Raw genomic sequence first — 144,179 nt, forward strand, 5'->3', positions numbered from 1 at the left:
TCTCTTCCCTCCACCACCTGGACCACAGCATCCCAGGCCCGCGGTAGCCAAGGCAACCCCGACACACGACCCTCTAGCCCCCCCCCCCCCCCTATTTTCCACGCTCCTGTGACGTGTCCGAGCTGTCGAGAACAACAAATACGAAGTTGAACATGTCCGCGAATAAACGAACAATTTTACAAAAAAAATTCAGTGAAGTTACGGAATTGGAGCAGTAAAGTGAGTAACAAAAAATCTCATACACACTTACATACGTAATATTTACAATGGGGTTATTCGGATAAGTTCGTAAGTCTGTTTATTTGAAAGCTGGTGTTTTGTAATATCCACGGAAAAGAAAGCGGTTTCTCTCCCTGGAAAAAGTCAGGAAGACCGAATATCATTTTTTTATGGTTGTTTTAAACATTATTTCAATGAAAACTTGGAGTTTCGTCTCGTTGGTCACAGGAAAAAAAAATTTGTAGCTATTTGTGTTCGTTACCAACTTTTTCTTATAACGTAAGAGTATAAATCTTAGGATTTCAATAGTATTGTAAAATATTTTAATTTGTTATTCTGACTCATGCGTGACAATATAAAACGTTGAATGAAATTCAATTTATAGACCTATACATACTAAAAATTATGTATTTTTACCAAATCATAAATACATCTGATATTAAACGTTATCAATTATCAATATTCAGGTAGTCTTATATCTTGAAACTCAATAGTATTTTAAGCTTATCAAGTGTTAGTCAATATTAAAACTACATGACAACACGATCGAATTAAAATCACAGGAGAAGAAACCACAACGACACTGTATTTATATAGGCTATATTTATATATATACAGAATACATAGATTCACTGGTTATATATATATATATTTATTTATGGCAAACGGGAATAAAAAAGAGCACGAGGACGTGTTTGCCAGCTTTGAGCTTCCCAAGCAAGTGGATGATGAGAAGGGGGTGTTTGGGACGCCTCTAAGCGGTGGGCACTTAGCGGCTTCGTCGCTGCCGCTTCTAAATGTGTCGCCGGTAGCTAATGAGGAAAGCGCGGTATATCACCTCCTTCTCTCTCTTTTAAACCTAACCCCCCCCCCCCCCCCCACTACTTCCTTCTTCTTCAGCCCGGGTTAAGTGGGCGTCTCACACGCCTACGACACGACGACACGTGCTCAGAAATACCGTGTCTCTCCCATTAACGTTAGTAGGCGTGGAAGCGTCACACACACGTGTGTCACACACTTTTAAGGGTGTGGTGTCCTAAATAATGTTGCCTCTAATATTTCGTGGTTTTGCACGAAAATATTACATTTAATATTTTGCATTTAAAATATTAAATTAATGATATAACCAAATTATTTACTAAAAAAAATTCTTGTTGGATGGTTTTTATGAACTAAAAAAAAGGAAGTGTTTATGTCAGTCCTAGAATGTACTACTGCAATCATGAAATCGTGCAGTATACGGATTAACCATTCGACTGTTTATAGTTAGCATATCATTCATTAAATCATTTTTTTTCCTTAAGAAAACAATAGATACCTGAGTGCATCAGTTTTGTTGGAAAACTTAATTTTTAATTGATTTAATGAATGATAAAATAAATCTAAAGAATTTGAACATGAGGTATTCATATGAACAGTTAAACCAAAACTAAAGACCAAATGTTATAATTTTATAAAAACAATTAAAATAATGACTTGTTTAGTAGAAAAAAACAGTTAATAAACAATTAAATATGGTTAAATAATAATTTTATTTAAAATTATGTGCAAAAACACAACATTTAAGTGGCAAAATATTTTTCCGGATATCTACTATCCCCTTAAAGCTGGGTTTACACAAGAAACACAAGAGCGATTTGACGCAGGCACAACAAGCGTAAGTTAATAAAACACGCAAGCTGCAAGCGTTACCAAGCTCTGTAAAACTAAAAAAAAAAAAAAAAAAAAATTGTAAAAAATCACACAGATAGATAAAGGGCTTCTTTTCGTTATTAATGTTGTTTTTCCTGGATAAAACGTGAAATTATTAATAATTTTAATACGTCATTTATTTTCTCATTGTCCTTTTTTAATTAATGATGTGTTAGGTATGATAGCTTAAACAAATCACATCACTCCATACACATAACGCCTGGATGCTTAAAAGTTTTGGAACACTTCAATTGAAGAATGGAAGACGGGAATGCAAGCCGAAACAGTGAGAAGTTGATAGTTTACCAATTAATGCGTTGCGTGTGTGTCTTGCGTGATTTACAAACGACCGTTTGAAAATTTCGTTATTTAACTTTTTGCGTCTTGCGGTTCTTGTAGAGTTTTTAAACTCTGGCAAAAAAAAAACAGTAATTGAAAGGTCTTCTCTACGAAGAATAAGGTTCGCTTGTTCCAGATTACTGGATTTTCGTAGAACTCTGGTATTAGAGGGGTATTTCCCTTTCCATATCATTATTTTTAATTTACATTTGACATGGTTAAACTTGTAAACTCTATGAGTGGCCGAACATCAACAAAAAAACATATAGTGGATAATGTTTCGTAATTAGCCTGCAGTGTTGAATTTTTAACATATATTTGGACAATATGGATTAGGAGAACTAAATGGAATGAATAACTGAAAATTTTTGGTTTGAAATCAATGCTGGTGACAACTGCGTGGTGTGGTGGAAGTTTTTTAAAAATAATTATTTAATTTTAATCAGCCTTTTAAAAACATAAACGTTCTGTGGATTTTAAAAGCCTAAGTAAAATTTAATACATATTTTTGTAGAATCAAATTAAACCTTATCACATAGTAACCAGTTTAATTGACTTTAAATTTTAAAAAGTTCCAGTTTTATATTCTACTAGGTTCAAAACCCGGCGTGTCCCGGGCCATGTATTAAGTAAATTCAAAACTGAACTGTTATTAGCGCCGTTAGTTCGCTAGCCGCCGCGAGCTCCACTAAGCGGACGGGTCTCGCCGAGGAGGATAGGAAGTTGCCAAACCTTACTATATGACCGTGTAGCGTTCATAGAGAAATGTCACACATATGACTATGTCCTATGATTTTCTTTTATAGAAATGAATTTACCCATGCCGATCGGTTGAACGCGGTATAGAAGTTGATGCGCTGCAGCGCCATCTAGTAGAGAGTTACAAAAAAAAGACAGCATAAACCCCTTCACCATGAAAAAAATAAACATCTTTCTTGGTAATTGGTCAAACAGTGACGTAATTTAACAACGTCATATATACCAATATCAGATAAATGATTTTCGGCCTAGTGTCTTTTGGTCTAGTGCTTTCGGTTTAGTGCCTTTCAGTCTAATGTATTTCGGTCCAATGATTTTCGGCCTACTGCCACATCACTCTGGGTCCCTTCAGAGCCCAGAAACAGGCCACTGAAAATTGTTCTCTTATAGCTTCCACCAGCACATCTCAGCCACAAATCCCGGCTGTGCTTATGGTCCCATCGCTGTTGCTTTCTGTGCGTATCCGTGCGAGGTAAGAACGAGAAAACCTTCCTTTATTTGCTTCGTACGCCGCCACTGTTGATAAAAGGGGGGGGGGGGGGAGTGTGGATCAGGGAGTGACCAGTATTCGTGCAGTCGGATACCCAGCAGACCTGCGTGACCGCATGCACTCACGTGAGGTTGTGGTTAAAAGAGACTTCGCGAACAAAAGGTAGGAGGTGCATTGTAATGTCAAGGCGCAGCACCTAAGTATACAGTCGGCGCAGTAGTTCCCAAACAGTACAATAATGTACTGAAAGCAAGAGGAATCGAGTAGGTCAGTTCTGTGTCTTGAAAAAAAAATATATATATATTTTTTTATTCTGTATGTCACCACAACAGAGCGTATCCACTTTAAAACCGAAGAAGTTGCATTTTTCGGCATTTAACCTCGTTCATGGGAAAGGATGGTTCATGGTGGCATAAATAACTAAAAAAAAAAAAAATTGGTTGTCTATAAGTCGGTTTACGGACGATAGTTTAACGTGACGTCATAACAAAACATTGATGAAATGATTGCATACTTTATGAATAAAATTGAATCATTTTTTTTAATAATAAAAGAATAAATACTTGAAATTATACTAGTAATCAGATTTTAAAATGCAAGAATAATTAACATTTATTGCCGAAATTGTTGTTGTAATAAGCAATGAAAAACCACATTAACTTTTCACTTCACTTTATAAACAGTCGAGTGGAAGAGAGACAGATGCGGCACAAGCGTACAATGAGCGTAACGGGACACAGCGTAACGGAACAATGTGCGTAACGGGACACTTTTTCGTGCGTGCAGCCGGCGTTCATCGATTTATTAGACGTTGTCACGTCAAAAACAAATGAAATATTAACATTTATTAAAAAAAAATTAAGGCGCAGTCGGGATAAGCGTCATTCTCAACGCTGCCTTAGCTCTCTGTTTTTCTCGGCACTGGACGTTTGATGCTTTTTTGGATTCCTTGCGACGCGAGCTTGTCTCCAACTTCAGTTTCCTATAATTCTGAACAAATTTACGAGTCATGTAATGTGAGACGACATTTTAAATTATTTTCAAATTTTCAATTTAACACCGTGTTGTGGTGTGACCAGCAGCACCACACCCTTAGCCAGTCTAGAGACTCCTGGTGGCGAACGAGCTGTATCCCTGATGGGTAGGCAACCACCGTAGATAAACCGGTGGAACGCCCGCGAGTTATGCAACCAGCCACACCAATATCTGCAATGCAGATATTTTTTGAATAAAACTTTCTGATTGGTTGTGACGTATTGCGACACAACCGCCATGGGGCCAGCTGCATAAAAAAAGGGGCCGCGGTAGAAGCAGACGGCAACAGTTACCGACTCCGAGTCACTGCAAGAAGAAGTGAGACAAGACTTAGCAAAGCGCGGTTTTGTCACGGAAGCGGAAGACGCGTCGGGAGACTTACGCAGACGTTGGCACGGATCAGACGCAGAGGACCGAGAGACGTCAAGAAGATTACGTGGTGACGTAAGACGCAACGCCAGAGCATAGTGACCCGTCAGTGGGCTGGTTATTATCGCTTTCTGACGGGGAAGAAATCGGCACAAGACTGAGCGGTGCTAGACGTCAGAACGTGTGAAGAGGTGCCACGAGCATAACTTTGCCTCGGACGACGAGTTCTGCAGAGACGCCAGGAGACGAAGATTCAAGCCGTGCAACGAGCCAGAAGCAGTCGCAACAAGCGGGCTTCGCCGGCGAGCAGGCCAGAGACAGCACGAGTCGACCAGCGGCCGCACCAAGGGAGGGGCCGCACCAGCTCGCGCCGAAGAGTGACGCCGACGAGCCAGTGGACTGCAGCCGCCCAGCCCGAGAGGTGCAGCACGCTCTGGAGGACAACTCGGGGCCTCCGGACAAAGAGCTCCGTCTTAGCAAACATTATTGACAATCGGGTGAGCCACTAGAGTTCTGCAGGTTTTGGAACAGCTGATTTGGAAACTGGTGAAATCTTCGCTGTCCAATCGTCTTAATTAATTTTTATACGTGGTCACGTGACGTTCAACCAGTGGCGGATCCAGAGGTTCATCTCGGAGGGGGCACTCTAGGATTTCAGAGAAGCCAGAGAAAAAATGTCATTAAATACAAATTTAGTAATTTTATCTACTCACACTACACATAACATCCAACCACCAGATTTTATGATTCTACAAGATATTCATTATTTATATTTAAATATTTTTCTGGTTTCAGAAACAATCATTTTTGTCGACAATATTAATGTAGCATACAATTGCCCCTGGTGCCCCCCCCCCCCCCCTTGGATCCGCCACTGCGTTCAACTGTAGCATCTTCTACCAGCCCCCCTTTGTACATTTGCGGGAATCTGTTAACTGAAAGCAGTGTGAAAGGATTTTGTTCATTCTTAGAAGGACACTTGGAGAAAGGAGTTATTGCAGGTCCTAGCCCCAATGACGGCGCCTTCAGAAAACCAGGGGAAGGATTCGTAATGGCTCCAAGCGTCGCCAATGGAAGTTCCAGGCGGGAATAAGAACATTCGCCCTCCCCTTAATACTTCCTGGTGCCTAAATACCGCTTCTGGCACTCACGGTAATTGATACAGTATACACAGAAAAAAAATCTTCGGTATTTTTACAAACGATTCCTTTGGAAACCAGTCACCAATAAATAGTTTTCATACTACAAGAAATGTATTATAACTTGTTATATAGGTTTTTTGAGATCAAACTGATTTTTGTTTTACGAAAATTGGGGCATCATTTTATATTTTAATTGTGTGTTTGTCACGTTAGCTTGCTTAATGCAGCTAACCACCAATTACAAATTTTGTGCTTATGTTGGTTTGAGATAAAACGAAAGATTTAATACTGTAAACCTATTCAAGGAGAGGTTTACAAAAAAACTTTTACTGTTGGAGGCACTCGGACAACACAAAGCATACATGCCCGGGTGAGAATCCGAACCAAGTATTACTGCGAACACTATATTGTACTGATACAGTTGTTTTCATACAAATTAACAAATATCTGTAATGTTACATGAATATTTCTGTTACATTTATGAAAAGGATTTACAGTGTCCAGAGCAGATCCCGTTGTCCTCGTGGCCAATGACAGGACATCGAAGATGGTTCGGGTTTCAATCTGTTTGCATACGTATAGATATTTCCTATGAACCTAAGTTAGGTATAAATTATACATTTGTTTAGGGGAAACATATAGGCATAGAAAATCTAAAACATATTTATGCTAAAATTCCCATACATTGTTAATAACTCCCATTTCATGTTTAAAAATTGGTTGTCTGTAAAGTCGGTTTACGGACGATACTTTAACATGACGTCATAACAAAACATTGATGAAATGATTGCATACTTTTATGAATAAAATTGAATTATTTTTATTTTAATAATAAAATAATAAATACTTGAAATTATACTAGTAATCAGATTTTTAAAATGCAAGAATAATTAACCTTTATTGCCGAAATTATTGTTGTAATAAGCAATGAAAACCACATTAACTTTTCACTTCACTTTATAAACAGTCGACGAAACAGTTCACATGTCGTGGATAGATAGCGCGATTCGTTCGGTTCGCGTCCGTCACCGTAGATAGCAGCACTATAGGGGAATAATATTATTTCGTTTTTATAATACGATTTTATAACAAATACGCATCCCAAATACACCAAACTTATTTATAATGTGTTACAATATTTTTTAAAACATTGTGCAAAATATCCCGGGTGTAATTTGAATTATGTGTAACTGTAAAACACCATTGTTAGTTAAAAACGTATTTGAATATTCAAAATTACTTTTAAATAACCGTTCCGATTATGCTGAAAATAGGTGGACGATCGTTAAATTACATAATATTAATAATTCAAACGACTAAAATATGATTGAAAAGTCAAATCGATGGTTGTTCCAATCGAGTGGAAGAGAGATGTCACTCATTCGTACAATGAGCATAACAGGGCACATCCGTAGTGGGACATCCGTAGTGGGACAATGTGCGATACGGGACACTTTTTCCAGCGTGCAGTCGGCGTTCATCGATTTATTAGATGTTGTCACGTCAAAAACGTTACCAATTTTTTCAGTGTAGTTAATTTTGATTCATTATTTTGTTCTCTTATGAAATAATAATCTAATGAGGGTTTGATAAATCACGTAATTACTTACATTCATTTAAGAATATTTTCCATGAATAATCAGTAAAAAAATACTCTTAATACTATGTCTGAAAGTAATGTCTGTGCTCAACCTTTCCTCCAATACTCTATGTGGGTGCAACATTGATAGCACTGAAAGCTACGAGGGAAACAATTAAAATTTGAATTTGGTGATTGACATGAAAGCAGGGAATTAACCACCTACTTGCAGACTTTTTATACTGGATTCCTTTAGTGCCCAGCCTATGGAAGGTAACGTGAAATTATATGCTTGCATGGTGAGTTTATATTTGTATTTTGTATTAGGATTTTAAATGTGTAAAATTTATAAATGAAAAATATATAAAAATAACTTTTTCGTGCTTTTTTACTACATAATTGATCTTCTCACAAATCGAAACGCAGTTTATGCCTAATAACGACAAATATTACTGAATCATACCTAAAAATATTTGAACATGTTGGTGACATGAGTTAATTTCTGGGTTTAATGTCGAATATATAAAAAATATTTGTTAATATAACTTTTTTAAAAGAGAATATTCAATGGTTTGGTCTACAATTAATCTTATTTTCATGTATTTATGGGTGCTACCATTTTTTTATTTTTGTTTTATACTAATAAATATTTTGTTTCCTTTTATATTTATTTGTTTACTTAACCTCGATTTATGTTAAGATAGTTATCAGTGTACGTTGGATTTTAACTTGGGTGGATCTCTGGAATAATTTGGCATTTTTTAAACGATTACTGGCTCCAGACATTTAAGAAAATATACATTACTTCAACTTTGAACAAATGGAGGAATAGGAAAAACTCCTTTCTTTAGCGTAATGAAATAGGCTACATTCTTTGACTCAATATGTGTTTGTCAGATCAAATATAATTTTTTGTCGATGTACAAAATAAAACGTCGTTTAGGCAACAATATATTTTTTACCAGAACATTCATAGATGTATGTATTTGCATCGTTATACATAAAAAGTTAGTTACAAAAATTTTGAGTGTGCTATGCCCAAACCTAACTCTATTTTCATATGAAGTGTATCCTGTAATACTAAAGTAATCAGCTCAAAAGGATTGGCACTTACATGCTATAGTTTACTTTTCACTTGTTGAGTGTGCAAGTATTTTGGGCGTTTATAATAAAGTACCCATATCAGAATGTATTTTTTTTTTTTAGTGTTTACCACCCAAATTATTGATCATTACGTTTCTGCCAAACTTTGTTAATTTTGTGCATGGGGTTGTTGAAGTGAGATTTTGCATTAACTACTTCCATCGATTGTTTGAATTACAACAGTACTTAACACAAATAATGTCTCTTTATCTTTTAATTAGTTTTAAGATAAAGCTTGTGTTATGTGACTTTCTAATATTCGACTGTTTTCAAAAATAGTATCAGTTGTGCCCATTTACCAAACGTCACTTGCAAAGCAATACATGTTGTATGTTTACGAACATTATCAATCACATTTAATTGTTTACATGTTGACAGGAAAAAAATAGTGACTGAAAAATACATAATAATTACCACTTATTTAAGAAAAGTCTAACTTCAGAAAGGTTACGTGAGACATTTTACCCTCACGGCTATGACTATTTTTTTCGGGGCAGTGTATGAGGATATTCGTGTAGTATTTTCTTGGTTTCCTTTATTATAACCTATAAAATTGAAGTTTTGTTAAGAAAACAGATTTTTAGGTTCTGACAAAGCTATTAAATTTAGGGTCCTATGATTTTACTCTGTTGGTTAGTGATACTTTAGTTTCGAGTGGACAGTCCAAGACAAGATTAATTTAAATTAGAGTAATTTACACTCAAACTTAAAGATTAATTCGTATTGAAATCTTGTACCTCTTCAAGCTGGGAGAATTCAACCAATGAAATTTTTATTTCTGGAAGATTTCCTGCTATATGTTAAGTTAATAATAAAATCTGATTCCACCAAATTATATAAATTTTAATATAAATTTAATGATAAATTTTTATTACAATGTTTAACTTTCAAGACAAATTGAAATTAAGATCTAGTAGTTACATTAAATTCTGTTTAGGTATTTTGCCGTCAATATCAAAACACAGCTTTTAATGTTGTTCTTATGTAATACAGGCTTGAAAATGATTATTTCTTTGAGTGGAAGATTGCCTGTGTCACTTTTTGAAAAACATTTACATTATACACAAGAAAATTTTAAATTTCAGTTGTAACATTAGGTGGAAATAAGTATCTTAAGTGTATATTGTAATAACTTAGACTTAGTTCAAACCTATTTATTGCAGAAGAATTTCTTTGGATTCATACATTTTCACACTATATAAATAACAATTTGAAAATTCTAAATCAAACTTTTTAATATTGCACTTTTCCACTACTTAAAATAAGTAGATGCTCAAAATTTTAGGTTTTAAATGTGTAGAATTTTATATCTATACTTATAAAGCCACAAGACAACAGCAATTTACATTTTAATAAACAAATGTAGGTTCTACGTAGTTTTTACATTAATGAAAACATTTGAACATAAAATACTTCCCTTTATAGCTGTATAACTATATAATGAATAAAAATATAGCAAATAACTCTCAAACATTAATCAGTTTTCTCATTTTACTATACAAAAAAAAGTTTTAAAAATATTATGGATCAATTACATAATTAAACAATGCAAGAACTGGAACTGGACTTCTGTTATTCCTCAATGTGCTGGACTCTTGTGTGCTGGGAGTGATTGTTCAACACAATACTTAATACAGTTTTTCGGTTTTAAACCGTCCTTACATTAAAGCAAGTAATACATTTAGGCAACTGTCAACTTTAAACGATGCTCGTGACACTCCACTTATTTATATATATATATATATATAATTTTCACGTTTAATTTCGCAAGCATACAATGGTTTTTATTAAACACTTCCCATAAAGGTGAACCCCCTCACAAACGTTTTCACGTTGTCAACACTTTTCCTGGCATCCACCGAAGAAAAGGTCAAGCATTTGCCTTTACCGAACACCGATCAACTTCGGAGCACTTCGTAGTCACGTCTCGCTGTGCCCGTGACAGATGACCACCTGGACGACCTCGAGACATTTGTGTGTTTTCAAAGTCGGCAACAGTGACAGCGCACACTGACGGGTTTCAGCCGCAGAGTGACTTACATATGCAGAGCGAGCCTAGGATTCTGTTATATTTTCGCCAGTAAAGCCTATGAGGAATTAAGGTATGTTTCATCTACTATATGGCACGTTTATTTTACATTTGGCTGTTTGAATATATCTTTTCTTGAAATTCAAAGAGAATGTATAACAAAACACGGCTTTAAAATCATTTTTTTTTCACAGTTTAGATTGTGTCTGTCTGGAAAAAAAGGTCCATGTTTTATTTTATTGGTAAGTGTCACTGACGCTGATATTTAAAGCGAGCGTTGTCACGCAATTGAGGACACCATGTATGTGGGTGACGAGACCTCGCTACCGCGCTTCCCGGCAGGTGCTCTGCTCCGGCGGTTCAGTTCTTCGCCGTCGCAGCAGCAGCCGCCGCCGCCGCGGTGGCGCTCAAAATGGCCTCTTCCTCCTCCTCGTCGATCGGCACCGTGCTGTGGTTGTACAGCCCCTGCGCCATGAGCTGCAGCGCCAGGGGGTTCTTGTGGCCGCTCGCCTTCTTGATCTTGGCGCGCTTGTTCTGGAACCAGATCTTGATCTGCGCCTCGTTCAGCCCCAGCTCGCGCGCCAGCTCCTGCCGCCGCCGCTCCGTCAGGTAGCGGTTCTCCGAGAACTCGTGCTTGAGCCGCGCCAGCTGCTCGCCGCTGAACGCCGTGCGCGGCCGCTTCTCCTCGGGCTTCTTGTCCTTGCGCTTGATGCGGCGCGACCGGGGACCTGCAACAACCACCGTGAGGATTAGAGGCCGTGCACACTGCGGCGAGGACAAGACAACAACCTCAGCCCTTGATGCGGCGTGACCGGGGACCTGCAACAACCACCGTGAGGATTAGAGGCCGTGCACACTGCGGCGAGGACAAGACAACAACCTCAGCCCTTGATGCGGTGCGACCGGGGACCTGCAACAACCACCGTGAGGATTACAGGCCGTGCACACTGCGGCGAGGACAAGACAACAACCTTAGCCCTTGATGCGGCGCGACCGGGGACCTGCAACAACCACCGTCAGGATTACAGGCCGTGCACACTGCGGCGAGGACAAGACATCAACCTCAGTCCTTGATGCGGCGTGACCGCGGACCTGCAACAACCACCGTGAGGATTACAGGCCGTGCACACTGCGGCGAGGACAAGACAACAACCTCAGCCCTTGATGCGGCGCGACCGGGTACCTGCAACAACCACCGTCAGGATTACAGGCCGTGCACACTGCGGCGAGGACAAGACAACAACCTCAGCCCTTGATGCGGCGCGACCGGGTACCTGCAACAACCACCGAGAAGATTAGAGGCCGTGCACACTGCGGCGAGGACAAGACAACAACCTTAGCCCTTGATGCGGCGCGACCGGGGACCGGCAACAACCACCGAGAAGATTAGAGGCCATGCACACTGCGGCGAGGACAAGACAACAACCTTAGCCCTTGATGCGGCGCGACCGGAGACCTGCAAAAACCACCGTGAGGATTAGAGGCCATGCACACTGCGGCGAGGACAAGACAACAACCTTAGCCCTTGATGCGGCGCGACCGGAGACCTGCAAAAACCACCGTGAGGATTAGAGGCCGTGCACACTGCGGCGAGGACAAGACAACAACCTCAGCCCTTTATGCGGCGTGACCGCGGACCTGCAACAACCACCGAGAGGATTAGAGGCCATGCACACTGCGGCGAGGACAAGACAACATCCTCAGCCCTTGACGCGGCGTGACCGGGGACCTGCAACAACCACCGAGAGGATTAGAGGCCATGCACACTGTGGCGAGGACAAGACAACAACCTTAGCCCTTGATGCGGCGCGACCGGGGACCGGCAACAACCACCGAGAGGATTAGAGGCCGTGCACACTGCGGCGAGGACAAGACAACAACCTCAGCCCTTGATGCGGCGCGACCGGGGACCTGCAACAACCACCGTGAGGATTAAAGGCCATGCACACTGCGGCGAGGACAAGACAACAACCTTAGCCCTTGATGCGGCGCGACCGGGGACCTGCAACAACCACCGAGAGGATTAGAGGTCGTGCACACTGCGGCGAGGACAAGACAACAACCTCAGCCCTTGATGCGGCGCGACCGAGGACCTGCAACAACCACCGAGAGGATTAGAGGTCGTGCACACTGCGGCGAGGACAAGACAACAACCTCAGCCCTTGATGCGGCGCGACCGAGGACCTGCAACAACCACCGAGAGGATTAGAGGCCGTGCACACTGCGGCGAGGACAAGACAACAACCTCAGCCCTTGATGAGGCGCTCCCGCGGACCTGCAACAACCACCGAGAGGATTAGAGGCCGTGCACACTGCGGCGAGGACAAGACAACAACCTCAGCCCTTGATGCGGTGCGACCGGGGACCTGCAACAACCACCGTGAGGATTAGAGGCCGTGCACACTGCGGCGAGGACAAGACAACAACCTCAGCCCTTGATGCGGCGTGACCGGGGACCTGCAACAACCACCGTGAGGATTAGAGGCCGTGCACACTGCGGCGAGGACAAGACAACAACCTCAGCCCTTGATGAGGCGCTCCCGCGGACCTGCAACAACCACCGAGAGGATTAGAGGCCGTGCACACTGCGGCGAGGACAAGACAACAACCTCAGCCCTTGATGAGGCGCTCCCGCGGACCTGCAACAACCACCGAGAGGATTAGAGGCCGTGCACACTGCGGCGAGGACAAGACAACAACCTCAGCCCTTGATGCGGTGCGACCGGGGACCTGCAACAACCACCGTGAGGATTAGAGGTCGTGCACACTGCGGCGAGGACAAGACAACAACCTCAGCCCTTGATGCGGCGCGACCGAGGACCTGCAACAACCACCGAGAGGATTAGAGGTCGTGCACACTGCGGCGAGGACAAGACAACAACCTCAGCCCTTGATGCGGCGCGACCGAGGACCTGCAACAACCACCGAGAGGATTAGAGGCCGTGCACACTGCGGCGAGGACAAGACAACAACCTCAGCCCTTGATGAGGCGCTCCCGCGGACCTGCAACAACCACCGAGAGGATTAGAGGCCGTGCACACTGCGGCGAGGACAAGACAACAACCTCAGCCCTTGATGTGGCGCGACCGGGGACCTGCAACAACCACCGTGAGGATTAGAGTCCGTGCACACTGCGGCGAGGACAAGACAACAACCTCAGCCTTTGATGCGGAGAGACCGGGGACCTGCAACAACCACCGTGAGGATTAGAGTCCGTGCACACTGCGGCGAGGACAAGACAACAACCTCAGCCCTTGATGTGGCGCGACCGGGGACCTGCAACAACCACCGTGAGGATTAGAGTCCGTGCACACTGCGGCGAGGACAAGACAACAACCTCAGCCCTTGATGCGGCGCGACCGGGGACCTGCAACAACCACCGTGAGGATTAGAGGCCGTGCACACTGAGGCGAGGACAAGACAACAACCTCAGCCTTTGATGCGGAGAGACCGGGGACCTGCAACAACCACCGTGAGGATTAGAGTCCGTGCACACTGCGGCGAGGACAAGACAACAACCTCAGCCTTTGATGCGGAGAGACCGGGGACCTGCAACAACCACCGTGAGGATTAGAGTCCGTGCACACTGCGGCGAGGACAAGACAACAACCTCAGCCCTTGATGTGGCGCGACCGGGGACCTGCAACAACCACCGTGAGGATTATAGACCGTGGACACTGCGGCGAGGACAAGACAACAACCTCAGCCTTTGATGCGGCGCGACCGGGGACCTGCAACAACTACCGTGAGGATTAGAGGCCGTGCACACTGCGGCGAGGACAAGACAACAACCTCAGCCTTTGATGCGGCGCGACCGGGGACCTGCAACAACCACCGTGAGGATTAGAGGCCGTGCACACTGAGGCGAGGACAAGACAACAACCTCAGCCCTTGATACGGCGCGACCGGATACCTGCAACAACCACCGTGAGGATTAGAGACCGTGCACACTGCGGCGAGGACAAGACAACAACCTCAGCCTTTGATGCGGCGCGACCGGGGACCTGCAACAACCACCGTGAGTATTAGAGGCCTTGCACACTGCGGCGAGGACAAGACAACAAACAACCTCAGCCCTTGATGCGGCGCGACCGGGGACCCTCAACAACCACCGTGAGGATATGAGGCGATGATACTGTGGTGTGGAGGACAAGATAACTACCTGTAGGACCTTTAGCACTCGACGACACCGGGTCAACACACTGCAGGGCAATAACTTAACAATGAAAACCAAGATAATAGTATTGTCCACATCTTTCAAAACTTGGTGACATTGGATCTACAATCTTCAAGTCCATCTCTCGATGATAATAACCAAGGGAAAAAATTTACCACATCCTAAGGAACTTGGTAACACTAGGATCCACCATCTGCCAGACCATGCTTATACAATGATAACCAACACAATAAGAGTACCACATTATGCATAACTTGGTAACACTAATATCTACAAACTACAGGGTCATAAGCAATAACAGTATCACATCCTTAAGCACTTGGTGATACTTGGATCAACTGACTTCAAGACCATCCCTAACTAAACCAGTAATTTAATTACAGCCAAGAGTTTTTCATAACATCAGCAGCAGAAGCATCATCAATTGGTGACGACAAAGACATGCCAAAACCTTTGCAGATGTGACACTACTGCATCTTCAGTACCACAGTGTTATCAAATGACTGGTGGCGGCAATATATCGTGCGGCGTTGTGCCGTGATTTATTTTATAAATATGCCCACACAGTAAAAGAAAATACGTATGCAATTTGTTATGCCTTATCAACGAGCGCTGCAATTAGGGAATGCCGTCACTAAAGTGATTATAGTTTATTTCAGTAATTCCCTAATGAGGAGGTGGACGTGTACTTAAAAGTTTTTCAACCACATTCTTTAAGCACGTTGACTCTAAACACTTTAAAAATGGCTAGTATTATTGAATACATCGATTCAAATTTGTGGTACGTGCATAAGAGTGTACGGTGACTCGTCTAGTTGCGTTCTTTCACAATGTATTCTCGGGCCTCAGCCAATGAATCGCTAGAGGCTGCTTTTACGCACATTATATAAATGGGCAGTTCTCAGAAACCGTCGTCAAATGTACTGTGGATCTCCAAAGAGACCGGTGAGTAAAGAAGGCCGAAAGGCCGTCATGCACTCTTATATACGGGCTTGCATACGGCAATGCAGGGAAGGACAAAAGTTGTACCGAGAAAGTATTCCAATGAGACGCTTTTGAAGCCTTAAGTCACTGTTGGTGGCATCAGTTTAGGGCAGTGGTGGTGATGTGGAATTTGGGTAATGTTGGTTGCTGAACTAAATATTTTTGCTTAAATTCTCGTGTCTTGTCTTGCCTCTCATAATTTCATAACAGCATATGCCGATTCACCGATTGAGTTCGGTGCATACGTTGTATGATGGTCTGTGCTTATCTAGTTGTATTCTATTAAGCCCTAATGTACATATAAATATGGATATCTTGGTTACGGTTTATAATATGCCCCGAGACGGCCCATCGGTAGGACACAGATCTGTTATTATGTGCCAATTTAAGTAATTTTATAGCAATTTTAATTCTTTGGAGTTTAATTTTTTTTAATTTTGTATTTTCATGTGTGAATTTTAATTTTCGGCGAATGTCTCCTATCGTAGTGCAATCGTTTCTGCATGAAAGTTTATTTTATTTGTCAACACCCTCGCTAGTTGTCGGTAACTTTACTTAGTAGTTTTGTCAGTGCGCTTAATTCGCACTTCATGCCATAGTGCTGGTATCGGCGATCCTTCCCCGAGCCCCCCTGCGTCTAGATACGTTCCTGCAAGCCTGCAGCATTCTGCCAGTTCACATTGGTGCCATCCGCGCGTTTTGTTTATGGAAGTTGCGGATGGAGCGAACCAAAGTTCACAAAGCCAAAGAGAAACTTCATATGAATTTTAACGAGATTGCCAGCATTTTAGTAAAAATTCCTTGTCGAAAATCAGGTCCAAAGCCGGGATGGAATTTTTTTTTCCAATTTTTTTTTTTTTCACTTTTATCTGAGTTATTTCATTATATAGTTTAAAATTATGCTCTAAAAATTTTAATGATTCGATAGTCGATTACAATAACGATTTTTTAAAAACAATTTTTTAAAAGTTTTTTTTAATTGTATACATATGTATAAATATGAAAAAAAAATGAATAGGCCCTACAAAATCCAATAATTAAAGAATTTTTATAATAATTCTCCTCCTACTGAAGTAAACATTTTTTGAACGATAAACATAGTTTTGCAGTAATAAAGTAGGCTATGAATTAAATATAAATAATATTAGTAAGTGATTAGGAATTATTAATATGACAAATAATTTTCACCATTAATTTCTATCTTGAATCTGCTAACGGACTCAAACCTTTGGTGGTACATGTGGAAGTATTTAGTTGCAGTAACCTGCAGTTGAAGGAGTTGTAGAAGGGGGTGCAGGCGACGTGAAATAAGCCAGATCAGCCCCGCAAGCTAGAGACACTCGGTGTTCTCCACGCTCCAACGAAACACGCACCGCACACCATGAATACGAACCAACGTGCGGCGATGTGTTTCGTTATGGTCCGCAAGACTTGTTAACCACGTTCAGTGACGTCAAAGGTAAGCAAGCGCAGAATATTATTTTATGTGTGCGTTAAATAAACTACTTTGACAGTGAAATATGAAAATTTTGTTCACTGAAAAAAAAAAATTTTAATTCAAGCAATTTACATATTAGTGATTTGTTTTATAGTTATTTAATTTGAAAAATGGAGTAAAATAAATTTGTGTCGCCACTGTATTGCCATATCAAAAAGTGAAAACATAGATGAGAATGCTACGATAACAGTGCTAGCATTAAATTTCATTGCAAATAGGTTTGGCTCATTAACAACTATGGTAAAAAGAAAATGGAACCACTGACAAAATTTCATTTCATTTAATACTTATTACAGATAACTTACATCGCTAACCTCTTATTCGTTTCACACCACCAACATGTACCCGAATGGTGTACAACGTGGCACCAGTGAGATAAATGCCGCCCGAAATGTGTGTCAGAACGTCTTCAATTGGTTGTCTGTAAAGTCGGTTTACGGACGATAGTTTAACGTGACAACGTCATAACAAAACATTGATGAAATGATTGCATACTTTTATAAATAAAATTGAATCTTTTTATTGAAATATCACTATTTTGTATGGATACAAAGAGGTAGTGAAATGAAATCTACTATTTAATTAATAAATTTACTTTTATTTGCACTCATTAATTCAAATATGTTTATTACTTTAACGAAGAGATTATTTAAACTATAACTTTTATACATGTTTGCTATTTAACTTCTTCCAATCTGTGTTATTTTGTTAAGGATAGGACGATGATAGGAAAAGTAGGAAACGAATGGAAGTGTTTCAAGTTTAATGTGCCTCGAATCAGTCAATCAGTTCAATCGAGTGGAAGAGAGATAGATTCGGCGCAAGCGTACGATGAGCGTAACGGGCCACAGCGTAATGGGACAATGTACGTAACGGGACACTTTTTCGTGCGTGCAGCCGGCGTTCATCGATTTATTAGAAGTTGTCACGTCAAAATGTGTTCGTGATCACACAGCATTTTTTTTTTTTCCTGGAGGAATCTCTCTCAACGGCCTTCGATGTTTACCGCGTCTCCGGCTGGTATCGCGATACGTCTGCTCACAGCTACTAGTCCGCCGGGGATCTCTGGCAGAGCGCGGCGGAGCTACGAAAACACCGGGAAGGTTCGCAATTCGCCATTGACCGTGGCGACGACGAAGCGACGAAACGCCCGTTGCCCGGACAAAGCCGCCCTCTGACGTCACGCGTCTCCGTGACAAAGACCGCCCGCGTTGGGAAGGGGGGGGGGGGGGGGGTAGGGATACATTTCGAAAACGAACGCGGGGAAGTGAGTACATGCTACACACACACAACTCCCTGCTATCCCTTGGGGATGAAATGCGAAGAGTCGAAGAGGGAAGCAGATGTTGCGAATGTTTACCGTGCGGTAAGGGATGCGCTGTTTTGCGGCTTTCTAGCCCCCCCCCCCTCCCCCCGCCCTTCCTCATCCCATTGTCCCGTGGACACGTCCGGGAGCCCATCTCATTCTCTGCCCCCCTAAACCCCCAAAAACCTTCCCCCCCCCCACCCTCTTCCTTAAACCGATCCTCACACACATGCACGCACGCACAAACACGCCATTGTACCCATATTTCTGACAATGCGCGTTCATAAATTATTACGTCAGCGGGGACAGCAATGATGCAGGGGGAGAAGGGGGGGGGGGGTCTGAACTACGCTCCCGTGCGCCGTGCGTTTTGACATGTCCACATCGGCAAACCATCTCCATTATATTTTAAGCGAAATATACTGAACAAGTGCAAAATAATAACTATAATAATAATTTAACCGCAATTTCGGACAGTGCCACAAATTGTATCGACTGTGATGTTTGTTTCCCGATTTCATTCGGATACATGTACAGTTAACTTCAATGAAACCCTTAAAACACTTAATTTTACCCTATTAACGTTCTTTCAAGTTAAGTAAATTTCGAACAAAAACTTTCCTTTGCTTCAATCACGACTGTGCCAGCCGGCCTAAGACCTTAACAGCTGATTTGGTTGGTAGCCTACATGCAGGGGCGAAAATCTGTAGGATTCCCCGTTGTGTTGAAGGGGGGAAAGAGCAGGTAAGGGGTGAAAGTTCATTTTTCATACCCGTTTTGTAGTTATGATTTTGCAAGCGCAAGCAAGCCCCCAGAGGAGGGGCTTTTTTATTCCAAGGGGTCTCCGTGCCAAACCCTTGGGATTTACGCCCATGTGTACATGGTTAACCAGTCTGGAGCTTCATGAATTAGTGTTTTTTTTATTACGTCACAACATCCATCTGTCAAACGCTGTGTTAAGAACAGCGGCTCTGGGCTTCAGAGCGAACTAGTGACAAATGCTGGTTACTAAATATTGCCAGGGTTCGGGTTACAAGTTAGTGGAGCACGCTAGTTGCCCCAGGACGTCTGCTCATGTTCACTTTAATTTTCGAACCTACACTGTGAACATATTTTGTACTTTTTACAAGGAAAAATCATTGGAAACTCAGCTGCCAGCGATATCACTTGTAAAACTTCAAGGCAGAGCTTTGTACAATTGCAAATGGTGCGAAGCTCCGCCTTACTAATTTTACAAGTGATATCGTCGGCAACGAATTTTTCAAAGACTATCCTTGCGGAAGTACAAAAATTATTTTTACAGTGTACACAACTATTTGTACAAAATGTTCCCTTAAACATGCATCATCATTTACATACATCACACATTTCAGTCATTCATTCTACACAATTTTAGGTGTAGTTAGTTAAAATAAATTTCTATTTAGTTATATTATTTGGAGGAACGAAATTAAATATCTAATAATTGGGTTGGGGGAGGCCGTGTTACCCAATCTCCCTTGATTGCTGCTCCCGTGGTAAATGTCTGTCCGTTCGCTGAAGCACCTGTCGAAAAAAGGGACACCTTAACTGAGAAAGCTTCACTAGGTAAAATTAAGTAGTTTCATGGATTTCACTGCCGTCAAGTCCACTTGAATCCGAATAAAAGTAGTAACAATTATTGCATTTTAACGTTGGTAACAATACAATTTTGGCACCACGAAATATTTCAACTAAAACTTTTCGCGTGTTAAGTATATTTTCTCTAAAAAATAATTAAGAAAATGAGATTCTCTTAATGTACATTATTCATTATCTAATTTTTCATTCGATGAGAGATAATTTTCCACTAATTTTACATGCAAAAACTTTGTACATTTGTAAGATGATTTACTCCTAAAATGTTTTATTTGTTTTCCTTACATGTGAGGGGAATGTTACCTCAGTTTATTTTTGCAGTGAACGCTGACGGAAATCGAGTTTGATTTAGAACTGACACGTGATAACCGTTCTAAATTGACAATAAACACATTTTAAGGGTGTATGTCCTGTTATAGTCATTATATTAAGTATATTTACGTTCCACACGGTTAAACCCGTCGACTATTTGAGCGGTTGAACTTTCACAAAATGAAAATTTATATATATAGGCCTATCGCATACTTTTAGCATAACTAACTGGCAGAGATGAATATTCAACTGTTTTGTGCATTATGGATAAAGAGGATTTGAAGTCAATTTTGCTGGCTACTATGTAATATGGTTAATTTGTTTCAGAAAAATTTTTTTTAGCCAGCCTTTTAAATCTTCAGAATTATTATGATTTTAAAAGGTTAAATAAAATTAGATAAATTTTCCGAACTAAATTTGAAATGTACCACGCAGTAGCATCATCAATGCCTTTAAACCCAAAAATGTTCAGTTTTTTATTCAAAGTGGTTCTCCATATAAATACTGCACAAAAAAGTTAAAAATTCAATTTTGCCAGCAAATCATGCAAGAAGTGGGTGCTATATTGTTACGAAGGGACGATAGAATTGTATCCCCTCGGAAAGAGTACCTTTCATACTTTTGGTGGCGGTAATGGTGCTGGGTAGAAACTTGAAAGGTACCCTTTCCGATTTCTTAATGTTTCGGTTTTAATGCAAATATGCACTGTAGTGGTATCACATGATTTCATAGTATTTTTAATGTACCTATACTAAACCAACCAACCGCCCACAATATGTTAAGTATTTTTTTATATTGCTTATGATCTTAACCTATGAATCGTTACTTACGACATGATTCAAAACTACTTCAAATGAAATGTAAAAAAAAAACACTTTCTTAGTTCTTAAGTTATGTCTTTTATTGGACTATGAAAGAGAAAAATCCTTAAAGGTACTATTTCCGAGGGGATACCTTTCCAGTGCATATTTGCATTAAAACCGAAACATTTTAAGAAATCGGAAAGGGTACCTTTCCAGTTTCTACCCAGCTACACTACCGCCACCAAAAGTATGAAAGGTACTCTTTCCAAGGGGATAGGTACAATTCAGCCCCCCCCCCCCCCCCCCCCCCCCCGTTACGAACGCAGACGGGAGACGCGCGCCAGGTTCGGAACTGGCTGGCGGCCACGCACGGCCACTGACGTCACGCGCCGTGCACTGACGTTAGGCATGCCGCGCGTGCCTGGCCGGATTATAAGGGTCCTCGCTACTCTCTCCTTCCTTCCGATCCCCTCGCACAGTGCCACCTCAGACCACTGTCAATGACCCTTTTAGCGGCCTCGGAATTCTGCGGGTTTCCCGAGGCCGCCGCTCGGAGTGGCGCGAATATAAACCACCTGTCTTGACTTTTCGGGCGTCGGATCGGCCCAAGGTGACGCGACACTCCCAACCCACCCAGTCGGTTCCAGAAAGTCTGCCAAGAGAATAAAAGCAGCGACGCCGGCCTCCGCGAGAGTTCCGAGCGAAGAACGAGCAGCGGAGAGTCTCCCCCTCTGTGAGTGATACTGGCGATACCCGTGTGATCAGCGAGTGGTGAAGAGGGCAAGTGGCCCTTGCTGAGCGAGCCGGAGCTATCGGGAGGCGATACCTGCGAGTGAAGGTCTGGCGAGCCAGTCGGTTGCGACGAGCGATAGTTGAGAACTGTGCTGCGGCGCGGTGTGGGTGAGTGTGGGAAGGAAGCGGACAGAAGAGCGAGCCACTGTCGAGCCAAGCTCCATTGGAATGTGTTAATGTTTCAATGACCTGCGTAAGAATAATTGTTTTAGACAGAGATCTCGAGTGCATTTATTAAAATTATGGTGTAGACATTAGTAATAAATAGAACTGAACCATAAAGATCGCAGGCTTTCACGGCCATTGACTGCATTTTCTTTGCTTCTGGGTGTAGTTACCTGACACGGCCTACACCTAGAAGCCAAGAAAATGAAAACTGAACCAATAAATTGGGCTGTACCTTACGAACTCATTTTTTCTCCCCAGATTATACCTGTAACAATATATTTATTTTTCATTTTGTTGAAGTTCGGCCACTAAAAAAACTCTACAATTGTAACCATGTTGGACGTAAAATTAAAATAATGACCTGGAACGGGATATTTTTTCCTTAAGCATGTTTAAAAGTGTACGTATGATTGTTTTATTTGGTACATAATAGTATGTAGTACATGCAAAAATGTTACATGGAAACGGTGTTAGTTGGAGGAGGTTACAGTTTACGAGAACGATATGATTTTAGCATATTTTTAAAATGTCAGTTATTGGTAGAGACCGGAAAAACTCGCGGATTTAGTTCAAGATACGTAGGCTCACAGTTTCTACAGAGAACTCTGGGCCAATGAGAAACTCCTAACCAAAAAAGCGTCGAATCAAAGACAATATATATATTAATATATATTCAATTGAGACGTCTCGCAAGTTAGCAGCCTACAACAACAACAATAACTGTATAGAATACGTTCTTGTGATCACAAGTTGTTACGAACAGACGTCTCGCGTATATTTCAAAAGTGGTCACTAACATGTTAAAGTTTAACTTGTGTGTAACAAGTGGAGTTTTTCACTTGTAACTTAAAATATTTGACAACACACCCACCCGTTTGAATAACAATATCTGATGACATAACCACACTTGTAATTAATAAAATTTTGCAACATAACCCCATTTAATTAATTTACCGGTTACAGTTATTATTTAATTGAAGCATACATTTTTTTACAATCCTAGTTCACTTCCCTTTTATTTTTTAATTCAGAGGATTATTATAACGTTTGTAAATGTAACCTACCTTAGATGTAGGCTTGGTGTAAGTAGAAAACAAAAAGTGTCAGCTACAAGTTTGTTAGCTACAGTTGTTAAAAACTCAAGTAAATAGCTTGTAAAATTGTGAAATCTTCATATGCAAAACAAGGGAGTGTTTCCCGATTGGCTAGAGGTGGTTCTTAGGGAAGATTGTTAAAAGCCAGGATAACTTCCAAGACCTTTTAAGTAGGTATCTGCTACCCAGATTATGGCGACTGCAAGGTCGACCGAAACTTCCGCGATATCTTCGCCTTTTACACGGATACAACCTAGGAGCCAAGCAACTTCCAACACACAATCTGGTTTGAAATTCTCGAAAAAAAAAAAATATTTGTTTACTTTGCCCTTGTTTTTATTCTAATGGGTTTTAAAAGTCTTCTTTCGTTATAAAACGAGACTACGCGTATAAAACAGTTACATTTATTTGTCATTAATTCCTTCAGGTATGCAATTGTTTGAAGGGTGAATCCTACAGCGGCAAGTCGTAATCATTACATTTCGAAGCTGATGTTAAGGGCAGCCGTGACGGTAAATTACTCCAAGTTAACTCGTCCGAGCGTTCACCTTGCGCCTTGCGCTTAAATGTTGGATCGTAAATCGTCGCCAATTCACCCCCTCCCCCTTTCCCTTGCCTCCCCCCCTTGCCATGGCTCCACCTTAAGAGCGCATGCCTGGTCGTAAAACAAGAGGATGCGCACCGACCACAGGCGCAGTCTGCATAGCCGGGCAGGATGTACGATCGCTCAGGGAGATTGTACGTCAGTCCTCGAGTTCGCTTTTTCGATTTCCTGCACGTCCTACACAGCCAATAAAAACAGTAAACTGGAACACGTCACAGTTACAAAAGTAAGTCTTTTCGATTGCCGGTTCTTGAAATCTAGCCCAGTTTTGTCATACGCAAAAAAAAAAACACTTGTCATAAAAATTTTTAAACGAGGTTTATTGTATGTCAAGCAAATGTATTTGTAGTGAGATCGAAAACAAAAGAAGTAGTTAAATTCCACTTTCACTAAAAAAAAAAAACTTTTATTTGCAATACGAAAACTACTGTAAAATGAAACTAATGCAAAATATTTTGCACGTTGAAGCATTTCAGCATGTTGAAAGTAAAAAAAATTATAAAATAAGGCCTTCTTCAGGAATGCAATTAACATGTGATGACATTGCTTCAATTGAAACAGAGTTGGGCACATTGTAATTTTTCCATCCTTATCCACAAAAAAAATTAAAATTTAATATTATTTAATTCAGAAATTTTTGGTGGCTTTTTATTCTTAATATAAACTTTTATCATAGGAAAGAAATTAATAACACTCAGTTACGGAGCTATATAATAAAGTCCTTTAGTTGGGATGTCAAGACAAATATTTAAAGTTACGTGCCACGAAGATCACAGTAACATTTATTTAACTTCTAGTTTCTTGGATGCTGTCTTTCTTGATAAATGCCATTTGAGATACTCTTTGTTTTAACAGTGTAGCGTTGTTTGATGCTACGATCGCCCGCGCACAGAGAAGTACGGACGGGCACCTGAGAACTCGCAGCAAAATTACGACCCTAATTACGCGAAAAGTAATTAGCAGGCGGAATCATGTTTCACCTCCGAGCGAGGGTTATCCACCTTCCCTTCTCTGTCCACTCAGTTAGTGGCTGGCCGCCTTATCGGCGAAGCCAGCTCTCCCAAGAGCGGCGAGCAGATATCAAACTCGGTCCACCCTGCACGTCGTAAAGAGAAAATGCGCGGGGACCGTCACTCGCGTCGAAAGTGAAACTTCATAAACAGAGAGAGAGAGGGAACACGATTGTGCGAGTGTTGTTCAGAGGGTAAAAGTCGAGTGTATCAGAATTTGTGCAAGTCATCCGAGTGCGGGAGTACTTGTACAAGTGAGAAAGTACGCGAGAAAAATCCCGTATCACGCGATGGAAGGTTTCGTACTGTCTCCGTTGGTAGCTTCCAGCAAAACCGCCAACCAAGCCTCCTTAACAGTAGGTATGGATGTTATGATATGTATAATAGGTATGAGGTATTAAGGTATGATATTAAAAAAAAACTATCACACATAGAATTGTGACTGGTGTAGGCCTGGCTTGTGCGAATGGTTTTGTTTTGATAGTTAATACTTTTTGCGCTGTATAAACATGGACATTTTCACTATTATCCCATAATGCTGTAACTGCTTCAACAGACCGAGCTTCAAATCAATAATCAAAAATTTTTTAATCCTTCCAAAATAAATTACCGTTTTTAACACTAGGAGCACACTGCCAATTCATTCTGATGGGATAAAATTTCCACCTTCCACTAAACCTTCACACAGAAATTCGAACACGACGGATTAAAAAAAAATTCCATTAAAACGTCCAGCGCTCTGTTAATTCTTCCACGGAACCATTCTTACCTGCTGGCATGGAAGACCTTGCAAGGGAACTTCCATCGTGTGACAGGGGCTTAAGTTAATACGCTAGTGCGCAGGAATGCATGAGCGCTATGGTGCGAAAGAGCCGAGTGCTGCTAGTGCTGTCATCCATCTGTGTTTTCTCGGCCAGCAATCTCAAGCTAATAAAGTACATTACAGAGGTTCATACTGGACGTAATTAAAAAGACGAAAAACCTGCAAAGGGTCTTACAGTGAGTGCTCTGGGCGTTACTCTTTATTTGAACAAGATGGGCAGTATTTGAATGACATTCCTTGTCGAAAATCAGGTCCGAAGCCGGGGTTTTGTATTTTTCAAGTCTTTTTCGCTTTTATCGTAGTCGTTTCATTTTAAAATTAAAATTTTCGGTCTGCGAATCGACTAATCCGGTAGTCGACGTAGCCGCTCCGGCCGGGTGTGGAAACTACGTGTGATTCGCGTCCAAAAAAAAATTTAGTTGTGCGTATTTGTCACGCACGGCATTATTTTAAAGAATTTTGACGTTAAATTAGGTACGTGTACGGATTTCGAATCACGTGCATTTGCAAACATGAGAATACACGAGTTCGCTCGTTACCGAATTTAGATGTTGCACATCTCTGGCAGTACTGAACGACTTAGGTTTTTACTGCACACGGTGCGTGTGCCCAGGCAGGCCGCACAAGCGCCTATGCTATGTCCTGTTCGGCAGATGCGCTGACCAGCTGTTGGGGGGGAGGGGGAAAGAGACTACTCACGGAAACAAGCCGCGGGCTAATGATGACAAACGGCCGACCGCGCTCCTCCTGGGAGGCTGTCTCCAGCGTTCGCCGTCGTAGCAGGGGGTGGATGGTCGGCAGAGTCATTAGCGCGGCATTAACAACGCGTCATCCCGCGATCTCCGGAAGGGTTGAGAGGGGTAGAGAGGGGGTGTTTGGACGACGATAGCACCCTTGGGACACACGTCTCTCTCCCCTCACGTGCATCCTCCTTGCCTCCCCTCCTTCGACGACCGGCGCTCCGAATGACTCTTGTTCCGCTTGCATAGGAGAATTCGCGTATTTGTGACATTTCGGAATGATGGAACGGAAGTCCCGTGGCGCTAAATGTGTAACATAATGGTGCTGCCATCTGTGGCGGATGGTGCAAACTAAAGTTCACAAAGCCAAAGTAAATATATTTTATTGTATTAACTGTTTAAAAAAATTCCTTGTCGAAAATCTTGTCCAAATCTTGTTAAGTAAATTTTTTTTCAAGCCTCTTTTCGCTTTTATCAGTTAGGTTTATAGTTAGGTTTTTAAAAGGGGAAACATTTTACCGTTTTTCCCTACAATTAAAACTCTTCGTATATTTATCACGCTCGACGTTATATTAAATTTTGGTGTCCGAATTTCGTATCATAATAATTTTTGCAACATGAGATCACATGATGACTCGCTCACATTTTTTATTAATAAAAGAGTGTACCTACTATATATATTTATATATTTATATTAAAAATTGGTAAGGCTTACGCATAAACACTTTAGGGAATAATCTTAAACGGTTTGGTTATAAATTTACGCGTATATTTTGTACACGTGATAACATAGTGTGTCAATTTCTTTAGTCAAATTGGTTGGAATCAACCACTTAATTTTCTTACAATGGTAACATATAAGCAATACCCTGAAACTGCGTGAGAAAAGTCGCAAAGTATTAACTTAACACACAAAATAATAACTTAACATTTCACGGTTTACTTTGATGTTCCTATGATAATTAGTATAGACTACGGTTACACACTTAAAAAAAACGTTTTTGCCATAGCAATCTATTTTGTGAGTATTTAGCATTTCAAAACTTTTCGCTATAGAAAAAAAATCATAGTTAGCTCAAAAGTATTTACTAATGACATGCAATTGTATGATCACCGTAAAAGTTTTGCAATCACAAGAAAATATTTCTCTCAGCGCATAATAGTCTGTAGAGTAAATTAATATTATTATTTTTAAACAACGCAGTGGAAAGTATACGTCACTTTTCATTGCGGCACATGGCTATACAACGCAATAACATTGAAAAAAAAAAAACTAAAACAAAGATTTCAATAGAAAGGTTTATTTAAGCCTGAATAAACTATTTATAGGCTAAACCTTCGGGTTACTCCCTCCTTTATAATCTTGACATTACAACAGTAATCTCACACAAAAATAAAAAATTTTCTAAGAAATATTTTTTACAGAGTTAAATGATGATAACAGATGGATATAATCCCAATTTTCTCTAATCCCAATCTCAAATTTGAATCCCAAATCGTATGGATTCCCTGGAATTCGAATCTAGGTCTCGCTGGTCAAAAATAAAATATTGGAGGCCTACAATAAATGGAAAAAAAAAACTCTAGAGTAAGATGGGGCAAAGCTCCGCACTTAAGGTTTAAATTGATATTCTGACTGTCCAAATAGCAGGAGGATGTTTTTCTCTTCATTTCCGGAATACACACACATTAATGTTATTCAGTTATATTCACAACTGTAGGAAAACAAGTGCATTATTTCATAAGTTACAAGTATCGATAGATGTGCAAATCCGGATCTTTGCCCCACTAGTGGGGCAAAGATCCGAATTGAGTGGGGCAAATACCCGCACCTTTCAACATCTTAACCCACAGCGATCAACACTTATTATCTACAGGAAAACATTACATTTATTATAATATGCTTATTGTAAAATATCACCACATTGGAAGTTGTAAACAGGAAATTACAAAATCACACAAAGAGTCCAAAAATCTAAATAGACAAAATAATTCATAAATTTGAAAATATTGCTTAAATATATATAAACCAATGTCAAATTTAAAAATTAAATTCTAACTTTCTTAAAATATATATTTAATAGAAAATTAAAAATATTCTAGCTCTACAAATTTGAAATTAAAAAAACCAATGAAAAGTTAAAGAAACCCAAAGGCAATAGACTAACGATAGTAGACATAGTAGAAATTAGATAACTTAAACTTACACAATGTATGCAAAATATCATTTTTTTCCCATTTATGTCTTGGCATAAAATAAAATAAAAAATTGAACAGATGCAGTTACAGCATTGGCATAGTGAAGGGACACATACAACATTTATCTAGTAGTTTACAGACAGATTCAATTCTGGAGCTTCATTGACACAAATCACACACCAAGTTTAGTGTGTCCTCATATGCACTACAGTTTTCGTGCCACCATGCCTCACATGAAGTACACTGGATCCAGTCCTCGTTAGGTGGGTCTTCATACAATGCCTCACAGCCTGGGCACTGTATTTTGTCTGACTGAATGGCTGATTTTACTTGTTTAACACCTCCTTTCTTCACTCCAAAACGTTTTTTTTCCTTCGCTCGTCTTTACCAGCCATTTTTTTCTCATTTTCTTTCAGATGTTCAAGCATATTATTCTTGTATGGTGAACTGGATATTATTTCAGAATGTTTGCTTCTTTTATTCCGTTTTGTTTGCTCAGACCTCTTTGGCATTGGAAGGATTTCTTTTGGTGAAACTGGAGTTCTAGCTTTAGTGCCTGAGCAACCTGGCTTGTTTATGTCTAAGACTATTGATGGTTCACACGTGTAGGGAGGAGTCACAGGACTAGGATCGTCCACATTAGGAACTGACCTACGAATATCTTGAGTTTGACACATTGACTGTTCTGAGTCAACTTCTTTGTCCACTTGAGAAGATTCTGCTCTGTTATCTCCACGTTCTTCACTACAACGTTCACTATTTTGTGCGAAATCAGTGACACTAGAAGGAAGAAAGTCTTTGTCCGTGAATACATCAGAATTGATAGGCCAGATCCCACATGCTCTAAAAGCATTTCCTGCTTTCTCTAATGTTGCACACATTTCATAAGCTTTACCGAACAATTCACAAAACTGGTAGGGAGTTATGTTTCTTCCAGGATGTGTCACTAACCATTTGTTGCATTCATCAGCATAGAAAGCTTTCAGTGGTCCGAAAAAGCTTCTGTAAATTGGTTGTATTTTTTGGCTACTGTGGGGTGAAAGTGTCAGCAAATGTATGCTATGGTCATGGCAGTAGTTAATTGCTTCTAGCGACGTCACGAATGATTATCCAGCAGAAGAAATACAGAATGATCAATGTCAGATCGCACCTTTTCCTGAAAGTGACGAAGCCATTGCATAAAAAGGCTACAATTTACATAACCCGAGTCAGAACGCATTGCAATAGTTAGTAAAGTTAAATATGTGGATATTGCAATGAAAAATAAAGGAATGCAATGCCAATTTACATTGCCAAAACATTTTCATCTAAGAGCCTAAACCCACAGCAAAATATTGAGCATTAGAGAGGCTGAGACTTCAAATTAAAACATTATTTTTAACAATTTAATTTATGTAGGCCTATGTTAAGCATACACGGGCGAGGGGCAAAGATCCGCATGAAACACGTAGTGCGGATCTTTACCCCGTCATTAGTTGCGGATGTTTGCCCCCGAGCGCAGTCTGGCCTGTGCGCGACTCCTGCTGCTACCTGTATTGGACAATCTCTACTAATGCCAATGCACAGTAACCACAAAGAAGCACACTTTCTTACTGTGGTTTCATAAATCCTTCCCGAGCGTTGTTCCCGGCGACATACATTGTTTTGTATTGCTGCAAAATTACATCAGATTATAGTAAATTAGTTATTACCTCATTATGTTCGCTAGGTGTTATACACTGGCACGACACACATGGCAATAAACGACCACAATGGCGACACTTTTCTTGACTGTGTCAATGTTGCCAACAGTTTTCATTTATACGAAATATTCCAAGATAGGACCTTTGCCCCACGCGGATCTTTGCCCCATCTTACTCTATATGGAGTTGAAGCAACCAACTCTTTAAATGTGTGTTAGTTAAACAAACTAAGCTTCCAGAATAATTACCTAATTTAATATTATTTACATAATTACATATCAAAAGTACACTTACTTAAGGAATGGTAAACATGGTAGGTATGAAGAAAAAATTGACCTGGTAAACTTCAGAGGTTATCAGTGTTGAATTTTTTTATTTACTTTGTTTCCTGTAATATTTTTTCCTCGAAAACAATATCCTTAGAATATTTGGGATTTAATGGTATTTGAAGATCTGAGGATTTGATTCGCCCATCCCTAATGATGATTATATCAAGCTTTATACGGTTATGCGGCGTAACAGATGCAGAATAAAATAAAGTTAGTCCGTTCGTCCATCCTTCTTGAATAAATTGAATTATTTTACAGTACGCTAAATACATATTTTAAGAACTTACAACTTTTTTAAAAGTAAACCTTATTCTAGTTTTGTATTCAATATAGATATGAGTAAATATGATACAGTTTATGTATTATTAATCAGTGAACCTAGTGATTGTGTCGTCACAGATTAAAAAAAATTGTAATTATACAGATTATTTTAAACTGTTTAATTGATACATTACCGACCAAAAATGTATTTTAGCACGCATGCATACTTTCGTAAACAAATATACGTATAAATATATATTATTTACATATAATATATAACTATAATTAAGCTTTTCTTACAATCTCTGCTTCCGAATGCATCCTTAAACTACCTTTTAACCTAAAGTATCCCTGAAAAGTGCACAGTGAGCGATGCCAGCCAACGATGTTGACCTCCCGAATAGTTTCAAGGGTCCTTACAGAGTCACCGATGCAGTTTTTCGTGAAAGGACAAGTTTCTGACGTCCTTTCATGCATCCTTATGGTATCTTATGGTACAAATGAAACGATAGTCTGTTGCTTAGCCAGCTAACAGCTGCCTACATCCTTTTATGTGTAGGTATCTATTACCGTCAAATAAAAACTTCAACATTGTTAATATTGAAAATTGCCCGAAATAAACAGTGTGAAGATTATGTAAACGCAAACAAATGACTGCCAAAAAATATATTTCTATGTTGATGCACCAGGTTGTGCACGTGGTATTTTTTTTTTAAGCAGTAATACTAGGTACGTATTCTTACCCAGGCATTTATGCTGTGTGTTGTCCCAGTACCTCCAATAGTTAGTTAATTGTAAACCGTTCCCTGAATAGCTTTCCAGTATTAACTGCGCACATAATAAGTACGATACAACAAAATAAACTCAAATTTTTGAATATTCGATTATCTTGCAAGTTTTAAAAAAATCACGCTTGAATGGAAAATCAATTAAAATTAAAATAAAAGAATTTTGCGCCAATTTTCGTAATAAATATCTTCGATATCTCGATAAACATATTTTATATAGGGCCTAGGAGAAAAATAACTATAGCCATCTGTTGTACAAATGTATGGTATCTTTCTTGTAGTATTACGAACTATTTCTTGGCTACTTGATTCCATTGGAATGTTTTGTAAAAGTACCGAAAATGCTCGCTGCATTGAAATTAAAGAGATCCTTTTAGTAAAGGCTGCATCGGTGTGGAAAACGTTCGGGAAACTGGAATCGTGTGCGGGATATTTTAAAAGCGAAGTCGTGACCTCAACTCCAGTGACGTGGCGAGAGTGGAAATACCGAACGCGTCGCAGCAGGGGCTGGAATTCAACTGTTTTGGCGACGCGACAAACTCTCGAGGAAGAGACGATGGAAGCTCTTTCAGCCGGGATTGGATTGGGGGGGAGTAGAGATAGATAGAGAGAGCGTTTGTGTGTGTGAGAGAAGGAAAGAGAGACTTGCGAACCAAGGCCTTTGGGTGCCGACGCGGGCAATCTCCGTCCGTCGTCGCGTCGTCGAGACAAATGAGAGCTTCGCTTCGGCGAATTGGATCGTGCGTGCATACTTCGTCCGCCGTCAACTTACTGAGTCGGCTCCAACTCGGTTCTCAACAAAAAAAAAAAATGGGAAAAATAAAATACTTTTTTTTTTTCATGCGAAGTGATTTTCGACGAGGAATTTGTAGTTAAACTCTAAACTATTTGTAAATGAATTTATGAAATAATTTTTTTAAGTTTTTTTTAATAACCAGAAATGATCCAAGGCTAGGTTTTTGGTATAATCTAAATAACAGCTGTCTATTTTTTGAGAAATATTTATGTATTGCCACGTGTTTAATGATCATTATAGAATTAGTTTTTGTATTCCTGATTATTTGCTTGCTTTTTGGTGAATAGCCACTTAAAAGTTATTTGTAGCTGCTTGTTTGCTTGCTTTTATGTGTATTTTTAGGTATTTTTTATTATAATTTTGGATTTGTTAGTGTGTGGATACAGAGCATGTTCTAGATGGTCATAGAAACTCTTTTTATTAATTATGAGTGTGAGAGAGACTCAGACGTTGATTTTGCGTGGGAAATACTCGTGTGTTGGTTGAGATGCTGTTGCCATGTGCCAGTATGACAGTGTACCTTTTTGTTATTGGTTGAAAATTACTATTATGAATGCCCTTGTTCTATTTGGAGAAGATCAGCCATGGTAGCTTAGTCGGCGAATGTCGTGTGGTCGTTGGGCTGAAAGGTCGAATCCAGGCCTGAAAGGTAATGGTTGGAATGTAGCAGGTAAGTAATTTTGGGAATATTTAATAGCTTTGTTTTTTTTTATATAATTTTTGTGGAATTTGAAAAGATGTTTCTGGAATCAGCGAAGTTTTGTGATTTTATTGTGAGTGGTTCTGGAATTTTCGTGGACAAATAAAAAAAAACACATTTTAAATCAGTTGGTGTCCGAGAGACTTTATTTCGGTAATCAATCATCGAGAGTAACTTTTTCTTTGTAAACTTAAATTTATGTAGGCCTGTATTTTTTTAACTCAGCAATTTTCTTCAAGTACCTAGTTATGTGTGTAACGGCCAGACCATTGAGCTAGCTGGAGATATGGACTTAAATAAATAAAATAAGTTCTTGAAAACTTGGTGAAACTCATTAAAAGAACTAACGATTACATTAAGGTCTGAACTGATACGTTTGGTTGTCAAAATTTTGCCTAGATTGCATTTTATTCGCCACCATGACATATATCTCAGCAAGCAACGCAGGAGCACGATCCTACCAATTAATTTAATACATAATATGTATAATGAGTAGACCGAAAAAGTTCTAGGGTTCACTTCGCGATAGGCTAGAATCCAAACTCGTTTACCTTCACGCTTCAGTGATTGGACCACCGGTTATCTCAAGGATCATCAGCCAATTGAAAACCCTCAATGAAATAAGTGTCGAATCACGAGCATCCCAGTTAACAGGTGTCATGAGTAGTAGCCAATAAGCAAGTGTAATTTTTCCGAGTACATAGAGTATCGTGGAGTCTATCCTGGAGATAATTGAAACCGCTTGTTGCTTATTATGAAAGACGAAAGTTTTTAATATTTTATTATTTAAGCTCCTCGATAAAAAGACATTGAATGAGTATTTGGACAGTGAAATTAGCCAGGATTCATGTAATTAATGTTTAAAGTTTAAAGTAATCCATTTTAGCTCGTTTCTGGCCAGCCATGATACGGGATGTAAAACGGGATTGGCCATTCCACATTCTTTCCACGAGGAATTCAATTAAAATTATCTCACTCTTATTAAAATTTCATAAACACCCATCATGAACACGTTTCTACCGCCATGGTAGACTGATAGCTGCGGCCGATCATAGATTACAGCAGTCACTAAGACGATAGACGAAAAGTTGTAAAAAAATTACCTTCAAAAGAATACTACGTTTTTGCCTGATATATATATTATAAGCATCGGTTCAGCACCAACATTTAACAGAAAAAGTAAAATATTGTTCCAAAGTTTTACATCAAACGCACCAATTTATTTTTTAAACCATTGTTATATAATACCAACGCAGTTGATAGCTATAAATTCATCCCTGTATTTAAAAAAAAAACTATAGATGTAATTATTTAATATAGCTAAAGCACTAAAAATTCAACGTTAACTGTAGCGTAAAAGCTTTGCAAAACATAAGTAATTCTTACAAAACAAATAAATTAGGTCTCTAAGGGTGGAAGGAATTTTTGAAGGTTATATTCAAACAAAATGAAAAAGCTGTGGACATACAGAAGCTTGCAAATACCATAAACGACTCGTAGAAGGGTAAAAATTAAGTAATTCATAATAGAAGCCATATAGTCTACGGTATATTAAAATTTTCAACAAAGTATACTTTAAATTTCAAGTTTTTGTTTTAAACTTAAGAGTGTTACCTATCCTCCTCTATTTACTAACGGAACTTTTGAGTAAACGAAAATGTTGCTTAATTACAACTAAGCAAAATGAGGTGGTGTTTATTTTCTTCTCATATTTTTTTTTTCGGCGATGTTCAAAATCTAGCACAATCTCGAACAAACTGTCTGATAAACAGAGGCGTTCGTTACCTTAATTCATGCGAACTGCTCTTCAAAAAATTAATTTCACGACTCGAATTTGCTGCTAAGTGAAAAACGAAACACGCATTTTTCGTTGTTCTTTATCGCAAAATTATTATTTATATGAAGGAAGACGAAGAAGCAAGAAATGAGTGTGAACAAACATGCAAAAAAAGAAGAAAGGGGCCGCAATGCTTCATACTTCATATTTCAATTATACACTTGAACGTTAAAATTAAACGATAAGGTAGCCAAAAAAATATTAATAAAATTACTTACACTATTGGCAGTGCCTATATAAATTTACATGTATCTATCTGATTGAATTTAATTGATCTTTTGAAGAGAAAAATGTTCATTGGTTTCAGATTGAAGGGAAAAATGCAACACTACGTAGCGGCGCTTCGCTAACATTTTCCCGAGTGTGAGAAGTGGGGACACTCGACATTTCCCCCTTCTACTCTGCGCCATCGAGCGCCCCACTCTTCAGCCTCGCACTTTTCGTTACGCTCTGATAAGTCAACGCCTTTACCTGTCCAACTGGCTGTTAAGAAGTCTCACATCAAGAGAGAAGGAGAAGCTAACAAGAATAAAATGATATTCTTTGAATGATTCTTACAATGGGGAAGGTAAATTGAACACATTTTTTTGGACCTACACTTGTCATAGTGTCATAGAGAAACCTCAAGTACGGACAAAGAGATGAATACACGCCGCAATTAACCGATGTCAAAAGTTGAAAACACAGACAGCACAGAGAATTCCGTTGGTAGGAATTCTGTCAGAAAAAATATCACTGCACGGACGAACACAGCGGGCTGACGACAAGAACCGTAAACACAGACAAATAAAACCATGGACAACGCAGACGAACCCAATGATGATACTGAACAGATAATCTGGGAAACGCAACGACGACAAGCACAGACGAAATACAGTAGACAGTCGCATGGAACTAAACTTGAAGAAGAAGGAACAGTGGAGGTGCTACGTGTGTGGATGGCGAGAGGAGAATTAAGGGTGTAGCTACGGGACGTTGACAGGCAGGCGAGCTCGCGAATAATTCGAGAGAGAGAGAGAGAGAGGCTTGTTCGTGCGAAAGTGGATGCGTGTGAATGTAGAAACCCCCACCCCTATCCTCCCTTACAGCCAAGCAGGGCTGCATGGCAAAGTTGAGGAGCAGCACTCAACGAGTTGTTTTCCTCTGGTCGGGTACACACGGCCTCTTTTGTTGGCGCGATGGCCTCCGCTGACAAAGATGCAGTGTCGCTCCGAGGTGACTTATTGTGAGGGGCATATCACCTCTCCTCCCTCCCTCCCTTCCTTCCCTCCCCTTTCCCTTCCCTAGTCAACCCTCTTCCCATTAACCTCTCTCTCTCTCTCTCTCTTTTCAGCGAGGTGATGCATTGCATCAAACACGGACGGAGAGCCAGAGCACGCCTGTTCCTTTCGGGTCGAGAACCGTCCATGTCGCACCGGCGCGGCGCTTGTAGAGTACACGCACTGTTCTGCAAAAAATTTTTTAGAATCAATTTCCGAAAACAGCAATCAAATCAAGTAAAATTCTCTGGTGTCATGAGTAAAACAATTTTTTTTTTTAACAGCAAGCGCTTTTTATTTAGAAATATGTGCACATGTTCCCGAGATATAGGGACTAAGCCAACAAATACTCTTTTGTTTTCTATGCGATGGAGTTTAGTTCCCGCAGTGAAATAAAAGCCAATAACTTTAACGTCCATACTATATATTTACACGTTATGAACTTCTGATAGATGTTACTTATTAATTTTAAAAGTTTTAAAATTCTGAATAATAAATTATTAAATAACTTATTTTATCAATAATTATTTGTCCAAAAATCAATACTTAGTAACATAGAAAATTGTTTACACAATTATAGTTTTTTTAAGGGTTTTGAAATAATGAACCTTCAATATATAATTTTTTTTTAAATTTTTAATCACCTGCATCTAGTAAAAATATTCCTCTAACAAGAATACGGTTATTTGTTTTAAAAATCTTAATTAGTAATGTAAGCGAACGTAGACGAATAGCAATTCAGAGAAAAAAATATATCGCCTTCATTATAATTTTTATAAAAATTGTAAACAAGGTCTTAAAAGCCATTAAGTATTAGTTTTTAAAATATTTATAGTGAGATGCAATTTGTACCAGAACTTTAGAATGAAATATTATTATATCTAATTTTTTAAACTTTTGGGTGAAACTTGTAGTTACTTTTATGTTTTAAGTCACTCGAAATTATCCGGTGAGAATAAATACTTTCGTTTTAATATATAGAAGAGAATATTATTTTTAATTATAAAATTGCTGGGGGAAAATAGATCGTATTAATGATTTATGTTTACAAATTACTGACAGTATGCGAACGACGAAATTTAATTCGGTTATAATCAATGGCCTTGCCTTTATGAAAAATCGTATCCGAGATACGCGTCGGAGAGATGGTAGCACTACAATTTCGGAAACTTCGGTACCGATGAGACTTGGGCAGTTTTATACCTGCGAAAGTGTTCCATATTGAGTTAATTTTTTTTTTTTTTTTTCGTTGGACCAATGGTATAAGCCCTGTCCATTATCTGTACACCCCTGAAATTCTGATGGTAGGTTTTTTTTTTTCCATCTGCGGGATGGCTGGTGGTGTGAGAGGGAGAGGGAGAGGAAAAACAAACAATATCAACAACGATGGAAATAAAAGAAAAAAAAGTGCAAACGCAGCTTTCACGCGCCGCTCCGCCATTTCCAGCCAGGCGATCACTTCACCGGTTGAATCGATACTTGAACAGATGAGTATCGGGTCGTTGGCTATCGCGATAATGCGTGCCCGCGTCGCGAGTGAGCGATTTATTCGCGGCGTCGAGTTGGCAGGTCTGATCCTGTCCCTGCGCGTGTCGTGTGAACATATAGTGTGAGAACAACGGCAGCAAAACAGCACGGTTAATTCACTCTTATCTGAACATTTGTGTCATCGACCTTTAAACAAATATCACCAGGTGTTTTTGCGAAAGAAAATAAACACATTGTCCAGTATCCATACATATATCATTGTTGACAAGCTCGTATATATGAGTAGTTCTGTGCGAAAAGTGTATTTTTTTTTTGTTTTTAGTTTTTTTTACTACAAATTATAACAATATTTCACGCAACATTAACGCACTCACACTTTAAATTCGGAAGTAGCAAAAATTACTTAAAATCATACAGATATGATCGCAGACCAGTCGAAATGTCTTTAATCCAGTAACATCCTACCTACTACCAACTTTGGTTACTTATTGCTCATATTTATCCGGAAATTTCTAAATATTTGGCAGCGATTTCCACAGATTTTGGCTTAATTTTGGCAAACCCAACGACTTATTGTAAGTGAATTTTTAGTGAAAATAACTCAACGTATTGAAAACAATCAGATTTCGATTGTTCATATTTGTTTGCAACCTTTTAGTTATATTCTACCAAAGTACGATTAAAACGTACTTCCAGACTTAATCGTAATTCCTATTGCATAAAACCTTTTGAGATCAATATGTCGGATTTCAATTTATATCCTTCCTCCTTTAAGCAACCCCTTGATGACAATTAAAGCTTTAACGAAGTTATTAAAAAATATGTCTTGTTATCAAGTATTTACCATAGATATTTAACAAATAATAATCATTTTACTCAAGATTATTTTCAACAATTTTTTCCAAGAAAATATAATGTAATTTCTGGAAACGTGAATCAGTGATATCGCTTTACTACACATGTTAGAAAAATGAACCTTTGTTTGGTTTGATGTTATTAACAAACTTTTTATTTTATAGTTTAGTAAAGTTATTTAATTAAATCCTTAATTTATCTCACAAGCTTTTAAGTTAATAGTTGAAAAACATGACTTTGATAATTCATGCGTTGGTCATTACTTATTTTTGTAAGCTGTAGATCCTTATGTATGTATACATAAGAATCTTTTAGCGTATTTTTTTTTATTTGACCACAACTCTTGGTGATGTTATGTTAATAAATCAGTGATTCAGAAAGATAATAGGTAGTTGCAGAGATAACATAGAGCATAAAAGATTTTCCTTTCGCTTATGATTCAGAAATGATTTTTTGTGCTCTATTCATTATAATAGACCGAAGAGTACGAAGCTAATAAAAACTATCATAAAACTGTGAAAAAGGAAAATGCGTATTAGTTCATATTTTAATCGTGATCCAGCCCAAAGCAGATTTGTAAATCATTTAATCAGTACTCTAGGCTCTATACGAATCTTCAAAAGCAAAGTGAATTAATCAAGAAGAGAACACGAAATTAATGGACAGATATACCGTTCGCAGTTACAAAGTCAAAAATTCTACAACTGTTTGCTATGCAAATGTAATTACTAGATCATTTCCGTAGACAAAGAAAGCCCTGTGTATTTAAAAAAGATTTGGCTTTTCGTGAACTAAGTTAGTCTCTGCACAAATGATAAAAATTCACTTAGAAATTTATATTTGTCCGTATATCTTTAACCCAAATTACTAAGTTCTTTGTGAGGAACATATTTGAAAATAGCAATGCCCATCTATCAGTAAATCTTTCTCAACCACTCTTGCGTTCAATATATTATGGTTTTAAAGCTACCGATTGTTACCTCAACTTGAATTTAGTTTTAAAATCCTGTGTAATTAGATTTGTTGTGTTATTGTTTTCATAGCTTAAATATATTAAGTTTTATTTTAATAGAAATTTGGCCTTTCTTGTTGTGAGCCAGCTAACATTATTAATAAATACATAAAATCCAATACCAATTTTTTTAATGTTTGCATTTTCTTATAAATTAGTCTTAAAACATTTACTTTTTAAATAATATATTTTTTAGACTCTGTCGAAGTACGTAGGGTAGAGATTAGCCATATGTGGTGAACCCTATATTTAACGTGCCAAAAAAATTGTATTTCACTAATGGTATGTGCGCATATCTATCTGTGTAGAGTGTATGCTGTGATGTAACTAGAAGGGGGCAGACGGGTCTTGTATCTGGGGCGCCGGAATTTGGTGTGGAGGGGAAGGGGGGTAAACTGGATAAGTAATTTTTATCGTAGATATTTACTTGAATATCGTAGTGTTAAAACTCAAAAATAAACTGTTGGAGGGCAGATGAACTGGATTATTTTTATTGAAAGATACTCACATGCATACCGTCAAATATTAAAAAAAAATGGTATTTTTTTGCGTACTATCCAACTTGCGATGTATCAGAAATGAAATGTCTGGAAATAAATGTATTTATTTACCATCTAAGGTGAATAAAAATATATATGGAGTAGTGGATTTAATATGTGTTGGCGATATGGTGTATTTGTTTGGAAAATGTTTTGATTTAGTTGGTTTGAAAACAAAAAAGGAGCGGGGTACGGGTGTGCCAAGATGAGTTCTTGTCCCGAGTGGTAACTAGTATAGTTAGGTCCCCGAGTGTAAGTCATGAGTCATGATACTCTGCGTTCATTCCTAGAAGAGATTCCCCACGAGAAAGCAAGCTGATGGATCTTTATTATTTATTTTGGTCATGGAGCGGTCACTACAGAGTTCACTGGTTTACAGAGATCGGCCTACAGAGTTCACGCCAGGACACTACTGGAATGATAACTTATCCACAGGTATCTACTGGAGAGTCATTCCCCGATACGCTTTATCCGGTTCATGACATGTTACCGTCTCTACACTGTTTTTTTTTTTGTGAATGAAACAGGAACATTCATGTAAAATTACAAATTTTTTTAGATTTTTACATTTACATGAAAACAACCGTATCATCACAAAATAGTTTTCGCGGTAATTATTGAGTTCGTATTCTTACCAAGGAATTTATGCTTTGTGTCATACCAGTACTTCAAATAGTTAGTTATTTGCAAACTGTTTCCTGAGTAGGTTTACAGTATTTACTGCGCACACTTATAAGCATGATAAAACCAAATAAAGTCCAACTATTTAATATTCAATTATCTTATCCATGGCTTAAAATAATTATGCTTTAATGAGACAACAGCTAAAATATAAAATTATGACCCAATTTACGCAAGAAATACTCAGTATTACCTCGAAAACGTAGTTCATATATGCAAAATTAAACCATAGCCATGTGTTTTACAAAGTTACAATATCTTTCTTGTAGTTTTAAAAACTATTTCTTGGCACCTGGTTTCTAAATTATTCTTCTGTAAAATTACAGAAAAATTTTTCTGTGTAACGACAATGTTCTCGATGAGACGTTAGAACAACATTTACTATAATATCGATTCTTAGGCCTCGATCTCAAGCGTAATTTTTTTATTTTTAGTAAATTTTTAGCTGTTTTGGAAGTTAGATATTACATTCTTCATATTTGCCACATTTGATAGATAGGCTTTATGTGTGTTTCTGCTTAAACACAGGTCTGACACCCGCATCAATATAAATTCGTCGCATGAAATTGTTTAGGGGGAGGAATAGGTCCGGTAGACACCATCTTTGTTCCAAAATGTTTTAAGCTATTTTCAATTTTTTGGCTTTTAATTTTACATTTGGCTTTGTTAAAACCTAGTTTTTAATTTCGTGGGATAAGGACTGGCTGTTTCATATAGTTTACTCTGTGGAGTTATTGGAGTGCAATATCATGGGTGTAAAAATATGCGCAAGTGTTCGTAATTACTATCAATTGTGCTACTTTTTTTTACACCCATAATGAATATTACTCTAAGTGAATGTCTGTTGAAAAGATTCACGGCAGAACAATAAATGCAAGGAATGTATGGAGTTAACATTTTAGAAAAATCTCTTAAATAAAACTAAATATAAAAAGGAAATAATGATCACGGCACGTGAGACCGAGCCTTGAATAAGATCAGAAACTACTTCAAATCAAGCGTTATAGAGCGTTGGAAAATTGTAAAATCATTAGATCTGAGGGTCTATGTTTCGTAAAATCATAAAAAGAGCCATTCTGTGTATTTAATTTTTCACTACAGAGTGTCAAAATCAAAAAGATAAAGCTTCTTTTCCTCTTTCAGGCGAACAATTTGCAAAACAACGGCACGATTAAGCTGGAATGTTCCTTTCCTAATTTTCTTAAATTATGTTGCATTTTTATTTTTTTGTCGTTTTTTTTAACTGAATTAATATGTTCACTATAATCAATCATTTATTGACTGGTTTAGCTTGTTTTTTCTGGCAATGAATGCAGATTCCTTTAGTTTCCTTTTAATTGGGCGTTCTTCCTGAATGAGTGGTTCAGCATTGTCCGTGAGTACTTTATGACTATTCGGCATATTCGGCAAGTCTAGAGTTTTGAGTTTCGCCCTTCTTCAAGTTGCCTTTGTGCTCTTTAATGCGTGTTGTAAGATCTCTACCAGTTTCTCCAATGTGCGTGCATTCACTCTCACAAACAATCTGATAAACATAGTTCTGGAAATGACAATTGTCTGTGGCTGGTTTTACTTTGGTGATCATGCTTTTGATAGTGGAATTCGATTTTATTCCGTCCTTTTTTTCCTAATCGTGTTCTTTTTTTTTTTAGAGGCCACGGACATACGGAATTGACCCCAAAATCACAAACACGAATTCCTTTCTTTTTAAATTTTTCATTGCAGTAATATTCTTATATTTAATATTTAAATTGCATTACTATTACATACCTATAATACCAACAATAATAATTAATTTTTTTTGCCATTTCTTGTGGAAGATGTGGGATATTTGGCTGCCATGTGCTACTTTATGATGCCAGATGGATAACCATTTGCTAGGAGTTCATCTTTTAAGTGATTTTGTTCATCACCAACTGATTTCCTATCAGAACAAATTATTTCTGGTGGTTAATCTAAGTGTGGATTATGTCTGTTTGTAGAATTCGTCCTTGAACTTTAAATATATTGTGTTAACACAATGAGAGATATAAGTTCCATAAATGATGGGATAGGTACAGTATTTCTGTTCTTTCCTTCAGGGTGCTCTCATTTTCCAATTTAGTTTTTATCACAGTAAGTGTTTATGGTACTTTGGTGAAAAGGCTTTGAACAAAAAAACTCAGTAAGTTTGTCGGCTGGCCTATTTATAATGTTTTGGCTACGGAGATGAAGTGGCCAGAATCTTTAACGAAAGTGAGGGTCTGGCCTGTGAGTTGTTCGACAATGTTTAGCAGAAATTTGGAAAGTTTCTAGTATGGAGAATTGCAAGAGCTGATGATAGGTCGTAAAGGCATGCCTGATTTGTGAATTTTAAGATGGCCACAAATGTGAAGTGGCTCGCCGCTGTGTGGTTTAGTGTACTCCTGGTTTTGTCTGGTATGTGACTCTTTTGTAGATTTTCAGGGTCTGGTAAACTTGTCGCTCAATGCTGGAAGAAGGATCTTTGTTCGGATGTATGTGTTTGTCAGAGGTTATTAGGTTGGTGATTTTATCATCATAGTCTGTTTGGTCTAGTATAACAGTGGCACGGCCATTGTCAGCAGGAAGAATGACTTGCCATTATCGGGTTTCACTGTTTTGATGGCTTTGAGCTCATTAGAAGAGATTAGTTTTGGTGACCTTTCTGATGTAACGGCAGGCCGACCAATCCACTGGAACTCATCCTGTTTCGACTGCTGGCAGTTTGATTATGGCGCTTTCTACAAAAGAAACTATGTCTAAGACCGTGATCCTATAAGAAGTAATGTTGAAACCAGACCCTTTTTTTCTAAGACTTATTTTTCTCTTGAAGTGTTTTACTGGATGCATTTATGGTAGTATATTCCAGAATCGGTGTTAGATGTGCTTTAAGATCTCTTGAACTTAAAAATTTGGCTTGTTTTTTTTCTTTTCTTTGTATTTCATTGATTTCCTCATGGCAGGATTTGAAATGGATTAGTGAATACTATTGAAGTCCTTGATGCTGAGTGCTGACTGGATATCCAGTTGAATTTATGAAATTTCATTGGTAAACACTGTTTTCCGGTAAAAAGCTTTTCTCTCATTTAAATGTTTTAGAATTGATTTTGCTGTAATTTTTTGAGCCTGCATGCTGTTAACTGGACACTTTTCAATGAAACCACTAAGTAAAATACTTTTGCTGCGAACTTGCTGAGAAAATTCAAGTTATTTGAACACTGTAAGTTTCCGAAATGACTGATACATACCGGGTCCATACCGGACACTGATAAGTTCTTTGAATGATTCTTGTATTTGGGGGGGGAAGAGGTGCCTTGAATTAAATGATTTTCAGGGACATACACTATGCTGGTTTTAACTGTATGTCCTAGATAAACCACAAGAATCAACCAGGAAAATGAATATACAAATACCACGGAAAACAAGCCAAAATCATACGATGTCAAATATTAAACAGACAGCAGAGAGAGAATTCCGCGGAAGAAATTAGTCGGAAAAACTATCACATCACAGACAAACGGTGGGTTGTTAACTGCGAGACAGTTATAACAAGAACAGATAATGCAGAGAAACATCAACTGAGGAAAAAACAGCGACCAACCGACGAACCCAACGATGATACAGAAAAAGGTAATTTCGAAAACGCAACGACAACACAAAGTCGCACTGGCGAGCCCAGCGATGAAACTAAACAGATATTCTGGACAACACAACGACGACAGCACAGATGAACACAGTAAGATTCCTAAGACAAACAGTAGCGACGTTTCGGGAACCGACGTCTGTTTCCGTCAACAGACACACACACATGTGTTTGACCACCTCTCCTAGCGTGGGCTATTTATTCCGCGCTGTCTATTTGTTTAACATTTTGCATCCTCTAAATTTGGCTTTTTTTCCTGTGTGTTTGTGAATTCATATTTCTTGTTCATTCTTGTGGTTTCTCTGTGACATACAGTCAACCAGAAATGGCGTATGTAAATGAAAATCTTTCAAATTCGTATTACCTATTACAGCTGTAGTTATTACAAAAAATAAATTAAGTACTAAACGCGAATGACTTCACAGCCGGGGAAACAATATGTAGCAAACAGTCACTTTTGACATCACCAATTCAATTTACCTATATTATTATTATGGCAAAAAAACAGTTGAAACAAAGATAAATAATTTCGGCTCCTATTGTTCCACCTAAATTTTAAGTGCCAATTAACTCTTAATGCAGTAATGAAACGCTTTTGTGAACAAAACGGCAGCATTGAAAGAGAGAGAAAAAAAAGTATTTTCTTAACGTAGCTCTTCTTTGAACGACTAACACAGATAGCAACACTGTTATTACAGTTAACAATAAAAAATGTATACACGTATGTACACATTATTAGCTTTATTTATCATTGACACAATGAACGTAGCAACAAATTATACATCCTATGTAGTATTGAAATAAAAAAATATATATTTTTATTCACCATAGCAGAGAAGACCAACTTGTTTTATACATCTGCCATTTCGCTTTATATTGTATGCACATGAGTCAGAATCAAATGAAGCATTACTTTTTAACAAAAAAAAATTCGTGGGAGGAGAGAGAAATAAAAGGAAACGGGTTGGGACGACACGGACTTTCGGCGGCAAGCCGTGTTATTAGTATCGAAGGGGAAAAAAAATTATAATAACTGAGCTGAGACATTTGTGACTAAGAAAACGGGGGCGGAATTTTTATACGTTTCCCAAAAAAACCGAGAGAGGAAGAAACGGTGCGCACGAAGTAACCACCTGCTCTCCTCCTCGGAGACAAAAGTCGCGGGCGGCGCTTCGGCGCGGTCAAATTGTAGGTTCCGTGGAGTGGACCAGGGCGCTCCCCCCCGGTGAATAAATGAAAGTATCAGGTGTTTTATTCGCGACGGGAGACGGTTGGCTATCCTGGCGAGAGGCGGGAACGTTCCGATGCGCACTGTTCAACGGAAAGCGGGTGGCAACGGAAAGACGCCATCTTGGTTTCAGCAGCTTTCAAGGCAGTAAACCTCACATAACCTCAAAACTCGTCTATATTAAATCTTAGTGCGTATTTAATGAAGTGCGATGCATGACGCTAATTTTATCGACTTGTGCAAATATTTTCCACCCTGTGAATTCAGTGCGTTTGATGTGTAAAAAAATCTTAGCTCTCGTTATACGGCATTTGCTGCAAGTATTTTCGTGAAAATGGAAAGGAAGTCGATGAGCGGAAATATGTCACAAAGATGGTGGACCCATGTGTATCAGGGATGGACCAAAATGATCTGCTGGAAGTGCAAATCCTTCTGGATTAATACTTGTATATAGTCACTTTCGTAAACATTACGGTTCATACCAAACGTATTGGTGTGCCAATGATAGTTAATGATAGTCATAGTAAAAAGTAATATCAAGTTTTCAAATTCCCAAGTACGTTCCTGTCTCCCAAAAAACGATAGGTATGGGGTTTAATGATACATTTTTACTGCCCGACAGCAATACGTCGAAAAACGCGTTGTGGCATAACGCCAAAAAAATTCCAGTAAACCGTAAAAACATTTTTTCTGTGTACAGCACGTCAATGCACTGGCCAGCATGTTCCCTGCGGTCTTTGAATTGTTCTTGCAATTGGGAATATTTATATAGCGTAATTTCAGGGCCATACGTCTTTGCTGGTTACTGGTTGTCAAAAAAAAAAATTAACGATTAATATACACACACTGAGAAGAATCCAATATCGGCTTATGTCAAACGTTACACTCCTAGACAGCGCAGATAAGTATTTCCATTGGACAAAAGTCAGATAAAATTAGAGCACAGAACTGAAGAGGATTGATATCGACCAAAGAGACAGTTACAGAAAGAACATTAAGTACAGGAAAATAACAAGTTCAGAAAACACAGCGAAGTACAGACGAATCCATCGATGAAACTAAACAGGCATCGGCTGGATGACCCAACTATAACACACTGTAATTTATTTTTGTAAATGGAGCAGAAATATTCCTGTGAAATTACAGATATCAGTACATTTGTAAATTTACATGAAAACAACTAGTTCTCTACAAAATAGTGTTCGTGGCAATACTGGGTTCGGCTCTTACCCGTGAATTTATGCTTTGTGTTGTCCCAATACCTCCAACGCTTGAAATTTTTTTGTAAACCGTTTTCAAAATATCTTTCAAAATTAATAAGCATTACAAAACAAAATAAATTACAACTATTTTATATTCGATCAACTTTTCTATTCTTTACAAAAAAATTGTTGCTTGAATGGAACATAATTTGAAATATAATATAATGCGCCGATCTTCGTAAAGGAATACTTGGTGTTATCTTGAAGGAAAATAAAAATGTATTTCATAAATGCAAAAATAACCATAGCCACGTGCTGTGCAAAGTTACGGTACCGTTCTCGTAGTGTTACGGGAGTATTTGTTGGGCGCAAGGACGCAAGGACGAGCCGGCATGCATAATCGCCCCTCTAACTGGCACACCGCCCTCCTGCAGTTCACAACAGCTCTCTGCCCTCGGCGAGTCACTGCGACCGGGGCGCGCGCCGCCTGATGAGAAAACTTTGCGGCGGTCAAGCGGGCGAAGACAAACAGCCGCTCCGACGGGCGACGCGAAGTTAGCGCGCGGCGCCGACCATTCCCGTCGCGATGGTTGTTGGTGTGTGTTAAAGGGGCGGGCGGTCGGTAAGTGGGAGGGATGACATGGGGCCCTGGAAAGTCCCCTGGCAGAGGCCAGTTCCGACATTCCAGCTTCGCAGTACACCCCCCCCCCCCCCCCATTTTACCCTTTCGGGCTTTAACCAACCCTGGGATACGTGGGTACACCTGCGGAGACATTAAAAACTGCCTATACCTGCGGCCGTAAAATGTTTCAGTAATTACAAAGAAAATCTCAGGAACTGGGATTTTTGACGTGTGACATCTCAGCTCTCGGTATACGGCATTGAGTCGTGAATTGAACGGAAGCCACGTGGAACGGAAATGTGTAACCTCAGTGCTGCCAACTGCGGCAAAGTTCACAAAGCCAAAGGGAAACTTTATAGTATTAACTTTTCAATGAATTCTAACAATATGGGTAGAATTATAATTAAAAATTCCTTGTCGAAAATCAAGTTCAGAGACGGGGTTTAGTACTTTTTTTCAAGCATTTTTCGCTTTCATTGAAGCCGTTTCATTATATACAGTTTAAATTTTCGCTCTGCAAATCGAATGATTTAATGGTCGACGTAGCTGCTCAGGCAACGAATTCTAGTGGCGGATGCGGAAACTACGTGTAATTCGCATCAAGAAATATATTTGAAAACATAACTATCGGATATTTATCACGCTCGGCATTATTTTAAAGAATTCTACGTCGAATTCCGTGTCCGAGTTCCGTGTTATAAGTGTATTTGCAACATGAGAGAGAACACATGAAATTGCGCGAACACTTAAAGACTCGCTAACATTTTGTTGTTTTATTTTCATTAAATATTAATATCGTTTATGTCATGTAACTTGTCTCAGATTTGACAGTTCTCAAAAGAAGTAGGTCTACCTTCTGACACTGTTTTTTTGTCAACAGTATTTTGGAACAACTTCGTGTCGTTGTAAGTGTTCATGAACAAAAGTCACATGATGCATTACAAACGACAGTTGGAAAATAGATTACCTTTATAATTTAAAAAGTGTCTAATCTGAACCAAGTTACATGACAGGTTACACAATATATATTACATAATATTTAAATGAAATTATTTGGAAACTATAAATATAACAGCGTTTTGTTTGTTTGCTCAGTTGGGTTTAAATGTCATCTAAGATTATTATTGTCTCCTAACCACTTGAGTACCAATTCAGTGCTCATAAATTTCTATTAATTCCGAATGGTTTTTTCGAACCCACGAGTATATGCCTCAGGGGCCAAACGCCTTAGCGATTATGATCAATGAGTAGAGACCTGCAAAATTCGCGGTTTCGATGGCCTTCAGGATGGACTGCACATACCCCTGTACACTCGGGCAAATAACGCAAGTTCATTGTCTGCCGACTTGTGAGTCGTCTCAGCTGGTTTGTCTGTGATTCGATCCTTCTTTGGTTGAGGGTTTATAACTGGTTCAGATTTTTCCAGATGAACAGTAAGCCAATAGCAAAATTATCTAAGAGGTATATGTGTTTGAATTCTAGCCTATCACCGAATTAATCCGCGAATTTTGCAGGTCTCTACCAATGAGGAACTTGGGATTGTACAAAACAATTTCTGAGTTGTACAAAAGTAGTGTTTCATCTGAACATGCATTTTAGTTCTCTAAATTACTACGGGGTGGAGCATAAAAACCAAGCGCTTTTAAAATTATAATGAAATGATTACTTTTTTCTCTAAAAAAAATTATTGTTAGAACAACGTACGTAAGAACAAAGCGTTTTAAATTATTCATTAACGAGAAATTACATCTGGCAAGTGATGTCCATTTTCGTTGATGCGTTGTTAAGTCCTTCTCGAAAATTGGCCTCCAATCTTAAGAGTAGGTCTCTGTTAATTCGAAAATTACGAATCGAACGTAAGATTTTGTCTCGGGTGGGAACAGAATCATTTCCATTGATACTGAATCTCCGGCGTAATTCACGCTGTATCGCAGTCACCGACTCACCACTACTAACAAAACAATAATACGCGAATATGCATTGTTCTAACATCCACGGCTCCAAGTTAGCAACTGAAAAAAAATGGCTTTTGAGTCAAGAAATGCATGATAACATGCCGCACGCCCCTCCATTTTCTAATGGCCGAATACTACCCAATCCAAAAACACTGGGTTATTATGCACATCAGTATAAACATAGTTTTACATTCATACATTTTGTATGTCCCATATGAATTACTAAAATCTTTTTGGAAAAATTAAAATACAATATTTGTAACGCTAGTTTCCAAAAGGCTTTTTCCTTGTAACACGTAAAGTACGAAACATTTTTTTTACTCCGTGTACGTTTCGACCGGGAACTCATCACAGTCAATGGTTTGCTGGCGAAAACAAGTTTTCTGCATTCAACTTCATTAGCAGACATTTAAATTTTTTTTATTTGCAAAATGCAGATGACTTCATGAACATTAAGTAACTCTATCCCGAAAAGTAAACCTGTTATTTTCAGCCACTTAAAAGCTTGCTTCCCCACAACAGTACACGAAAGAAAAGAAAACCTTAACTAGAACGCAAAGTAATGTTACTTTGGCGTCAGGTTTCGTTTTAAAGCAATTCCCAAGGATATCGCCAAGTACAGAATTTTAATATAGTACTTATTTTATCTTCACCACATATTTCATCTTTACAACATGTTATCAGCTAACAGTAAACATTTTGATGTGTATGCATAACTTACATTTTTACCTGCATATAGGACTGTTTTATATGGTAATCATATTATATATCCATTTTCTCTTTTTATGCAGCTAACGAAGCAGAGTTGCAACTTTAACCGTGTACTCTCAGCTTATAATTAATTCGAATTTTTAATCCAGAAAAAAAGAATCAAAAACCCTAGTGATATTCAAACAGTACATACATACATAACAGTAACAATTCTTGAGTTTTCTATATCGACAGGCTGTAAATTCTCCTCTTTAAGCAGTTATGCGTTATTTCAAAACCTTGAGTGCAATCTTTCCTGAGAGACATCGATATCACAGTTTAGAAATAACAGTTGGTTTGCGGACTTTTCGACGAAATGAGCACTTCTCAAGTAAATAAAGTGTTCTTCGTAGTTACAGATAACTGTAACTTAGTTATAACCTACACCACACTGTGAATGTTTGTTTATTTTGTAAATGGAACAGATATTTGTAATTTTATACATTTTCATGAGAACAAAAGTATCCCTACAAAATAGTGATAGCAGAAATACTGGCTTCGAATCCTTAATTAAGTTAAATAAATAAATTCGGAAAATATTTTTTGATATTTGAATTATTAAATTAAAATGTATTCTTCATGTTAAATATTAATAGTATACATATTTTAAGATTCTTAATATCTGTAATATCTGCCATCTTGACCAGCTTTAGCTCGTGAGTATAGCAGAAAAGAAGAACAATCTACGTAGTAAGATTTTAGATAAGACTTGGGTATGAAAACTATGTTACCCATCCAGAGCCAGACACCTTGGTTGGGAGTTGGATTGCATGAGAGCTGCCGAAGAAATGGGCATCGTTAGAGGCTTGACAGAATTTTAACTTCGTTACGCTAACTTTCTCGGTCCCAAGGTGAATTGTAAACAAAAAATCTGAGTAAATATTTTTTTTTAGTTTAAAATAGATTTGAAATTTTAATTCAACCGTAATTTTAAGATTCTTACCCGGGAATTAATGTTCTGTGTTGTCCCAGAACATCAAATAGTTACAATTATTTGTTAACCGTTCCCTGAATAGCTTTCCAGTATTAAGAGCGCACATTTATAAGCATAATAAAACAAAATAGTCAAATTTTTTAATATTCTTTTATCTTTTCCATTGGTTTAAAAAATTTATGCTTGAATTAAACACCAATTAAACTAAAAAGTATGCGCCAATTTTCGTTAAAACTACCCAGTATTATCTCAATAACATATCTCATATATGCAAAAATAACCATTTCCATTCACTGTCATTCTTTGTATTGTAACAAACTATTTCTTTGCAAGTGGTTTCCAAAGGAATCTTTCGTAATAGTGCAAAAATTTATTTTTGTACGTATTGCGGCTTTCTAATTCCAAGTTCTTTAGTTAACAGGTCAGATATGAACGTGGATGGAATTTGAGTGTTTGCTGTGAACTTAACAAGTTTTCGAAGGTTTTGTTAAAACTATAATATGATTCTTGTTGAGTCCAAGCTCAAAAGATAGTTGGAACCTGAGTGGGCCTGCAAGTAAGTTTACAAAGATATACATAAGTTTAAGTTGATACCGGGATTATTTGTAACCAGTGTTCTTATAAAAATTAACGTGCAAATTTTTAACAGTGAAGTTGTTTTCAGTTATAAATATTACACATACGTTAGTAAGTTTACTGCCATTAGTTGCAGGTAATGTTCGAAAATGCTTTATGTACAAACAATAGCAATACCATCTGGCCATCCAACTCAAAATATCTTGATACTCTCCGTCTACTGCGTGAAGAATTCACTATGTGTGAATGTGCTTCAAGTCTACTTTGCTATCCGATGAATCCGATGAATCCGATGGATGGTCGTGGCTCTGGTTGTTGGCCTAGTTTTAGATAGTAATGCCAAGATTAACTGCGACATTTTTTTGTATTTCAAATGTTTCATAATACACGTATTATTATGAAATAGTTGTAAAGCATTACAACGCGGAGTTCACCACAATCCAATAGACAGTAGAATTTTCAAATACTATCAGTGCTTTAGAACGCATGGGCGTTGTGACGACGCGAGGCCTCTCTGGGATGTCGCTGACGGAGTATGTGTGCAGACACGGGGCTACCAGACTGTTGTCATCGCGACGAGCCTACACCCGCCCCCTTCCTTCCACAAGCCTTGTCTTTAACCAGTCACTCGGCGGCCAGAAGCGTACACTCGCACACTCGGCGTGTGCTGCCGTCGTCTTCACACGTCGCTAATGCTTCCGAGAATAGCACGTCAGCTGGGTCGCTTTCCCGCCGTGCGTGAAACCTCCCTCGCCTTTAAGAAACGATAAATAATCACTCGTGTGCTTGACGACACACACGAGAATTCACAAAGGAATGTTTTCAGAATTCCTCGACCAACCATGAAGAAAAAAAAGGGAGAAAAAAAAAACAACACAACCAGCCAAAGTTCTGAGTCAGGAAACGTTTCTTGGAAATTCTTGACTAGGTTCATAAAATATTTGGTATATCTGAAGAATGCAGGAGGACAAGGAAGTGCGATTATTTCAGTACTCGCCAGATATGTGTAAAATATAACCACGGTAACGAGCAATTTCATGTGTTCTCATGTTGCAAATACACTTATAATACGAAACGCGGAAACGAAATTTAACGGGGAATTCTTAAAAATTTAATGTCGAGCGTGTTAAATGTACGCAAATTGTGCTAACAATTAAATTTATTGACGCGAATCTGACGCACTCGCCACTAGAATTCGCTAACGGAGCATCTGCTTCGACTTTCGAATTATTTAAATAGCAGACCGCAATTTTTAACTATATAATGAAACGTATTCGATAAAAACCGAAAAGACTTGAAAAAAAAATTACTAAACCCCGGTTTCGGACCTGATTTTCGACAATAGAATTTTATTAAAATACTTCTCATATTGTTAAAATTCACTAAACAGTTAATAATTTAAAGTTTACCTTTGGCTTTGTGAACTTCGGTTCGAGCCATCCGCCACAGAAATGCGGCACCACGGTTTTACACTTTTCCGTTCCGTGTGACTTCCGTCGCATTCAGGAAATGCCGAGTACCGAGGGCTGAGGACCTGCCCGCGCCTCATAACACGCCACTGCTGCAGACCGACGGCCGATGTCGCCTGCCCTCGTCGTGACTTATGACTACATCTGCCGCTGTAAAGTGTTTCCCCTCCCCCGCCCGCCCTATTGCTGATCCCGGCGACCGCCGCCGCTGTTATCTCGATTGCCTCCCTCGCAATAAAAGTTTTATTTTTTACCTTCGGCTCAAATGACCCATTGTTCAGGCAAAGATTCCCTAAGTGGCCGTTTCTCCTCCCCCCCCCCCCCCCCCCCCCCAAACCCAACTCCCTATTTTTTTCTCAACAGAAACAAAGTAAAACTGAACAGAAAAAAGTCCTTCCACAAAGCTAAACAGATTTTATTGTCATCTCCGAACAGTTCTTGGGAAACGAAGAAGAAGAAGCGAAAGGGGCCTTTCCTAAAATATCGCAAAACCAAGGCGACGATGTTCCCCTTCCACCACCGAAAACCCTTTCAAGTGTGGGGCTATTACTCAGGTCCCCATTCGGCTTCTGGCGTCTCCGTATTTCGGGCACAGCGTAGGTAGCTCGACTCGAATAGGCATGTGCTGATATAAGTTTTTATTTTATTTTTAGTTTTAATCGGATTTGAATGAAACTATAAAGATATAGATAGGCTATATATTTTTAGCGGTTGCAAGCTGCTCATTTTTAGCTTGCCCTTTTTCAATTAACCAAAAAAAATTCCAGATACAGTTTGAAACTGAGTATGAGCTTTAACACTATTTTTTTTTTTTTTTTGCTGTATAATGTGCAGCATACAGTTAAAACTGGACCATTTACGTACTGGCACTGGAATGAACCCATTTAAATGTTACAACTAACACTTTTTAACTTAATTTCGATTTTGCGCAAGGTTAATATGTAGCACCTACGAATTTTTTGCATTATTTCTTAAACGTAAGTATTTGAGGTCGAATAGAAAGGTAATAATAGTATATTTGATCGTTCTTGCCCCACCATCTTGCAATTTCACAATTTTCATACCGCTTGCAATAAAGCTTCCGTTATATACCTATATAAATGTTTTATATGGAATAGGAGTTACCTGTTGAAGTCAACACTTGTGAAGTGGTGTGACTATCACGATAGTTGTAGTCGCCCGCGTCAAGTTATAAGTCATTTCTACGCGGCGCGTACAGACTAGAGCCTGTCAGTAAATAATGTGGTAGCTACAAGGTGCAAAAGGTCTGGGAGGTATTGAAAAATCACAAATACAGCAAAAATATGGAAGTGATCAACGATGGCCAGGGCCTGATCCCATTCAGGATTTCGTGCAGTCTTGGTCGACTGGAACGGGAAGAGTCATCGTGTACTGGCTGCGCGCGACTTGTAACACTGACCCGTGCGCAGATATTCGCCGAGTTAGGCGTGGGTCCTAAGACTCGGAACACAAAGGGGCAGGAATTCAAGTCCAGGGTCCAGACTTTCCGACTTTCGTTTTGTTCCCGCACACAGAAAAAAAAACATTCTGTTCTTCTACAAAAGATTCTTTTGGAATATTGGTTGTCTGTAAAGTCGGTTTACGGACGATAGTTCAACGTGACAACGTCATAACAAAACATTGATGAAATGATTGCATACTTTGATTCAATTTTATTCATAATTTTTTATTGAATTATCACTATTTTGTATGGATACAATGGAGGAGTGAAATGAAATCTACAATTTAATTGATAAATTTACTTTTATTTGCACTCATTAATTCAAATATGTTTATTACTTTAGCGAACAGATTATTTTAACTATAAGTAACTTTTATACATGTTTGCTATTTAACTTCTTCCAATCTGTGTTATTCTGTTAATGATAGGACGATGATAGGAAAAGTAGGAAACGAATGGGAGTGTTTCCAGTTTAATGTGCCTCGAAAAAGTCAAATCGATGGTTGTTCCAATCGAGTGGAAGAGAGATAGATGCGGCGCAAGCATACAATGAGCGTAACGGGACAAAGAGTCATCCTTTTTCGTGCGTGCAGCTGGCGTTCATCGATTTATTAGACGTTGTCACGTCAAAAATGTTGCCGAGAAATAGTTCGTAATACTACTAGAAATATATTGTAACTTTGTACAACCCATGCCTGTGATTATTTTTTGCATATGTGATATACGTTTTTCGATATAATGCTGATTATCTCTGATGAAAATCTGCGGATAATATAAATTTTAGTTGATTTTTCATTCACGCATATTTTTTTGAAAACATGGAAAAGAAAATAGAATATTTAAAACATTGCATTTTTTGTTGTCTCAGGCTTATTAATGTGTGCAGTTAATACTGGAATGCTATTCAGGGAATGGTTTACAGATAACCATTAACTATTAGAGGTACTGGAACAACACAAATCATACATGTTCGGGTAAGAATCTGAAACCAGTATTACTGCGATCACTATTTTGTATTGATGTAGTTGTTTTCACGTAAATGTACAAATTTAAAAAGATCTGCGATTTTACATTACAAATTCTGTTCCATTTACTTATATATATAGGTAAACATTATAGCTTGCCCGAAATCACTCCAAGTAAATGTTTGGGAGAGGAGTGATGGTTCTTTAACTGTAGGGTCATGGCAGGTGTACCACAACCCCAAATAAAAAAGCCCTCGCGTGTTTCCTTGGATATCACCCATATAGGCTACAATGACTTCGTGGCCAAAGAGACGCGAGGCCCAACTTAAATTTTTTAAAAATTTCCATGTGACGAGATTTGAACCACGTCCCTTGAAGTTAACAAGTGCGCGCTCTACCGCTCTGCTGTGAAACCAACTGGGATTCACAAAGAGTATATGTATTATAATCATTGTAATGCCATTTTTCTTAGGTATTTTAAAACTTAAGATTTTTTTTAATATGTATTTTTGTTTCATAAATATATTCCAGGGTAGTAGCAGTGTATGTGTAACATTGAGAACACGCGAATTTGCACGTTGCTGAGGTTAAATGTGTCATATCTCTGGCGAGTAAAGAAAGATTGGCTCACTTTTTTTTACTGTCTCTCGGACTGGCTCGATGTCGCCAGCTATCCAGCTATGTCGGTGACGTACCTACAGCTGAGTTCCTCCAGGGAAAAGCTGGGATGGCCCCTTCTTCAAGCCCACCCTACACGACGCCTAATTTCTGCTAAACTTTATGTCAAACCCAAGGTTACACAAGTGGACACGGGAGTTTTTGTAGCATTAAGTGGAGGAATAATTCGTTAACTTCATACATACGACACCTGAACTGCGAACAGAATGCAGCTGAAGCATAATATGTGTGTCGTGGTAGCAATAAGCATACTCTTGTGAATTTAACGAAATACTGAGAGAAAAAAAAATTCAGCCGTTTATTTGAACATTATGTAATTAGAGAAATGTAATTCTGATATCTTACCATCTGCAGGTATTTATTTACATTTCAGGATAGTTTCACTGCTATAAAGTTTCATTTGGCACACCAATACGTTTGGTACGTCCACCGATATTCACGAAAGTATAATAATAAGGGTGTGTGTGGGTTTGCCATAGACGGGTCTGCCAACTTGACCAACTTCAGCTCGTGGGTGTAGTAGAAAATAAGAACAATCTACGTAGTAAGATTTTAGATAAGACTTTGGGTATGAAAACTATGTTACCCAGAGCCAGACACCTTGGTAGGGAGCTGGATTGCATGAAAGCTGCCAAATAAATAGGCATCGTTAGAGGCTGGCGTTGCTGGAGGTAGATCATGGTTGATTCTTTTCCCAAAATATATTCCAGATTCTTAATTTTGGCTCTTTCCGTCAGTAATTACCTTGTCAAGCTTCATTATATATGTTAATATTGTAAATACAGTGTTTTAAGTAATTAAATTGTTTATTTGTAAGAAGCAAACACTAAAAATACTGGACCGATTTCAAAAATTGTTTCAATGTTATAGAGCTACACTATTCCATAAGGGCATAGATATAGCAACATATGTAACTAAACCGAAAAAAAAACGACCAAATACAATAATGTAACCATATCATGCCAGCACTGTCATGCCAGCAGGTACGTGGAACACACGTTAAAAATACGCTAAATTCGCAGCTATTAAGTTACAGTATTGATTAAGTAAATTTTAATTTAAAACCAAGACACGAATTTTTTAAAAAAATGTGAGAGAGTTTTTCAGTACTCACCTGAGATGTGTAGCAACCAACTTCGGTAACGAGCAAATTCATGTGTTCTCATGTTACAAATACACTTATGATGCGAAACTCCAACATTATATTTAACGTATGATTGTTTAAAATAATTCCAAGCGTGATAAATATACGCAAATTGTGTTTTCAACGATATTTCTAGACGCTAATCATAAGTAGTTTCCGTACCTGTCGCTAGAATTCGTTGACGGAGCAGATACGTCGACTAGCGAAACATTTGGTTTCCAAAGCAAAAGGTTATACTATACAGAGTGTCCACAAAATACCTTTAAAACTTCAAACCTAAATAAAAAAAATAATGTGACAGGTTATCTGGATAGGGTTTGTGGCATTGTGATCATAATCTCTCAAAGTTATTATGTGAATTTTTTTCTTTTTGTTGCAGTTGTGAATGGTAACTGACATCCAAACATCACAGAAGATGGCTACACCCCAAGGGAAAGCGCAATGTGTATCCTGGTTCATCGAAACAAAATCAGATACGCAGGTGCAACGGAACTTTAGGACCAAATATGCGAGAGAACCACCTTCACGACCCACAATTCGTGAGTGGCACAAAAAATTTATGGAGACAGGGAGTGTTCTGCAGCAAAAAGGCAGTGGTCTGCCAAGCACACGTGCGGGAGACATTGAACGTGTTCGTGAGGCCTTTGTCCGGAGCCCCGGTAAGTCGATTCGTACCGCCGCGAGACAATTGGAGTTACCTCGTTCGACTGTTCACAAAGTTCTTCACAAAAACCTGAGACTGTACGCTTACAAAGTTCAGTTGTAACAAGCTCTTCAGCCATCGAATGGACTACGCCGCAAGGCTTTCGATACAGATATGCTGGCTCGAATGGACGTGGAGGAATATTTTCTTGAACGCATTCTGTTCACTGACGAGGCAACGTTTCATGTGTCAGGTCTACTAAACAGGCACAATGTGAGGATATGAGGATCTAAGAACCCACATGCCTCCAGAGCACTTGTGCGCGATAGCCCAAAATTTAACGCGTGGTGCAGGCTAATGAGCACCCGAATAATTGGGCCATTCTTCTTCGCCGAATAAACAATCACAGCCAATGTCTATCTCGATATGCTTACTGAATTTGCTGTCCTACAGTTGGATGGAATTCAACATCATGTCATCCTTCAGCAGGATGGGGCACCACCTCCCTGGGGAATGGAAGTTCGTACCTATCTCAATGAACAATTTCCTGACAGGTGGATAGGAAGAGATGGTCCGATACCGTGGCCACCTCGTTCGCTTGACATAACCCCACTTGATTTCTTTCTTTGGGGTTATGTTAAGGATCGAGTGCACCATACAAATGTTCCCAACATCGATGAGCTGAAGCAAAGGATCGTGCAAGCTGTAGCCTCCATTGATGCAGGACTTCTTGAGCGAACGTGGAAGGAAATCGAGTATAGGCTTGATGTGCGGCGCGCAACTAATGGCGCACATATTGAGATTTATTGACTGAACAACTAGACTAAATTCACATAAAAACTTTGAGAGATTCTGATCACAATGCCACAAACTCCATTCAGATACCTTGTCACATTATATTTTTATTTAGGTTTGAAGTTGTAAAGGTTTTTTGTGGACACCCTGTTTAATGAAATGACTCCGATAAAAGCGAAATTGACTTGAAAAAGTACTAAACCCAGCTTTGCATCGGATATTCGACGAATTTTATAAAATTTTATTAAAATACTGTCAATCTTTGTAAATTCATTAAACACTTAATACTAAAATGTTTCTCTTTGCCTCTATGAACTTTGGTACACGACATCTGACACAGATGGCAGCACCGAGGTTACGCATTTCCATTCTGTTCAACTTCGTTCCATTCAGGAAATTACTCCTACCGCATTTGGTAGGAGCTAAGACAGTTGGATCGTGACATTAATATACATAAAATTTATTCATAGAGGATCTTAACAGAAAACCTGCTCTGTTAAAAAAAATTCTTTTTCTGCCTGTTCGAAGTGGTTAAAATTAGTTATTAAAAATTATATCCCAGAGGGGACCAGCCATTCATTACTTGAACACAGTCTTCAACGGGACCTGTTTCGAAGTCTCCTGGTTGTTTCGAATCTTGCGTTGTGGCTGAGATGGGTTAGAATATTTAGTTTTGAAAACATTTTCTTGAACCTCCTTCAAACAGCCCTCCTTACCTGAGAGTGAGGAGATAAAAAAGAGTTTTTGTAGGAGCTAAAGAGGGCGTATAATGCTTTCTCAAAGGCATGGACACGTCAGGCGACCATCGTTGTTACGGACACACACACACGTTTTGAGACACCCCAAAAACTTCGACACTTACCATCTGAGAGGTGGTCTTTTGATGGATTGGTCCCTCCGAAAGCTTTTAAATAAGTATATATGTAGGCCTATATATATTTTTTTGTTTATTTAACTTGACTACATCATGACATATGACTAGAGAACGGAAAAATTCACTTATTCATTTCGCTATAGATTGAAATTCTAAAACATATAGTTTTAAGCTGCTTTTGATATTGGAGTGAGAGTGCGGTGACTGAGTGTTGCAAGACTGTGTGTGTGGACAGGCGCAAGGTAAGGGGCGAACCACTCTAGCTCCAGTGAGGAGTGCGAACTGTGGAACTTTACAGACATTGATTGTGTGACTTGAGAATAAACATTTTTTAGTGCCAGTGATTTGAGATCGGACATTTTTACGTACCTACAATTATGTAAATATTAGTAATCAATAAAACTTTATCGGACTATCCCTTACGAACCCAGTTCTCCCAATCATTAAATCGTAAAAATATTATTATTGAATATATGTTTGCTTGCTTGTTCGAGTATCGCGCAAAAACTAATGGATAATTATGGTGAAAATTTTTGTGTTTAAGAGCTTATCTTTAGGCTTAGAAACTGGTATATTTTTTATTTCACTACGATGACAGGAGCCGGAGATATAACCATAAAACCACAATTTTTCACAACCAAGTTCTACCAATATAAGTTGAGCTCACATTTCTACCAACACCCATTTATACCAATACTACTATGTACCACATAAATAATATAATTTATTTTTCTATCACAAACAATATGTATTTTACGAATGATAACTTTTTATTACAGTGTGTTATAATAATTAAGGAAAAAAATAATTGTGTGATTTAAGAACGGGAACACACACTTAGGTGTGTTTGTGTGTGTGTTTATTCAAAAACTTTAGTCTGAAACGTTTGTGCTAACTTTACTCTTAATACAACGCACATTTAACGTCTTCCAATGTTTTATTTTTTTTATATTTTTCTGCGTGAAACATTAGAATATGACACATTTTAATTTTTAGTATGGTGTTTTATTAATAATTGAAGTCTCGCCATGACAGTGACTGCGACAGGTAGTCTTTCTTCAAGACCTACGTACCTAAAGCAGGTCATTTTGGTGATTCTCGGAGATACGCAGTGCCCTGTATTTTTTTTTTTTTTTTTGCTCAGGGAAAATAAATATACATACATTTAAAATTAAAAATATTTGCAAACGTTAACTTTTACATGAAAACAACTGTATCACTACAGTATAGGCTAGTGTTTGCTGTAACACTGGGTTAGGATTCTTACACGGGCATTTATGCTTTGTGTTGTCCCAGTACCTCCAATAGATACTTAAATTTATTTGTAAAAACATTCCCTGAATAACTTTTAAGTATTAATTTCGCACATTAATAAGCATAATAAAACAAAATAAACTCGATTATCTTTCCATGTTTTTTAAAAAAAAATTATGCTTGAATAAAACATCAAATAAGATTCAAAATTTGCTGCGATTTTCGCAAGACGTTAATCATATTCGCAAAAAAAAATAGCCATAGTCATGTGGTGTACAAAGTTACAAACTATTTTTTGAAGTTATTCTTATAATGCGAATTCCAACAAGGTTGCGTTAAACGTTTAACGCTACTGGGGAGGGGGAATAGAAAGAGAGAGAGAGTGAGAGTGAATGCTATTGTAAGGAACTAAGTAGAGAGTAAGAAAAAAATAAAGATCCTGACAGTTTGTAGTGTCGCCATATTTGTTTCAATTTTCAATACCCTTTTTGTATATTACAATTTAAATTGCATTAAAAAAATCATGTTTCATAGACACATAAATTGTGAGAGTGTGTCATTTATCTATGTCAACGAGGTCTCGCCGCGCCAATTTTCTCCTTGGGGCGAACCCGTCCGCTTAGTTAAATAAACAGCTTTTATCGTTGAATGATTTCAGGATTTATTTCATGAAAATCTGCTCTCATAAAAAAGTTAGTTTTATAGACATTCAATAGGTCTCTCTCTCTCTCTCTCTCTCTGAAAATCAATATATGAATCGTTACAAATGTATTTCCTTTATTTTTTTTAGTTTGTTTTGATACAATATGATTTCACTAAAAATCAATTTCTACCCCTTCCTATTTTCATTTCCACATTACGAAGTTTCACTTCTTCCGTGCGGAGGGACTCCACGCACTATTTTAGCATGCAATTAAAAACTATTTTTTAATGATGCCAAAGAAGTATAACTTCTCACGCGCGTACCTAAGTACACGCACCTTTTTTTTTTTTTTTTTTTTTTTTTTTTTTTTTTAAGCAACTGGATTCCAAAGGAATCTTTCGTAAAAGTTCAGATATTTTTTTTTCCCCTGCGTGGAGGTCGCTGTGTCTCGTGGGGGGGACCGGGACGTATCCCCGCCAGGGACGGCTCTGGACAGACGTCGTCGGGCGCTCAGTCATCTCGGACGGGTCGTCGTTCATTCCCCGCGCGCGGCACGCACCCCCTTCTTCTCCCGTCGCCCACCTTAAATCCCGAAGAAGGCGGAGGGGGGAAATTTTTTTTCTCCCCCTCCACGCGTGCTCGATTGTCCACCCTGATTGATACCGAACGTCACATAGAGAAAATAAAAAAATAAAAGTAAATGAAGGTGGTGCCCCGTCGTGTGGCGTCGTCCGGGCAAGACGACGACGAGGCAGAAGGAGGAGGGAAGAACAGTTGGCATTGTTCTCGGGAAATGCCCCTTTTACATCACCCGTGATGGCTACATCGCGAACCCTCGGCTCTGGTTGTCCGCCCTGCTTGCAGATGCGAGCAGCTGGAGCCTTCGTCTAGTGTCGCACACTGTTAAAAATTATTATTCTTTTGTGTGTGTGTGTGTGTGTGTAACTTCTTAGCTCTCTCTCTCTCTCTTTTGTACTTACGCCATTCCATTTTTGCAGTGTTTGTCATGGGGAAAAATTTCATAAATTCAAAACAAGAAAATAAAAATGAAAACATAAAACTCCACAGAAAACAAGCCTAAATCTGCTCATGTCAAAAATATTTTAAACACAACGATGGACATAAACAGTTACCTATTGTGGACAACACCAGAATGACAGCACATAGACGAACATATTCGAACTTAACTATCAGACTGCACGAGTGGAAGGAATTTAGTCATGAAAAACAAAAATAATAACGTCGTTGTTTTGTCCGTAACATCTGTTTTATCTTCATCTTTGTGTTCGTATAATTGACTGCTTTGTCCAGGTTTTAACATTCTGTCTGCATTTACTGCTATTATTGGAACTGTCTCGCCGTTGTTAGCCCTGTGTGTTCGTCTGTGCTGTCATGTCCAAGAAATTGTATTAAATCGTAATTTCCCATCGCATGAATCTGTTAAAGAACGTTTCTTAGCTCCTGGTACACGGCATTTGTAGGAGTGACTTAATGTAAGCTTTTGGACATACGCCATTGCTAAGCACATGTATGTCTGTAGAAGTTTGTAGAAGTCTGTAGAAGGGTTTTTTCGTTCTCTTAGTCCATTTTTCTTTGTTTTTCTTTGTTTGTTGACAATATTCTTGTTATGGAATATTATGTGGTGTTTATATCCGATTGACAACAATTTTTTTGGCTTAATTTGTGTTTTGGTCATATGGGTTTTTTTGTAGTTTTCTTCTACAGACATACATGTGCTTAGCATTGGCGTATGTCCAAAAGCTTACATCAAGTCATGCACTCCCATTGCACAAATATTTAAAAAAAAAAATTGTAGGAGTACCTAACTTCTTGAATGGAACCACAGTGCTGCCTTCTGTGGCGGATGGAGGAAACAAAAGTTCACAAAGACAAAGAGAACCTTTATAGATTTAACTATTTAATAAATTTTAACAAAAGGGTGGTAATTTAATTTAATGAATCCCTTGTCGAAAATCAGGTCTAAAGCTGAGGTTTATTCTTTACGCTTATGTTGGAGCCGTTTCATTATAAAGTTTTAAATTTCTGTCTGTAAATGAAAATGATTCGATAGTCGACGTAGCTGCTCCGGCAGCGAATTCGAGCAGCGGGTGCGGAAACTACGTTGATTCGCGTCCAGAAATTTATTTAAAAACACAATTTGCATGTATTTATCACGCTTGGCATTATTTTAAAGAATGCTACGTTAAATTTCGTGTCCGAAGTTTGTATTATAAGTGTGTTTGGAACATGAAAACACAGAGGTTAGATGTTACACATCTCTGGCGAGTACTGAAAAACTTGCTCACATATTTTTTTTTTACCTCAATATTACCAATAACAGCTGGTTACAAATCATTCAAAGATCCTTGTAATTTCACTGGTTGCTTTCGTTAATTTACTGTAAATATGTTCACTTTTTTTTAATGCGTGAGTCCACAAGTATAAACATGATTCATTGACGAAACATTCAAAACTTCGGAAAGGTAGAGTCTCACATATCGAATAGTTAATAAGTACAAGCTGTGTGACATAAGCCACCGTGGAAAACCTAAGTTTTTGCTTTTAGATAGAATTCAAAGAAATACTAGCCTACCTATTGCAGCCGTTACCATAGAGCTACTTACAGAAAATTTTATATAGTTTTTCATTTTATGAACCATAGACCCTAAACCCATGTCAACTCAAAAGTATATCATTATATATATGTCTTTATATATACATAAATTTTGTGGACACTATATCTGTCGCAATTTTTCTCAAATCACTTACAAACTGATACATAAAATCTAGTAGTGAAAAATCTCTGGTGAGTTCATTAATGAGCAATATCCAAACAAATGAGTAGAAATGTGGAAGGCATTTTTGAAAAACAAAACAAAAAATGCTGTAACTCTCAAACTAAGAAAAATATCACATCCGTTTGAACGTATTATAACTAGTAAGAATAATACCAAAATCGTTTGTCTAATTAAGTTTTCGATACGACCAACCATGACTGCAAGGGGTGGAAAAAAAAAAAACAAGGATTGGAATACAAAAAAAAATTAATGCCCTTAGTAACGACACAAAATAATCCGTTCAGATTGTTTGTAAATATCATAATTTTTATCTAAAACTTTTGTCTGAAATAATATAATAAGATGAGCCATTGCTGCAAGGGGTTGAAAAAAACAAGGGAAGAATTAAAAAAATTCACAATTTCCAATCTATATACACTGTAAAATCCTTTATTGTAAAACCTTTAATTATTATTAACAACTTTTGCTGAAATAATTTTTATACGATCTACAATGAATGACTGAAAGGGGTGGAATAAACAGGGGTTGTATGACAAAAAATTCATAATTATTTTATTAGACTCAGTATGAGATCCGTTCAAAATGTTTGTAAATCTTATAATTTGTATCTTAAACTTTAATTTGAAACAATTTTTGATAAAACAAACCATTATTGCAAGGGGTTGAAAAATCCTGGCGTTGGAAATAGAAATTAAATAAAGCTTCATAACCATGTACACTACCAAATCCATTCTTAGTTTTGTTTAACTTTCTAAATATAGACTAAAACTATTTTTAAAATAATTATTTTCATCCAACTAACCGTTACTGCAAAGGGTGGAATTAACAAGATTTGGAAGTAAAGAAAAATCATTAATTTTTTTAACTGATTTACTATCAATTACGTTATATTTTATTGTATAAATACTAACCATATCTAAAACTTATTTGAAACAATTTTCGATAAAACGAATTATTACCTTAAAAACAGTGGTTGAGATTTAAAAAATTTTAAATGTTTTAGTATCAAATTCATTCGAATTTATTTTTAATTAACTTAATATTATCATAAACCTTGGTGCAGCGCAAAATTTTATATTACCATGTTATTAGTGCAAGGAATTGAAAATAGTGTTTGAAGATAAAAACAATTATAAACATAATTACCTTATTTGGCATAGAATATGAAATTCGTTCTAAGTTACCTATTCAATGGTGGATACATTGAGTTAAAATTAGTCTTAATATTTTTGCTGCGTGAAAAATGAGCAAATATTTAATCGATCTTTTTATAATATTTTATGAAGATAAATATGTTCCATACATTACGTTGTTAAAATTTTCCAGAAATTTATAGAAGTTAAAAAAAAATTCTAGAAGAAATAGGTACTTCGAAATTTACCTACGTCTTTAAGCTGTTTCTTTCAAAAAACTCATTAACTGACCATTTAGCTTAAATAAAAGATTAAAATGTACAGCTTAAAGTATGTCAGCCATTTTCCTTCAACCTTCCAAATATTTCCAGCTATCCTTACACAATCGCTGATTCAGCCTTTCGTGAAAGGAGGATTCGCTCAAGTCCTTGCATGCATCCTTGTGATCCTTTAGAGGGCTGGAGCGCTCCTTTAATATTGAAGGAAAGAAAAAAAATTCCCGTACTTTTATAAAAGATTTCTTTGGAAACCAATTGCCAAGAAATAGTTTATAACACTAAAAGATGGATATTGTAATTTTGTACACACCACATGGCTATGGTTATTTTTGTGTACGTGAAATACGGTTTTTTCGAGAAGATACTAAGCATTTCTTGCTGAAATTGGCGCATATTTTTAATTTTAATTTATGTTTCATTCAATCATAAATTAGTTTGCAGACCATGGAAGAAAAAACGTAATTTCAATATTTGGACTTAATTGGTTTTATTATGCTCATTAATGTGCGCAGTTGATAATGGCAATTTTTTCAAGAAACAGTTTACAAATAACTTTAACTATTAGAGGTACTAGGACAACACAAAGCAATAATTACCGGGTAAGAATCCAAACTCTGTATTTCTACGTACACTAGTGATGTTGTTTTTTTTTCATGTAAATGTACGAATTTACAAATATCTATAATTTTACATGAATATTTCTGTTCAATTTACAAAAACAAAGTGTGTATGGTACTCAGTATACGTACTTTTTGATTTATTTAGTACTGTCAAATGATCGACTAAAACTTGTTATTTGAAAATTTCCTTCAAATACAGAGTGAAAGAAATGTAAATTTAAAAAAATACATCTGAAGAAAAAAAAATTGGTACACGAAATGTTTTAACGTCGAAATAATTGGGTTTGGTATTTGAGTTTTTCACTAAAAACTGCCTTTAGATTACATGTTCATTGTGTCAAGGTTGCATCGGTGAAGGACACGTCTTTATCATTCAGAAACACAGGCGTTCGGACTGCGTGTACGCGTCATGGACCATCCCCGACGTATAGATAATCTCGGATTTTCATTTCTTCGCCAAATTTCAAAAGTAAGTGTTCTAACTACGCTCTTTTTTAAAAAAAAAAAATTTTGTTGGCAAAGTATGAGATTTGTACAAACGAAACTTTTCGTTGATGAAATATGATCTAATGATGATCGAACGATTTACGTAGGTATAGAAAATCTCAGATATTCATATGCCGATTTTCCAGAGTTTTTTAAAACATGTTTATTTAGCAAATTATGATACTTGATCAAACGAAACCTTTTTGTTGATCAAATCTGATCCAACGATAATATAACGAATAGCATGAAAAACGTTTTGGTGTTCAACATTAAGGGGTGTCAACTACGCCCCGGTTCCCCGACGCCGTTTAACGTCTACACGGTCAGTGTCCGCCTCGCTCTGCTGGTCACCCTTGAGGAGGGGGGGGAGGGGGGAAGTTATCTTGTCCTAGCGGGGACAAATGGGGGGCTGGTCCTCAGGCCCACAGGTTCGTCCGGGCCGCCGAGATAGGAAGCCGGCGGTCAAAAAAAAAAAAAAAAGGAAAATAATAAAAGATTAAGAACAGTCTCTCCGTTCGAGCGGTAGCGAAGGGTAAAAATGGACGCGAGGCCCGATTACCGCGTATCGGGTGGCACACATGAAGCGGCGCGCAACACTTTGAGGCATCGCCCCTGGAAGCTGCCCCATCCATCTGGCGCTGTTCCCTCGCTACCGGGGCGCGCACGCCCCATGCTAATGCGAGGCATACCGCCGCGGCACTCGGGCGTACAGGGCGATCCTCTGAGAAGTCAGCCGCCGCGGCACGGCTCGTTCCTTGCGTCGTCCGGACCAAGAGACGTCACGTGAACGTGAATCCTTTTTCCAAAGTTGACGGAGTAGTTCGACAATTTTCATAAAAATCCGTTTGCAAGAAATTTTTTATTAACGCGATTTTTAAAATGTTTTAAATATCGCTGGCGAAACCAAACCAACTTCTCATTTTTGTTACGATAACCTAGACGTTCGGAAACTAACCAGAACGAATTTTTTTCGAGTATTTTATTTATAAAATACACCCTACCACACCTAACACATGGCATCAGTACCTTTTACGAACACACACACATACATACACATATATTATATAATTGCGGAGACATACGGTGCAGCGTCATATAGAAATAAAACAATGTGATACATCGTTTTTTAAGCTTGTTACACGAATTTATGATGCTTAAAGGTAAACATTTTTTTATTTGCCTCTGAGGGCGGTATTCGGGCAAGATAGACAGTAATCCTTGTTGGGATACGACCGTAACCCAACTCGCAGGCCGTATTCCAGAACGTGTCCAATCCGAATCCCTGCAAGATAACAAGTAGGTAGCCGTTTTGATAAAACGGTTCCCTCTGCGAGGCTAGAAACCGGTTCCAACGCATTCTAGAGGTCTTTTGGCATCCATCGATACATTCTTCGGGGAAAATCCTAGAGATAGCAGCACTGCCGTACAAAAAAGGAACCGCCTAAATACACAATGCAGACACTGCTGTACGCTCCATGCTGAGGTAATAGGAGTAGTTTGGTTACCCTTGCTCCGTAGTGAATTAAAACATTCAAAATGTTTTTTTTTAAATGAAAATAGCATTACATTTATACACAATATAACTTACTTGAAAATAAGACGTTTATTGAACCTGCTGTAAAGTTACTGAAATGCTTTTTTTAGGTGATATTAGCTAAGCGACAATATATACCTATATTGCTCAAAATATATACATTAGTATATTTTAAAAAAAATTAGTGTTCATAATGCAGTAAAATAAAATTGTTAAAAAGTTCAGCTTCTGCCTGGTTTTGAACTAAGTAGTTTCCACCCTTGCTCTGTTTTCTGTATTGTGTACTTTACAACTTTGCTAAGGAGAAACAACAAGATAAGGAGAGACACTACGAGAATTCTTATATCCTCAAGTACTTTTTAAGTTGCGATTATTCAGTAAAGTGTACAAAATGTATTCCAGGATATTTTCGGTATCACAAAGTTTCATTTGGCACATGAACACGCTTGGCACGTCCCCCGATGTTCACGTAAGCAAATATATACGAGTTAATGGCAACAGACGCGGATCCGCCATCTGGATGAACGAAACCGCCGAAAAAGTGAACCCTGCTCATGCACTGCAGTTAGGGAGCAGATTTGCAAAGGATTAGACACCAAAAACCGTTCCCTAAAACTAAGCGAATGAAAGTTGCCTACCTAAGGGTTTGGGTCACTTGGAATACGGCTAGAATACATACACGTGTAGAATATTCAAAACCTAGACCCTTTTTTTTTGTGTGTCTTGGAATAACGGCCTGAATGTATGTTTGTTGTGTTCGCCATTTTGCTAAATTTTTCGAGCTTTTCTGCGAATATTTTGCTCCAAAATATAACTTTAAGGAATAAGCTTTGTGAGTGGATATAACCTCTTGGATAATCCTGTGTATGTATATACTTGCCCCGGGCACAACTGGGAATGGGAAGGGGAAGTTATTGAATAGTCAGCTCAGTTCTTCCCCCCCCCCCCTTACAAACTCATAATCTGAATTAACACACTTTGGTTTTTCACTTTGAATTTACCAAGAAAACTGTTTACAAACTATCCAGGGGTCGTCGGAAATTTTCGAATATCGTAAATTCAGCGGGACTAAGATTACCTCCTTTCACACGAACTTAGCAAAATCCTACTGAAGCATTAAAAAAAAATTCCAGAAATACTTGTCGAGTCCGTAGCGAAAGCACTCTTCTTCCTTCGTACCACGTGCTTTCTAAAAAGATCCACTTATTTTTTGGAGCCACGGAGAAATCTTAGTTTTTATAATCCCTTACTTCGTTGGAAAGACCCTAAATCGACAGTAGTTTCTAATAGTGTCGTTAAACGCAGGACAAGTTTTCACATTAAATTTTTTTGTCTGTTTGCGTCTTGGTCAAAGATTATATTCTGTGTCGTCATATCAGGGGGCAATGCATACACATATACTCTTACAGTTCCATTTTAGAATTAATTAATAATGAAAATCTGTAATTAGGATTAAAGTTCCTTATCTTCTCATGAGTTTTGATGTAACACGTGACAATAATTTTAACTGATTGGCCTCTGAAGGTTTTATTTTGTGTAGAGGAATAGGTGTTCTCAAAAGCATAAAAGTTGAAAGAGTAGAGAGATGAACGCTGCTGAGAAACAACAAGGCTACAAACTTTGTTCGGGTGAAGTCTATTTTTAATGACTGTTTCGCGTTCATGGGCGTTCGTAAACACGCCCATGTTTACTGTTTACGTAATTTCTTTTTACTAACGCGAATTAAGTGAATCATTAGAACACGACTTAAAAGTTGAATTGAATTGATACGCTTTATACCTGAGAACTCGTATATTTTGGGTGAGTAAAATGTTTTGCTCAAAACCAAAAATGACTTATCAATAAACATATTTAATCTAAGTTACTGGCCATTACATTTTGGTAGTCATTTTTTTTTAAAAATTTATGTGACACTGATATCTTTCTACTCTCTCAGTATCGTTTGGATGTGATAGAACTCAAAACCCTATCAATTTTATTTTATGGTAATAATTTTCATTTAATATAAATAATATAAATAAGCCCATCACTGACTCACGGAGTTTGTAACGCTGTATGAATTATGTTTTCATGCGCTTACAGTGTAACAGTTTCATTGCTTTTTGCTAACCTGTTCCTCCTAGCATTGCTGCCGAGTCCGTGGCGCAAAGATAATATGCATAGCGTCATATTTTGACGAGACCGATAGTTTCAGCATTTTTCAGTGATAAAGCAGCAAGCCGGGGCTTAGTTTGCCACGTTTTGGCCGCGTTACATCTGTTTAATATAATTAAAGTTGTCGACTTTCCTTGTTGCGAAATTTACATAATTTTGTATTTAAATTGATGTTTCATTTTATTTTAAACCACGAAAAAGATAATCAAATATTCAATACTTGGACCTTATTTTGTTTTATTATGGTTATTAATTTGCGCAGTTCGTGCCGGGAAGTTATTCAGGGAACGGTTTACATATAACTTTAACTATTGGAGGTGCTGGGACAACACAAACCATAAATTCCTGGGTAGGAATCCGAACCCAGTATTACTGCGAACTCATTTTGCAGATTAAATTTACAAATTTAAGAAATATGTGTAAATATTTGTTTCATTTACAAAAAAATTACAGTGTATATTTTTCTACTCATTTTATCACTCGATTACGAACAGAAATATACGTCTCGCCTGAACCTTGCGTGATTCGTTGATAAAACAAGTTTTTTTTTGTTGTTGTTAAGCGGTCAGGACACGCGTAGGTAGGTACCTGATGGGGCCGAGATTTTCGGATCGGCTCCCCGGTCGGTTAGGAGACGATTTTTAAAAGTCGCATAAATTTATTTCCTCCGGGTTCTGGGCGGAAGGCAAAGATAAACCATTACGGAATCATCCTGCATCGTAAATCCTTGGGCGCGCCGCGGTTTTCATCACCTACGGGTCAAGATGCTCCGATACGGGCCGGGACTACACCTAAGCTGCTGTGCGTCCCAGCTGACCTGATCACTTTCAAGATTGTTGAGAGAGTCTCTCGAAAATGCAGTCGGTAATGCTTCAAAAAAAGTGATGACCAACCGGATCCTGTCCGCGACGTCATTTCCCACGGCCCGCGAGAAGAACCTTCCAAAAAAACAAATAGGAACAGGGCCTCCATAAAAGAATGTACCCGTTTCAATGGTATATTATAACAGTTTAATTGAGACCTTTTGCAACAATTCACACATCAAATTTAAGGGTAAACTAACCTAGCCTTTTTTGACGTGACAACGTCTAATAAATCGATGAACGCCGGCTGCACGCACGAAAATGGATGACTCATTGTCCCTTTACGCACATTGTCCCGTTTGGCTTTGACCCTTTACGCTTTGTCCCGTTACGCTCATTGTACGTTTCCGCCGCATCTATCTCTCTTTCACTCGATTTGACTTTTTCGAGGCACATTAAACTTTAAATACTCCCATTCGTTTCCTACTTTTCCTATCATCGTCCTATCCTTAACGGAATAACACAGATTGGAAGAAGTTAAATAGCAAACATGTATAAAAGTTATAGTTAAAATAATCTCTTCGTTAAAGTAATAAACATATTTGAATTAATGAGTGCAAATAAAAGTAAATGTATCAATTAAATTGTAGATTTCATTTCACTCCTTCTTTATATCCATACAAAATGGTGATAATTCAATAAAAATGATTCAATTTTATTCATAAAACTAAGCAATCATTTCATCAATGTTTTGTTATGGCGTTGTCACGTTTAAACTATCGTCCGTAAACCGACTTTACAGACACACAATTTTTTTTACAAATGTTTAGTTATAAAGGCACACATCCAACCTAAAGCCAAATATTTCCCGCGCCTTAGTAGGCCTATACACGTCCAGAGTAATGGAAGCAATAGCCTCTTCAATTTCGTGTCCCAACTCCGGGAAAATCATCAAGTAGCGGCGGAACGTAGGCACTTTCTTTCGTAAAACCCCAAAAGGAGAATAATCGCATGGCGTTATGTCAAGTTAACGTGGAGACCAGCGAAATCTTGGGGAAAGAACAATTGTTTCGCACTGAAAGCGAGAAAACATTAAAGAAATATTCGCGCATGCGCTTATCTAAAACAGTTTGAGTTACTCATTAATTGTGATCTTGAACTAACACGCTACAATGCTTGCAGTTTATACTATTAAATTTTGTATCTGGGACATTATTTAATGGCCATACTGTATTATTATATAAACTGTCGTGTATTTGCTACCTATTTTTTTCGCATATCTCTACTTGGGAGACATAAGACACTATTGTTCACTTTTGGGCAACATACACTTTTCATACAACACTAAGATCCGCGATGTATAAAAAATTCACGTATTTTGGGTAGAAAATAGTTGAGTAAATAAGTAAGGTACTATTTAAAATTCTTTCATCTGTTCTCATGAATAATAGCCTTTATGTGACATTGTGTTTTATGCCTGAGAGGTACATATATGTAGAATAATTTGTTAGCAGATACTTATACGAAGCTATGATAGTCTCGCAGAAATATTAAAATTTAATCTTTATATTTTTGTAGTACTTATATTATTTCATGGCACTTCTATGTTCGTAATAATACTAATTTTAAGAGGATTATTTCTTGTTTCATTATCAAATTTACGTATGTATTGTATTTACTAATGAACAGAATAATGTGGCATGAATAATTGTTGTGAGAAATGTATTAATTAATTTATGTTTTCTGGCCCACGGATTAGTTTCCAAAAACTCTAAATAAGTTAAGTTGGCCGTCACCACTTTGAAATATGTAACTACTCGTTCTGTTCTAAACTCGCTCTGTTTAGTTTAATATTAAATATCATAGCTTTCCTATATGTTAACAAAACATTTTCAACACTTCACAAAATTCTTTAGTTTTTCTAGTAGTTATTCCTTTATCAAGATTCTGACGTGAAATTTAAATGTACACGTGCAGTTCTAATGCATGTAATTTCTAAATTCACAATGGTTAATATTAAAGATACATAAAATTTATAAAAAAAAAATTTTGGAACTAACCTACCAATTCTTTTTTATCTAGACTCTATGTATGGGTGTATGTTAATATACATAGCTATAGGTATGTGTATGTCAGTTGTTTTGCAATGTGATATTATTGTTTGTTTATGCATAGTGTCAGCCAGTTTACGTCCATCTACTTATGGCTAGCACTTAAAATCGTAAATAAATCTCGAAAAAGTAATGTGCATACTTTTTGACAGTAAAAAGTTTGGATTAGCTGCAACGCACTATATAGACACTAAAATACATAAATAAATCAAAATAAAATTAAGTAATTTAAAGCATATGCAACAACGCGCACACAGCACTGGAAAAAAATATTTATCAAGGAAAAAATAATATGCAACAACGCGCACACAGCACTGGAAAAAAAAAATATTAAGGAAAAAATAATTTATTATTTTGATTAAGACAATTTTTTTTATCATCACAGAACTATTTGTCTGTGACAAAAAAAATGTTTTTGTCTCTAATAAACAGTGTTGGAATCACTGTAAAATTAAGATCCCACCCTTAGTTTTATAAACTATTTAATTATATTTTGTCACATTTAAAGTACTTTGTGTAAATTATTATAATTTAACTATATAACCATAAAAATTATCATGACGGTGTAGACATTGTTTTTCAATCAAAAACAACAATTAAAAAAGTTTCAAAGAATTAAATTTTTGTTTAGGTTAATAAATTGGGCAACTATAAAAGCAACTGTATTTAACAACATTACTGGCTTCACCACGTCACAAAAAAAACTCATATTTTTTATGGCTTTCCTTGCAATTACTGTGTTTTGCATTCTTTGTTGCTTGTTTATACGGAAATCCTCTATTTACCTACCAAAGAAGAAATTTACAAGTTCCACGCTAAGGCGTTTTTTATTTTAACTTGTTCCGTAAGTTTAATTTCTCCTTTGTAATTTGTATATTTATTTGTTTTGCGTGGTTATTATTCTTAATATTACTCAATTTTAGGATGGGTAAATAAACCAAGACTTTTTTCCGAACACCTATTGTGAGTTTAAATTACCTTCTGTGATAATTAAAACCACGGGTTGAAATCATCTGGTAATGCGACCACTGAACATGTATAGAAATAGACGAATTTCGTAAATATTTTTGAAATTTTTAATTACATAAAATTTTACGATCGCATACTCTATAGGTTTTATGTTTATTTTATGGTTCAATTGAATAAATTGCAACACAGTTAAAATTGAAAAGTTTTCCTGTATAATGTGTTCGAAAAACTATAGTTAAAAAAATTCTTGCAAGTTTCATCGTACAAATAAAAAGGTTTTACCTGTACAAAAAATAATTTATTAAATTGTCTATTATAGTAATTATAATTAAAACGAGTCACCAGAAATTCACAAAAATGTTCAGTTCCATCAATTTATAAAAATACATATATAGTGCCTAACAAAAGTTTAAGACCACAGACTTAATAAAGAAAACCTATTTGTGTAAATTATTTAATTATCATTTCTTGAATATTTTGTGAATAGTGCAGATCATGATACATCTATAGGCTATACCAAAAAAAAACATTGCAGTTGCAATACGACATTTAGTTTTCTAGATAATTTTTTTTCATTTTTACACGCTTTATATTAGCTTCACCTGTATGTTTGTTTGTATGTTTGTATGTTTGTTTGTATGTTTGTAACCGACTCATTTGGGAGCGATTTTGACCCGCTTTAAAGGGCCAGATTTCATTGAAACTTTGTAGATTTATCGAGGACCGATGACAATACACTAATTTGATAAGATTGTTCCATTAATCAATTTGCAAAATAAGATTTTTGTCAATTTATATAATTGGTAAAATGAAACAAGGACATATATGTAAAGAAAACCATTTCGCTCATGTGCGAACTCTTTTTTTCTTTCAGTTTGTCTTTGGCGCGATATAAACAAAGCCTACTAAATATTGTGACATTTAATTAAATGAAAAGTGAGAGTGGGTTATTATTATTGTGAATAATATATACTTTCTCGAAGAGAATATAATCTATATTTGTAAAAATATGAAGAAAAGAAACCTGAAATAAGGGCTTTAAATGTTTCTTTCGTTAAATAGAGAAACAAAATTACGCCTTTGTTTCATTTTACCAATTAACCTAGAGTGAAACATTATTATAAAACAACATTTTATGCAAATATTTCACAAAACATGGAAAAATTGAGGTTTGATTTTGCTGTGAAACCAAAAGCAGATGGGAAATCAAACACCATATGCATAACCTCAATAGCTACACCTGATGGGCAGATTTTTGAAATTCCACTCGAACACCAACCTGCAAATCTACACCAAGCAGTTACAAATACTCCAAACTATGCCAAGGTCAGTAACTCATTAAATAAAAGACATCAAACATGGAAAATATGGATAAGTTTGACAGATGATATATCAAAAACATATTTGGATAGAGAGCAAAACTTGCAGTTTAAGGATTTTTACCTGGAAGAAATTGAGGAAATAATTTTTAAAATAAGCTTAACACAATAATGAATGAAAAATACTAGTATTATTGTGAAAAAAGCGTGGGGCACTTTGTATCGAGCGCCCGATGGTAGAGCAGTCGACATGTCACCGGAAGGCTCTGGGTTCGAATCCCAGTCCGGTCTATCCGAATTTTTCTCACATTGTGTACACTCTCATTGAGCAGGTCCTTTCCTCATCCTTTCTCAATCCTTATGCTTCCCAAAATTCCTGTTACGTAAATGTGGAACGCTTCACGTAATAATTAATCCGTAACTCACATCATTTCCTGCTTCACAGCATTAATTTCGTACAGTATGTAAGACTGGTCGATATCACTTGTTCGTCAATAACCTTATACCATAAGTCTCACTGTATATATTGATAACCTTAAAATTTTTGAATGGCTTCTAAAATCGAGATTTGACTATCAATACAGCTCTACACATTAATTATTTGTAAAATAATTACAGTTACTTATAGTTATCACAGAATTAATAGTAGATTAGAACAAATACGGTAACAGTTTAAAAAAATTAAACAAAACAAAACTAAAAAGTAAAAAATAAATTAGAGTTTTAAAAAACTAAAAAACACGCTTTTATATAAAATCCAACTAAAAAAATAGAAAATAAATTTTAATAAATTTAATTTAAAAATAGTGTAAAATAAAAAATGTATTTTATTTAAAGAAAAAGCGTGGGGTGCTTTTTAAGTTGATATCAAAATAATAATCCTTCTACTCATATCTGTCAGTAAAATAATTATAACTTATGACACCATGAACCCCACGGTTTTTTAAATAAAATACATTTTTTTTTATTTTACACTATTTTTAAATTAAATTTATTAAAATTTATTTTCTATTTTTTAGTTGGATTTTATATAAAAGCGTGTTTTTTAGATTTTTTAAACTCTTATTTATTGATACTTATAAAACCAACATTTTTAAGTATCAAAAATGTTGTAACTACTAAACCATTTGGTTCATTTCAGTATGATTTTTTTTAGAGAATATTAAGATATGTAAAATCATTTTGAAAAAATAAAACATATTCATAAATTTTGTGTACATAAGAAAATTTTTTTTTTACTTTTTGAAAAATATACGGAAGAAGTGTATTTGCAGTTTTAAGTATAAATATAAATGTTGTAGAGTAAACTAGTGCGACTTTATGGGTCCCACTTTATAGCTTATTGTACAAGTTATTCATTGGTGCTCATACGGTCTCGCTAGCTCTATCGACAAAATTTATATTAACATTTAAACATGCAAATACACTTAATTTTTTTTTCTGCCCATAATTTTCAAAACATAAATTTAAAAAATTCTCATGAAAAAATTTGTTTAGCTTTTAATTTTTTCAAAATAATTTTACGCATCTTAAATTACTGAAAAAAAAATGAATAGGCCCTACTTAAATCAACCAAATGCTTTAGTATTTACGATATTTTTGATGCTTAAAAATGTGTTCTTATAATAAGTATCAAAAATTTAAAAAAAAAATCTAATGTTTCGCAATATTTTTTTTAATAGGTACCTATAGGTAGATGTTTCATGATCTACACTGTTCACAAAATATTAGTGAAATGAAAACTAAAAAAAATTTAAAACTTGGGTAATTTTATTTTAAATAATCCTGTGGTCTAAAACTTTTGTTAGGCACTGTAGTAGTACCATGCTTGACAGAGAATGTCAATTCTTTTAAAATTTTTGTAATTATGTGGTTTTTCTTGCTTTAGAAGCAAATCTCACACGCAAAAGAAGTTTTAAAAAGTTTGTTTTGGCCCATCTTGCTACGTAGGTTGGGAGTGGTGACCGAGTATAAAATAAAAATGAACGTCAAGATCTTTTCTGTAAATCGCTCTTGAAGATGGCTGCAACAAAGCGTGCCGAAACGTCTGGAAAACTATCAGTAATAGTCAGACGTTGCTTCAAACCAGAAGCCAGGCCGTATCTACACATACACTCTAGCCACGGAAGCCTGTGATCCAGATTTGAAGTCCTTCGTGACACGCACGTGACGAAGTAAACAAAGTGATTTAAAGGTAATCAGCGGCAAACACATAAGGCAGTAATAATTTTTGTTTTGTTTTACTTTCCTTCTAATAATCTCTTAAGCGACGCGTCACTCGAACGCAAGGCATAAATCAAACGTCAATTCATGTCTTCGGTCGAGAAGATAGCCGAGTTAAGCCTGTATCACGCGATGGAAGGTTTCATACAGACTCCTTTATAAGCTTCCAGCAAAACCGCTAGCCAAGCTTCCGTGTAAGGCGGTATTAATGTTTATATGGAAGAAACTTTTACACGTAGAAATAATTTTTAAGCATAAACGTTAATTTTTGTTAGTTGTACGGGCAGAAGAATGTTCACAGTATCGCAGTATTTTGCCGTCCGTCACGCTGATGTGATGCGAGCACCATTGCATTCTGCGCATCGAAGCGTGCGCAAGGGCCTTAAACAGCGCCCCGAGCAAGGAGATCCAAACGTAGAGGAGGCGTCAATGAGTAACCGGAGGGTAAAGGGCGAGCGGAGCTGTCGGCACTCCATCTTAATAAGATCTGAAGAGTGGGCACCGTCATGTCACAAGCATTCAGGGGTGTCATCCTTGCTGTTGGGAAGAGGGGAGGGGGATGTCTGTATTCTTTCTGTCTCCATCCCTCCCTACTTTAACCCCTCATCATCTCTATCTCTCACACACACACACATGACGGTCACGTGCTCTCCTGAAAGATGAAACGTACCAGCAGAGGTTCCACGTTCTGTTATGAAGAGCGTTGTTATAATGTGCAAGGCGGTAAGGAGATAGATGAATCCCTCCGAAATTAAAGTTATGAATTAGATAAAATATATTTTCAGTTAAGTTGCCTATTAAATTATATGATAAACTACACCGAACAATGCTATGTCTTGGAGACATTGAGGTATTATTCCATCGAGTGGGTATCTGTTCTGATGTTGAAGTCACTCTGGTTTGTTAGCTATTTATTATAAAAACTAAACGATACACTGAAAAAAAAATTGAATTTTTTTACAAGGATAATCTTAAGACACTCAGTGGCGAACTATATCATTTGTAAAATTGCAAGGCAGAACTTCTTAAAATAAATTGCAAATGGTACAAAGTTCTTCCTTGCAATTTTACAAAGTGATAGGTACATATCGTTGGCATCTGAGTTCCCAATGACTATCCTTGTTAAAGTATTTTTTTACTGTGTAGCTGCATAAAGAATAACAAATTTGTTTATTTTTTGAAAAGAATTTGCTGGATTTTAAAACACATCACGTGAATTTATCATTAAACTTTATCATAACAAAAAGTATGTATTGCTATCCAGATGGCAATAGGGGGAGGGGAGGTGGGTGGGGTTGAATTAAATCACTAACATGGTTAATATTGTGCATAACCTCTCCCTAATTTCTTACCTCCATGGTTGCAGGTCTGCAATGTATAACGCTTACTACGCTGCAATACGTATAATCCCTATTTGTGTTTCAGGTGCTTGTGTGCGCATGCTTAAACAATGTACATCAGTCTACGCAGTGCAATATGCAGCAGCTATTCAGACTAAACTTGTTCCAAAACTCATTTACATTAAGTAGACTATGAACATTTACACACACACACAAGCTAGCTTTTGTGAGTGTAATATATTTAATGTAATTATAAGCTCCTTCTTGGCTGTCAAACATTGTATTGGAATATCATTAAAATAGCATTATTATTTTTTTTAATTCTCCTGTAAAGTTCGTTATTTGTCACTTAGGCCTTTTTCATACATAGGTAGGTACATATATTACATTAATAAAAAGTGTGAACTACAGCATTAATTAACTTTCAGCATTGATCGATATTATTATTATTGTTATTATTATTATTACAATTGCAATGAAATTGCAGAAATTAAGAAAAGGAAAATAAGGTTTAAAAACCACAATTATTTCAGTGAAGTCATTTTATTGCATCAACAATTATTTTATTCGACTAAACACTGTTTATCTACACTGTTAAAAATTATAGTAAATTTACTGCTTATCAGCGAGTAATTTATCTTAAATAATTGAAGAGTAGTTCGTAATTTTAGATAACTGGATATTAGTAGAAACTACGTTTAGTATCAACTTCTGAATGAAGTTTTTTTTTTTTTTGTAAAAACAGGATAAACGCACACGCGGAAGAAATAAGTGTAATTTTGCAATAATTTTTATCAGTTCTTTTTAATGATTTTGAAATGAAATTTCTTTGCTGAAGGGGCTACAGTTTTAGAGCGTTAGGAAAATTCCGATAGCATGAGGGGAATAATTAGGTACGTGGTAGGGGAACCAGTAGAGGAGAAGAGTGCGTAAGTGGCGACGCCACTCCAACGCATTCACTAGCGGTCGAATGGGAAGACGGCAAAAAAAAAAGGGGGGGAATAGGTACGTAGCGTAGTACGCTATAACGGAATTCTCGTAACGCTGCTTTTGTTTGTCTAATCCTCAGTTTTCGTAACGTCTAACGATTGATGCTACCATATTTCTTTTATTTTATTTAATTAGCGGGGAAAAGGGGTATTAATTTGTGCCATTTACTTTATAGGAATCATTCATTTTTATGTGAATAGTGAGATTAAAAATGTATAAAAAAACATATAGGCTTACTTAAGAGTTTAAGCTTATAAGTGTAATTTATTTTCGGTATGTGAACACTGTGATTTGAAATGTAAAAAAAAAATTACAGATTTGTGAGCTAGACTTTATAAATGTAATTGATGTTCCATTGGAGTGTTTTTTTTTGTTCTTTCATTTTATTCATCTGGATATCGTGATTAAACATCATGCCTAAAAATAATAACTATGCAGAAGCTGATACGAGGTACGTATTATCAAAGACATCGTGTGAACAAACCGCCAAAAGAGGCGCCAAAAAGTGCCAGTGAACGTATGCGAGATTACAGGACGCAGAAAAGGGCCTTTTTTTAATTTGAGTTCATACCCGCATTCTTAATATTCCCAATTAATATATCTTGTTAAATAAATAATACTGATAATTTATCTCCATCAATACCTAATAATTAAGAAACTGTCACTTTTGTCGCGCGTGGACAACACGCGCACGATTATTTTCTTATATGCAGAGATTATTCTTGTGGGTTCATGTTAAAAGTAAGAGGAATTTTCAATAATTCGTAACGAGCGTTCTTCATAAATTTAAGGTTAAAATTTTAATATTGTAGAAGCTTAATGTTCCATCTTAAATACTTGTTCTGTTATTTGCAATAAACCAGTCGCTCAGCTTCAACTTCAAAGGCGTATACCAAGGGTTCCCAAAATTTTTCAGCTGGCGACCCGCCTTTCCTTATAGGAATACCGCCACGGTCTATCGGTCCATGGTGGAGTAAAAAACCTTATTTCTGTTGTATCCCTTCCTTTATGTATATTTAATTTACCATCAAATATTGCATATATATATATGTATATAGGCTATATATGTTGTTTTTTTAAATACCGATTGAACATTGATGAACAATTTATGTTCTGATTTGAAAATGGTTGACAAAATATAAGTACTTTGTAGCAAAACAGTTATTTATTTAACAATAAATATGTGTTTGCACATAATTCGATTTGTTTCGATCTTTCTTATCTTTTCCGATGGTTTATTCGATGGTTTCTGATAGTTTTAGGATCGAGTCGCGACCCACCGTTTGGGAACCGCTGGCGTATACTATTCTTGGTAATCACTTAAGACCATAAGTCTTTTCAAATGATTAATTTTTTTATCATCAACCTGCATCAGACGTTCGTCGGTCGAATTCAGACACATCCTGTATGACTAGCAAATCTGCGGGTTGGTGGATCTGACGAATGACCTCCAAGGCGTAGCGGAAAGAGTCGGCACGCGCGCGTGCAATGAACGCACTTGCGACATAAACAAACAAGCGCATTCAGAAAACGAGTTAAGAGATATTTACCAAGGCCACATTTCTTAAGAAGTTGCAAAAGAAACACGACTTTCACGTTTAATCCACAGCGTTAGCTAGGCACAAAATGTAGCGTTTGCTTACCTGAACAATTACAGAATACTATTGATGGTCGTGTATTTATTTATTTAATTATATCAACAAAAGCCCGAATTTAAGAGTTAAAAATAGCTCCGGTGTTTTAATTTCAAATGAAAATTGCAATACTAAGAAAAATCATAGTGACAAAGAACAGAGTAACAAGAACCATAATGACAATTGTGATGATAAAATACAGATAAGCAACGACTGATAGTTGTAAACAGGCTGTTCAGAGGTGACGAAACGAAGATATTTTAAACCTGATTATTTTATTGTGTAAGTTAATACGCAAAGGAATCACGACGCCAAAACTCTTATGGGGTGGGGTTTGTAAATGATTTAGCAATATTTAATTGCGAAGATAATAACGTACGATAACGTGTTTGCGTATTTTGTTTAAATTAAATGTTGTAACGAAGGCTTCGTTATAAATTATTTGATTGTTGCATATATTTTGATTTGTGGAATTTATTATTTTAATGGCATGTAGGCAATATCAATTTTTAACCTTAGCAATAGTTTTTGTAGGGCCTAGAAAAAATTAAAATATAAAATAAAATAATATTTTGCTATATTAACATAATATACAAACTTACAGTCTGCCATTTCATAGAAAATCCAATTTTTCACTAGTTTTTTTAATCCCAAACTTGACCTTTCTTAACTTATTTAATAAATTTAGTCCTTATAAATGCAAATCCAGCAAATATTCAACCCATTTAACCCTCCCCATCTTAACTCTCAATGGGCGAAATGTTCTGGAAATTCAAACTGGCACAAAGTTAGCTTTTCACCTTTTTTTTTGTATTTTCTCAACAATAAATTCAAAGAGAAAACTTTTTTCAGGTATTTTTTGTAGTATATATGGCTAAAAAAATTTTTTAACGCTAATAATTATTATTAGTAACAAAAACATAACGTTCAACAAAATTAAAGTTTTTTTAACAATCTTTACGAAAAATTTACTATCCGTTTACTTGATGCCCAAAATTTGAAGACAACAATCTATTTTTAAGAAAAAAATTAAAGAAAAAGTAATTTTAACCAATAAATTATAAATTCGAGCATTGTCACAAATATTGTTAAACCGAAAGTTATTTTTTTCCTTATTTAATAAGTTCCATTCAACGAACAACTGCGTATGCACGCAATTTTTCTCACAGGCAACAAAATGATTATATCATCAACAGAACATTTGGTCTGATTACAACTGAACTAAAATTTTTTGCCAATCACATACAGCACTAGTTTGTTGAACTGTATCATAGGTCATTATTGAAATTTCTGAACCAAAAATTTATGTTATTTAAAGTTATAGTTAATAACATTCGGTTTAAAAACTTTTGACAACCTATTATAGTACAAACTAATAGCTAAATCATTCACGATCGTAAAAATGCTCTTGAACTCTTCATAAAATTTTGTATAAGTATTTTAATTTAAAGTAGTTTAATCTCTCTAAAGTAGGTATTATGTTGTCTAGAAAAACTTTTATTTATAAATAAGGGTTTTTGGTTTAGGTACCTTCTAATTTTTGGGTTTTATTTTGTTTGTGTCATGTAGGTACAGTGTTATAAGTGGCCTAACCGCAAATTTAAGGACTTTACTACGAATAATGCACCGTTAATTATTCATAATTACATATTTTATATAGGCCCTACTATATAGGCTACTGTCTTTTATATATTCTATAATTACAATATACTTACTTGTTCATACTATAACTTAACTATTAAGTATGTTCGTAAATACTACGCCAGATACCGACTTCCTAGTTATGTGTTCGATTGTAAACACGGTAACTACACTGTAAAAAAAATATTTTGTAGTTTTATAAGGATCGTCCTTGGAAACTCAGTTACCAACGATATCACTTGTAAAACTGCAAGGTAGAGATTTCTACCATTGGAAATGTTGCAAAGCTCTGCCTAGCAGTTTACAAGTGATATCGTTAGCAAATGAGTTTCCAATAACTATCATTGTAAAGTAAAAAGTACAAAAAAATGTTTACAGTGAAACAGGCACGCGGGAGAAAGACTTATTTTTTTCTGTAGGTTGAACAATGATTTTAACATTTTTTTATCTCTCCAAATTGATGCTTGTGATTAAATATTACTTTTTTACTATTTGTCTTAGTAAATTTAAAGTGAAAAATGTTTAATTTTTAGTTATTAGCTAAGCTTCAGGGGTACTTTTGAACAAATATCCACTAAAATAGTTTTTCCGGTTATGTAGATTATGCAACAGTTTAAAACCTTAAAAAAAAAGTGTTATAATTATAAAGCTAATATTACATCTTTAATTAAAAATAAATTTCAAAATTTATTTTAGTCATACATATTTTTACTATTTTCTATCCAAATTTATTCAGATCTGTTCGTTAGAAAACAAAGGAAATGTTTTGTATCCTTGAAAATTTGAATTTTTGGTTTTTTCAATTTCAAAACAATAAAAAATCATTACAAATTAAGATTTTAATTTAGTAAGGTTACGCGTTTAGTAAAATTAGTTTTATAAATAGGGTAAGTAGGTTCTACAGCTTGAACAATCGAAAATTATTTTTATTTCGTATGAATGCACTACATAACTAAATGGAAACTTCTGTGTATGTGATTTAAATAGTGAAAGACAAATAAGCTACTGACAGATAAAATTTCTGCATTCTTTCATAGTCACAGCGGTAATTATTTTTTTTAAACTTACTTGGATATCTCAATACTTTTGACATTAGTTTCATATTACTTGAATCCTTGAATTTTTTTACTGAATTTGTTACTAACCTATCAGCTAAAAAATTACTTAAAGTGATATTACTTCAAGATATTCAAATTGCAAAAGAAGGCATGTTGAAACATTCAAAATATTTGAAAGATATTCAAATTGCAAAAGAAGGCATGTTGAATCATTCAAAATATTTGAAATAACTGGCTATAAAAATAGTTTTTTTTTTTTTTGCAAACAAGCTGTGTATTCAAACAAATATATAATAAATCTACTATCTACAAGATTAACTATTAAAAAAAATAATCTTAAAGTAAGCAAAATTTAACAGTGTCTGGTTGGGTGTATGTTTTTTTTTTGTCAGTAACAAATAGCTACTTATTTAGTATTAAAATATAATTTACTCCTATTTTGTAAATAATTTTAACTGAATTCAACTTTTCATTGAGACAGTACTAAATATGTACACAGTTTTTTTTAAAATCAAATAGCCTAAATAAAATATTTTTTACTGTGGATTTAAAGAGTAATGATAGTTCAAATCATTTTATACACATTTCCCACTATCCTCACAATGAATTAAAAATATGATAATTTTTGTCACATTTATTTTTGTATGAATTATAATTATTTGTGCAATCGCATAGCATGAAATTAAAATTAAAAATCAGTATTCTCCTCATTACGTATTTCATCATACAAGGTTGACGTTAGAATCTCTTTTAGCATACATTTTATTTTCCATGCGATACATTTTCTTTCAAGTTTTGGCGGAATATACAGGGCCTACATAAAATACTAACGTTCGAAACACTGTTTGCACCCAATTATACAAATGTTAAATCTAAAAGCAAAAAGCTCTTAAGTTATAAGTACTAAAATGATATCTAATCGAAATTGGCAATGCTGAAGTAAAGTTAAAAAAATGAAGGAGAAAGGCAGTTACAGATTACATAAGACAAACACTGGAAAGCCAATTCATTAGTCTATTTTTTCCTTCCAAATATAAACTAAAATTATACTTTAAAAGAATTTAAGACCCCGTAGACCTAAGTCTTAGACCATAGGTTTCTAAATTAAATTACATTTAGGGGGATTTAAGTAGTACAAGAAAATATAGCTAGACACATATTGCTGTGTCATTAAGAATTTTACCTTCCCTTAAGTTAATAATATTTACTTAAGACTTTATGGGGATTAGGTCTAAGTAAATAAAGCTGTTCATATTTGAATTAAAGGAGTTGATGTCTAACTTATATTTAAGTAACCGTAGATATTAGTTATGTGTTTAGGCCAGTACTTTAAAGGGCAACATGATAGGACCTTAACATAATGATATTCCTATCTCTGAAGTGCATTAAACATAACAGTAGTTAAAGAAATTGACGTAAAATTATTTCTACATTTCTAACGGCAAAAAATTTTAAAATGACAAACAAGTATAAGAATTTTTTTTTAATTTTCACACAGAAAAATTAGCGTTGTGTTTACAAACCCACCATAAATATGCCCTGTAATATTAAGTAAAGTGTTTCTTACAACGTATCGTAGGCCTAGCTTCAGACCATACTTTTTGAAGCTCTGTAGAGTACATAGCTTTAAAGTAGAGCCTTCATTCGAAGACTGAATACACAAATTATACTTAGTGGGCTTGGTCTCGGTACACAAAGAATGATTTACGAATGGTCTGATTATGACGTAACGGTCAGGTGATCTTGATTAACACATCATCGGTAGCAAAGGATCTAAGTTACTTACTGAGGAAAAAGGTTTGTTTGAAATAACACAATTCTGACCTGTTACCGTGCCAACTTTATGTTTTATAGATACTTAAATTAAAATGTCGTATGTGAACCTGTTTAAAATAGTTTTTACAACTAAACTGATTTTGTTTCGCAGACCTAAACTAGAGCTTAGCCAAAACAATTTAACAGCCTAAATTATTTCGCTTCTATTAGGTACCTATCTATTATGTCATGATTTTGCACAAATGATTTTAAATAAATTCACAATATAACAATAGTAAATAATTGTTTAAAAGTTATTAAATTAAAATGTCTTTATTTAATAGTTTTTAATAACTTAAATGTCAGTCCTAGCACGTACTGAAAATTACTTATAGTTTTCAATTATCTGTTCGTATGTCACGTTCTTTTTAAAACTTTATTTTTAGTGGATTATCCATTAAATCAATAAGAATTGATTTTTTTTACAAAACCATATAAAACTGTTTTTCTTTTTCTTTCAGGGTTTTGGGAAACTTTAAGAGGGAAGCTACATGTGAACGGGTTATCCACAACTGTATACCAGAGGATTTCACGATTTCAGTAGGCCTACATGACATATAAATTTGCTTTTAAATTCGTAAACAACCATAACTAAGTAATTATTTCGCAGAAAAAAAAAAGCTTTTATCAACAATAAAATGTGGTTGAGCCTGACATATTAGGAGTAAAATAATTTAGGATACTTACTACCGCATTAAGTTCTTCGGGCAAGCAATTGTGCGATTGCTAGAAAGGGCGAGAAAAAAAAAAACAGAATCTGTGATTCGGCTAGGAATATTTTCAAAATTCGTACTTTTACAAATGCTCGTTTGTAGAACTTTAGTTGTTGCAAAACGTTGCTGACAAACCGTGTACAATCCCACAGCAGCGTGCTGTGGAATACCTGCGGGCGTGTAGCCTACCTCACGCCAAGCCCGATCAGGCAAGTAGTGTTTCACTCGCGGTTCAGGATCAGCGCCGTCAGCGCGGCGGACGCCAGGCGACGTCGCGGGGAAATTGGAAACCACGAGGCGCCCCCGAGGAAGTTTCCCGCGGCAGGAGTTCGAACCCGGTGCCTTCGACACGCGCGGCGAAGCGCCTCCCTGACCACCGGGCCAAACTGCCGGGCGTTTCAGTATTGCCAACCTCCGTACAATGTATTTTTTTTTGTAAATGGAACAGAAATATTCATGTAAAATTACAGATGTTTGTAAATTTGTACATAATGAAAAACAACCGTATCGCTATAAAATAGTGTTCGCAAGTATGTTATACTGATGCTTTGTTGTTGTCCCAGTTCCGCCAATAGTTAAGATTATTTGCAAACCGTTTCCTGAATAGCTTTCCAGTATTAACTGAGCACATATACAAGCATAATAAAAAAAATATCTTTTTTTTGATTATTAGATCATCTATTCCGTGGTGTTTAAAAAAAATATGCTTGATGTAAAAACAATTATTATAAAATTATGCGCCCATTTTCATAATAAATACTTAATATTATCCGAAAAACATATTTCATAGACCATAGCCACATTTTGTATCTACATAGTTACAATATTTTTCTTGGCAACTGTTTTTCAAAGTTATATTTTGTAAAAGTACAGAAGGTTTTTTTTTGTTTTGTTTTTTTGTTTCTGCTTAGCTCAGTCGGCTTTTCGCAGTAGTCTATTTCCGAGCGAGGGGTCTGGGTTCGAGTCCCGGTTAAGGCGTGGGTGTATATTTGCATCGTATAATCCCTCGGAAACAATGAAATTGTAAAATATGAAATAATGTATCTTACAGCACAATCTGGCTTAGTCTATATGAAAAATTTCGAAACCAAGCAATGAAAAAAATTATACTTATTGTAACAGAGGAACTGTGACATAATTTGGTCAACAGACTGGTAATCATATAATTAAGTTGCAGCAAATAAAAAGTGTATTTTAACAACCTGACTCATTGCAAAATGGTTCTGCATTTAGAATTTATGGCTGTTAAAACTGGTTTGAAGTGAAACTTCTAATGCGACTTCCAACAAGGTTGCGTTAAACGTTTAACGCTACCATGGAGAAAACAAAGAAACAATATGAGTTCGCTAACAATCAATTTCTACCCCTTCCTATTTTCATTTCCACATTACGAAGTTTCACTTCTTCCGCGCGGAGGGACTCCACGCACTATTTTTTATTTTATTGTTCATTCACGCGTGTGTGTGAGCAATAAGGATCAAGCATGAACCGCCTGGTCATTTGCGGGACTTTTGGCAGATCGAAAATAACAATCGTAGGTAATGCATTTACGGGATACAGGTAATACTTCAATGACAACGACAAGAAGTGATATGTAGGTAATATAAAGAGGGGGGCGGGGCCTACCTGAGGAAGGGCGGTCCGAGTAGCGCGTGCAGTAGACCCAGGCCGGCCACAGCGGCGGGTCGGCCTTGTCGTCGGCGGCGCTGGACGTCGCGGACACGCTGCTGGAGGCGGGCGACGGCGGCGTGCCGGGCCGCTCCTCCTCCGGGGGCGGCGGGGGCGGCGGCGGCGGGACCACGGCGGCGGGACGGCGCAGCGCCGCCACCGCGCGCAGCCCGAACTCGGGCCGCAGGATGTCGGCCACGGAGAAGGACGACGTCGTCGGCGGCGGCGGCGCCTGCTGCTGCGGCGGCGGCGGGGGCGGCGAGCAGCACGCGCACGCGAGGGGCGGCGGCGGCGGCGGCGGGCAGCACGCGGTGCAGCATGGGGGCGGCGGGGTGGGGCGGCCTCGGGGCGGAGGTCTCTGGTTCGCCGTCGGCCCCGGGCTCGACGCGCCGCTGGGGCTGCTGCGGTCCGTCTCCAGCGCCATCCTGGCCGCCTCCGGGGCTGCCTGTCTGCCTCTCAGAAGCTCGCGAACACGCAGCCGACGATCTTCTTCATGACGACTTCACCCCGACAGACCGTCACCCCGGAGCCGCTACGCTAATGACCCCTCTTGCCTTGACGGGGTAAACAACGACATGCTACCACCCTTCCTCTTCGGCACGCGCCCGCTTTTGTTGGGAAGAACCCCTGTAGGTTATTAGGCCCGGCCGAGGAAGAGAGGCGGTAGGGTCACGCAAATAAGAGGTTCCGCTCAGAGTTTTGAAGCTGTCATTGTCTTGTGTGGCAACATGTCAGCGGGCCGCTGGATCAAGAAGTCAAACGGGCGGACAGGCACCTCGCGTCCGTCTTGTTTGGCCGGGGCGGGTCCTCCGCGACCAGGGGGAGGGGCTGAAGGGGAAGGGGGTGGGGCGGGAAATAATAGGCTCCTCCCCTCCTCTCCGCACTCTCGCACAATCGTCTCCCCCCCCCCCCCATTCACCACTACCACCTCCAAACAACGTCCTTGTCTCAACCGCAGAGGGAAAACACACCCTTAGATGGGGTTACCGAAGAAGATCGTTTCCTCAGATCGGACGGTCATTCCGCCTTAGATACTTAACAAATTTTTGTGCTAGTCTAAAGTTTATTTTGTTGCCCCAAAGTACTCGTCCCTCAGCGAGCGTCGAAGTTCGAGGGATTTTTTGCCGACGTCTTGTCTTCGACGTAGGCTCTCGTCTTCCCTGGGTCCTTCCGCCCCGGCCAGACGTCAGATGTCAACTGCTCAAGTTAAGTCACTTCCCCCCTCCCCCTTTTGGCCCCGCCCCACCCCTCCGACCCCTCTCCCACGACGAGCTGTCTCTCTTTCGTGAGTAGACCATCTCTCTCTCTCTCTACACGCTCTTGGAGAATCACCTCCACCAGAACGTGTCTATTTTCATCCCCCCCTCCCAACCAGCCCTTGTGCTCTCTTGCGAGCGAGAGCAGTCGCGGGCAACAACCACGCACGCCCCAGGGCCGTTTCCCCACCCTTAAGTAATTCCCCTCTCTCCCCTCACCAATCCCCCACTCTTCCTGTCAGATTCCAACCGTCACAGCTTATTTAGAGCGGAGCGCGCAGGCCCCGCCCACCAGCCAATGGAGAGCGGGCGGTCCCCTGAGAGGGCGTGGCCCATCCCTCCCTGCCATTTCCCCTCTCTCCGTCAATCGACCAACCGCGCAGTTGGGGCCGCGAGGGGGTTGAGCCACTTCTCCCCTCCCCTTTCCGACACTGGGCGGGGTCTCAGATTGAGCTGTTTGATAACCCGTTTTCCATAAAACCAAATCATGGCAAAACGGGGGGCGTTAGGGTTGTGGAAGGGGAGGTAGGGGTGGTATTCGTGTGTGAGGGGGAAGAAAAAGCATGCGCCCCCTTTAAGGAGAAGATTTGATTACCCGGGCCGGGTTAATAAGCGGATAGCATTGCCTACCCTCTTCCCCTACCAACCTTTCCAAAAAAAAACCTACGCCCCCTTTTTTTTTTTTTTTTTTCATTTCGGATCTTCGCGCACATCTGCGATGCAATATTTACTAGCGAGCCATAACTCGGTGAAATACGACACGATCTTCCAGACAGGGCGGAACATGGAATTCGCGTCAAACGGCGATGCGAGGCTGCGGGACTCCTCAATCCAATTCCACATCTCCATATTTTTAATTTATATTTTATCTTTACGAAACCGATAACTTATATCTGTATATTTTGTTTTTTTTTGTGTAGTCTGTCCCATACGAAATGATTCAAAGCCGCACTTGGAACGTATTGCTCAGAGGGAGATCTTTATTCAGCCGTATGCTATTTTCTCTCGTAAAACGATTTTTTATTTATTTTACGTTATTTCACCTTATTTCTTTCTCTGCGTTTTTTTTCTCTTCTTTTTCTTCCTCTTCAAATTTTTATTTGTCTTGTTTTCGTTTCCTTTGAGGATGGTCACCACTCACATCAGGACGCATCGCGGCAAAAAAAATTTATATATATATAGGATGAGAAAGGAAAATTAAATTTTTAGATTTTCATTAGTTTGCGTCCGCCGCGCATCATGCGACGTTGTGCTATTACCGCGGCAGACGGCGAGACGAATGCAGTCATCAGAATATTATTTTCTCCCGCGGTGCTTCGCCCGAAAACTGTTTATTGTTAATTTCCTCGACAGACGTTTTACGATCGCCTGAAGAGACGGCGTCGTGAGCTGAAGACCTCACGCATATTTATTTAAGGAAAAAAATAATAATAATAATGTTACCAAACTCTTCCAAGCGGTGATTTCTCTCTCTCTTTTTGTCAGCTGTGCCGAACTTGGTTCATTTCGTTTCTTTAATCTACACCAAAAGGGGCGGGGAAAAAAAATTATCCACTCACGAATTGGTTTTTAGCTCTTTGATATTTTTATTGTCTTTCTACGTTAGAATGAAAATAAAATTTTAAATATTTATTTTTTTAGTTACTTCTGCAGCAATTTCTCAACAAGATTTGCATTATTAAAATTTTATTATTTCATCGCTGCAACCATTTAGGTAGCCCTACCAGTTATTATTTAAAACCAAATTAATCATCTGCAGTGTTTTACCTAATAGCCTATGTTTTATCGATTGAAAATACTATAACTCTTTAAAATAGATAATATTTAATTATATTTACATATCTAACCTATGTAGGTTTTAAAAAGATTGTTTTATTTTTCTTTACTTTCAAACTAATTTTCTTTCGATGAATAAATTGCCTTTTTTTTTTTTTTTTTTAAGAAATAGCCAAATGTTTTGCAATTAGGCTTCATAAGAAGGCTACAGAGGCTTCTGTTTTGAGATAGTCTATAGTTCCTATGTAACCCCTTCATATTTTATTGCTTTACCTATATGGCATAATCAACACCTAATCACAGTTTTTTCTCCCACAAGGTTAATTAATTGCACCATTCTACAAATACTATATACTATCCATCAGTGTCAAAGATTGGGTTACCTATACAGGCTCTATGGCTTGTGCCAAAAAATGTAGGCTACCTAATACGGAAATTGTAATGTAAAATTTGTTGCGATAGGCTAACCTATTAAGAAAATAATATGATGGAAATAACCCTCGTAAGTTTGAATAGGTAGGCTATATAATGTAAAAAAAAATGCTTTTTTGCAGAATTAATGATTAGGGTCTATGTATGTAAACATTCTTGAGAATAATATAAAGTAAATAAACGAAACCCTATTTAGGTAAAGAATAGAGCATATACCTATATATGTATTGCTACACGAAGAGCATTGTACCTACCTATAATAAGCTAAAAGCAAAGCTGACAAATCCGTATTACTATTTTTTATATTAGCCTACAATATACCTATAAACTGCGATCTATAGCCTATAGGTTTATGTTTGTAGACATGTAAAACTACAAATGACAGGTCGGTGCACCCATTGTGGAATACGTTCCCAATGTGAAATACTGAGATTAAAAATAGAACATTTGTGTACCATCTGGCGAGACTGCTGGAAACTAATGCCTTTTGAACTTACGAACCTGCCGCAAGAGCACCAGTCACTTACCGCCCAAACAGAACGTCACGCGAGTGTAAGAGTGTTTCGTCAAAAGTTGAGATTTTTTCGAAGAAAAGTTTTTTGATTTAATACGAAAGAAGGGTAAATGAACTCTAGCAATGTATTACTGATTTGTTTAGTGCACTCTTACAGTCTTTCAATACTACATTAAAAAATGGCAAAACAAACTAAGAAGTATAGGCTATTACAGAGAGTAACAAAATGGCCACTGTTCCCCAATGTGGAATACAGCAAAGTGCCGAATCTGAAATATTCCACATTGGGATACACCTTTCTAAAATGTCTTGGAATCTACGTTATGACAGAAAATATCGAGTTGTAAACATGGAGTTAGCGCTCTGTAAATTTTTTCAGTAATTACGGGTGTCAAAAATACGATTAAAATTACTATTACATTTTATATTATATAAACCAACTCCATAACAAAATGTACGTTTCTAAGTTAAAAATCAATAAGAAAATTATATTACGTTGGGTAAACTATTAAAAAAGTGCCATGCATAGGTACAATTTTCGTGTCTGCTGCAATATTAAAGGCCGGCTTCAAGGTTCATTGTTTACATTGGTAACATGTTAGCTTCAGGCCTACTAACTTACTAAAAAAATTACTCATATTTATCGAATAGGAAAATTATTATGCATATTCTTGGTTTTCCTTGTTCATGTAAATTTATCTGATTAATTGATGCTGCCATTAAAACGTCTGAATTTCAATTGCTTCATCTAGTAATTTTAATAAAGTTGATTTAGTAATTTTTAACATTTAAAAACACTGGTTAAACAACTAAATATGAGCCCTAATGTGTAAAAATAAATTTGTTTGAACGCTGTATTGTGGCTGTTTTATAAACGTATGACGGAAGTTTAAAAAACAGGTCCTTAATTTACAGATGGCAGGCAAAGGCCCAACAAACTGAAAGTGGGACAAAGAAAAAATGGCCAATGCAATTCGTGCTGTCCAAGCAAAGGAAATGGGGTTTTTGAAGGCACAACAAATATGCAGTGTTCCCAGAGCTACACTGTTCCTGTTCGTCAAGAAGACAAACAATAATCCTGATAAAGAAATCAACGAAATGCTGAACATTCCTCTTGGCAGAAGGCCAACATTTTCTATAGAGACATAAAAACAACTTGTGCAGCATTGCTTGAATATGGATGAAAGGTATTTTGGACTCACAATGAAAGACATTAGAAGACTGGCGTTTCAATTTGACATTACAAATAACATTTCCCATCAATTCAATTTGGGGAAACAGCCGGAAGGACGAAAGTGGTTTCGCAATTTCTTGAAAAGAAATCTGGAGCTTTCTCTGCGTACTACTGAGGACGATCCCTTAACGTTTATTTTATATGGACATTATTCGCATACGCGCAATCTTGACCTAATTTCGGCAGCAAGAAACTGAAATGTGACACTAGTGTGCCTTCCCCCACATATGGACATTTATTTCGTGCACCCACTCAAGACTTATTTTAATGATGAAATAAGGTCATGGTTGGCCAACCAAATTAACCCTGTCCGTCCAATCACACATTACGTATCAGTTATCTGAACTCTTTGGGAAGGCTTATGCTCGTGCAGCTGCATTATAAACAGCAATGGACGGTTTTAGGAAAAGTGGATTATTTCCTCTGAGCAAAGATATCTTCCGTGATCATAACTTTATAGATAATTCGCTGAAAAGTGGTTCATCAAACACTGATGTGCTTATGAAACGCGCATCACAGAATATCGACATGTTATCGTCAGAATGTAGCAGTGACAACGCTGCTAGTAATCCCATATAAACTAGGCCTGAAAGATCATTTGAAGAAATTAGTCCCTTAATAACAGTGCATAGGGATTTTCCCAGCAGTCGTAGAAGGAAAAGATGTATAGCCAAGGTGTTCAATTGTACACCTAACAAAGATGAGTTAGAACAATCAAAGAAAAATCAAACATCATTTGCGTAACATTCAGTAAAAAGATCACTTGCGTGTAGTCAGCCCTTGAACCATGACAATAAGAGGATAAGGCGTAAGAAAAGCACAAAGTCAAGGTAACCTGTTACCTCTAGCGATGACACAGATTACAATTCAACTTCTTCAAGTGAATATGAAGATGAAAGTGAAGAATTTGAAGATGAAGCGGAATGTCTGAGGTGTGACCAGCTCTGTTCGTTGGGCACAAATAAAATCGGAAAATGGGTTAAGTGTCTGAAGTGTTGTAAGTGGGCCAAAGAAAAATGTGTACGATTTCTTGGTTCAATTTTTATTTGTTTTAAATGCAAATATTTACAACAGAATTTGACAGTCATTTTCAGAGTTTTATTTAGAAACATTTGTACAATTCTTTTGTAATTTTTTTTTTTTTTGGGGAATTAAAATTTTCACAATCTATAATATTATAGTAATGAATAACCAATATGTCATGGGTTATAACAGAAATTTCATTATGACAATTTTTCTGAAACTAAACCATAAAAACATATTTTTAAAGTATTCATTTTAGGAACACCTAGTATTCCACTTTGTGGACACCTGGAGCCTAATGTGAAATACTTGCATATGTATATATAATATCATATTGATTTATTTGGCATTATATTTTCATGTGTCCGAATTTTTATTTATGTTTGCGAAGTATATAAGTTTGTCACTGCAAAAAATAAATTTTTTATTTTAATAAACAATGTGACTTTTCTGCCTTAGAGCAAAAAGTATTCCACAATGGGGCCCATTACCTATTAAATACATAGGTATACATAACACACTGGTACGAAATATTTAAGCCTGCTGTAAAAAAATCATTCATTCTTTTTTTGTTGTGGTTAATTATATGAAGTTCAGCCATTAATTATTTGAGTTCAATTTTTATTAATGATTTGTTTGTATTTTGAAATCAAATAATAACCTTACATATTGTGATTTCTTATTTGATCTCTAAAAATAATTTGCAATATATTTTATTTCTTGAATGCACCGATGGTGACTAACGCACGATAATATTCCACGGCAATTGATTAACGACAATCACTTAAAATACTTTATTTGTCGTATTAATTACATATTACAAAATTAAATCTTAAAAACTAATTTCCAGCTATTCTAATGTGTTTTGTGTCAAACGTTTTTGAAAAGGTTTAGAGTGTTTTTTTTTTTTAACTTTTTAACTTATTTAAGCTATGTATTAGCATTTATTTACGTTACAGAGTTCTGTTCCTGGATATTTATATTTGTGTGAAGTAAGCAGTAGATTTTATATATTTTATCATGAAAAAATCAACTACATTCAGTCTCATGTTGTTTTTTAGGATTTGTTTCTGCGATGCCCAATATCAGATGTTCAGTTAATCTTTGTACCAATTTATAATTCCAACAAGCGTGAAAAAAATCCCATTTTCTAAAGATTTTTTAATTAGAAAAAAAAGTGATTTGGATAGGCCTATGTGTTAAAACAGAAGTCTCTAACTGTTCATAAACACGTCAATTAGGCTTTGTAATTAACAAGTTATAATTTTTGTTCAGTTCATCTGGACTCTTTGCTGGTTCAAACTATAATTTTTCTGCTTTTTATCAACAGTAATGTGAAACGATGGAAAAAAAATACCAGATAAGATTTTGAGATGTTTATGTTGAACTAAAACATAGCTAAGTATACACAAATGCAGCTTTGGACCTGATATTCAACAAGGGATTTTATTTGAAATACTGTCCATTCTTTTTTTGAAATTCAATCAAGCAGTTAATACACTAAATTTTCCCTTTGGCTTTGTGAACTTCTGTGTACGTCCACGCGCCGCAGATGGCAGCACCGTGGTTTCACATTTCCGTTCCATGCGACTTGCGTAGTATTCACGAGATTTACTCCCACCAAATGCCGTGTACCGAAAGCTAAGATGTTACACAATGAGAAATATTTTCATAAAATAAGGTAAGTACACAAAAAAAATAATGACAGTTTAATGCCGAGACAGCTTCGGTATCACACACAAATACTAAAGGAAAATATTTTTCTAAAACTCCTCTGAAACTAATTCGTCCAGTCGACTTTCGCTCCTCGTTGACACAGCCAGCTGAAGACATGCAGACCAATTTTTGCGTTGCGTGGACACGATTGCGTTTATTATGTTAATGTGTAACTTATAACTTGGTTTTATCGTTCAAGTGAAATACTGAATATTTCGTTTTGTCGTCCAAGTTGATTGCAGATGTGTGAAGTTTAACTTCTGACTCGGGTGGCAACCACACTGGAAGAAAATTGTGTTCGCCTAAACAATATACAGGATATCCGTAAAAGAATATACCAGTTTCAGTGGTATGTTATAACTGTTTAGTTAAGACTATTTAGACCACAAATCATACATCAAATTTAAGGTAAACTAACCTAGTTTTGTTTTTGTTACAAATTTTCAAATTGCGCACCTTTAGTTAGCTATACGACACACATCCAAACTAAAGACCAATACTTCCCACTCTTCGTTTAACACTTCCGGAGTAATGGAAGCAATAAATAGATTTTTAGATTCTGTGTCTCAACTCTGGCAAATCATTAGGTAGCGGCGGAACGTAGAAACTATTTATTTTTTGAAAAGCCCCAAATGAAAAAAAAAATCGCATGGCGTTATGTCAGGTGAACGTAAAGGCCAGAGAAAAAGAGCCCTGTCGTCTCGACCATTACGACCAATCCAAAGGTCAGGGACTTCGACGTCAACCTCTCTCGTACAAACAAAACGTATGTCAAACTGAAATCACAGATTCACTCTTAGGAAATTGCATAAAACAAAACGCTTTACGCTCAGGAGTCGCTATGTTGCTTAGGTGACGCTGCAGGCGAGAAACAAAACAAAAAACAAAAGTACTGGCGCATGAGTAAATTGTGACCTTGAACCAATACTCAACAAATCTTACAGTTGATAATGCTAAAATTTATAACTGGGAAATTATTTTATGGACATACAGTATTTGTTTGTATAGGCTATAGCCAAATAAAAAGAATACAATGTTGATCGAAGCAAATATTTTGTACTAGGTATGAGATATTTGGTTGAACCGACAACAATGATATTGTGAACTCAACTATATTGTTACGAGTGGGGAAAACGGGTTCGTAAGGATAACCCAATTAATTTTTATACAGTTTTATTTACTATTAATAATTTAAATTACTAATTAAATCATCATACTTTATGTCTGCTCATTAATCACTCAATGTCGGTCCAGTCCACAGTTTGCACTCCTCGCTGGAGCTAGGCTCAACAAAGGTTCGCCCCTTACCTCGTGCCTGTCCACACACAGCCTCGCGCCACTCGCAGTCGCATTCACTCCACTCGCCTACTGAACTCTCGTAACTCCCGCGGAGGCCGGCGTCGTCACTTTTATACCCTTGGCAGTCGGTCATTCTGGAACCAACTGGAGGGTGTATGTGAAGTGTCACGTCATCCCGGACCGGCCCATCGTTCGAAACATCCAGAATATCGACGCTGATTCACGCCACACCATGCGGAATTAACAGGCTGGAAAGGATTGATAACAGCGCCGAGAAAGGAGGGCGCGGAGGTAGGGGGTTGGCAAGGTCGGGTTGCTCTAATCTGGAAGGTACGCGCGTGTGACGTCAGTGACCGTTCGGGCCCGTCAGGAGCCCGGGTACCTGGCGCGCGTCGCATCGTTGTCTCCCGCAATCGTAACACTGCCCACTCCTTAAACCTGTTCGTCCCGAACATGTAACACTGTGCTGTTGTTGTCCATGCTGTGAAGCCATCCTTCACATCTAGCAATTGTACTGGATATGACCCACTTCTTGGCAGATGTAACATCGCCTGCATCCTCCGACTCTTCGGGGCCATGGGTCCGCTTTTAGATTACTATGGGTCTCGCTCTTCTGCACTTGCTTCCGTGGCACTTCCCTTTCCATCGGGCAACCCCGCTAGGCATGTTCCCGTTCCAGGCAGCCATTGAACATGCTCTTGTTTTTGGCACACATAACACCTTAGGCGATTTCCTGCTCATTGAACCTGCGAACTGTCGCCCTTCTTAATCCCATTGTCGCATCGCTGTCCTTTCTTCGGTTTTCTTCTGCGATTAGAAGTCGCGCTGGGCATGCACCCTTTCTCAATGTGTGAAGCACCATGGGTGACCTATTGTTTTTCGAACCAGTATACTCTTTTGTCCAATCTCGTTATCATCACTTGTCCTTCTCTCTTGGATTTCCTAATCCTATTTGGGGAGTCGCGCTGTATGTGTCCTAGTTATTTGTAGACGAAGCACCGCAGGCGTCCTCTTGTTCTTCGAAATTGTGAACCATTCAACAGCTTTATTAATGAATGACTCGAGGGTAATTTCTTCGTTAGTACTCGAGCTGGACCTGATCCTGCGGGGAAGGTGATTGTTCCTTGAGGTGTCGGAGCTGTTGCCGGTCTAGTATCAGAGACATGATCCAACAGGTTCATGCAAAAGGTGTAAGAATGCGAATATATAGCCTCTCCGCACCAAGTACCAATCATCTGCCTCCACGTGGGCACCGCTGTTGGGGGCAAATCGTGGTGACCATGTTGTGATGGGTAGCAACAACCTCTGGTCATAGCATCGCCTTAACTGAAGAGGACAATGCCGCAGTGCATCCTCAATTGCATGTATGGATTCATAAATGGTGAATGGGCTGAATCTGCGGGCAACAGCAGATGCGTTTGAAACCTTTCTGGGGGGGGGGGGGGTTTGACTTCCGAGCCTCGGCGTTTCGCCACCAAAGGACCCCATAGTGAATGGAACAGGCCTATGATAATGGACGAACCGAAATTTGGTATTTCGACACATTTGTTTTATTGTTTATATAATTTTAAATTATTTTTGGAGATTTTATTTTTATTTATAATTTGGTTAGTTTGGATGATTTACTCTTTGTTAGGATGGTGTACTCTCCTTAGTTAAACTTTGTGCCAGTAGACCGAAGCACCTTTTCCCAGAGACCTATCTGAGCTTTTGCAAATCTAAGACCTCGTTGGCAGCCCGTTTAATATTTCCCTCACTTGCAGGCATGTCCCAGGACTGTAATGTTACTTCACTTCATGACTAAAACTACAAACAACAGCTCTGGACGAGTTGTTATCATTTCTCAGAGACGAGCTGAGCATAGCCTTTACCATCACACATACGTCTTAGGTTCACTCCCCGAAAGTCACGACTAGGACGCTCGTTCCCAGCCTCGTTGCAGCCCCCACCCCTCCCAGCTCACTCCGGTTCTCAGAATTTAGTCCAGGACCAATGACCGGTCGTAAACCGCGCCAGGCAGTGACAGTCTCCAAGGACGACTGGCATAAAAAATGTGTGTGCCAAGATGGACCACACACCACATCTAGCGGCGGACATAGTAACCTATTCTCTTGTGGCGAGCCCTTGGAGCTCACGGCCGCGACACCTGTGGGCGAGCTTGCTAACTCCCCCCTTTTGTCCTCTGTAGGCCGCCAGAGTGCAGTACTAGACTTCGCCCTTATCCCCAGGTTAGATCAGACGCCTTGGGCGAGTCGATTCTTTATTTTTTCAGACACCCCTCAACAGGTAGCGCTATAGTCGGTCAGTGCTACCAACTTCGATACATCAAAGTCAGAGTTTTTTTTATGATGCCCACTCGGGTAACTTCGGAACCTTTCGGTCCGGACGTCCCAGTCTCCTCCCCCCACTTTTGATTGAACATTTACTTTCAATTACGAGACGCGGTTATTCGCGTGACACTTCACGTCGCGACTGCAGACGGACCGTTTGCGATTATCGGCGAGTCGACGAGACACTGCAAGACTTCCATCCGGCCGCAACCAACGATGTAGTCACTTAAATAAGGGATGCTATCCCTGTAATCTTGTTTAAGTAGTTTAGTCCGTCTGCATAGTACAAAGAGTAATAGTTAGTTTTCTTTTAAATAATTTCTTTTGAAATGGTAGAAACTTCTGCGCACAGCCGCGTATTCGTGAACTCCAGTTCCTGTCTGGCGACGCATCGGAAAACAGAAGCCAACTCCCCTGTCTGGTGAGTGACGATCCGCGACTTTCCCCAACCTCCCCTTAACTTTTGCGGGCATTCTCTGTCCAGTTTATACTGTCTGTGTTCTAGTTCTGATCAGTTTTGATTCGGACTGTTCGCAGACAGGGTCCGAGAGCCGGACGTCGAATTGGCATTTTCATCTCCCTTCCTCTACAACACACAGGCGCCCTGGCATCATTTTCCCGATGGATCTCCGGGAAACGAAGCCCCGACCTTCGGTGCTTCTGTATCTTTTAAACTTTTCTGAACTTTCTTAAACTACGCCGTCATACGAAGTTCGTCAGATAAACGTCATTTCTGGACTTTGAGAATACTGGGATGGTTTAAATATATTTGTATTTTTTATGGGTTTATGTATTTTTTTATGAAACATTTTTATAATTTAATTTCGGGTCGACCCATAATTTTTCTTTCTGAATATACTTGAGATCTGTTTAAGCACGTAATTGATATTGTATGATTATATATTTTTTAATACCTGTTATAAATTTTCCTTTGATAAATTTGACATAATTATATTCAGACGGAATCACACCTTGTTTCTGTTCATTTCTAATAACATTGTGAAACCTTAAAGTTCCCCAGCTCAGTTCAGATGCACCCGGGCTTAAAAAAGAGATGTAAACTGCTCGACAAGGTGTGATATGTTCCCCTAGTCCAGTGGTCGGGGAAGGTACCGAGGTAACCCCGAGGCCCTCTAGCATACGCACAGTTGGTCTGTCATTTCTAGCCAGAGCTTCCTGCGATGAGTTCAGGCACTTCCGGGCCTAATCGGCTGTAAATCTGCCGGGCCGAGGTACGGAAGATCAGAGGGTAATCCGAGGAGACGAGGACACCCAGTGGAGTAACTCTGAAGAGTGATGGCAGTCGGTTAGCTGCTGGCGAATGGTCTGCCGAATCGACGCCAAGTTGGTAGTAGTACGGGAAGAATCCATGAAAGATTGAATGGTGTCTCGCTGAGGTTTCCTCCAAGGCCCTGGATTCTGATTGTGTAGTACTCGTACTTGGTAGTGGTGCTCCGATCGCTTGGAGCAGGCTCCAAGGGTTCCCTAGCCTGATGCGGAGTCGACGTGGTGAGCGACGACACAGCTCCGGTACTAGCCTGGACAGCTAGCAAAGGTTAGATAGGCCTCCACCGGACCACGGGTTCACTAGGTGTTTTGAGGGGTCCCAGCGTGATGTGAGTGATAGGGGAAGGCGCCAGCAGTGCTGATAATGTCTTAGGGCTTATGACACAGCCAACTGTCTGGTTAGCTGAGTGCGGTAGAGGGGCTGAGGTGGCGACTATGCTGTGTTGGTGGCCCCAGCTGCTGGTTGGCGCCAAAGCTCTAATACCCTCCCGATCAACAACAGAGAGCGATTCCTCACAGTTCTGTTACTTTAAAAGCTCGGGAATGTTTAATCAAGAGAACTGGAATGTTACTCCCACCCTACCCTAATAGGGCGCATATGTGGGAGGAGAACGCGAGAATTCCGGCCGTAAGGTCGGAATAATCTGTTATTCACTTTGGCGGGAGTGGGCCTGACCCTTTGGGGAAGGTGATTGTCGCTTGAGGTGTCGGATCTGTTGTCCGCTCTAGTCATCTGAGACATGAACCAACAGGTTAACAGAATGGTTGCATTGATGCGAATAGGTATATAGACTTTCTGCACCAATGGAAATCCTCTGCGTCCACATAGGCACCACTGTTGGGGGTGAATGGTGGTGACTAAGCTGGGATGGGTAGCCTCAGCCTCTGGTCATAGCCTCGCCTTAACTGAAGAGGACCATGACGGGCGTTGCATCCTCAATTGCATACATGGGACCAGAAATTGTGAATGGGCTGAATCTGCGGACAACCGCAGATGCATTTGAAACCTTTCTGGGGGGTTCGACTGCCGAGCCCCGGTGTCTGGGTCTCAGAAGCTCTTATAGAGATTGAGGTTTAGACCTATGGTAATGGTAAGGACTGAGAATGGCGCCGGCATGTATGGGGGCACCAAGGGCTAAAAAAAAGAGCTGTAAACTGCTCGACTAGGTTCGATACGTACCTCCTAGTTCAGTGTTCGGGGAAGGGGAGGAAGGGGTACCGAGGTAAACCCAAGACCCTCCATCACCTTGGCACGACCTAAGCGTCATGTCTAGCCACGACTCTCGTGGCCGCAATCTGAGGAGTCCGGGCACGTCTGGGCCTTAATCGGCTGTAGTCCGCCGGGCCCGAGGTATGGCAGGTCGGAGGGTCATCCAAGAAGACGAGGTAGACCCAGTGGAGTGACTCCTATACACGGCTGTTCAGCTAGCTGTTGGCGAACAGTATATTCCTATTAAAGACACCGAAGTTGGTAGTAGTACGGGAACGATCCGTGAAAGTGAAAGGATCCCCGTTGAGGTTTCCTCTAAGGCCCCGGATCTATTGAGCAGGACCCGTACTTGGTGTCGGTGCTCCGATTGCTTGGAGCAGACTCTGAGGGTTCCCTAGCCCTTTGACGAGTCGACGTGGTGAGTGACGCCACAGCTCCGAACGACTATCAACTTTTGTCTTTTAAAACATCAACTAGTCTGACCGACTGAGAAGTGGTTTAAAACTTATAGCCAATCACCGTGGACGTTACAAATTCATGAAGTTTCGGTACTTAAGTATTTAAAATTTAAATGCACATTAACAAACTTATTAAAACATAAATTCACGTATACATAAACTTGATCACTTATTTTGAAATATTTTAAAAATGACTTCGCATATTGCTATGAAGAATGGGAAAAATCTCTAGAACCGCTAGACAGCTTCTCAAGAGTTATGTAATTTGAAGGAGATAATATTGAATTGTAAATAAATTTTTCAATAAATATGCAATTTTGAAACCAGTCTCATTAATATTGGAACGAACCTCGTACGTACCTCCCGTTCCAATCGAGTGTCTGGCCTCTTACTTCGTCGGGCATGCAACCACCTCCGACCCAGAGAGGTTTCCTCGTTGTTGTCTTCGTCCTTTTTGCGCCATAGGTGTTGATCGTCCGACTGTTCCCCACAGGGTGTGTGTGTGTGTGTGTGTGTGTGTGTGAGAGAGAGAGAGAGAGAGAGAGAGAGAGATTGCTGTCCATTGTTATCCGCCTGCGACAATGTGGACCTCTTCATCTGCCGACAAGTAGGGTGGCATCGCGGGTGGCTTGTGGTCTTTGCACGAATTCATTTCTGTGGGAGGATGGGAAAGGAAAGAAAAAAGGCCCCGAGGGGGGGGGGGGGGGGGCTTTTGGAGGGTCGTTCGCAAGTAAACAGTGTTGCCATACACCCGTGATGAAATTCTGGTTAACTTCTCCACGTAACTTATCTTAAAATTTGAAAGTTCTCAAAAGGACACTTATGAATTTTTTAATTTTATTTTGTTAATGGAACAGAAATATCCTTATAAAATTAAAGGTATTTCAAGATGTGTACATTTAGCCTATATGAAAACAAATGTATCACTACAAAATAGTGTTCGCAGGAAAACTGTGTTCGGATTATTACCCGGACATTTTTCCTTGTGTTGTCCCAGTACCTCCAATAGTTTAAGTTATTTGCAAACCGTTCCCGGAATAGCTTTACATTATTGACTGCACAGATAAATAAGTTTAATAAAACCCAATAAAGTGTAACTATTGAATATTCGATTATATTTTCCATGGTTTGAAAAAAAAATATTCTTGAGAGAAACATTAATTAAAATATAAAATTATGCGACATTTTTCGTAAGAAATTCTCAGTATCATCTCGAAAAACGTATTTCATATATGCAAAAAAACATACCCATGTGTTGTACAAAGTTAAAATATATTCCTTGTAGAAGTATTGCAAACTGTTTCTTGGCAACTGGCTTCCAAAGGAATCTTTTGTAAAAATTCAGAATTTTTTTTCTGTGTAGTTGGTGGTACCCATTGCACAAATACCACCTGCAAAGCCTCATGTGATTTTTGTTTGCAAACGCTGACAACCACATGGATTTGTTCACTAAAATAATTTTACAGAACAACAGTAGCAGAAGCAGACCAATGATAGGCCTACTTCTTTGGAGTATTGTAAACTTTATGAAACGTTACACTACACAACTCTTTTAATACAAATTAAGACGAAATTTTGGTTTGTTTTCATATAATCAAGGGATGCTACTAAAAATTCTGATCATATATTACTATAATCGCACACTACTTTTGTTAAAATATACGTAAGTACAATTTTGAAATAGTTAAATACGCATGTAAAAATTCCATGCTAAGTTTTGACATAATTATTTATTTTCAACAGCTAACTTTCTCTTTGACATATTCCATTACAACTGCATTATTTGGACATTAGAGATGCATAACTGATAGCAGAAAGAAAACGTAGTTCTCAACAAATCAAGATTATTTCACGAACTTTCTTGGTTCACATTAGGTATTGAGTGCACGTTGAATTAGAACAGAAGAGATGCGTCGGATTAAAGTGAATAGTTAACCATTTACGCTGTTTTGAGTTATATGTTTATTTATTTCGTAATGTGGGCAATGAATCTAAACTCTCAGATCACGCGGTTTAGGGAACTGTTTTGTGATGCTTCTTTTTCAGTTCTTCAGTACCGTTTTTATTGCGGAACCAGGATGGTGAGATTCTTCTAGCGATACGTAGTGGTTTCTTCCTTGTAATTGTCGGGGCCGGCTGCAAGAGAAGCCATTGCCCTATTTGGCCGGGCCATTCCGAAACGCGTTTGCTTCCGCACCGGATGTGTACCGACAGCAGGCATGCGCGTGAAGCAAACTCAATCAATCACCAAAACCAGAGGACGAAGGTACGCCACGATTTTTTCACTTACAGCAAGTCTCAAAATACTTACATTTTCTCGAAAAATACATCCCCTAACTATACGCAGCGTTTTTATATATTACATATAGCCTACATGTTATGTGTATACTAGTGTGTGTCCACATGCGAATAATCGCACGGTGGTTTTTCCTTTTTAGTCACCACATCGTGTACCTAATAAAAAAAAGTCATCATCAATCGTGAACTAGTTATTGATTGTGATAGAATAAGTAAATTAGTTTATGTATTGTTTGAAGTGGGTGTCGGTAGAAATGGGAGATGCACATGGTTGTGAAAAAATGTGTCTCCCGCCATTGTAGTGAGATAAAATATACACAAGTTTTTAAGCAAAATCATAAGCTTTTAATCACAATCAGGTTTCCATCAAAATCGGTCCAGTAGTTATTGCGCGGTGCTCGAACGAACAAGACAAACAGACACAAATATCCAACAACACACGATACAGAATTTCTATAAAAATTAATTCAACAAAAATTTAATTTAACTTTTGTAAACTCAATAATGAAATAATGGAAAAAAACTGGTCGTGATACCAAATAATTCATATGGATTCAACTGCGTGTTTTTTTTTGTTGCTAAAAATGGATAAAGACGTTCGAGTTCTTATTGTGTGTGTGTGTGTGTGTATGTGTGTGTGTGGTACGTCTGGCAACACTGGGCAGGACCCGCCAGGGCGCAACTAGGTGCTCGCTATCGCTCCAAAGGGGTTCCGCAGAGAGAAGAAAGGTGCGTGTATCCGCGGTGGAAGGGTGAGCAAGGGGAAAGGGGATTTGAGAGGGTCTGTGTTGGGAAGAGGAGAAGGGGGAGGGGGGAATTCACACGCAAAGAGTCGCAACGGGGCGCGACGGGGCGCCGACTCCACAATGGGATGTGCCAAGAGATTCAGCGAGGGCGAAGCTCTTGTGACGTAGACAAGCCCTGAGGACCACGCCAGCCGCGCGAGAACAGCTCACTTCGCGTGAACGGTCTGCTGCGCGCGAGTCACGAAGCCACACACTGCGCCTGCACGCTGCAATAAACTGTTCCGAAACACACCGCTCTCGCGTGCAGGAATGACACGTATACATTTACGAGTGGTGAACGGGTTTTCCCCACGAATCCACGGCGTCTTTCTGAAAATTTCGTTTTTTTAAAAAAATGACCACAAATTTATGCGTTAAGATACTACCCAGGAAATCTAAATTTAAACAGAATACTTGATAAAAACTGATTAAACCTAATTAGGATAGAACGTTTTCAACGAATTATAATACATCGAATATTTATTTATCTCAATGTGATTCCTTTTTATTTTTGTCAATTAAAAAGGATAATTTCCATTGCTATACCTACTTGTATCCAACTGAAATCATTGGACAGTGTTATATAAGTATCTACGGATTCACACTGAATAGTTATAAATAAATATCAAATCATAGCGGTTCGGTTACTAAACCAACAAACATACAACTTAACTGAATTCAGAGAGAAAAAACTATGAATTTCTTGCGGGAAATATTTACTCCAAAAGATATAGGCCCCTGAAATATACTATATACTAGAAAAACACATTTTGAGGCCTACTTAGCTTAATAAGCGAAGTGATAGGCTAAGGTCGGCGTTCTTTGGTGTATTAAATATACGTTCGACCTTAGTATTGTAAATAATTGGCTATAATCTATCAAAGAATAGGGAAGTATATATTAAATATTGGTGAACATGAATTCATAAAAAAAATGTCTCGGCAATCCTTACACGCCCTTCGACGTCAAAATGTGCTTCAAGGCAATATCAAGATCCATTTTTGATTTAACGTGTAGAAACATTTTCTTTGTGACTAAACAAAATACCCAAACAAATATTTATTCAACCTAAATAAATTTAATTTTTTTTTATTATTAGTACTAAAAATTTACATATTGTTAAAATAGTTCGTCTTATAAAACAGATTTTTATCTATAGCAGCAGTAGTAACTTCATGATTAAGAAATTTCTTGTACTATTTAAATGACAATGGAAACTTACTTTTACTGTAAATTTACTTTGCCAAAACAAAATTTATTTAGTGGTCAGTTCTGAACAAAACCTTTCCCGAGGCCAAGAAATCGATTTCTTAGAGTAGGTAAATAAACTACTTTTTTCAACAATGCTTCAATAAAATATCTGTAAAACTTGATTAAATGAAACAAGTGTCCCAATTTAATCATTTCCAATATTGCATTTCATAAAGATATTGTTCCTTTGACGTTGGTGTGATCATTTTGGATCTAAATGGTTCTGTCTGCGAGCAACAATTTTACAGTGTAGCACTTCCAACGGGGGAGGGAATTAAATTGTTTAGGGAAAGTATTTCTCCTTTGTGATCTGGAGTGCGCGCAAAGTCCTGTTCGCTTCGCGGTTTCGGGAGCAGTGGTCCGAATGATGAAAAGCTCAAAGCCCGGAGGGCCAGATTTGAGCTGTCGACCAGAAAGAGATAGCGGTTTCTAAAGGTCTGTCTATATCTGTGGTTCAGCTGCGGAGGTCAAAGCTGGCCTGGCCCGTCACAATGGAGGTGACAAGGCCACAGATAGTCATCTGTCACGGCGCGTGTGTGCTTGTGTGGTCCGCGAACCACACGCTGTTCGAGAAGTATCCTCACTCTTTACTCAATGTGTCCGTCGGCTTCGTACAACTCGAGACGGTCCAAAGGAAGTTGACTCGCATTAAACTCTTGAGACAAATCCTTCAATGATTCCTGCTGTCATAATAGCTGATGATTCTGCAAAGGGGAATAACTTTTTAATTCACCGTTATTAACATCTAAATTATCATTCATCAAAACACATGGAATACGAAGCACTATTAAAAAGACAATGAAACGAAATAATTTATGCATCCTACACATCTAATAATTTAGAAATATTAAGGGGTACTAAAAACTATTTGGGTCCAAAAACACTTGTTGATTTACTTAAAAATCTTAATCCGTTTTGGAAGATATCCCTTATTTGCTTTATGTGATTGAACTGTAAGAAATATATCGGATATTTATCGTTGCAGATGGTAAATATGTTTACCATGGAATAATGATATATTTACCTATTTTCTGTTTGGGAAAGATGTTTTAATTCATTGTGAATTTAACATATTTGTATGGTAAATATCCCATAGGTTAATATCTGTAATTTACACAATAAAATCAGTGCAAACACACTCGTTTTAATATATTTAGAATGATTAGATTTTATGCTTTGTTTATTAAAAAGGTAACTGGATGCGAAACAAGAAGTGATACATCACCATTGCTTTTCAACTACAACGTTTACAATAAGGATAAAGACAACGGTTTAGAAAAAAACATTTAAAGCATATAACTCTAATATAATTATTTTACTCTTTTTCTAAGACTAAAGAAAATTGGGCTATGTTTCAATAAAGTAGCCTATTTGAAGAATGTTTTCACAGTCTTAAGCATTTTTTTCACCTTAATAAATAATAAAACATTTTTGCCTCGACCATTTATTGAACGTTAAATTTAAACTATTTTTTGGAAGAAATGTAACGTACGAAACTATAATTTCAAAATTTGTAAAATTACAGATATTTTTAAATTTTTGCGTTTGCTTGAGAACAACTACCTATATCACTACAAAATAGTGTTCGCAGAATTACTGGATTTGGATTCTTACATGGACACATTTATGCTTTGTTTTGTCCCCAGTACTTCCAATAGTTTAAGATATTTGTAAAACGTTCCCTGAATTAGCTTCCCAGTATTAACTGCGCATATAAATAAGCATGATAAGAAAAATAAAGTTCAATTATTGAACATTCATTTTTCTTTTCGTAAGAAATTCTCAGTATGTAATTAATTATCTCTAAAAACGTATTTCGTGCATGCAAAAAATAACCATAGCCACGTGTATTTGTATCTTTCTTGTGGTGGTAGTATTATAAACTGTTTCTTGGCAAATGCTTGCCGAATGAATCTTTTATGAAAGCACAGAAAGTTTCTGTTTTCCTCTGTTGAGAACTCTCGTGTTTCACCGGCAAAGGTAGCCGTGGGAACTAGAGGTAGAGGCGAGGAAGGACCTTGCTGATGGAGCCGTCTTGTCTCCTGACAGCTCGACTATTATTTTCCCCCCCGAAGACCGCAGTGTAAAGGGGGGAGTGGGGGTGTCTCCAAGTGTCCTCGCTCGCCAAGGGATGTACACCGCAACACGGGCGGTCAGGCGCGCACAAGCTGCCCTGCGCAGACGTCGTGGAAGTCCTACGTCCGCGGAGCGGAGGTGTCGCCCGCCCTGCCAGGTGCTGAAAATTTCTCGCCGAACAAAAGGCACGCGGGGAAACAAGAAAGGACCCCCCACCCGGGGGAGTCCTTTCGAACACAGGACGCGGGCCCAATCGGCTCGGTCATGGGAGCACACGAGCGCCGCTGCGTCCTTCGCACGCTCTTGGACGAAGCGATATATTTTTTTCTTCTTTCCCCCGAAAAAGCCATCGCGGACGCCACGTGAAAGACACATGCTGGAAGGCGAGGTGTTTGGGAATCAGCGTGGGACGGTGCGCTATGTCGTCGTTGGAATTCCTTTCTACGCCACGCCATCACCGTGTTCCAAAGTCCCGAAAAGGGATCCACACATAACTTAGAACAGTCATAAATTAGAACTTTTTGAAAAAAAGCCATGTGTCTCAGAACCATGTAACTTAGCTACACACAATAACATAAAACTGAAATAATTTATAAAACACACAATTTCAAACCACATAACATAGAAATATATTTACGTAGAAAATCATAGCCTTACTTATAAAACACAACTTAAAACTGCCAGAAAATTAGAAACACGCAAAGCCGAACCACATAGCTTAGAACCGTCATAACTTAGAAACACGCAACTTGGACCAGGCATAGCCTAGAAAATTCTATCTTGGGTGTTTATAAGTTGTGTGTTTATGAATTATGACAGATAATACACACTCCCACCCTCTCCCCAAGACATCGCTGAAAATGGTGCTTTAACTTTTTCCCGTAAAATACAGCCCTTTAAAACTTGTTTCCACAATGCAGACAGTGTACGCTTCAGCCAATGTTTTTTGGGTGTTTCGCAAGATTGTCTCGGACTATAAACTGGATGGAAAGAGAGGCTGTAGCAGTAAACATGCACGTATAGTAAGTAATACATGCATCGTTTTTTAATGATTCATGAATGGAGAAGATTGATTTAAAACATTATTTTGAACATTTTCCGCTGCTGGTTGACACTGAATGTCAAAGAGAGAACCTGAAAAACGGACAAAGAATGACGAGTAGGTATTTAAACACACATGAAAACAAGCCAAATTCAGCCGATGTTAATGTTAGTAGACAGTTGTCAAAGAATAATGTTTTGAATAAATACATGCAAGGATACTTTTCTGGTTGAGGGTACCAAATATCTGCACCAGCAACACTGCCGTCTTACACTGTTGTTTAAGTAGAGGAAGCAATAAGCTAGGTTGTAGATACCGCAGATCAGTTCCTGTTCATGAAACTGTTACCAACTATGGTGTGGATTGTCCTGCATACTGATTATTCTGTTAGTGGTAGCTAAATTTTAGCGACTGCCATTATATGAACCTTTCACAGAACGGTTCTGGTATATTGTTTCCCTGCTAATTCTGCTCCGTTTATGTAATTTTAAAACCTCCTCACTATCGATTCAATGATGTACGTTAACTAACGTCAAGAAAAGCTCTCGTCAAAATTCGCAACTCGACATAACGTCCAACATTTCATCCATACATCCGTCAATTCATCCATACATCTATTCATACATCCATTCATACATACGCACAAGTATACATTCATACATCCATTCACGCATTTATACATCCATTCTAACATTCATACATCCATTCACACATTCATACAGCGATTCACACGGGTATATTTATAACATATCACACATCTATTCACACATTCATACATCCAGTAAACGCATTTATACGTCAATCCAAAAATTCATACAACCATTCACACATTCATACATCCAGTTAACGCATTTATACGTCAATCCAAAAATTCATACAACCATTCACACATTCATGCATTAATTTACACAGTCAAACACCCATTCACATATTCATACATTAATTCGTCTGTTAATACATCCATCCATATATTCATCCAATTATCCATATTTCGGTTTTCATTGTTACCCAAAATAATATGAGGTTCCTTTATAACAAGTCATGGCTGATCCCTCACTTCCTGACCTCTGAACAGTATGTATTGCCGTTTACCGGTAGTGAAAATATGTCCTTAATCAATGAAGGCTTTGCAAAAAGATCATTTAGTTTCCAGGCTGCGTAAAGTGAGAGACTAGCCGTGAAAGTATTTGTGAACTGTTTCGACGCTTATACATCCTGGTGAATTAGAAGAGACTATTTTTTCTCGGCAGTCATTTGTTTTGCATTTTAATTTTTTTATACTTTATTTTCAAGCAATTTTCTAATCCTACACTCACAAGTTAACCGTTCGACATTAATTGATAAACATGAAACGGCGTAAACTAAAGCACTATAAATTTAATTATATAGTAAATGGTAAAGAATTATTCATGGAAAATTTCAGATATTTATAATTTTGGACATTCACATAAAAACAACTGTATTACTAAAAATATAGTGTTCGCAGTAACACTGGGTTTGGATTCTTACCCGGGCATTTATGCTTTGTGTTGTTCCGGTACCTCCAATAGTTCAAGCTATTTGCAAACCGTTGAATGAATGGCTTTCCAGTATTATATGCGCTCATTAATAAACAAAAAAAATTATAAATTATGCGCCAATTTTTGTAAGCGTGACCAGAAACATTCAGTATCGTTTCCAAAAGAAAAAAAAGTATTTAATATAATATACATAACGAGGTCTTGAAGACAAAATTTACAGTATGTTCTTGGCAACTGATTTTCAAAACAAAAACAAAAAATCTAATTCTGTTCACATGCCCTGAATTCAGCGAGCCCCACTCCCCTTGAACGGTAACTATTCGTGTTGTGTGTTTGCCATCCTTCACTCGGCAGACGCGCGCTCTGGCCAATACGAGGGGACAGCCGGCGGACAGACGCTTTCCAAACCATTTCTCTTCCTTTAGGGTCGATATATTATTTTTTTTTACAGCGTGCGACCCCGCGAAGCCAGCGCCGTCGGCCCAGCGGGGCGCCGAGTGACGGGTCGCGAGAGACAATGGGTGACAACCTCACGAGGACAGGAAGACGGAAGGGGGTGGACACGAGTCACAACACCCCCCTTCCCCCTCCACCGGGTCAAGGTGTCGGTGTTGGGACAGCAGCGGTCCCCCCTTTGCCTTTGGCGCGTCATTTTGTGCCGCACCTGCTCTCGCACTGTTAATACCTATATACATGCATACATACATACATACATACATACATACATACATACATACATACATACATAAATACATACATACATACATACATACATACATACATACATACATACATACATACATACATACATACATACATACATACATACATACATACATACATACATACATACATACATACATACAAGTATAATGCGCGGTGGCTCAAAAGGAAATTTTTGACGCGGTTCAAACCTCGTTACTGGAAAAAATATTTTTTGTTACCTTTTTTAATAACAGATTTCCGGACTATAAAAATTGTGCTTTAATCAAATACATGTATTAAAACATTTTATTTGTTTATTTTTTTCCCATAATAAATTTTAAAACATAGCTCAGTTCTTCGGGTTGATTATTTCATACTAGGCACACCTATATCCTTTATTTGCGTAAGTGACTAGGAGTGTTTTTTTAAACTTTGTCATATGTGGTCGAACCATGATCAAATCAGCTTGTGACCCGAGATGACGCCTGACCTCTAATGGTGCAACTGGCCATTAGACACACAACATAGGACTGTCTTAACTTAGAAACACGCGAAGCCTAACCACACAAATCAGGAACGTCGTAGCTCAGGAGATAACTTAAAACTATCCCAATCTAGTATCGCGTCACTTAGAAACACACTACGACGAACCACATAACCTAGAACTATCTCAAGCTAGAACCACATTTCTTAGAACAGGCATAGCGTGGAATATCGTGTGTGTGTTTCTCAGTTGTGTGCTTCTATGAAATGACAGCACCCTACTTAACTTCCCGTCGACATAGAGGTGACTGGAGACGATGAAAGGTAATGCGAAGAGAATGGAACAGTAAAGGAATGAATGGTTGGAACGGACGGGAGTACCCTGAGAAAAGCCACCTGATCACGGCAACGTCCGCCACGTTTATCGCTAGCGTAAATAAATCCACAATAGTCCCCGGCGGGAATATAACCCGGATTGTCTTAGGCGGGGAAGTAAACTGACAACTCAAGCACCGCAGTCCCTGAAACACTAGTTACCGAGGTATTTCATTGTGGGATTCCAAGTTACAAGGAAAACTAAAAATTTTCTAACACATTCATGCAGAATATAACAGAATAAATGCTGTTAAAACAATGTCCATCACAATTCGGAAGACAAACATTGTGTTCTGTTTTGATAAACCATATTTTTTATGCTTTTCACTTAAATGCATTCTACAGTGTTCATCGTGGTACCCAAATTATTTTAGCTGATGCCTCTACATTGATTAGTGGAAAGTCGTATCGCTTTTCGACAACGCCTGCGGGAAGGAATGTAAAGTGAATCTTATTTCACAAGAAACACGTGTTTTTATCAGAATAGATTAAAATTCTAAAATAAAATTCCTTCATAACCTTGTATCTTTCAGAAAAATATTATTTACATAAATGAGGAAATAAACCAATTGCTTGTGAAACAATATATGCAATAGACTTTATTGACTGAATGCAACATTTTTAAAAATCATTTTTTCGCAAAAAAGTTATATTAATGTAGGCATGGGACGGAGCGAAAAAAGTTCAATAGTATTTTGATGTGCAGGTACGTAAAAGTTCATAGATTCTCAAATAATTATATTTCCTTTTTCCTTTCCCCCCTCCATTTCAGGAGACTAACTCACGCTCATATGTTTGTATTGAGCTTTCTGGTACGTGTATGGCATGTAAGGTAATTAAGCCTAACGGTTAAGAGACTAATTTATATGCTTGTGTTTTGTCTTCAAATACAAGTAAATATAGTGTTACAGAAATCTCGTAAATTTAAAACGCTTGGAATGTTGGCATATACTATTTAGGCAGCCATATATACGAATGATAGTTATTCACATTTTATTTGGCTATAATAATTAAAATCCTAAAACGATGAGCATTTTATCAATTCAGAAATGCCCACCACATGAGTCTGCATGGGTAACATGATGATGCAACCCTTAATGGTACTAACATTAATTATAAAATTAGACGTTAAAAAGTTATCACTCTTTAGACTGCAACAAAATGGAATCAAACATTTTTAAAACTATAGTGGGACCTCAAGCTTTTGAAAAAATATCAAGTTTATTCAAACACAGGAAAGCAGCAGTGTAATAATTTTTATTATGAAATATTCTCTTCATATTTATATATATATATTTATATTGTACGTCGAAAAATGTCTTATCTATCGCGGTGTGAAAAAGAAAAAGTTTATAAGATAAAATTAGAAAAGCGGCGTTCTAAATCGAAATGCTACAAGTGTCCCTGAGGTTTAGGAACAGACTGTACGTGCGGAATTTTCTTCTTTTGCATGTCTGACACAATCAATTAAATTAACGTCACCATCTTCTTTGCCTCCTTAACAATTTTCATTCGAGCTTTAATTAGAACATTTTTTTCCCCTCTTTTTTTCACGTCCCCTTTCGTAATTAATCCCTTTCCAAGAGAGTCACGAGGGAAGCGACCCTTACAAGAGAATGCGGGCCATTTAAAAAGGGCGAACACCGATCGAATTAAATTTTTTAAACCATGAAACGATACCAGGAATAATGTAATCAGTGGCAGCAGCTAACTAAGGCAAAATTACGAAGGTAACTGTTAAGTGTGTTATGCTGCAGCTACTTTATAATTCAAATTTATATGAAGAATAAACAATAATTTTTAACACGCGTATGTAGCAGCCCTAATAAAATGAGAGTAGTAAAGACCTAACTGCTGACATGTTTCCACAAATAAATTCAATAAATATAACACAAAGTTTCGCATCATTAAGAAATTATGATATTAATAACCTTGATCACCCTACACTTGGTATAATTTTGCTGCACAATATCATGACTTGTTGCAAATAGAATATAAACGTTCAAAAATACACTTAAATGTTATTACACCTTGCGAAAAAAAAAACAGTAAGCTGAGCAGCAATCAAATTCTAACTATAGTAAAGAACCACGTGTTTATTTTAAGTAAAATAATGATAATTTTCAGTGAATCTAAATATCACTGCAATTATTAAATAACTTTTCAGATGAGCTGGCAGAACAAAATGTAATAAACAGACCCGGTTTGTTATTAAAATGTTTAAATAATATTTTTACTTTATGCATTAATTAATTTTTGTAGGTAGAGTCAAGGACCAAATTATTTAGTCATACCTCGGTTATTGTACTTTGACCAGTAATACCCTTAACACGAGACTAGGTTCACAAAGTCGACCTGAAAGCATTCACTAAGCAGATATAGGCCCTTGTGACTGTCCAGGACGGACCTTTCGCTCTTGCGGAACAACTTTGGAAGTGGCTTCTCGACAAAGTGGATTAAAGCGCACACATCTAACAGCTCCACAGTTTTCAGATCCCATAATTAATGCTTACGGCACGTTACACCTAATCTAAAAATTTTGAATCCACTTGCGAGAGTCATTCTAGTCTACATATGAACACATGTAGTTAGTACCAACAGATACTATACCAGATACTATACTTTTTTCAGAATTTTAATACATGAAGTCCACAAGAGAATGTCCCTGTATCAAAGCTATATTATAACAGTTTAATTTAGACTATTTACATCATATCATACATCAAATTGAAGGTAAACTAACCTAGTTTTTTTCTTTAAAATGTTCAATATGTGCATATTTAGTTATACGGCACACATCCAACCTAAAATCCAATTCTTCCCTCTCTTTGTACAACACGTCTGGAGTAATGGAAGCAATAGCCTCTTCAATTCCGTGTCCCAACTCCGGGGAAATCATTAGGTAGCGGCGGAACGTAGACACGATCTTTTATGAAGCCCCAAAGGAAAAAAAAACCGTATGGCTTTATGTCAGGTGAACGTGGAGGCCAGCGAAAAAAAAAAAAATCTCTGTCTCTGTGGTCAAGACCATTACGACCAATCCAAAGGTCAGGGACTTTGACGTTCATCCACTCTCGTACAAATGAAATACGCGTTGAACTTAAATTACACATGACTCTTAGAAAATTGCAGAACGTAATACGCTTTCGCTTAGGAGTCGGTAATTTCGCGTAGGTGGCGCTGCAAGTGAGAAAACAACAAAGCAGTACTCGCGGCTTATCTTAAACTTTTTTAGTTACTCTACAATTGTCAACTTGAACCAAGACTCTACAACGCTTACAGTTGATACTATCAAAACTTATAACTGGGGCCTTTATTTTATGAACATGCTGTATATGTTGAAGCGTCTTACCGCGTTGCCTTAAGAGGGGGTAGGAGGGCTATGTTTGTCTGTTAAAGAATAGCCCCCAAATGAAAAAGCCGAAACATTTTGAAAATAAACATTTTAAAATAAAAGTATACCTAGAACTTAAAATTCGACCATTACTGTTCTAAATTTTTTCTTAAGAAATTTCGATATCCTTTCTAAAAAAAAAAGTATATTCGAGTTAGTTTTATTAAAGTTAACTATCAAATTACGGTGAAATCGCGTCATTACATCACATAGAAGCCAGTAAAATTGACTTTAAACCTAAATAAATTTCCAGTTTTATATTCCATTTCATTCTGTTGATCCATATAGCAGAAAAAGTCAAAAAGTCTAATTTGCCAACTTTTATACGATATATATATAGGCTACATACATACATACATACAAACATACAAACATACAAACATACATACATATATATTCATTTGTGAAAGTTCAGCCACTTAAAATGTCAGCAAGTGTAACCGTGTGGAATGTAAACATAAAATTATGACCTGTAACGGGACATACACCCTAACACTTAACGCTGTGTCCGTTGTGTTCATATATTTCCATGCCCGACGCTCTGTGAACGGTAAACCACTTTAAAATAAAGAAACATCCGATCTTCGTGGCACGGTTGGGTGACGCAGCAGCTTCGTTGCGAGGAGGTTTTGAGTTCGCATCCCGGGTGTAAGGAATATAATTGTGGGAATTTTTATTCGTCATGTAAGTTCAGTTTAGTTTGTCAGCCGCCCTCCGATCAGCCTCACGACGCAAAGGTGGTGGCGTTAATTATTACTACAGTTAAAAATTTAATTACTAAACAATTAGTTGCCTTTGTTTGTAAATAAAAAAATGTACACTAAGAGTGAACAAAGGGTTCTTCGTGGTTAACAGATAACTTTATCTTCTTAGATCCTACGCCAGACCGTTAAAGTTATTAGTTCTGTTGTAAACACGGTACAAATGAAAGTGTTATCACGAGTGTTCTAATTGTAGTAGGCTTAAAAATTATTTTTTTTTCGTCTCCTTTAGTCTCGGTCTCACACGCAATGTTATTTTTTTTGTCATTGGTTTTATTTTAATTTTAATTGTTAGTAAAGCTCGCAGGCTGGAGTAGCTTGGCTTCTGGGTTGTAGCCGCGTCAAATCCGAAGATATGCCGGCGTTTCGGTCGACGTTGCAGTCGCCATCATCAGGGGACAGTTACCAACTTTCATTTTGTTGTGTTTTTGTCTCGTTTCAACTGTTGTGCTGACTTTTTTTGGGGTTAAATTCATAATTTGTGGGGGGGTTTTCGTTCTCTTAGTCCATTTTTCTTTGTTTTTTCTTTGTTTGTTGACCATATTCCTGTTATGGAATATTATGTGATGTATATATCCTGTTGATACAGCAATTTTTGCTTAATTTGTGTTTTTTGTCTGTTGGTTTTTTGTAGTTTTTTTTTCTACAGACATAGGTACATGTGCTTAGCAATGGTGTATGTCCAAAAGCTTAAATCAAGTAATGAACTCCCATTGCAAAAATATTTCAAAGATACACCCAGTAGGTAGCTGTCCCCCCTTTTTTTTTAAGTATTATTTATGAAATTCTAACATGGGTGTAAAAATTCATGCAAGTGAAAACCTGCACGCCATTTTTTTTTTCTTTCACGATATACACTTAGTGAATACCTGTTAAAAATATATATATGTGACAGTAAAACAAATGTAAGGGCGAATGCAAGGGCGGTTGTTATCTTGGCAGAATACCGCCAGCTGTACTCCGACGGTGCGCCTGTAGCTATGATTCCACCTCAGTCCAGCCCAGATCACCACGGAAAGTTCTCGGCCGTTGGACCGCCCTGTCGCCGGAGGCCACGTGGAGGCCAGCCTGTTAGAGAACATTCTCGACACAAAAGTCGGTCGAGGGAAAGGAATATAGTACCCCCCCCCCCCCCCCCCCTCAACGAGACGAGCAGCAGAGAGCCATACCGATCAACACCGAAGCGCTAACCCTCCCACCAATTACGACACGATGTCGCCTGCCGCCACCACGGTCGTAGTATTCGAGTTTGGTAAGCCCAGCAATACGTCAACCTTAAGAGAAAACTATTTTACAATTCGTTTCTGGTGTTGAACGTCTTAATTAAAGAATTAAGTGACGCAAGTAAAAGTCGCTTAACGAGTGATTTTACAAACTCCTTAACAAGCATTAATTTATTGATCAAACTTTTAACTGTACCGGCTCAAATGGTTTTAAGCCTAGCCCATAATATGGATTAAGGTAATTTTTGAGATTTTATTAATGGAAAGTCAATATTGTTTGTAATATAAATTTATTAATAATATTAATAGTAATAATATAATAACAATTAAATTGTATGTGCGCAGAGCAACCGAATAAGACCGTTTAAGCTCGTTTCTCAATCGTTTATAGCAGTATTAGGCCTAAATATTTTTTTTTATCTCTGAATGTCTTTTCATTATGAAGTTTACTAATGTGACTAAAAATTTTTAATCACTAAGTACTCTTTTCTCTTATTTAAGTCCTTGTGCCACAAGCAAAAATTGCTGTATCAACAGGATATATACATCACATAATATTCCATAACAGGAATATGGTCAACAAACAAAGAAAAAACAAAGAAAAATGGACTAAGAGAACGAAAACCCCCCCCCCCCACAAATTATGAATTTAACCCCAGAAAAAGTCAGCACAACAGTTGAAACGAGACAAAAACACAACAAAATGGTGTGTGTACAAAGGTATCAAGTTAAAATTTTATAAATAACCCTTAAATAAAAATTACTAGGAACAAAATAGCACGTGTGACTCAGTAAACATGATAGAAGTTAAAATTTTTTGGAAATTCAAACCTCGCCTCGTTAAGTATATCGTAAGGGTTAAAACGGCAGAGATAAAGAGAGAAAGAAGACAATTTTACAAATATAGTACTTGAATTAGTAAAATTATTACTCACTAAAAAAACTGCTATAAATATTTAAAAAATAGTTTCACAACTACACTACTAATATAATACTAAAATAATCGTATAACACTGTTTTACAATACTAATTTACATAAGTAATTAAAATAATATTTACTTCAAAGAACACCATTTTCTTGCGCATATGGCACGTGGCTCTGTGCACAACAATAAGCTCAAACCCCGCTGTGTTGCCCTTTGCCCAAATAATCCCTTACTAGACGCCAGCAAGTCGGGTCGGGTCCCTACTGCCGCGACACGCCTGTCCCTGCAGCATGGCGGGGTTCAACCACGCCACCACGTGGAGCCCACCCAAGGGAACGAATTCTCTGCACCGTCCGCAACCTATTAGCGTCAGATATCGTTTCGCAAGAATGTTTCACGAAAACGTTGCCCTGGAATTCGGCCTTGAAATTTTTACTCATATCACGCCCAATAAAACAAACTAAAAAGTCACCGTGGAGTATGAGACCAAGCCTTACAACTCCAAGATGATGTTTGTGACTTAAATGTCCAAAGTAAGTAAACTTAGTGACCGTAACCTTACGAAGATGTACCCACCCGTCGATTCGAAAATATCCCTGGAGAATCGGCAATCACACTGAGAAAAAGGATTGGTTCAATGAACAAAATATATTTGTTTGCATGATGGTTGTTTCGTTCAAACAATATTTATTTGATCCTACCAATCGTTTATTTGACCGTACTTAACGTAAAATGTTCCAAACAAACTACACATGTTCTCTAAACCAAATTATTTGTTTAAAAATTATTTGTTGCACCAAGCAGTTATTTGTTTGGTCCAACACTTCAAACAGATATTTGGTTCAGTCAAACAAATCAGTATTATTTTTCTAAACAAACAGCATGTTTGCTTAAATTATAACATTTTAAACGAATATTTTGTAGCGCCAACAAAATATTTTGTTAGCGCAACTAAACCATTTGGTTGGCGACACTACTTTCCGGTTTTTATTTTGTTGGCTATGCCGTTTTATTGTTATTGAAGCAACTCCGTGATGGTGCTGGAAATTGAATATTGTGGGCATCAAGTTATTTATTTCCTCGTTTCCGTTTGTATGTGAGCAAGTGCTGATCTAAAAAATGGTTGATGAGTAAACCAAGATAATTTTGGAAGATTGGGGTGTTTGCAGTTAATTGGACTTGTTGCAGGTAAGTGAAATATTTTCCATGCAAGCTATGTTGTTTGTCTAGGCGCGGTTCTTGTATAAATATTATTTTCACCCCCTCTTCTATCTATATAGTTGCTGGTAAATATTTTGTGAAACTGTGGTGTGATTCTTTAAATAGCTAACCAGCAATTTACCGTTATAACGTGTGGTTGGAATATGTTTAATACGTTAAAATACTTCACAACTAGTTAACCAGCAATTTACCGTTATAACGTGTGGTTAGTATATGTTTTATACAAAAATAACTGCAAATATGGGTGAATTCACATTTGCTTAGCAAAATTAAAACTATTAAATTTGTACATTATTGATTACGTTAGTTTGGACATATTAAAATTACTATAAAATATAGGTATGTGAAGGTTTCGGTTGGCGTAGTTATAATATGTAATTAATAACCAACAATTCAGATAATTACCCAAGAATTTTAATGTAGCTAACCTGACCTAAATAACCATTCACATAATTTCACAGTATGAATGTAATTAACCTATCTTAACCATTCTCATTCACTCTTTGTAACGTACCTAACCTAAAAACTCAGTAAATTATTACTAAACTACGTGAAGCATTCCAATGCCTTTTCGCAGAATAGTTACTGATAAATATCTAAGTAAAACAGTGAATACACTTTTCACATTTAAAACTAAAATTAGCATGAAGCCTCACTTGTCAGACATTAGCTTAAATATTTTTAATAATTATCTTTCCCAGAGGTTATGTGCATTAAGTAACAAAATTGAAGCAATAATAATTCGATTTCACTGCAATGATTGGTTGGTTAGGATAGGTTAATTGATAATGCTTTGCCAACCATTTGAATATTTAAAAAAAATTTCAAGCAGCAAAACTAATCAACCATCCACACTGTTTATAAGTATTTTAATGCTGCCGACACAAAAACCAACAATCATTATCATATCACTGTATTTGTAATACACAACTCTGACCTTACCACTCGCTTAAATGTCAAATATTGGTTTAAAAAAATAAGCATTTAGTTTTTTCTTCAGAAAACTCTGTCCCCTTCAGAATTAAGCTTAAATCTTATATGATGTGGGCTGACAAAGTCATAGAACTAAGTAGACAACTTTTAATGCATGTCTATTGAAATATGTTTTAAAATTATTCATTCTCACATCTGTACGTGATTCTACTTGTAAGTTATACTTTCCTTAATTTTGCTAAATATTATGAATCTTAACTGCTCTATGTAGGTAAAAGTTCCGAATTGCGTATCCAGGTGTTTTCAGATATACCTTTGATCCTGAGGCATGATTCTGCACATTTGATCCTGTAATTCATGATGCTTTTTTCAGCAGTGGGGAGGTGTTTCGCGTGAAACCTGATGTAAAAAATAAGTTACGAATAAGATAAATTCGTGTTTCTGTTCCACAATAATCTCTCCCTGCGTAACTCATCTAACAATATTTGCAAAGTTTTCAGAGGTTTTGCAAATATCATTTTGCTTTTGCAGTTTAACTTTTTATTGTGTGATCTTATTTAATTAATTTGTTTGAGGTGGTTAAAAGTGTTGTTTGTTATAAATTTAGCATCTAAGTAATTATTTAATTTAATGTGGTTGAGAGAAATGAAAACATAGGTAGTAACATAAACACATAACCTACAAAAGTAAAAGAAGGAAAATGAGGCGTATTTTATTGCATTCAAGTGATGAAGCTGATGAAGATGACAGAGTTCCAGTAAGGAAAGTGTACAGATTATGAATAAATTTCATGATTGACAATGATATTCATTGTGCTTTTAAAAGAACGTCAGTCCATTCCTTCACCTTTTGTTTCTGTGTTACTGTACCTACTCGAGAAACTTGCAAATAATATATCTTTTTTTTTATAAGTTCTAATACTGCTAATTTTTTATGCACAACTTCTATTTTCTTACTCATCATGCACTCTATAAACTACAAACTAGGCAACAGTAATGTAAACAATGAATAAAATAATGCAAAGACTTTGCAGACTGGCTGTAGGAATGCAAAGAGGTTAAAAATTTTGGTGGAACACATTTACTTTGCACCTTTCAGTTATATGCAAAGTGCAAATTGAAAAGTTGCAAAGTTTATTGGTGGAATAGGCCCCAGGATCATTGCATCAGGATCACAGGGTTAACTTGGATATGCAATACGAAACATTTACCTCTATTGTACATAACAATCAAACCATTGAAACTGTCAGCTACTTAATACTTGAACAGTGCTATCCTCTAGATAAGAGAATATTTACCAGTAAATATTTTATCTTAAATCTTCACTTATCTGGTATTAACAAAAATTTAAATTTATAAAAAAAATATTTTTGAGTTCTCTGAATTATCTTTGATAGTTTCATAAAACAGCATTAGTGTATTTCATGTTGTTTTTAGATGTGCTAGTTTACGTATTAAGTGGTTTATTAGTTTAGCTCATTAGTTGTTTAAAATATTGTAAAAGGAGAGCTACATTAATGTAAAAAATTTCACAATGCTAATTTTTTACTGCCTGTCCTTGCTTGCCAATCATTACTTAAGGGTGTCTTGGGTTACTTGAAGTAGTTTACCAGTAATTGGCCATTTTAAAGTATGGTTATGTTAGGTATTCCAAATACTGTTACATTACGAATATGGCCAGTTAGGTTTGGTTAGCTACTTTAAAAATACTCTACAATAGTTTGAATGGTTTTTTTTTTAGGTAAAGTGTTCTATGTTACTTTAATGTTTTATGTGTTTGACATGCAAACATATATAAAAATAGGTTTTAATATATATAGTAATATATATATTATAAACTTGCTTGTGTTTAGCTACTTAGATTAAATATATGAAAAAATTTTTGGGTTCAATTGAACTTCTCGATACCAGATTTCTTATTGGTTGAGAAAACCGGAGGGGAAAATAATGATGTCATATTAGTAGGACAAAGGTGTTAGTATAAAATGTGAGAGTTATAGAGTTGGTATAACTGGATGTACGTAATTGTTTTACTATATGCGTGTTTGTTGGTGATTTGTGATGTTAGGGGTAGTTTTGGAAGTTAAAGCGGAAGTGGTTTATTGTAGTAGTTTTAAATATGTGTATTTAATACTTAAATTTGAAGGGAATAGTGTTCTTTACCAATGAAAAATTTGTAAATGTTGGTATCACTGTGGGCGTTAAAATGTTGAAAGGTTGGTATCAATGTAGTTGTGAATGAAGACGGGTGGCAGTTAATTTGTCATGGTGTGTGGTATGTTATGGAGGGAAAATGTGAAAGAAAAAAGACAGGTGAGTGGAAATAAAAGTAGAAGAACAGATTAGAGAATGTTGTTTGATGGTGATGGTAGATAGGGTAGAGAACGATAGTTGATAGGTGAAAGTGTGTGTTAAGAGTTGGAAATGATGTAGAATTAGAGTATTTGTTGAACAAGTGCATATTTTTTGTGTGGTATCGAGAATTACACTTAAATGTGTAGGCTTAATGTGACTTTCACAATACCGCGGAAATTATTTGTGTGGTATCGAGAAGTACAATTGAATTGGTAGGATTCAAGTGAACTTGCTGATACCGCAGAAATAATTTTTGTGGAATCGAGAAATACACTTGAATGGGTAGGATTCATATGAATTTCACGATACCGCAGAAATTATTTGTGTGATATCGAGAAGTACAATTGAATAGGTAGGATTCAAGTTAACTTGGCGATACCACGAAAATTATTTTTGCGGCATCAAAAAGTATATTTGAATGGGTAGGATTCATGTGAATTTCACGATACGCGGAAATAATTTCTATGGTATCGAGAAGTACAATTGAATAGATAGGATTCAAGTGAACTTAACAATACCGCGAAAATTATTTTTGCGGTATCGAGAAGTACACTTGAATATGTAGGATTCAAGTGAACTTGGCGGTACCGCGAAAATTGTAGTTACAGAGAACAAGTTCCCCGCATAAAACCCCCATATTCCTGCGCTTGTTCTGTTAGAAAGTAGGGGTGGTAATGATGCAAGTGATGCGATCTTGTTGTCGTCATTAATTATAGGCTGGTATCGGGTCGTTAATTTGTCCCAAATTTTTTTTCCAATTTGTCACACAGACATGTTGAGTCCCACAGTAAAGTAATGTGTATTTTTTTGAAAATAAAAAAAAAAGAATTAAAATTTAACAAGCCAGAGAGACATACCAAATATGTATGTGGACAATTTGCATGACTAAAATTTGACTTATTTTAATCTATTGTTTATTATATTTGTGGCTTTTACTGTTTTTCAGGGCAATCTCTGCACAGAGGAAGAAAGTTTAGTTTTTTTTGTGGATGCAGAGATTTTCCTTAAAAAATCAAATATCATCACTGCTTTTTTCTGTAATTTTTTCCTGCTGCACCATATTCAATGCCTCAGTAACTGGCAGTCACACAGAAATTCATCCAGAAGTAAGTTGTCAAATTCAAGGTACCATACCTAGTATTTTTACAGTAATAAAATCACTTTGTACAACTAAATTTCGAATTACACATAATTTTGCTGAATTATAATAATTGCAACCAATTTAATATCCACAATTCCTTCACAAATTTTTTGATTTTTTCATTTGGAAAATGGCTGTTGTGTTTTTCAAACATGTACTGAATTGCATCCAAAAAATATCAGGATAAATTTTTGGAATGATAATTATTTTAGATTTCCAACATAAATCAAGATATAAAAAAGTTCTGAAAAAAAATGTTAATGTATCTGCCTTTGTCAAAATATATGTTTGAAGTGCTGGAACATAGTGTGAAATTTCTTGTGATTTTCACTGAATCCAGGAAACTTTAAAGTTAGAAACATGTTTCAGTCAGAAGGTTGCATGGACTCGAGTCTTCTTTGTGTAACAAAGTCCATAATTACTACACTCACACTGTTATGATCCATACTCTGTGTTACCTAATCAAAACTTTAAACATTTTTATACTTGGTCTTTACTTGATACATAGTGAGACCTCAATATAGGTAGGCCTAGCTGCAAACTAATTGGACCCAGTATCACATGTGAAACCAATATTTTTATTGGGGAATCTCTACCCAAGCATAAGCCAACATATAAAATATTAAGACTTAAATTTATTTATGTTAATTTATAAATGTGTGTATATTACCCAAGATCAGATTTGTAGAGAATTTCTTGTATGTACATGTGTGTACATATATGTATGTATTTGTATGTTTATATCCCAAGATGTTTTATGTTTCCAATGTGATTCTATGGCACTTTAGATTTTACATATAACATTTCAAAACATTTATACAAGTTTATAGCTTATTGGTTTTCAATCCGAGGGTTACCTTTTTATTTCCTTTATGGTTTTACTTGTAGACAATATCTTGTACAGCACATGAAAAGGCACTTAGGCCAATAGAAACAGAAAATATATTTTTGAAAACAAAAATTGACAGAAAATAAATTCATAAAATTTTGGCTCTAAATATTTTATCCTATATAATTTGTAAGCAAGAATATGCACTGTGAGTAACATGGAGACAAATAAGGATTAAAAGATTTATTCACGACCAGTGATGCAGTTATGAGTGAATTAACATAAATAACGTTACATAGTAATTAATAGTTTACCTTTTAGCATAAATTTTTAGTTTGCAGGCACCTACAATGGGGTCTCACAAGTGCATCAAGGAATGACCAAGTATAAAAAGTTTCAAGTTTTGGGTAGGTAACGAAGGGTATGGCTTCATAACAGTGTAAGTATAAAGCAATTATGGAGTAGGTTACACAAAGAAAGACTTGAGTCCATGCAACCTGGCTGAACCATGTTTCAGACATTCACTGAAAATAACAAAGAATTTCCAGCACTTGAACCTCATTATTTGGCAGTGGTAATTACATGTACATTAGTTTTTTTTTCTTTTTTTCTTCTTTTTTTTCTTTCCAGAATTTATTCAGCTCTACATTTAGGTTGGTAAATCTAAAAAAAAAATTAGATCATCCCAAAAAATTGTTTTCATTATTTTCAGGATGTAGTTCCATGTTTCAAATACATTACTACCATTTTTGAGTAGTTGATTAACAAATTCCAAATGAAAAAAATCATTATTATTGTAACAAACATAGGTATTTTCATTACATAGAAATGTAATATTTAGAAACTTGGGCATCAAATTAGTCATACTTATGTTCAAGCAATTTTATCTGTTTTTTAAAGATTTAGCTGTGCAAAACGACACATATTAATTATCAATGCCACAAAGGAAACTTAAGACTGATATAAATTTTTTATAACCCCTATGATATTGTTTACATCAACATCATATGGTAGAGCATACAATTTTCTACCATTGTTCTCAACTCTGTGAAATTTTACATATTTGACTTTTGAGATACAAGGAAATTCACTGTCTATGCAAGATTTTGAAAAACTACCCACATTCCTAGTTACCACACTTTAAGGGAGAAATGATTTTTGATGAAAATTTGCACACACGATACTAAAAATAAGAAGAAAGTTATTGTTCAACATACCTATAATTTAGGAAAAAAAATTGTTCGGTTATGCCAATGCCATCCCCTGTTTCCACCCATCGAAACATACATCGACACTACTTGAAGGAATTTTGTTCATTTTGCATTAAAAATAAAGGAAAATTTAAAGTCTATAAATAATTTGCAAAAACTTGCAGGTCACTTTCTACATGAACAAAAATACACCCATCCCTTCTTCCCATCCTCTAAAATTAAAATTTAATACTTTTTAATGAACTATTCCACACTTATCATTAAAATTAATATTAAAGGTAAACTATGTCAGATTTAAAAAAAATCTCCATCTCAGTGGATACTTGAGATTTCGAAAAAACACCCCTATTTACCTTCACTACCTTTAAAGCAGTATGTAGTATTTTTGCGAGCCTGGTGTTCACCTTAAAGGAAAAATGAACAGTCTACATTTAGTTAAAATATACTCCCATAAAAATTTCTCTATGAGGATTAAAAAAAACCCACCCCATCTACATTTCCCACTACTTAAAATATAATGCTGGTATGACGTGATAACATCTTGCACACTTCATGTTCAAAAGAGGAAGTACATTACTGTCTACATATGATTTTCACAAAAGGAAGTTTATTGAATACCTGATACTTAAAAACACTACTCCTTCCCACTTTCACAACCCTTTAAGGAGAATGTTTCACTGCTTGATGAAATTTTTCATCTTGATGTTAAAAAAAAATTACTCTTTAACGTAACCTTTTTCTATTTCACGTTACTATCCTTTAAAGTAGATTTTTGTTTCTCCTTGGTAATTTTAATCAGTTGAGGTACATAAAAGAGTTATTCATCATCAACATATTATTGAAGAAAATATGTTCGATGAAAACATGAGATTAAGGGAGAAAATATTTATTTCCTACCCTTCAAAGAAATATTTTGTCCTGTTTAAAAGAATGTTGCACACTGGATGTTAAAAAGAAAATCAATATTATCTACATCTGATTTAAACAAAAATTAATTCAATACACACGATTTTGGTGCACTACTTTCCTCATTCTCTCATCCCCCTTACCCCTTCCTACCCCCCTCTCAACACCTACCACAGATCTTTCACATTTTTACATCACTCTTTATACCCCTTGAATCCGAATTTGGGCAGTTCTTGATGAAATTTTGCATACTTGACATTAAAACTAAGATGGCAGTTACTGTCTGCATACAATTTAAAAAAAGACCCTTCATTCTGTGTTCAGCCTGGGCAATGCTAATATTTTATACAAACAACCATTCTCGAGATAGACATATTTACAATAAAGCAAGATCAATTGTAGAATACATTACGTAGTACAATATATAAAGTTAAATTACTCATTAAAAATATTATCATTAACAAACCTTAAATAAAACAAGTCTCAACAATGGAACATCTGCCTAACTTACGATAAATAGGAAAGGTCAACACCTAATTGAAGTTATTAAAGTTTTTAACCCATGCACAACACTATCACATTTTGAAGTAGATTTATTGTATATAAAAACAAGTCATCCTTTACACTTAAAATTGAACGTCAATCATTGCAAAGATACATATGTAACTTAAGTATAGGCTTGTATACAGAGTGTGATGCCTTGAAAACGAAGCCTGTCTTAATGTAATATCTGCCCCAACTTATGATAAAGGTTTGTTAGGGTCCCCTTGTTTTAGAGATAAACATGTTAATATGTGTATATTCAAATATTTCAACAGTTAAAAGAAACATATTTTATTCTACTTAAAATATAATTATGATAAAAATTTAATTGGAACATATTTATGTTTTCAAATTTTATTATTATTATTTATTAGGAAATAAATATCTTATTTTTGTGAGTAATTCCCTTTATAAATTGTACTGAATACTGGATTCTGCAGATGAGCTTGCATTATCGTGCATGTGGCTAAGCTCTCTCGACTCTTCAAACCCTATCTCAAGAACGGTTAATTGTATAAAATATTGCCTGACACAGGAAACATAATATTTACAGAAAGAACATTTTGTAACCTTTGGCCTCGAATATCTTGATAACGTATCAAAGGTCTTCTATAGCAAAATTAAGAACGGTGATATCTCCTAAAGTATTTGGAATTTCTTATCTCCGCCGGCTTTAATGAAAAGAGGAATTTAAAGAACATATAATAAAAGTAATTTCGGATTTTTAACATTTTTTTTCGCAAATACTGCTCAACTACATATTTACCTAATTTACTGCATGAGTGTACGGTCACCACAGCTTCGTTCGCCATTGTAAACAACTTACTTTATTTTTTGTGCCACATGCTATTGTACACCATACGGCTATGAACCAAACGTATGGTGACGTAAATGTGAAAATTAATAAGTTCTTTTCTTAGCGTTCCCCTTTAATCTTAAATTTATTATGCATGAAAATAAAGGTGAAAACTTGCGTTTTAAATACACAAAAGAGCGGATTACAGTTCCATTATTAAAATACGTTTTAAGCAACATACGAGTTTCCTATGAATATGGCATCTTCGTGCATATTCGGCGATATTCGTTTTACCACATTAGAAACATTCTGAAAAGTCAAATGGCTGCAATGAATATCCAAACAATGCAATGGCAATTTAACTTCTATTCCTCAACGTAAACAATTATTTTGATGGCGGTAGCGATCGTTTTATAGTATTATTTCTCAAAAAATCTGAAATTAATAAAACTTTAACACGTAATTAAATACAAAGTTCAAAAATCAATTGTGTTACAAAATTTCAGCAGACCAAGTGGCTATATCAAGATGCTCCAACAGTCTCATTTCTTACACAAGAACAGCAAATTTCATGTTTAACTTGCGGCAATAATGAAGAACGGATATATTGGATATATTTATAATTTTAATTATGTGATATAGTGAAGTTATAGTTAATATATAATAACGTAACCGTCTCTGACATATTATTTAGTGTGGTGTATATTTTCTTATAGTTTCCCATATAGTGAGATGATAAAAAAAATTTGAACATTTCCCTCATTTTGCATTTTCCCAGTTATTACATATTTTTTTCCTGGTCCCTTGAAATATGTAAATACGAGGTTCTACTGTATTATATTTCATTCAGAGGTTGGATCATTATTTGACTGGTCAATGATTTTATATACTTAATTGTCGATCAAGTATTTTTACTTAAACTTTTTTAACCATGTACTTGCTATATACTATTTAGAATTAGAAACCAAACAAAAATCATTTACTGTCCATTACTGTATCAAAGATATTTAATTTTAAAATGTTATAACTTAATTGGGATATTCTTCTAAATGTCTTATTTTGTGTTTTGTCTTACATTTCAGCGTAATACTGTCTAATGATATGTATTTCTATTTTTTTTTTCAGGCGCATGTTGAAAATGAACCTACATTATGTCATTAAGTTTTATTTTTATAAATGGATCTTAATTCATAAATATTGAATTTAGTTAATAAATTTAAAAAAAATAACTGGATTATTTATTTAATTTTAAGTTTATTTATGTAATTAAATTGACAACATGCCCTCCAAAAGCCATGGGCTTTAAAAGGTCATTGCATGTGTGTGTATACCCAACCCTCGTCGGTACCGAGAGCAGCCAAACAACTACCTGGGGTAGGAACCCCAGCAGGTAGGCATCATCACAAGGCCTACATATAAAAGGTAAATAGCCACATAGCAGCAGCATCTGGATCATGGCAAAACAGTTGTACATATTTAAGATAAATTCTAATTGCATCAATAATACCAATTACAGAGTTGACGTAGCTTGGATAACATAAGAAAATATTTTATTATACCTTTTATCGATAACTAACATTTATTGCCAAGTTGAAAACTAAATTTTTACTCACTTTTATTTGCTTCACTTGTAGCTACGCATTGGCGTGTATTCAATAGACGCTAGGTAAGCAGTGCTTACCCTGTTATGTTGCTTGGCATAATGTAATATTTTTTGCTATGTGGTAATCTCATCTCATGTGCTAATGTCACAATATCAGTGCGCGTTATGGATTGAATTGAAACATCCTGCGTCCCTGCGAAGCGATGCGATCACCGTAGCGGGCGCGTCAGATAGCGTGCCACCCAGTTTTCATGGTAACGTGTAAACTGGAGGGGAAGGGTTCATGTATCTTCGTGAGACTACTTTGGTAAATATCGCGCAAGGTGCGCTGTTCTCACAGCAACTGGCCCTAGCGCGCGTCGGCAGGCAGTTGCATTGTGTCGTTCAACAAACAATCAAACATAATACAAATATTATTCGTACAACGTACAATGCAAGTTGTCATTCCACAACACGTATTTAAAATAAACACACTGTCCGTTTTATGACCATTTTATTCTGTTTTGTGTTTTCGTTTGAAGTGCTAACCAGTGTAAACTTCAATTGCGACTTCTGTCTATGTACCAACAAGGTAAGCTGTGAGTTCGGCAGCGTATGCTGTCCAGGAGGAAGCAGGACTCTCAACCTGGCCACTGCGTTGTTTGCAATGTTCTGAGTTCTGATTTTAATTCGTTTTCGAAACTGTTTAACTTTTTTCTTTACTATATAAATTTAAAATGGTGTAAAAAATGATCTCGACTGATGTAAAAAATCTCGTCAAGTTAATTTTTGTGTACGCTTTAGTAAAAATTTGAAAAAATAGAAAATGTTTCCTTAACGTTGTCTTTATTTTCTAATTTTAAAGTCGTTTATATAAAGTTTTTCCTTGACATATGTGGAAAAAACTCGTTAGGTTTACCCCGCATATACATTCCAGCGTTTCTCAATTTCCATCTCATTCCCCTAATCGGCTTTTAGGACTTGAAACTGAAGCGCCGGAGCTCTGCCTAAGGATAAGGCGGGCCTGCGTATTATATTTTTGTGAGCGTATTTGTATGTTTTGTTACATAATATACAACCCTATATTCATATTTCAGTATAACTTTAATAGTTTCTGTCTCAGAAAAGTTAATAATTTTCCTCCTGGTTGTAGCAGCTGGAGTTATTTGACAGGTACAAAAATTTATACTTAGAATAAAGTGTATCTTATACTTCTACCAGGAAAACTGCAAAAATAGCCCCATTTTGCACCTAGAAATTCAAATTATTTTAAGGTTGAGAATGGGTGAGACAGCTTACCCACACAATTATTCCACCACATGCCATTGTAACTACGTAATAAAATCTTGCAAGTCAATATAACCTAATTCTAATTCTCATGTTGAACTAAAATTTTGAATTTATACTCAGATGATAATACAGTAATTTTATGACTGACCAGAAAAAAGGGAAGGACAAAGGGGGCATAAGAGCAAATAAACCCTACTTATTTGCTATAGGCAATAACCATTTTTATTGTATATTCATGAGTCTGGCTATGGTGGGAAATATGCCAAAAGTCGACTGGCCCCACAACTGTGGGGAGAGGGGTTCAAAACCACAAAATTTTGAAAAATTTAAAAAAATTATTCTTTTTTAATTCGGAGTGTTTCCGAGCCATTTGGGGTCTTATCCACCCCCCCTCCCACCCCAACCCCATTTTCATGGCTTATGGGAAAGGTTATATGCCTACGGTTTTTTGAAAGTAGGGAATAATTAAAGTAGGCCTAAGTTAATTTTGATGTACATCAAAAGCCTTCGAACACCATGTTATCTTGGGCATTTGCCTTGGTAGGTGTTAAAACCCAAAAATTTTGAAAAACCATCAGCTGGATCTTATGTGTTACGTGTGAATTGACAATATGTAATTTTGATAACTTAAGACCTTACTGGTAAGAGGAAGAGTGAAGTGGGCAGAGGGTCAAAAACCACTAATTTTGAGCTCAGGGTAATAACTGTGCTTTTAATAAAAAAGACTAGATTATGTGAACATTAATGACTAATTTAAAGTATGTACATTGTAGTAATTACGGAAATAACTACATGAACTTAATAACAATATGTACTTGAAGTTAATTGTTTCTTGATATCATGTCTTAAATTTTCAATCACAACTTTTAGGATACGGTCATTTTGAAAATGTTATGCTGTAGTCATCATTATGAACATTAAACAACAGTGCATACCACGTTTTCAGTTATACAGAGTTTGGTGTATTAGATAATTAATGGGCAAAATACGTAAATTTTTATTTATTTTTATTTCAAAGAACGATAAAAGATTTTTTTTATGTATAATTTTGATTTTTTTGTTAATGCCCACTGCTGAAGCTGTTGTTGGGCATGTGACCATTAATTAATAAAGTCTAGTAGGAACAATTGAGTTGCATAAACGAAAACATTTGGTAATGATATAAGCAATATGGTTGGAATAATCAAACATTTGTTTGAACCAACAAAATATTTGGTAATGATATAAGCAATATGGTTGGAATAATCAAACATTTGTTTGAACCAACAAAATATTTGGTAATGGTAACAAGCCATTTGGTTGTACCAAACAAACATTTGGTTGAACCAACAAAACATTTGGTAAATATATAAGCAATATGGTTGGAATAATCGAACATTTGTTTGAACCAACAAAATATTTGGTAATAACAAGTCATTTGGTTGTACCAATCAAACATTTGGTTGAACCAACAAAACATTTAGTAACAATATAAACAATATGGTTGTAATAATAAAACATTTGTTTGAACCAACAAAATATTTGGTAATAACAAGTCATTTGGTTGAACCAACAAAACATTTAGTAACAATATAAACAATATGGTTGTAATAATAAAACATTTGTTTGTACCAAACAAACATTTGGTTGAACCAACAAAACATTTGGTAATGATATAAGCAATATGGTTGGAATAATCAAACATTTGTTTGAACCAACAAAATATTTGGTAATGGTAACAATCCATTTGGTTGTACTAACCAAACATTTGGTTGAACCAACACAATATTTGGTAAGATGAGGATAGAGATTTGGTTGGGCCAACCAAACATGATTTGGTTGGGCCAACCGAACATGAAATGTTTAGAGCAAACAAATCTGCTCAACAAATTGATTTGGTCACAACAACAAAATATTTAATTGCTCATATATAAACAAATGATTTGGTTGTGCCAAACAAATATTGTTTACACCAACAAAATCTTTTTCTCAGTGCAGAGTTCTTCGTGAATGTGATGTGAAACTGTTGCAGGATGTTTTTTTCTGGGGAAAGAGCGTGTAGGCTATGTGTCTCGGAAAAACTTGGTTGTAATTTTCGAATACTTTTAAAAATTCTTTTTGAATTCTAGGATCCGAGCAGTAGGTATAGTCGTCCACAGGTTTGGGGGGAAGGAGAAAGGAGTTAGTGTCCCGAGAACCCCCCACCCCGCCGGACAATGGCGTCACGACGCCGTGACGTCACAGCCGTCCGTGTCAGCTCGTCGCCATCGAGTCGCGGTTCGGGCGTGAAAAGAAACTCGCCTTCGTAGCGTCGGCTGGAGACGGGCAGTCGGAGAGACGAAAGAGACAAGAATTGAAATTCGAGGAACCGGAGCCGTCGGCCGAAGCGCGCCGTCGTTCCCGCCGCAGTTTGAAAACACCTCATTACCGCCACGTCGCTCTCCCCTCTCGCCATTCTTCTCCCAGCCTCCTCCTGTGGGACCACCAGGTCGCCGGCACGGGACGCAATCCGTAGAGCGGGCACACTGACCACCGACCCCGCGTCGCCTCGCCGTCAATACAAGAAACGCCGCTCTTGCGGAGGATCAAGCCACGCCATCTTGCAATTTCAAAACAATTATATACCGCTTGCAATAAAGGGAAGCCTTCGTTTCACAGACGAGAGAGCCACACCCGAAGTTCCCCGAAGTTCATGCACGCTTTTTTGCTTACATGATTTCACAGTATCTTTAATGTAGCTATCCTAACCAAATCAACCGTCCACAGTGTTTTAAAGTATTTATAATGTAGCTAACATAACCTAATTGACCATTAGTTATCATGAGTTACAATGAACAAAAAAAAAACGATGATGCACGATCGGGCGTTTGGCTCTCTCGTCTGTGAAAAGAAGGTTTCCCTGCAATAAAGCTCCCGTGCTATACATTTTTTTTTTGGTTTAATTTTTTATAGGACTTAGTTTTTGGCTACTTGTTGAAGCCAACAAAAACACGCGTGAACTGGTGTGACTATCACGATAGTTGTCGCCCGCGTGAAATAATAAGTCATTTCCTCGCGGCGCTCACAGACTAGGGCCCGTTAGTAAGAATGTATTGCAACAAGATATAGAAGGTCTGGGATACATGATCTATAACTTGATATGCCAAAAAAATTTTACCAATACTTAAAAATTAATATTAGTGCAAAAAGATCATGTTGATTTTTTTTAATTCTTCTCTTACGAATTCACCAAGTGCAATACAATGAGCGTAAACAATTAAGCAAGTTTTTGAAATTTTTATTATTATTATTATTTCCGCGTATTTCTATACCCGATGTATGTCTGTTTCAAATATTGGTACAAGAGAAACAAATGCAAGAGAGGTATCGTGTTAATATTTCAGAAATAGAATAGCCCTTAAATAATATTAACGGCGTGAAAAGTAAGACATCTCTGTAGCGTGTGGAACCGAGCCTCTAAATGCCCCAACCTTGACCACGTCTGGAAAGAACAGTCCCGGACGAAAAAAAATCCACCACCACGCATTAAACATGTTCTTTGGCAGATACACTATAAAAAATATTTTACAATTAAATTCTTTGGAAAGTAGCGGCCAAATTATTTCTTTGTAATTCTTAAAGTATAATATTATACATTTACTAAAAAAATATTCCGTGGGCAGCTTTTATTATTTTTAAGAGTTTTATGTAAAATTGTTTATGGCATTAGTTCCTTTGCCTTGGAGACTATTCTTATAACTTACATTAATTACAAAAATTCGCTTGCATTTGTTTCATGTTACCAAATTTTGTCACTAGATTGGCCTATTTACTGAAAGTTTTTATCCAAATATTAAATGGTATGCAAGTGATCTCAGATACGATACGAAATTCTCCAATGACTTGCGTTCACTTTTTTACCGCTATTAGATTTCACTCAGTAACCACAAACTAAGCAACGAATGCAAGAGTACGATATCTGTACACTGTTAGAAATTACAGTTAATTTACCCACATTTCAACGAAGAATTTAACTCAAACGAAGAGTTCTTCGTAATTTCTTCGTAGAAACTACGCCGTGTGAGTTGTATGTTTCGTTCTAAACAAAGGTAAACACACGCATGGACAAAAGGAACGTGTTCTTGCTTTAGACTTAACCAGTTTTAGTGTTTTATTAATATACCAATAATACATATTCTTTTCCATTCGTATCCAAATAAGTGATCTCAGTGTCCGTTAATTTACGAAGAAAGCCGAAAATTTACGAAGTTCCCTGGATAATTTGTAACGAGCGTTCTTCGTAAATTGAAGGTGAAAATTTTAACAGTTTATATTGTCAGGTGTAGACCTTAAATGATACAGTTTTTTATGACAAGAAAATATATTAACCAAAATGGCACTTGGGAACGAACAAACTAATTCTCAAACGTCCGTGACCTACATACTTAGGACTCGAAAACCACGTCTCGAGTGTCCGAGGCTTTGAATATATATACTGTATAGAAGTCGCCAGCCCAGGTTAAAATTTCTAATACGGTTTTGAGGTAGTTGGTTAATTCACCGCCGCAATCGCCACCATCTCTAGGGCATCGACTTGTGGTGGTCCCTAGCGGACAAGTGCCGAACTCTTCAAACACCCCTTCCCCCTCCTGTTGAACGACCTCGGGCTGCAGTGAATGATAGATGGGTGGTGCGGGGAATGACAGCGGGCGACAGTGCTGCATTCTAACGTGTAAATAACAACTAAGACGATACAGGGCGTTACGGCAGCGCACTGCAGCGGTGAAGTTCCCAAGCTGCTCATTTTACGCTCTTGAAAAACGTAGAGTAAATCCTATCCACTCGCGACTTCTATACAGTATATATATTCAAAGGTCCGAGGTGAGACGAACTGACCACTGCGTAGCCCAAAACCACAAATAGGTAAATGTATTCATTCCAGTAATTTTACCGTCTGGGGCATGTAACTTCCCACGAATTCGTGGCGTTTCTCCTTCATTCGCCTAGGATCGGAAAGAATGAATGAATCCAAAATTTGTTAGGGGTTGTTAGCATCAGTTCACCGTATAACGATGAGATGTGGTGAGGTGAGGATGCAGCATGGACGGAATTAAATGGCGCGGGAAACAGAAGTACCCCGAGGAAACCCACCGGCTTACGTATAAGTCCTCCACGCTCCCCAATTGCGAAAAAAAAAAAAAAAATACCGGCCGGGAATTGAACTCTGATACCTCAGGGGAAGGGGGGAATGTTCCGACCACTTTTTTTTAGTGAGAGCTTTTCATACAAATTAAATATAGGTATAGATACATACCACTCAACCACCGAGACCCCATTTTCCAATGATAACGGTTCATTCGTACCGTTTTCCACACAAGTTACAGATTAATAACTTCCTTGGCATGCCTAGGAATACTACCCAAAAAACGATTCACTATAAATAAACTATTCAGTACTTTGTAAATACGATTAAATTTTTACGAACTTGTAAGTATGGTTAGATTCGCGCACATTGTATATGTTAAAATCTTCCTCTGCGTGCTTAGGAAAGTTACCAAAATAATTTTACGGTGTCACTATAGGCACGGATAAACTGGTTTAATTTTCTTAAAATCACGACAGCCAAAAATAAATAAAAATGACCCCAACTCACATGATTAAAACACGTACTATCTCTCTTTAAAAGCTGATCGAGATGAGGACATCTTGTCCGTCTTGTAGACGTAAGTATTCTTCGCCTCCGCTAATCTCGTTGAATTCGTGATGCAACAGCTTTCTTGATATTTTTTTTGTTTTTGTTAATATAATTTTTTTTTTTCGAAAATTAATTTTGCTTTAAAGGCCACCATCAAAAATTAAGACTTAACTATGAGTGAAGTTATGACCGGGGCCAACAATTTTGAAGGAAAAATATTAAGTGACTAAATTAGTTCAGTTTTAATCACCTCCACTTGTAATGCCCAATTTTCTTTTCGATATCCGTGCATACATCAATTAACGGCGGGATAAAAGTTATATCCTGATGAAATTGGAAGATTCTTGAAGAAGATTATTAAATCGAGATAAATATTTTAAAAACTTGTTTTTAGTCATGCACAAGAAAATTACTTAATTTTGAACTTATAATATATGTAATATGTACCTATCGCTTTTCAACTTATAGAAGTGATAATTGATATCTCATTACTTGTTTAAAAAACATAGTCCTAAACTTAGAAAAACAAGTATAAATGTTAAATTCTAATGTAATAGGATAACATGTTTTTTCTAACATTATAAGTATCTACTATTAAAAAAATTTCTTCTAGTTTCTGGGATGGGACGACAGTCATTTCTGAGAAAACTGGTCTTCAGCGAAGATCACGCGTTAGGGCGTAACATTTTTTCCCCCCATAAGTTGTATGCACGGTGAAAAGGCTTGGGTACATTTCTAATACTTTTGTGAAACACAGAGTTCAACTACCGAGTGGGAAACATTTTGCATAGCACACTTATGTAGGCCTACGGAAACCCAAATATAGTCTGTGTCATGTAACGTGTCTCAAATATGACAATTATTAAAATGATTCCCAGTGGAGCCCACTTCCCAACTGTCACTTGCAAATCATATCATGATGTTTGTTTTCTGAACACTGAAACCACATCAAGTCATTGATTGGTAGGACAACAGTGACAGAATAAATATACCTTTGGTACTACCTTTTAGAACTGTCAAATTCCAGACAAGTAATACATGTCACAATCGACAGAGAATAAACAGTACCTACGTTTCCTGAGATGGGTAACTATTTTCACAACCTGACCCCCAACTACAAGATCTAAGCGCGTGAAGTAAGTAGTAGGAATTTATGTAGGTACATCCATTATATTTAAGTTAGATTGGCAAACTGCATATAATATATTTAATATGGTTCGCAGCGTGGAAGATAAATGTACTAGAATTTAAAAAAAAAATAGAAAAAAAATATGATTCCAGGAAAATAAATTTCAGTTCACTCTCTCCGGCCATGTTGGTTTCTGACGATTCATGATACCACTTTTTGACATACGGTCATCCTTACGTATATGTTCCACTACATCAACATTACAAAAAAATGTTTCGTTGCAAATATTTTGACCCGATGTGTGTATGATACAAATTAGCCACTAGTTCTAAAACGTTTTCATAACTCAGCTTTTTTGTTCGACTAATTGCATCAATATAATTCACCATGTATTCCCGCAGCTGAATAACACATGTGGAATTACGTATTATGTTAGACAGATTATGACAAATTTTGAAGAAGGCTACCGATTTCAATCATCACTGTGGTGCGACTTCAAGAAAATTTCTGCCTAGTTTTTTGTGTCATGGTCAAAAGACTCTAAAACTAACATCAACGCAAAAGTTTGCATTTATATTTATACACCTATATCATTTATGTACACGGTAACTCACTTAATTTTGCACAAACCACTTACAAACTGATACACAAAATAAAGTGATGGAAAGTCTTCGTTAAGTTCGTTAATGAACACAGTCGGACTTGCAGGGGTAGAAATAGTGAACTTTTTCTTGAAAGACTGAAAAATCGTTATAACTACCTTAGTATGAAAAATAAATATTGCGTAATTTTGAAGTTATTACAGCACCAAAAACTAACTCAAGGAGTGAAGAATATATGGGTTGAAGGACAAATTAATTTATAATAACCCTAGTAGGCCTAGATGCAATATAAAATCAGTTTAAAGTTAATGTCAACTTTATAAAATTTTATAAAGATTTTGTCAAAAACAATTCAGATTGGACCAAACTTTACTTCAAGGAGTGACATTTGATTCAAATAGACCTTGCCCCTTTGCGTTTTAATGCAGATACAGTAATATAAACTTTAAAATCAACCTGCATCTGTAGGCCCAGTCGAAGAGAAATTTTTTATATAATATAAGTTCATGAAAATCTAACGTGCCAAAATATCGAACATTATGGGAGAGGCTGAGCCTGAACTTAATTTTTATCGAAAATAAGTGTTTTTTACGTATGTTGTTTCAGTTACAGTTCAGCTATCAAACGATTTTAATAATGCTTTCCATTACTAGATTGAACATATTAACGACTTTGAAAAGCTTTATAATATTAGTACAAGTTTATTTTGAATGGAATACTGTGCTATTATTTTGGTGGTCGACATAGTCTTTTTGTTTAATTCCCAATGTTTGAAGTGAAAACTTCTTTTCGCGCATCACACACACATTTTTTTCGTAGGTAGTAAGTTAGGCTGATCCGTCACGCTCTGAGGTGAAAGGTTCGATCGGGTGAACTCGGGACCGCCGAGTGTACCCGAGCGAGAAAGATACAGTCAGCTGCTCTTCGCTGTTGTGTCGCTGTGTTTAGTAAATTCAATTAATACGTAATAATTGTCATAATTAATTTAATAGTTATTATTGGTACGTAATAATAATTATTTTAAAAATTATTTGGTTTAGCTACATTTATTGCGGTCTTAAGCAAAGATATCATAAGAGAATGTGTAATACCCGGCCGATGCATTTACGAAATATGTTTATGTTATGATAGGGAGTAAATTCATGGTCACGTGACGTGTTAACGATAACACTATATCTGTTACTATTAGTATAACTTATTGCGCTTATAAATCTTAATTATACGATTACTGTGCAGTAAAAAGTGAGTATAAAATATATTAATATTTTCATATAGATATATAATTTGAATAACGAAGAAAACGGAGTCTTTGTAGCAATATAACCTCAAAATTAAGAACATCATTATTTTTTTAATACCTACAATTACTATGTAATTCGTATTTTATAGTAAATTAGGAGTTATTTTACTAACGTGATAAAACAAATTTGTTGTGTGATAATATTTTTTCGTAAAAATTGCGAAAACGTTTTCACTTCTGTCGGCAGTCCTCATGACTGCTTTGATTTTTTTTTTTTTACTTTATGTGATCGCTAATGTATCTATATTTGTAATAAATGAATAAACTAAAAGTACCTTTAAAAACTTGGAAAATCTTATTGATAGTCATAAATTGGAACAAAATGTTGTCTTGAACAGCCGGTTAACAACTTCAATGTTATAATACCTACACTGATTTTTTCACTGCTGTCACCTTTAATACGTTTTTAACTGTAGATTACTTTTTGCTGCTTCTCTGAAAACTTTCATAGTAAATTTCAGACAGTTATGAGAAAGGGTAGATTTTTTTTCTGCCAGTGGCAATAACAGGAAACTAAAAAGGTTTCCAGTTTCGCTTAGGAAAAAATATTATTCAACTTGCGCATATGGCGTCACTTCTGAAATTGGTTGCCGACAATTTGCTGCATGTGTCGCATAACATCACCCGACAGCTGGGTTGGGTCTGAGAGAACCTCTTATGGAATAGGTGAGAAGTAGGTACGAAAACTGGTATGACATGAACATCGCAAGTGTTAAGCATATTCAAACGACGAATAGCATAAAGAGAATAAATAAAATCGAATAAATGGTAAGAAGCCAAGAAGTTTAACACTTGGGTTCATCCAAGGAAGATGAGAATTGGGGGAAAGAGAGAGAGAGTAAAAACCAACCAATCACGTATTCATGAGAAAAATACAAATTTTAATACCATACATTATTTACTCTCCAAGTTGATACCTATTTTACAGATCAACATTTTGTTGAGGCGGAGTGTACAAGTTCCCTCATTGTGTTAAAAGTCGAACATCACAAGGCTCAGTGTGCGTCTGTGAGTTTTAAGTGGCATGCGGTGTGCTAACCTAACTTCTGGACCTTGGCTAGAAGTATTTGCGTTCAACCTTAGTTACTGCTTTAATAGATTATCTGGCTTCATCCTCCGTTACAAATGGCGGAGACGTCAAAATCCCCTAAAAACACAAGGAAAAAAGTCAAGGACTCTGTAGGGCTGCATCAGATTTGGCAAATAATGAATTATTTTGTTGTACCAATAGATGGCTTTTTAAAAACTTTTCTTAATTTTTAAATAGGCACCCCAAATGAGGCTGAGTCTGAGTTAGACCTATAAACCTCACGAAAGGCTTATCTCGAACAAAAATAAGTTGAAAACATAACACATGCAACTTACGAGCTTCCCAAGATGGTACATGCTACAGTTTATTGCAAATAATTGAGAACGTATTTTAGATGTAACAGAGTCTGTATGATGGTTAGCAACAAAGTTTTTCAAACATCGCATATCTTGTCGTAAAATGATTTCATTGGAATAGTGTGGTTGGGGGGGGGGGGGGGGGGGGAGTTTACACCCTAATTTCCCAAAAAATTTAATGACGTGTTTTTTAGCTTAAATTATTTCAATGAAATCATTGTACAACAGCAACAAACTTTACGGAAGGTGAAAGTAAACCACCGCAATATCATTTTGCCCGGTAGGCCCACACAAGAGGGAATTTGAACCAACATACGGGCCTATCAACACATCACCAAAAATTTTTGAAAAAAAAAAAAATCTGTAAAACGTTCAAAACCTATTACTGTGTAACACGAAATACCGTAAACGTAATGAAGGCACATGCCTGCATGCATTGTGTCAGAGTGCAGTTTTGTTTTAAATCGAAGTTCGCTCTTGTTTTTTTGGTGTGGATCAATTCCCGTCCCCCTCTTTAGCAAACCTCCCTCGTGCTGCCGGCGTATCGAATGCCAGCTCGATTAGATTTAATGAAAACGCCCGCGCCTAGGCGCGCAGACATTGCGGGCATGGAGGGTCGCCCTGGCAACCGCTCAAGCTGTAAGTTCCAGGGAACCAA

The 144,179-nt window shown here is 37.1% G+C and overlaps 1 protein-coding gene and 1 long non-coding RNA gene across 2 annotated transcripts; one reads left to right on the top strand and one right to left on the bottom strand.

Moving 5' to 3' along the window:
• Positions 1-11,156: 11,156 nt before the first annotated feature.
• On the bottom strand, positions 11,157-89,695 carry LOC134528263 (homeobox protein engrailed-1-B-like). Its single transcript, XM_063361735.1, has 3 exons — positions 89,549-89,695; positions 89,230-89,506; positions 11,157-11,524 (listed from the first exon to the last, which is right to left on the bottom strand). Exons 1-3 carry the CDS (start codon positions 89,693-89,695, stop codon positions 11,157-11,159), a joined length of 792 nt encoding a protein of 263 aa, XP_063217805.1.
• A 31,998-nt stretch (positions 89,696-121,693) lies between these two features.
• On the top strand, positions 121,694-131,737 carry LOC134530388 (uncharacterized). The gene is made up of 3 exons (XR_010074808.1): positions 121,694-121,833; positions 126,100-126,259; positions 131,705-131,737. It is a non-coding gene; the product is annotated as an uncharacterized LOC134530388 (long non-coding RNA).
• The last annotated feature ends 12,442 nt before the right edge of the window (positions 131,738-144,179 follow it).

This window comes from Bacillus rossius, chromosome 1 (assembly GCF_032445375.1).
Source record: "Bacillus rossius redtenbacheri isolate Brsri chromosome 1, Brsri_v3, whole genome shotgun sequence".
NCBI lineage: Eukaryota > Metazoa > Arthropoda > Insecta > Phasmatodea > Bacillidae > Bacillus > Bacillus rossius.

Bases quoted from the DNA above. Each gene is read 5' to 3' on its own strand.
- LOC134528263 (XM_063361735.1), bottom strand. From the start codon at position 89,695: ATGGCGCTGGAGACGGACCGCAGCAGCCCCAGCGGCGCGTCGAGCCCG. The intron at 89,507-89,548 runs GCGTGCGCGTGC...CCGCCGCAGCAG, and splicing joins CGCCGCCGCCGCCGCCCCTC to CAGGCGCCGCCGCCGCCGAC. The intron at 11,525-89,229 runs GTAGGCCCCGCC...TGGTTGTTGCAG, and splicing joins CTCGGACCGCCCTTCCTCAG to GTCCCCGGTCGCGCCGCATC.